The sequence below is a fragment of the Hyperolius riggenbachi genome, chromosome 5, assembly GCF_040937935.1.
Source record: "Hyperolius riggenbachi isolate aHypRig1 chromosome 5, aHypRig1.pri, whole genome shotgun sequence".
Taxonomy (NCBI): domain Eukaryota; kingdom Metazoa; phylum Chordata; class Amphibia; order Anura; family Hyperoliidae; genus Hyperolius; species Hyperolius riggenbachi.
The window spans coordinates 87765711-87909889 of record NC_090650.1 but is presented as its reverse complement, the minus strand read 5'-3'; the positions used below and the strand labels follow the sequence as shown (position 1 = coordinate 87909889).

General features: G+C 44.9%; 1 protein-coding gene across 2 annotated transcripts; it reads left to right on the top strand.

The window, feature by feature from the left end:
- Positions 1-44031: 44031 nt before the first annotated feature.
- Positions 44032-119921, top strand: SP4 (Sp4 transcription factor). 2 transcript variants are annotated; one of them, XM_068235971.1, is made up of 6 exons: positions 44032-44186; positions 46137-46222; positions 51005-52553; positions 97469-97694; positions 111103-111302; positions 114974-119921. In XM_068235971.1, the coding sequence occupies exons 2-6, from the start codon at positions 46154-46156 to the stop codon at positions 115219-115221; spliced, it is 2292 nt and encodes a 763-aa protein (XP_068092072.1). In that variant the 5' UTR covers positions 44032-44186; positions 46137-46153; the 3' UTR covers positions 115222-119921. The 2 variants fall into 2 exon arrangements, with proteins under 2 accessions (XP_068092072.1, XP_068092071.1); XM_068235970.1 differs by lacking the exon at positions 44032-44186 and adding an exon at positions 44346-44553.
- The last annotated feature ends 24258 nt before the right edge of the window (positions 119922-144179 follow it).

The following is a 144179-nucleotide window of genomic DNA, read 5'->3' as shown; positions in this document are numbered from 1 at the left end:
AGAGACAGAGCGGCTTCCTGTAGCGGCGCGCCGTTACTATGGGAACCGCTCTCTCTTTCCTGCTTCTTCCCTCTCCATCACAGCAGCCGCGGGGCGCGCTGCTGTGACTCACACTCCGGCGAGAGAGAGAGGGGGAATGTAAAGAGACCGCCGGCAAAGGTAATTGCAGCGGCGGCCGCGGGAGGAGGGGTGTGGGCGGGGGCTACTATACTGGGGTACAATGCTAGCTATATTTGGGCACTATACTGGCTGTACTGGGGCACTATACTGGCTGTACTGGGGCACTATACTAGCTATATTGGGGCACTATACTAGCTATACTGGGGCACTATACTAGCTATACTGGGGCATACTAGCTATACTGGGGCACTATACTAGCTATACTGGGGCACTATACTAGCTATATTGGGGCACTATACTAGCTATATTGGGGCACTATACTAGCTATACTGGGGCACTATACTAGCCATACTGGGCCATACTAGCTATACTGGGGCACTATACTAGCTATACTGGGGCACTATACTAGCTATACTGGGGCACTATACCAGCTATACTGGGGCACTATAATAGCCATACTGGGCACTATACTAGCTATATTGTGGCACTATACTAGCTATATTGGGGCACTATACTAGCTATATTGGGGCACTATACTAGCTATATTGGGGCACTATACTAGCTATATTGGGGCACTATACTAGCTATACTGGGGCACACTAGCTATACTGGGGCACTATACTAGCCATACTGGGGCACTATACTAGCTATACTGGGGCACTATACTAGCCATACTGGGCCATACTAGCTATACTGGGGCACTATACTAGCTATACTGGGGCACACTAGCTATACTGGGGCACTATACTAGCCATACTGGGGCACTATACTAGCTATACTGTGGCACTATACTAGCTATACTGGGGCACTACCTACCTATACTGGGCACTATATTAGCTTTACTGGGCACTATACTAGGTATATTGGGGTAACTGTACTAGCCATACTGGGGCAACTAAACTCCCTATACTGGGGCAACTATGCTAGCTATGCCCCCCCCCCCCCCGGTAACCCAATGCGAACAACATTGTCTCCCCCCAGGCCACCCCCCCCCCCCCCCCCCGGCGGGCCCCGGAGAGAAATTTGGTCAGAAAGTGGTCCCCGGTTGGGGACCCCTGTTATAAATCACAAGAAACTGAAACAGAGATAAAATGCCCTAAATGCTACAGCTCAACCCCAAATTTAAATCATATGTTGTGGCTTTGCGATCCTATTCAGAGATTTTGGAAGGAAGTAGTAAATATGATAAACGATATTGCCAACAGCCAGAGAATAGTGGATCCCTTGTTTTGCTTATTCCACAATATCAAACAAACAGAGGAAAAAGAATTTTCTTCAATCTCTAAGTGGGAACATCTATCCCTGTTAGCGGCTAGTAAAGCAATCATGAAAAAATGGCTGGACCCTGCTCCACCAACATTGACAGAGGTGAAGGCGCTCCTTAACCATCTTCTGCACTTCCATCGCTTATCTTTAGAACGTATGAAGCCAAAAACGATTTAAAAATTCTTTAAGACATGGTAATCCTTTGTCGAAAAGACTTAGGGCCTGTTCAGACTATGTGCGTTCCTAGCCGTTTTTCCAGAACGCGTACAGGCAGACTTTCCGCATAGAAACGGCTACTAATGTTTTCTAATTGCCTCGTTCACATGTATGCGTATGAGACGCATACGTTTCTCATCCGCATTGCTGCACGCAGTTCTGTGCGTCACGCATAGAAACGGACGCAATTAAAGTCTATGGACGCGTATCAAAAACGTGTACTATTGCGTTTTTAGCGTACGTTTCCCTCTGCGGTTCCCATAATTCTTTTTTTTCCTGGGTCACGTGTGTGTGCAAAACGCAATAGAAAACGCATTCGAACGGAAGAAAAACGTATGTGTTTTTCAGCTTGCGTTTCTTTGAATTTATACGCGTCCTACAAACGCTGACAGTCTGAACAGGCCCTTATAGTAGATCCCAAATAATACAATTAATGAGATTCTTTGAAGACACTGAGTGGTACCTAAAAGGCAAGATAGAGGGTTATCTGGGCCTACTGGAAATCTGAAACTTAACCATATATAGAATCTATTTGGGGGAATCATAAATGAGGGGAGATGGGAGAGGGGAAAAGAGGAGATATATATCTGGTAATAGTTATAAGTGATTAAAATAATGTATAGTTATAATGCATTAGTTAGCACTGAGTTGAGAAGAAAAAGATATTCTTGGTATAGGTATATAAAAATACAAATTTCAAAATGCTGAGATTTATTTATCTTATTAATGTCTTTAGGACTTGCTTATACCACCTTGATGATGTTATTTACTGTAATCCTCAAACGGTGTAAAAACATAGTTGTTTAATGTTTAATGTTAATGACAATGAGAAGAGTATGGATGCATAATGATGTAAAAACTAAAAAGATTGACTGTATATTTCTGGTCTGTGCATCATGCTTTTCAATAAAAATATTTGAAAATAAATAAATAAATAAGTGGTTGCACTATTTGAATATTCTGTTTCCAAGCTTCATACATGTGTATAAAATTAGCATAAACTTTTGCATTTGCTTGAGATTATTTGCCTCTCATTGTCCATCCCTGGATCTGTTACGACTTTGGGAATTTTTCCTGATGATTTTTGTGCTGTTTTGGAGCATTAATGGTTACATACGATCAGTTGCTGACACTTGGGGCCTGGGGGGCAGCGCAAACACAATTGGGGGGAGCGGACACAAGCAAGGAAGGGAGGGGACCTGATAAAAAGCGGTGAGGGGAGATGAATGGGGCAGCGCAGACCACACGGGGAGCCAGGGAGTCATTCGGGCAGCAACACTATATATATATATATATATATATATATATATATATATATATATATATATATACATACATGCACCGCTACACTAATTACACGGGGAAGGGGAGGGGACCACGCACGGAGCTGAGGACACATAGGGACCACACTGGGTATTCCTAAAAGCTCATGGGGGCACCTGAGGGCTTATGGGGGGCACTCGGACCATACTGAGGACACCTAAGGGTGCATGGGGGACACTGAGGACATATGGGGCCACACTGGGAACACCTAAGGACACATGGGGACACCTGAGGACCACACTGAGGACACCTAAGGGCATATGGGGGACACCTGAGGACACCTAAGGGCTCATGGGGGACACTGAGGGCTCATGGGGACACCTAAGGGCACATGGGGGACACTGGGGGCTCATGGGGACACCTGAGGACAATTGGGGACCACATTGGGGACACCTGAGGACATTATGCACTTGAAACAAAAAGAAAAACCGAGAGCCCAATATAGTGCAGTAAGTCTAACAATTGTTGGCGAAATAATTAACAGATGTGGATATACTCACAAACACGGGTTACCACATAGGCAACCACTTGAAATGCAGGTGGGGAGTATTAGAACCTGACCCCACTCAGGTTTAAGAAGTCGCTCTCTGTAGATAGAAAGAAGGGGACAGTCCCCTCCACCCAAGGTGGACTATATACTGTGCAAATTCGGACAGAGGCGCCAGGCAGGTTAAAATGATCTAAAAACAACTAAAAAGGAGAAGTACAGGTGGACTTACCTCCTGAAATGATGGACAATCGAGATTGTTCAAATCGCAAATAACAATTTATTTTGGCCAAATTATTTTGTGCCAAAATAAATTGTTATTTGCGATTTGAACAATCTCGATTGTCCATCATTTCAGGAGGTAAGTCCACCTGTACTCCTCCTTTTTAGTTGTTTTTAGATGATTTTAACCTGCCTGGCGCCTCTGTCCAAATTTGCACCTGAGGACATTAGTTGGGGTGGAATAACTACAAGACGATCCTGAATATAGACGCACCAGGTTTAGTATATATAATTTTTTTCCCTGGCTTTTGCCCTCAAAACCTGGCTGCGTCTTATTTTCCGGAGCTTCTTATACGGCGAAAAATACGGTATATGCACACACAAGGGGGTACATTTATACACTAGGGGGACTGCGGCGAGTCAGCAGACGGGGCCGATTCCCGAGAGACTTCAAGCTGATATCGATCAGGAATCGACGTGCAGTGTATGGGCAGTCGACAGATCTCTCTTTAATCAGATAGAGATCTTTCTCCTGGTCGAATCTGCCCATCATCACTAGATTTTCGGGGGGTAATTTTGAAAAAAAAATGTATTTTATTTTATGTTTCAAGCTTTTATTACACTTAAAAAGTGTACTAGACCCTTACTAGGGTTATGAAAATTAATTGAACCACTTTTTGCACAGAAATCCTGGGAAAATTGAACGGCAGGGAGGTTAACAACTAACAAGTAGCAATGTCTAAAAAGTTATCAGGATGGGACTACAAAAAGAGAGCCAAGGGAAGGGAAAAACAGGCGGCCCAGTCGTCTTTATTGATGTCATCATGGCTAAGCACACAATTACCCAGTGTAGGTAAGCTATTTTAATTATCATACGATTATTTTTACTGTATAGTTCACGAGTGTTTGTACACTCACTGGCAAAATTATGAAGGTATTTAATTACATATCGTGTACTGGTAAGGTTATGTTATTGTTAGTGTAGAATGTACTCTAGCTTATGTTAACTTATTTCTATGTTAATGACCAGACACTTGAGGTCGTTTCAAAGGGGTTAAATAAAAGGGGTTTATTTACAAATATACATATGTACAAGTTAGATCATACAAAGTACGGTATGTGTCTCACATAATGGCTCTATATACCCTATGCACAGTCACACACTTTCATTAGCTGAGCCCCTATTCTGTTCTACAGTCCATGGCAGCAGCATTCCAAGAGAGAGAGAGCTTCCCAAGCATTGTCTTATATCTGGATACCACAGGTATAGAGACCCCTCCTCTGTGTTATACATCATCAATAGTTCCAGCCCTTAGCAGCTGGGGGGAAGGAACTTGTTGTAGCTAGTTCCATGGACCATTGTTGACCAAACCAGACAAAACCGGCTTCTGTAAGCTAGGAGTCCTCTGCTGATTCCTCCATTTCCGCTTGTCGGGGGCTGGGCATTGACTTCATTCCTATACAGCTATTGTGTGGCTGTAAACAGTCATTTACAGTATGAAATCCAGGCCTTTGTTTACCGCTCAAGACTCATCAAAAGATTCCCTGTGTATAGCATATGAAGTTCAATCCATGTAGGCACATCTGAAATAACTTTCAACTCCAACAGTTAGGTTAGGACTTGTGGCCTGTGGGTCGTGTTTCATACTTCTAGCTGCGTGTCAGATAGAGATTCTATTCTCTCCTCAGCAATGCCAGCGTAGCACAGTTCGTTCTTTTGATTTTTTGACAGTTAAAAAAAATTGTATTAAATAGTTTTAGTGAATAAACACGAAACAGGTGCCTATAATGTTTATACGTCACGTTTTAGGCTCTGAATTGGAACTTACCAGCAATTTAGAACCAGGTCAAGAATACCTAAAAACCTCCACTAAAATAGAATCACAGCAAAATGAACCCGCTCAAGATCAACAAACTTCAATGAACATGGATTTTGAAGAACAATGGAATGAAGATAAAGACATGCCAAATTCAAATAAGTGTGAAGTAACAGTTGATGCACATTCTTCACTATCACATGGTTCAGAATTTACTATCAATGATCCTGGGACTTGGCCAGAAAAGCTTTCTGACACACAAAAGAGCTACATTGTCAAAATGAAAGCAGACAATCCAGTTTCCGAGTATGACTTGGCCAAAAGTATCAGAGATGGCAGGGAAGGATCAAGACCAAGTTGCGCCTGGGGCAAGGTCAGGTTTCGGCGCCTAAACTGCCATTCATTTTGCCGCCTTTTTAAGAATTCAACAAACTGCGCCTGGGGCAAGATACCTGCTTGCCCCCCCCTATATCCGTCCCTGAGAGATGGTCGTCTTTTGAAAAAGGACTGGTTTTACAAAAAACTTCCAAGTGGGAAGAAAGTCAAAAGGTCATGGTTATTGTACAGCGAAAGCAAAACAGCTTTATTTTGCTTACCTTGTAAACTGTTTTCAAAAAAAATCATCTGACAAAAATGTGTCTTCCCTGGCTAAAACAAATGGCTTTAGTAAATGAAAAAAGCTTAGTGATAGAATTCCTGAACATGAAAACTATTTGCCCCATAAAAAGTGCTTTTGCACTTGGAAAACGCTTGAATGTTCTGTAACTAGGAGAAGTGGCATTGACAAAGAGTTAAAAAACCAAATACTGGAAGAAGAAAATCATTGGAAGTCTGTGTTACGTGTGATAATATAAGTTGATGTTATAATGCACCTGGCAAAGCAAGGTAGTCCTCTTAGAGGATCTCAAGAAAATCTTGAGTTATCTGATCCAAGATGTGGTAAGTTTTTGAATATTATAGAACTTATCTCACACTACCATCCAGTACTACAAGAGCACATAAATAGATATAAAAAAAAACAGGTTACCTATTTTTCACACAGCATTCAAAATTAGTTTCTGGAGATAATTGCAGGCAAGGTGAAAGCAAATTCTCAATGAAATCAAAGAGGCAAAATATTTTTCCATGATGTTTGATTGTACCCCAGACGTCAGCCATCTAGAGCAAATGTCCCAAGTTATTAGGTACGTCAAAATGGGAGACAATAAAGACTTTGAAATAGTTGAGAGTTTCATTGGATTTCTTTCTGTGGATCAAAAGAGAGGAGAAGCCCTAACAGAAAGCATACTTCAGAAAATAAAAGAGGATAGGTTGGATATAGTCAACTGCAGGGGCCAGTCGTATAACAACGGCTTGAATATGGCCGGAAAGCACAAAGGTGTCCAAAACCGGGTTTTGCAAGAGAACAATTTGGCGTTATTTGTACCATGCTCAGCACACTCTTTAAACCTTGTAGGAAATAAGGCCGCCAACATTTCAACGGATGCAGAGGTTTACTTTGGAAAAGTCAACTCTCTATACAAATATTTTTCTGCCAGCACATCAAGACGGAAAGTTTTACAAAAACACGTTCCACTCTCGTTGAAACTACAGAGTGAAACTAGGTGGTCGTCCAAAAGGCAAGCAATATTAGTTATTTACAAACACCTTAAGCAAATCACTGAAGCACTTGAAGAATTACGTCAGTGTCCTTCAGCAACAGATGTTACCAAGACTGACGCAGATTCTCATCTTAAGAACATAAAAACAGTCGACTTCATTGCCATGACATATTTCTGGTTCAGAGTATTAACAAAGATTGACATTGTCAACAAAATATTCCAGGAAAAGGACTCGACAATTGATGAGTCTGTAAAACAAATAAATGGACTGATCAAACATTTGTACACACAAAGGTCAACCATATCTAATGAATCTGTTTCCAAAGCAAAAGAAAGTGCTAGAAAACTTGGCATTGATTTTGAACCAACGTTCACAGACTCAAGAGCTAGGAAGAAGAAAACGTTTTTCGATGAATTATGCGAGGATGAGGGTGCAACTATATCGGCAGAAAGAAAGTTCAAGGTGCTAACCCTCGAGGTGATTGATCGGATCTTGGCTGAGCTGAGGAGTCGTTTTCAGGCAAACAAACGATTGAATGGCATGTTCTCTTTCATAAATGGACACTCATTTGAAACTGAGTCCATCAATTCGATCCGATCAAAAGCCTCCAACTTAGCTGAATTGTACACAAATGACGTTGACAAGACTGAACTTCTTCTCAAAATAGAAGCCCCACGCTTTTCGAAGGGCTCTTTGGAGGACCCTATGGAAATAGCCTATGTTTCTAAGCCTGTCATACATTTCTTCAGTCTCTTTCTGAAAACTCAAATCTGTGGAACAATTGTGACAAAGGCAAAAAAATTGTCTGTAAGGTACCCCCTAATCAGCGAGGGGGGGTGGTGGCTGGAAGCATGAAGCAGGCTATTGCCTGCCGTAGGCTTATGGTAGGTTAAGCTCACTAAAACATGTTCTTTTGTATCAAGCTGCAAGTCAAGAAACGTCAGTGATCTGGGACTGAACATACAGATGAGTTTTATATTCTTCTTGTTCTTAATAAGTCTTGCCATTAAAGACACCAATTCGGTCTTAGTGCCAGTCCAGACCAGGAGCATGTCATCTTGAATATTAAAAAAAAAGCTCCACTGCATCATAAATGAACTGATAGACCTCCATGTCCTCTTGGCAGTGGGCTTCCAGAAAGAAGTGAACTGCCCTGAGCCCCTCCTCATGCGGGATCGACATGTACAATAATTCCACGTCAGTCCCCACAAGGAGGGACCCCAGAGGAAAAGTGAAGTCAGCAAGAATGCTGAGCACATGTTTTGTGACCAATACGAAGGAGGGAAGTTCACTGACCAAGGGTTTGAGTCTTTCATCTACATATTTGCCTATTCTTTCAGTGGGCCCCTAATTCCCCGAGGGTGCTGTATGTGATGCAGGCTTACCACCGGCTGGCATCCCAGCTCAGCATCTTGATGGGCTCTTGTGCATCAGTGTTCCACAGCACACAGTGCATAGTGGATCCATGTGGATGGCATACCTTGGCTGGCCAGCCGTGTCAAAGCTCCACCCGCCCCCTGGGTGTTTACATACAAGGTACTGTATATTAAAGAGAACCCGAGGCAGGTTTTTTAAATCTTAAGAGGACACAGAGGCATGTTCTTTGCACAATCACATGCCTCCGTGTCTATCTCTAATGCCGCCGCTAGTCCCCCTCGGGGTCTGCTGTGCCCCACTGAAAATATCGCCAGGCTAGGGACAATCTGCTTGTCGCTAGTAGAGATGACCCGAACGGTTCGCCGGCGAACGGGAACCGGCGAACTTCCATGATTCGCGATTGCAGAGAACCGGGAACTTTTTCAGAAGTTCGATCCGCCACTATACTACATCATTAGGGTCAACTTTGACCCTCTACATTACAGTCAGCAGGCACAGGGTAGCCAATAAGGCTACACTCCCTCTTGGAGCCCCCCCCCCCCACCCTTATAAAAGGCAGGCAGCGCCGGCCATTGCAGTCACTCGTGTGCCTGCAGTAATTAGAGAAGGGAGAAAAGCTTGCTGCTGACACAGGGAAAGCTTAGTTAGGCTCTTGTGTTAGGCTTGTTAGGTTGCTCCTTCTTGCTGATCTTATTGCTAAAGCACTCCTCATCATTCCTCAACAGCTCTTTTGAGAGCTAATGTTGTTCTTGTGATCTTTTTTTTTTGTGTGTGTGTGTGTCCTACAGCCTTGGTAATTCCTACTGTGCCACTGCCAAGCCCAGCACATTCAGTGACTACCTGTGTGTGTCACAGCTGCAGTGCACAGTTGTAATCCTAATCACTGCATACCCACCTGTTGTGTTCATTGCACCTACCTACCTACCTACATAAGTGCACGCATTGTTAATACCACCAGTCACTGCACCTGTTCACGGTACGTGTGTGTGTGTGTGTGCGTGTGTGCGTGTGTGTGTGTGTGTGTGTGAGACAGCTGCACATTTGTAATATCAATCACTGCATATACCCACCTGTTCAGTGCACCTACCTACCTACGTGAGCGCACGCAGTGTTATATACCACCAGTCACTGCACCTGTTTGCGGTACCTGTGTGTGTGTGTGTGTGTGAGACAGCTGCACATTTGTAATACCAGTCACTGCATACCTGTTCACTGCACCTGTGTGACCGCACGCTGTTTTATATACCAGTCCGTGCATACCTGTTAACTGCACCTGTGTAACCGCACATTGTTGTACCAGCAGTCACTGCAACCTGTTCACTGCACCTGTGTAACCGTACATTGTATTAGTCAAGTCAGTGCATACATTTCACTTCATCCTCCCCAATATGGACAAAACAAGAGGCAAAGCCAGAGGCAGGCCACCTGGCAGGTCTCTTCGAGGTCGCACTGTCATGATTTCATGCGGCCCTCGACCAAAGTAGTGTTCAGAAAAAGGCACTTGCCATCAACCCCCAATATTGTCAGGACGTAGTTGACTATTTAACATAGAATACCTCATCTTCCTCAGCTTCCACACGGAAGCGTGACATATCTTTATCCTCCTGCTCTGATTCTTACACCCCACTTAACACTCCGTCAGCAGCCATCGCCAAAGTGCCATCCTCCCAGGGCTCAGCGGTGTGGACATTTTTTTGTGTGTCTGCCTCAGATGAGAGCAATGACATCTGTACTCTCTGCCACCGAAAATTGAGCCGTGGAAAGACCAAGACTCGTGTAGGGACAACTACCTTACGAAGGCACGTGATTACAAAGCACAAACTGCAATGGGATGACCACCTGAGGAAAAGCAGCACAAAAAAACAAAGCCACACACCGCAATGTAAGATACCATCACGCAATTATTTCTCAAAAAAGGCAATACCCAAACTGTACCATGATGTTGAAAGGCAAGTGGTGTCATCTCTGGCACACAGCGTTGGGTCAAGGGTCCATCTGACCACGGATGCCTGGTCTGCAAAGCACGGTCAGGCCTACCCGAAGACTTAGTCAGTCCCCACATAGCATCTCTGCCTGCATGCCGTGTGACTGCCTGCCCCAAGACTAAGCGGTCCCCACATAGCATCTCTGCCCGCAGGCCGATTGACTGCCTTCTCCGCCATCATCAACAGGATCCAGGACTCCAGGCGGATTCCTGAATTTTTAAGGCCGCTGCTAGCAGCGGCCGCTCTTTTAATTTTTCTAGTGCGTGTACATGCCTGCCTAATTTTTCTGGCTGCACTGCAGCTGCAACAACAAAACAAAAGGCATATACATGTGTCAATTCCCCTTCGTGGTCATTATCTTGCCACGGTGAAGGGGCTTGCGTATCACAATGAAGCAATGACTGCCGGCTATATGAATGTCTCGGGGGGGGGGGGGGGCTGTCATCAGACAGCAACAGTGACTCCATCACCACAGTGATGTCCGGGTTTGGTGTCCCATCGACCTTTCTCAGGTTCCGCCACCGCCCCCATGTTTCCCTATTACTGGGGAGCCTGGCCTGAAGAAAGAGTACAAGTGCAACCCCCTGGCGTACCTACAGCTTTTCTTCTCAGAGGCGGTTATTGAGAAGAGACTAATCGTTATGCCACTCAACAATTGGCTGATCCATAAGGACACTTTTCCAGGAGCAGGACCTTGGAGCCGGTCACAACAGCGGATATGTGCAATGTGAACGAGGCCTGATACCTATGACACCGTTAGGGCTAACAGGAGGGAGATGCCATCGGCCTTTGTCAAGCAGAAACTGAAGACTGGGGACATAGCTGCTTGGCAGAAGGGAAAGATGTTAGCGCTCCAGTGGCGGGACAAAAAAGACGTCTGTCTCCTCTCTACAGTTCACGACACCTCCACTGTCCCCTCCAGAACGAGAGGAGGAAAAGACATTGCAAAACCGCAGGTCATGGTGGACTATAACCACACCATGGGTGGTGTGAACAGAGCTGACCAGGCTGTGACCTTTTATCCTGCTGTAAGGAAACAGCAGAAAAAATACTATAAGAAGATTTTCCGACACCTCCTGGAACAAAGCATCTGGAACGCCTACATTCTCCAAGCAGTGAAGTGACAGGCCAGTGACGCACTCTGACTTCATCTGGAAACTGTGCAAATGCATCTGTCTAAAGTACCAGACTGCAGCAGATGCCAGAGTTGGGCGCCATGCCTCTTATGTGGTAAACCCGGAGCGCCTCACTGGCCATCATTTTATGGAATACATTCCACCAACTCCCCCAAAAAAATGCCCCAACTAGGACATGTGCTGTATGCTGCAGCAAAAGCGACGAGAAGGGGGGAAAAACAAATCAGGAAAGAATCACGATTCTACTGGCCCGATTGTGATGTCACCCTGTGTGCAATTCCCTGCTTTAAAATATATCACACATGGGAGGTGTATTAGGAGTATACAGTATATGTACATACTGCATAATCTGCTGCCTTATTTCTACAGTTTTGCTATTCTTTCAGATTATTGATAAATTTAATTACTTCCACAATTTTGTGTTCCAGTCTTTTATTTATATGCAGAATGTCTACCAGGCCTTATTCTGATTTATTTTGGTGAGTTAAGACTTAAGAATTGGAGGCCTAAAATTCATGAAAAAAAATGTACAGCTTTTAACTCCTAGGCAGACATGCACCGCCAGGGAGGTTAAAGTCAATGGGCCATATGCAATTCACTTTTCCACTTGAGTTTTCACCAAGGTGATATTTTTACAACTTAAAATAAAATGACTTTTAAGCCCCCAGCAAGCTAACTAACACTCAAAATAATTTTTATAGTAATTTTTGACCTGCTTTTTGGTACTTTTTCTAATGCAAAGTGCTAAAAAGTTATATTAAATTGAAGATGAAAAATTATCACCTAGGAGAAAACTCAAGTGAAAAAGTGAATTGCATGTGGGCCAATGAATCTTGCCAGAGTCAGTACCAGAGACAATAGGACTGTATTGGAAGGGGTCAAAACTTTTGTGCACTTTGGATAACCCATAGATCACCAGGATCTGTGGGCGCTTAGAGTATGAATTTTCACCAAGTGCCTCATTAATCCATCATTTACTGTTTCCCAGTTCAATGAGGTCTTTAACTATTTCTGCCGCTTGGACGTGAAGCTCACGTCCGGGCGGCTGCTCTGCTGCGGTGCCGCGCTTTGGCGCTCCCACACGCAATCGCAGGAGCGCCCCCTGGTAGCCCTGGGATCAGTGAACGATCCGTGTCCCCCGCAGAAAAAACGAAGTGCTCTTACAAGAGGCTTCAGTCTTTCTGCCCGGAAAAATTTCCGCATCCCCCTTGTGCTTCCGCTTAGCGAGAAGCACAAGGAGGGAAAAAAAAATTAAAGGTGGCCATCTTGTGGCCAAATAGTAAAATTACATCTACATATTTTTTACATGACAATTTACACATATAATAACATTAAAAATTAACTGTTTATTTCCCACACCATACGTTGTGATAGGGACAAAATTTAAATGGTGTCATAACCGAGACAAACGGGCAAATAAAATACATAGGTTTTAATTATGGTAGCGTGGATTATTTTAAAGCTATAATGGCCGAAAACTGAGAAATCATGAATTTTTTTCAATTGTTTTCTTATTAATCCTGTTAAAATGCATTTATAAAAAAATAATTATTAGCAAAATGTACCACCCAAAGAAAGCCTAATTAGTGGTGGAAAAAACAAGATATAGATCAATAAATTGTGATAAGTAGTGATAAAGTTATTAGCGAAAGAATGGGAGGTGAAAATTGCTCTGATGCATAAGGAGAAAAATCCCCGCAGGCTGAAATGGTTAATGTTGGTTTTGATCATTGGAGTGGGATGTCTGCTTACACTCACATAACTGTTAATATCCCCCCACAATGTTAACATGCCTGCTCTATAGTTCTCATGGTCCAGAATTACTGTTGATTCCCCCTTATCCGCTGGCTTTACTATAAAGCTATTGTCCTTTGCCAGTGTTTTAAGTGCCTTTTGCTCATCTTTTTTGAGGTTATAATATCTGTTTGTTCCGCTGTTCTACCTCGTTAGGGCTGGTTCAGACGGACGTTTTTGCGGCGTTAAACGCGGGCTTTCAAACGTGACTTTTTTTGGATCTACCACCGTCTCATTCAAGTGAATGGGAGCGTTTATGGCTGGCTTTTGCAAGCTTTCATAAACGCCTGGCGGTTGATCCCGGCGTCGCGTCTAGTCCTGAAAGCAACATGCAGCTTCTGGAAGGCGGTTGCGTCTGGCCGCGTAGCGTTCGAACGTGCTCGAACGCCAGTGAAAGCTAGTGAAAGTCTGCAAAGGCGTCTGGAGGAGGGGACAGAACAGGAAGGAGAACCATAATTCCATGCGAAAGGAAGTGGTGATGTGAAAGGAAGTGATGAGACAGGCTAGAGCGATGGCGACAGCAGCAGAGCGCAATGTGGAGCTGGGAGAGCTGGTTGAGCAGGTTCATGGCCGCCCTGCCATTTGGGACAGTAGCTGCAGGGAATACAGCAACAATGTACGGAAGGCACGCGCTTGGGAGGAAGTTTGCAAACATTTTTTCGAGCTGTATCTGGAGTATAGTGCATCTACTAGAGACAACATTTGTAAGTACATGATGCGGCTCACTGTATGATCTTATAATACATTGTACCTCCCACTGAATGCATTGTACCTCCCCACGGGCCCACCGAATGCATTGTACCTCCCCACGGGCCCACTGAATGCATTGTACCTCCCCACGGGCCCACCCAATGCATTTTACCTCCCCACCTTACAATCAGGATAAGTAATTGAAAGCATATTGATTTTTTGTACGGAACCGATGTGAAAGTTACACATATTTGATCAAGTTTCTCTGCCTTTGTTTTCCAGTAAAAATGCTTAAAAAAAAAATGGAAGTCCATAAGGGACCGCTACGGGAAAGACCTCCGCCACAGCAGGGAAAGCAGTGGGCAAGCTCCTAGTCTATACCGCTACCACCCACTTTTCGATCAGCTAGGTTTTCTCCGCAACACACAGGAGAGGAGAAGGTAATAAAATAACCATTCTTGTTTGGAAAACTATACTATCCAAAGTTAGTAGTTTTCTGCTTTTTCAGCTAATACTGCAAAATAATATATATATTTTTTGTATATCTTTTCTTATAATTCCAGAACAACGACAAATGCAGCTAGAAGTGAGGCACAGGAGGAACCTGAGGAGGAAGATGACGGCAGTATTGCATCTCTCAGTCAATCCTTGAGGTCATCATCTGAGAACAGAGAGACAGAGGAGGAGGACGACAATGCAAATGTGAGCACACAGTCAACATCCACACCGACTAGTGCGCAACGACCCACATCACCTGTGGTAACTGTCTCTAGACGGAATAGGCCCAGAACCGTCCCGGAAGCTGCTAATGCGGATGTTGTTTCTTTAATTAAAGATGTGGAGAAGAATGTTGCCAAAATAATGGAGCCACAGGATAGTTTGGGGACATTTTTTAGGGCTCTGGAAAAGGAGGCACGGGAGGTTCCAAAAAGCAAATGGGACGACATGAAACAGAAACTGTTTACTATGGTTATGCAAATGAAAACCACTAGTGCACCCACCTCAACTCAAACAACGCAACCTTGGCAAACTCAAGCAACACAAGAAGCAGGACCACCTTACTATGGCCCACCCCCCGGCACTTACACACATATTTTGCACCCTTACCAAGCAAGCTGGTATCCGTATAGTCAACAGCCAAGCACTTACGACCAAGGACAGTCCAATCTTCCAGCGCGTGCACCAACATCAACTGTTACCAGTTTAGAAAGCACTGCAGAGGCTGTATCTGCCGCTCTACGGATGCAGTCCAGGAGTGATTCACCAATAATAGACGACATATAATTACACTGCTTTGCTAAGTTGTTTGTTACTATGTGTACGTGCCTTGTGTGGTTGAGGGGGAGATGGTCCATCTCCTCATGGTAGGACCATCTGTCTGTGGCTTTGGTAGGCTGCTTAGCTTCCCCCCAGGCCACAGGCAGAGGGTCCCCCATGAGGTGATGGACTGTCTCTTCCTCAGCCACTGACCTCCTTCTTGTGAGGCTATCCCCTGGTGCCTAGTAAGGTGTGTGCTATTTTTGTTTACAGCATATGTGGTTGATGAGGAGATGGTCCATCCCCTCATGGTAGGACCATCTGTCTGTGGCTTTGGTAGGCTGCTTAGCTTCCCCCCAGGCCACAGGCAGAGGGTCCCCCATGAGGTGATGGACTTTCTCTCCATCAGCCACTGACCTCCTTCTTGTGAGGCTATCCCCTGGTACCTAGTAAGGTGTGTGCTATTTTTGTTTACAGCATATGTGGTTGAGGGGGAGATGGTCCATCCCCTCATGGTAGGACCATCTGTCTGTGGCTTTGGTAGGCTGCTTAGCTTCCCCCCAGGCCACAGGCAGAGGGTCCCCCATGAGGTGATGGACTTTCTCTCCATCAGCCACAAACCTTGGCCCTCTCAGGCTCTCCTCCTGTGCCTCCTACTGTGTGAGCTACTGTTGTAGCACAGCATACACATTTATGTGCTCCCACTGTAAACACCATGTGTGGTTGAGGGGGAGATGGTCCATCCCCTCATGGTAGGACCATCTGTCTGTGGCTTTGGTAGGCTGCTTAGCTTCCCCCCAGGCCACAGGCAGAGGGTCCCCCATGAGGTGATGGACTTTCTCTCCATCAGCCACTGACCTCCTTCTTGTGAGGCTATCCCCTGGTGCCTAGTAAGGTGTGTGCTATTTTTGTTTACAGCATATGTGGTTGAGGGGGAGATGGTCCATCCCCTCATGGTAGGACCATCTGTCTGTGGCTTTGGTAGACTGCTTAGCTTCCCCCCAGGCCACAGGCAGAGGGTCCCCCATGAGGTGATGGACTTTCTCTCCATCAGCCACAAACCTTGGCCCTCTCAGGCTCTCCTCCTGTGCCTCCTACTGTGTGAGCTACTGTTGTAGCACAGCATACACATTTATGTGCTCCCTCTGTAAACACCATGTGTGGTTGAGGGGGAGATGGTCCATCTCCTCATGGTAGGACCATCTGTCTGTGGCTTTGGTAAGCTGCTTAGCTTCCCCCAGGCCACAGGCAGAGGGTCCCCCATGAGGTGATGGACTTTCTCTCCATCAGCCACAAACCTTGGCCCTCTCAGGCTCTCCTCCTGTGCCTGTTGTTAGCACATCAAGGCTTTGTAAATATTTTTTGTACATACAGTTACATATAGTTCATATATGAATAATATTGAAACGGAGAATGTTTTCTGTAAAATTTTTTTAATTAAAAAGAAATAATTCAGAAAAACAATGTCAGTTTTTACTTTATTCAATGTGTATTATTCCCCCAGGATTTTTCCGGGAAGTGGCAAGTGGCTATTGCTTCCCAATGCTACCCGCCCCACCACCCTTTACAAAGCGAGTAAGTAAGCATCACAATATGGACCAGCATGCCATATTTTGCTGCTTCCCCAAGGCCCACTATAACCGCATGCTTGTTCCCAAGGATTTTTCCGGGAAGTGGCAAGTGGCTATTGCTTCCCAATGCTACCCGCCCCACCACCCTTTACAAAGCGAGTAAGTAAGCATCACAATATGGACCAGCATGCCATATTTTGCTGCTTCCCCAAGGCCCACTATAACCGCATGCTTGTTCCCAAGGATTTTTCCGGGAAGTGGCAAGTGGCTATTGCTTCCCAATGCTACCCGCCCCACCACCCTTTACAAAGCGAGTAAGTAAGCATCACAATATGGACCAGCATGCCATATTTTGCTGCTTCCCCAAGGGTCACTATAACCGCATGCTTCTTCCTAAGGATTTTTCCGGGAAGTGGCAAGTGGCTATTGCTTCCCAATGCTACCCGCCCCACCACCCTTTACAAAGCGAGTAAGTAAGCATCACAATATGGACCAGCATGTCATATTTTGCTGCTTCCCCAAGGCCCACTATAACCGCATGCTTGTTCCCAAGGATTTTTCCGGGAAGTGGCAAGTGGCTATTGCTTCCCAATGCTACCCGCCCCACCACCCTTTACAAAGCGAGTAAGTAAGCATCACAATATGGACCAGCATGCCATATTTTGCTGCTTCCCCAAGGGTCACTATAACCGCATGCTTGTTCCCAAGGATTTTTCCGGGAAGTGGCAAGTGGCTATTGCTTCCCAATGCTACCCGCCCCACCACCCTTTACAAAGCGAGTAAGTAAGCATCACAATATGGACCAGCATGTCATATTTTGCTGCTTCCCCAAGGCCCACTATAACCGCATGCTTGTTCCCAAGGATTTTTCTGGGAAGTGGCAAGTGGCTATTGCTTCCCAATGCTACCCGCCCCACCACCCTTTACAAAGCGAGTAAGTAAGCATCACAATATGGACCAGCATGCCATATTTTGCTGCTTCCCCAAGGGTCACTATAACCGCATGCTTGTTCCCAAGGATTTTTCCGGGAAGTGGCAAGTGGCTATTGCTTCCCAATGCTACCCGCCCCACCACCCTTTACAAAGCGAGTAAGTAAGCATCACAATATAGACCAGCATGCCATATTTTGCTGCTTCCCCAAGGGTCACTATAACCGCATGCTTGTTCCCAAGGATTTTTCCGGGAAGTGGCAAGTGGCTATTGCTTCCCAATGCTACCCGCCCCACCACCCTTTACAAAGCGAGTAAGTAAGCATCACAATATGGACCAGCATGCCATATTTTGCTGCTTCCCCAAGGCCCACTATAACCGCATGCTTGTTCCCAAGGATTTTTCCAGGAACTGGCATGCGGTTATTACAGGCAACATGCAGTAAGAAAACATACAACCATACAATTCACAGGGGGAAAAAAAAAAATTTTTTTTAAATTAAATCTGGCTATATTGAAAGGGGTCTTCTCCCACAGAAGATACAAAATAGTTTGCAAATTTGTCACGGACAGTTCCAGCTGCTGAGGTGTGACGTACGAAGCTGCCAGTGTGATCTGTGAAGGCCGCATCCACAATTTCATCGTAATTCACACCTTCCTTTTCACGCACAAAGTTGTGCAGTACACATGCTGCTTTTACAACATTGTCTACATGGTCAGGGGTCATCACCAGAGTGCTGTGGAAAACCCGCCATTTGTTAGACAACACTCCAAACACACACTCCACAAAACGGCGGGCTTTGGTGAGACGGTAATTAAACACCTTCTTCTTTGTGTCCAGATCTCTCTTTGGGTATGGCTTCATCAAATTGACATGAAGTGCAAAGGCTTCATCTCCGACCATCACATGTGGCATTGGTTCCCCATGTTCCTGGATTGGTTTAGGCCCCGGAAGGTTCAAAGTACCATTGTACAACCGGCTGCCAATGAGAGACGATCGGAAGATGTTGGAATCTGCAGTACTGCCATAGGATCCTACATCAATCGTCAGAAACTTATAGTTGGCATCGACAACTGCCATGAGCACCACTGAAAAGTACTTCTTATAGTTGTAGTACCGTGATCCAGAACCACTTGGAAGTTGTATCCGAATATGTTTTCCATCCACGGCACCAACACAATTTGGAAACTTGGCCTTTTTAAGGAAGGAGTCTGCAGCATCCTTCCACAACTGCTCAGTCGGTGAAGGCATGAAGATTGGCTGCAAGACTTCCCATATCTTCTGGCACGTGTCGTGAACAATCCCTTGCACAGTTGATCTACCCAAACAAAACTGGTAGTGTAAAGAGGCAAAAGTCTCACCCGTAGCAAGGAATCTAGAAAAATGGGAAAAAAAATTAGCCTTCACAAACACAAAAAAACACTTGTAACACACAGCGAATAAACTACATACATTAGGTGTACTCACCGCAGTGTCACCAGGAGAAGCTCAGCAGGACTCACTGGTGAACGCATGTTGGTATGCTGCCTCTGAAGGGAAGGAGATAGCAGGACCAACAGCTCGTCAAAGGAATCCACGGTCATCCGCACGTAGCCAAAGAAACGAGCAGGATGTCTTCTGAGATCGTGGTAAAGGGACATAAATGCACCTCTACTGGATCTCTCTGCAACAATAGGATGAACCCACAGCCTCCCAGCACTCACCCTGTGACCCGTCGGAGGCCTCGACAGAAGCGCCCTGAGAGTCACAAGCTTCAGCTGAACAAGGCAAGCTTGAATCTCATCCATATCTCCAGCAAGAAAAACGCAATTCACAATACAAACCAGAGCTCTGGGCAAAGTATGTCACCAGCACTCGGAGTACAGGAAGTACAAAGGTATTTCCGCTTCCTGCAGACACATAACCAAGCCCTTTCCCTTTAAAAACGCCCACTTCCTGTAAAAGCCAGCAAAAGCCAAGAAAACGCAACGCTAGCAAACGCTACTACATGAAAGCTAATAAAAGCCTTTAAACGCTTAGCAGTTAAACGCTAGCGTTCTTGAAAAAAAAACGCGGGCGTTTGAACGCGGCGTTTAAAAACACTCCGTAGACGTCCATCTGAACCAGCCCTTATAAACCTCATACTAAACACTTTAATGTAAAATATGTTAAAGTACAAGTTTGTAGGATGTGTTGCACATAGGAAAGGAGGACAATCTGCACATGGAAGAGGAAGACATGCTGCACATGGAAGAGGAGGACAGGTGATAATGGATGCTACTTGATCCGGCCACCCCTCCAACCAGTATCAGGTAGTAAGCTTTTTAAAATAAGTTTTTTGACCGCCTCGGGTTCTCTTTAAGTGTTCCAACTGTTAATTTCACTGTTCTAATTTGAAAAGTACTTTATCCGGTTTCTATAATCAACAAGAACATTCTGCCATTAGAACATGTTTCATACAGGCTGAATTGTGTAGCTTTATGAGGGATGATCATGGTGACATATTAATGCGTCAATTGTACCTGGCAGGACAGCTGACTTTAAAGGAGAACTGTAGAGAGAGGTGTATGGAGACTGCCATATTTATTTCCATTTAAGCAATACCAGTTGCCTGGCTAACCTGCTGATCCCCTGCATCTAATACTTTCAGCCATAGACCCTGAACAAGCATGCAGCAGATCAGTTTTTTCTGACAATTTTGACAAATATGACAAGATTAGCTGCATGCTTGTTTCTGGTGTGATTCAGCCAAATAGATCAGCAGGGCTGCCAGGCAACTGGTATTGCTTAAAAGGAAATAAGTATGGCAGCCTCCATATACCGCTTACTACAGTTCTCCTTTAAGCTGTCATTTCTGCTACAACTCTGTCTAGACCAGTTGTTTAGTTGATTTATCTGACTCCTAACTTATTACGACTTCTGGCATGGTCTCCGGATTACAGATTACGATGTTTTGATTCCATATGCCCATTCCACTGAGATTTAAACACCATGCTTTTAAGCTGCTTGGAATGTTTGAACTCCCCACTGCTGGGCACCATGCTTGCCTGAGACCATCGGCGAGTTGCCTTTGTGAGATGCTAAAGAATTGTAACACCTTAATAAAAGACCTCTGGCATGGGGTGTGTGTACACTCCCCCCCCCCCCCCCCCCCCCAAAAAAAAGCATCTTTGATTTTTTTTTGTGTGTGTAAATTTGTTTTTATTAAAGTTTTCATAAAAACAGAAAATGCATTTCAAATGTGTAGAATGCAGAAAATTATCTTGAGCTGTAGAAAAAGCACTGCCGTTCTATTAACTAATTAACTCTGCTACAAAACCATCAAGAAGGAGTTTGCATGCGTATGAACAGAGAGAGGGAAGGATATATACAGTAAGATCCAAATAATATTGTCTATATCTTCATCCTACTGGTTGGAGAACACTGCGGCAAACATCAATTCTGTTACCTTTAAAACAGCTAAGCCTAAGGTTGGTTTCACACTAGAAACCAGCCTTATAGGTGGGGTGCGATCGGATGATTGCATCCCAGCGTATTGTTAAAAACAGCCTTTGGAGATTACCGCGGCAATGCGTGATAATCTCTGGCTGCAAGCCAATCTGTGAGGCTCTCTAGCGCTCACTTCCTGTGGTAGAAATACAAAATGCACGGAAGTGTGACAAAATACGCTTCCGCTGATGTGTGACGGGAACACCAAACAGTTTAAAATATCTGCAGCGCCATAAACATACATGACCTCCGGTCATCACACATCGCCGTGGGTGGTCACCGATAATACGCTGTTGTAGTTGTGTGAAATCCGATACTTCCAGCACATCGCACCGTATTAGGTATGAAATGCCCCCTAGGTTTTCAACGCTTTAGCGTTACCCTGCGGTAATAAAGGGTAACGCAACATAATGAAAATGCCCCAGTGTGAAAGGGGCCTCACACAAAGACTCAGAGCAATTTTAACACCTATAACTCATTTAACTGGTGTGCAACTGTAGAGATCCCAGTTCTCAACATTTATAACTGGGACATGCAGTAAATATGGGTTGGTCATCTCAGAGGGATAGGAAAGGGGGGGGGGGGGAGATCGGAGGTGTGGGAAAAGGGGGGGGGGGGTTGTAGAGTTGGAGAGTCAATCTTCCCAATATTTACATTTTGTCATAATAGTTTAGCTCATCATTTGGGCCCAGTCAAAAGACCACTTCTCCCACCGTAAGTATTGCCCTTTCCTAGCTTTAGTTAGATATTCCATTTTTAGGTTGGAGTCTACCAATTGAAGTGCGTCTGATATGGAGGGTAGCTGGCGCTGGTTCCAATATGTTAATACTTAGCCCAACATAAGATGTGTGTGATCACCAACCATAACTCTGCAGGAAATTGGTCCATCCCCACTATAAAGAACGCCATTTGGGGGGATATGACATTTACAACCTACAATTTTAGAGATTAGTGAATTAGTTCTCACCAGAAGGAGGAGACTTTGGGACATTCCAATATAATGTATATTAAGGTGCCTATCTGGCAGCGGTTTTTCCAGCACTCAGGGGAATGAACATCTACAGTGGCATAGCGAAGGAGCTATGGGCCCTAGTGTGAGAGTTTTATATGTGCCCCCCCCCAGCACTCTATACATAACAATTGATACAGCGCACCAAAACCTGCCAAGGACAACACAGTGTCAGAGATGCAAGAAAGGGAAGCTTGCACATGATTACTACCATTCAAAGCATTTATAGAAGTGATCATTAGAAGCACAAGACCAATAGTGAGTTAATACGGCAGTCGAGGGAGGGCCCTACAGGGCCCCTCTGACCCAAGGGCTCCAGTGCAGTCGAGACCTCTGCAACCCCTATTGATACACCACTGAACATCTATGATTTTACCACAGTAATGTTGCATTCTATGAAAGATGCTGCTGACCTGCAGACTGATGATACTGTGTCCCTGGCTGTGAGGGATAGGTTGGATGCACCTTCTGCTGTTAAAACACAGCCCAACATGATCATATACTGTGAGAAAGTTTTACTCCTACACAAATACCGCAGACACAGGGAAATACCTTTGTTGTATTATTAACAACTGCACTGAAGTGAACAGGCACACTTATATATTTTGAATGGTCCTGGAACTATGAACAGGTTATTAAATATATCACTGTCCTGCTTCCTTCTCTCATACAATATAATTTGTTAATGTGGAGCCATGTTTCAGTTCAGAAAATGATTCTGAGGCCCCTTGCACACTGGACACGGTGTGTTGCACTCTCCCCCGCCGCAGCTCATTGCAAGGGACATACAAGTCTATGGAGGCATGGATGGTGGACGTGATGCAACAAGGGGCAACGGAAGTATCCAAATAGATTCAAGGCCGTCACAAAGTCCGCATGTAATGCAAGTGACTAGGTGACGCAGTACGCATGAACAACCGGAGCCGGATGTGGCGCACATCTGCGGATTGACGGTAATCCCAGCAGGGAGTACATCACTGAGCAGCGGGTGGGCATAGGCATATGACACTGTTGCCACACTGTGGCACAGGGTCATATGAAGCCGTTTTATGCGGTGTGGCAATGTGGCAGCAGGTTCCCCTGCTGCACGATCACCACGCCTTTTGTATGGTGTGCAACTGGCCTTTAAGTTCCTAGCTGATAATAATATAGACCTCTGGTCTTCCTAAGCCTACCCAGCATCAAAAAAAATGTCCAGTCTTATGAACTATACAGTCACTGGAATTCTCCACATCACCATACTCCCAATAATAATAGTATCCCCTTATCGAGAAGTGTAGTTGCTGCAGTCTACACAAATCCTATCCTTCCTAATTCCATGACTCACACAACTACTCTTCTGAGCTTATGACTCCTCTTCAACTAATCAATGCTTCCAAGATACCAAAACTAGCAGCCCCTGCCCCGCCACTGTAAGAGAACCAGCAGCATCAACCCATTTATCAAACCTGTGGACTTCAAAGGTGATGCTTCCACTACTATGTTTTCCATGGCACAAAATGCACTGAGAAAGCCTGAACTAAATCTGCGAATTCCAGCTTCTCTAAAACTCAATACCAATAAGAACTCACTCTGCTCTAAGATACCCAGCCTAGCTGCTAACCTGACCACAACAGGCTGCCCATCCTTCTACTGCACAAACATATCATGCTCTCTGGCAAATGCTGTGCAGCAATACAGCGAGTACACTGGGTAACGTGTCTTATTCCCTCACTGATGTGCTTTGCATCTCTCTTCCACGCTACCAGCAAGCTCCCAGAAGTGGAAACGGTACTCATCCTTTTCAGTGCATCCACCTGAAATGGTGCCCTTTACTAGCTGAAGTCTTACCAATGTCCACAGCTGTGTTGGATGCTCATACTTCACCCTTCCTTCACCTCTCCAGCATTTCAGCAGGCTGATACCCAACCAGTAGCCTCTGCCATGTGGCCTCCATGAGTGAGTCTTCCATCCCTCCAGCCTGCCTATTCCCACCACAACCATAACAAAGAATAAGAAGGTTCCTCCTATAAATAACTTAGATATACTCCCATCTACAGCGAGTTACAAATAGACTAGTGTCAACAAAGCCTATCCCCCCCGTAATCCAGCTAGCAAGTATACCGGCAGATAGATGGTTCTCAGGCAGAAAACATCAGTTCTGAACTAACACGTGAATTTGTAAGCTCATCCCTACCTATCTAATGGGGAAGTAAAAATTTGTGAAGGCATCCCCATTTTCAGGAGCCTACGGGCACATAAGCTCTGGCGCCCTAAACTCCACCCCTTAACATAGACTACGCCCCTCCAATGACACCCCCATTTGTTATAAATAAAACCACAAAGGATAATGTAGATATTACCCCCCCCCCCCCCCCCCCAAAAAAAAAAGAAAGTAGAAAATACGAACAATGTGCAGATATCACCAACCGCATGTAGAATTTAACAAATAAAGGTTGATATTACAAACAACAAGCTGAAATACAAATTATTATTATTTTTTGTATTTATAAAGCGCCAACATATTACGCAGCGCTGGACATTAATTTAGGTTACAGACAATATTTAGGGGTGACAAACAGCAATATGACAATACAGGAATACAAGTAAACCAGATCACACAGCACAGTAGGAGTACAAGGTAATGCTTAGTCAGTCACTGGAGGGGAGCATGGAGATTAGGCAAGTTAGGTTCACTCAAATGCATAGCATGGGTGCACAGTAATGGAGGTGCATGATCAAGTAGGACACAAAAGGAGGAGGACCCTGCCCAAAGGCTTACAATCTAGAGGGAGAGGTAGGGACATGAGAGGTAGGGGACCAGAGTTCAGCTGTGGGTTTACAGCAATTGTGAGGAGTGGTAGGCCAGAGTGAAAAGGTGAGTTTTGAGGGCCTTCTTGAAGGTGTTGAAGGAGGAGGCTGCCCTAATGGGTGGAGGTAGGGAGTTCCACAGTGTTGGAGCGGCTCTTGAGAAGTCTTGGAGGCGTGCATGGGACTGGGTGATGCGGGGGACGGTCAGGCGAAGTTCATTGAAGGAGCGGAGTGAGCAGCTTGGTGTGTATCTCTGAGTAAGATCAGAAATGTAGGTTGGACAGGTTTTGTGGACGGATTTTTAGGTGAGACACAATATCTGATTCTGGACTGAATAGGAAGCCAGTGGAGGGATTCACGGAGGGGAGCCGCCCTGGTGGAGCGATGGAAGGAGTGGATAATTCTGGCTGCCGCATTCATGATGGACTGCAGTGGGGCTATTCAGGTCATAGGGAGACCAGACAGAAGGGCATTGCCGTAGTCGAGGCTGGAAATTATGAGGGCATGGATGAGGAGTTTGGTGGTGGCAGGGGTTAGGAAAGGGCGTATCTTACAGATGTTACGAAGGTGGAAGTTGCAGGACTTTGTGAGGTTTTGGATGTGGGGTGTGAAGGAGAGTACGGAGTCCAGGGTGACACCCAGACAGCGGGTTTGAGAGGTAGGGCGAATGGTAGTGTGGTTAACAGTGACCTGCACATCTGGGAGGTCCAGGGATGACCGGGGTGGGAAGATCATAAATTCCGTTTTGTCTAGATTTAGTTTCAGGAACCTAGCGGATATCCAGGAGGAGATGGCAGATAGGCAGGAGGAGACCTTGTCCATGGTAGTGGTGGATATGTCAGGGGTGTGGAGGTAGATTTGGGTGTCATCTGCATACAGATGATAGTTAAAACCCATGGAGGAGATAACCTTGCCAATGGAGGATGTGTATAGGGAGAACAGTAGAGGGCCAAGGACCGAGCCTTGGGGGACTCCCACTGAGAGGTGGTTGGATGTGGACGAGGACTCATAGAAGAAGGTCGTGAAGGAGCGGTTGGAGAGGTAGGATGAAAGCCAGGTCAGGGCGAGATTGTGAATGCCCATGGATTGGAGGGACTGGAGGAGTAGGGGATGATCTACTGTATCAAAAGTTGCTGAAAGGTCAAGGAGGAGGAGAATGGAGTATTTACCTTCAGCTTTAGCTAAGGCAAGGTCATTGACCACTTTGGTGAGAGCCGTTGAGGTTGAGTGGGCAGGCCGAAATCCAGATTGCAGTGGGTCTAGTAGTGAGTTGGCAGTGAGGTACTGGGTCAGGTGTTTGTGAACCAGACGCTCAAGGAGTTTTGAGGCGAAGGGGAGGAGGGAGATCGGGCGGTAGTTGGAGGGTAGTGAGGGGTCGAGGGAGGGTTTCATGAGCAGGGGCAGTACTGTGGCCTGCTTGAAGTCTGAGGGGAAGGTGCCTGTGGATAGATAGAGGTTAAACAGGGTAGTGAGGACTGGGGCCAGATCCGTGAAGTGAGGCTGAAGTAGATCAGAAGGGATAGGGTCAAGGGGGGAGGTAGTGGTATGGGAAGTCTGCAGTAGGTGGTTGACTTCCTCAGTGGTAGTAGGAGTGAAGGAGGTGAGGGTAGGATAGGGTGGAGGAGTTGGTTGTGAGCGGGTGGGAGGTGAAGATTGAATATTTCCTGACGGATGGAGACTATTTTATTGGTGAAGTGGGTGGCTAAATCTGTGGCAGAGAGGGAGGAAACAGAAGGACGGGGGGGGGGGGGTTTAAGCAGGGAGTTGAAGGTGCCAAAAAGACGCCGGGGATTGGAAGCTTGTGCTCCGATGAGCTTGGTAAAGTATTCCTGCTTCGCATGAGCAAGGGCAGTGTGGAACTGCAGCAGGTTAGTCGTCTACTGTAAGAAATCCTGGTTTAGTCGAGTTTTCCTCCATTTTCGTTCAGTGGCACGTGTTTCCCTCTGGAGGTTGTGAGTATGGGTAGTGCGCCAGGGCTGGGGGTTAGGGGGTCGGTTGCGGCGAAATATTGGTGGAGCAGCTTTCTCTAGGGCTGATGAGAGAGTTTGGTGATACTGAGCTGCAGCAAGATTAGGACAGGTTAGGGTGGGGAGAGTGGAGGAGAGGCCATGGAGGGAGTCAGCAAGGACGCCAGGGTTGAGCTTGCGTAGGTCTCGCTGCCATCGACCAGGTGAGTGAGCGGGTAGTTTGGAGGTGCCTTCCATGAAGAGGTTGAAGGTGAGAAGGTAATGGTCTGAGGGTGGAAATGGTGCGATGTCAAGGTCTGCAATGGTGGTGGATTTAGTGAATATAAGGTCGAGAGTGTGATGTGCAGTGTGAGTGGGGGCGTTGGTGTGTTGTACTAGGCCATGTGAGTTGGCTATGGTGAGTAGCCGGGACACAACAGAAATCCCCAAGGATGATGGTGGGGAGGTCAGAGGAGAGGATGTGTGGGAGCCAGGAGGCAAGGTTGTCGAGAAATTGTCGTGTGGAGCCCGGAGGGTAATGGCCAGCAGGTAGTGATAGGCAGATTGTAGTAGCCAACAGATCGTGAAAGGTAGATTGTAGTGGCCAACAAGGTTGTGATAGGCAGACTGTAGTGGCCAACAGGTCGTGATAGGCAGACTGTAGTAGCCAGCAGGTAGCGACGGGTATATTGTAGCAGCCGTCAGGTAGGGACAGGTAGACTGTAGTGACCAGTAGGCAGTTATAGGCAAACTGTAGTGGCCAGCAGGTAGTAATAGGCAGCAGGTAGTGATAGGCAGATTGTAATGGCCTACAGATTGTAAAAGGCAGATTGAAGTGGCCAACAGGTTGTGATTGTAGTGGGCAACATATAGAGCTTGATTCCCTAAGACAAATAGCATGCCTTATCAGAGTTAACATACATTATCAAAGTTAACATGCCTTATGAGAGTTAACGCGCCATATCAGAGTAGCATAGCGAGTGCTACTAACTTATGCCTGCTAATTGGCAATGACGAGAGTTTCACTCGTCCTGCCCTGAGCCCCTGCAGGTCCAATCACTTTAACTATTTTAGCCGAATGGACGTGACTGTCACGTCCATTCGGCTGCTGCATGCTCCCATCTAAGTCCCCGGTAGAAAAACCAACGGCTTCTTATCAGAAGCTGCAGTCTTTCTGAGAAAAAAAATAGTTTCCAGTCCTCCCTATACTTCCTGGAAGCGAGAGTGCTCACTTCCAGGACTAAAAAAAAAATGTTGTGGCCAAATAGTAAAACTACATCCACATACATTTTTTTTAATTACATAAACACATATTATTGCATTTAAAATTAACTGATTACCTCTCACACCAAAAATTACCCAAATAACATTTTTAATGGAAAAAAAATTACAATAAAAAAAAAACCACATAAATAGTTACCTAAGGGTCTGAACTTTTTTCATTTGCGTGTGAAGAGGGTGTATTACTAATAATTTTTAAATTATAAGCTTGCAAATAGTGATACACGCAAAACTGAAAAAAATGCACCTTTATTTCCAAATAAAATATTGGTGCAATACATGGACATAATGCAGGGATATACATGGTGCAATGCAGGGACATAATTTAAATTGTGTGATAACCGGGGCAAATAAAATACATAGGTTTTAATTATGGTAGCATGTATTATTTTAAAGCTATAATGGCCGAAAACTGAGAAATAGTAAAAAAATTTTCTTAATATTCCTGTTAAAATGCAATTAGAAAAAATTATTCTTAGCAAAATGTACCCCCAAAGAAAGCCTAATTAGTGGCGGAAAAAAGAAAGGGTGGCAAGCAGCAAAAACTGGGGGAAAAAGACGTTGAGCAGTGACAACATCAGGAAGGGGCGGAGTGTCAAGCTGCAACATCAGCGGGAAGGGCAGTGAGCAGGAACCACAACAGGAGGGAGCAGTAAGGACAGCTGGAAGGGGCAGAGAGAGATGTGATAAGCAGCAAAGACAGCAGGAAGGAAATGAGGAGGAATGAAAACAGCAGGGTTACATATCTTACTTTAATAATAATCTTCAGAACTTCCTGGTAGTCAGTAGGAAGATTCCATAGAGGGGAGTGGGATGGAGGATCCTTTCCTCTTCACTCCAACTCGCGCTACTCTCCTTTTGCATGGATGTGTAGTGAACTGGGCCTTTGAGGGCAGCAATTCAGCATTCCGCTCTCCTACACATGCAGGGGGCGTGTCCAATCATGCGGCAGGAGGTGACTTGCCTGGATGCAGACATGACATCCTTGACCTGCTGCCAGTGAATATTCCTCTCTAGCACTGCACTCTGTACCCTGCTTCCTGCGGGTTACTCTTGTATTCCCTCCAGAACCCAACTGTAAAGTGGCCGCCGGGGACACTGGCTTTGTGGCTACCTGAATGCAGGGGAGACTCCATCCTGGTTAGAGCGGGCTGCGTGTGTTAGGATAAGGAATAAACATGTTGGATCAATGTTCAATAAATAAAACAACTGAACTTAAGTTGACGTCCTTATTTTTAACATATTTTCCATACATGTAATGTTAAAGCCGGCTTCACACTGCATATTGGCGGTGTGGTGCGACAGCCTCAACGCACCACCAGAAAAAGGCCTTCAGGTGTGTGACATCCGGCCAAGCAGGAAGTGAAGTTCACTTCCTGCCGGCCAAGTTTTCACATGCGCGTAAGTGGATTGCAAAAAAATACGCTTCCGCCCATGCGCGATGCGTAAAACCTGCAGTGGGTGTTTACAATTTCATGCGTCGCCAAAGGCTTACATGACTTCCGGTCCAATGCAGAGTGACGCAAGTACGCACGGTAACGTAGTTTTGGAAGATTGAGGATTTCCCCCTAAGATTGAGGATTTCCCCTATAGGTTTTCATTGGAGTGCGTTAGCAGTGCCTCAGTTTGACGCACCGCTCCAGTGTGAAAAGGCCCTCCAGCTACGTACACATTATGCAATTTCATGTCAAATAGACAGATTGAACTGATAATGTCTGAAATATTCGATCTGCTTCTGTTCGATAACAGAATCGATTTTCTCATCACAACTGCACAAAATCAATGCAGTTATCGATCAGGAGCAGATTAGACGTCGAATATTATTGATTTGATCTGACGGTAAATGATGATAGGTACTATCATTTTATCAAATCAAATCTTAAAAAAAAAAGTCCAAAGATGTATGTCTGCCATAATAAATTCTTGGAGTTTAATTACATAATTAACTTGTGAATAGAGTTTTGTAAAAAGGCAATATACTGTGGAGGCTCAGCAAATCCCAGACATAATGCTGGATCCACACCATACAATTTTTTGGCAGATTTACCTGCCAGATCAATTATTTCCAGCATGTCCGATCTAAGGATCAAACTTTTTTGAGCAATTTTCTGAGTGATTTCCGTTCACTTCAAGGGAAAACGATCAGAAAATTGCTCAAAAAACCGATCGATCATCAGATCGGACATGCTGGAAATAATCGATCTGGCAGGTAAATCTACAAAAAATTGTATGGTGTGGATCCAGGATAACCTTTAGCTGAGCTTCGTTAATATGGTGCAATGGCAGTTTTAACTACAGACTAGGGATGATCAGTGAGATGCAAATACTTCCAAAATTATGCAAATGTTTTATGCAAATATTGTATATGCAGCTTGAAAAAGGACCAATCAATTTAAACCAATTTGGATTGTAAGCCTTTGGTAGAGTCCTTCCTTCCCTACATGATCGTGTGCTCCTTTCCTGTGACAGCCTGTACTTGTATTACTGGGCCTACCTAACCATCCCATAATCACGTATCTTGTACCGTTTGCCTTGTATAACTTTGTTCTATGTTGCATAACCTTGTTACATCTTTCATTCTTGTATCATTGTATATATTTATTGTGCAGCGTAATATGTTGGCGCTTTATAAATACAATAAATAATAATAATAAATTGATTGGTCCATTTTCAAACTGCATACATTTACATAAAAATTTACATAAATTTGCATCTCTTTGATCATCTTTACTACAGACATTTTGTATTTAGATTTTTTTTTTTTAATTCCAATCTCAAATAAACTCTACTAACAATATGTAAGTCCTGCTATGGTTAAGGGCGGTTTACACTGACACTTTCTGGTAAACGGATCCGTGAAATCAGATCCGATTTCTGTTCCAACGGATCCATTTCCGTTGGCATCCGATTTACAACAAAAGGTGCTAAATAGCTGCTGGGGAAAATGCCAGTTCTATATAAACTGTATGTGTGTCAAGTAGTACAGCTGAGTACATGGAATGATGTTGAGAAACACATTACTATAGCTAGTATTTAAACAGTATAGCGCTGACATTGTCTGCAGCGCTGTACAGACTATATAGTCATGTCAGAAGTAATTTATCTGTACAGATCGTTGACTGCTGCATTCAAGCCCCTCCCTCCCCACACACACACACCATCACCAAAGTAGATTTTTGTTGGCCAGAGAGGTCTGTTTTGTAGTCACTGTGTTGTAAAGATCCGTTTCTCATTTCCTCCCCACAGTGCTTCAGCCTCCGTTTCTGTTCCGCTGTCCGGAAAAATCACTTTAGCACCAAACTTGCGGTACGTTTAGCAGAGCGTTTGGAGCAAATCCATTCAAACAGACCAATTGTAACGATCGGTGTCAGCAACCAGAGAGAGAATCTGATCCTTGGCGATCCGCAGTATCCCCAAGAATACAGATATACCCGATTATTGAGGATCTGCGGAATCGTCAACAATCAGATATGTCTAACCTCTAGACACCAGGGAGAGTGTAAGTGTTTGGTGCAACAGTAACAACTCTGAGTAAAGACCACCAGCGGAGCTGGCGGCCTATACTCCCGAGGAATTCACCCCTGAGCGGTGGGTGATATTCCTGTAGCCTGTGGACCCCTGAGCGAGGGACCAAGGCTGGGACGCAGGAAGCCCTGCTGCTAATATGTAAGGCTTTGTCCTGAACTGGGCTAACGTAACACAGTAATACACAACCTAGTCTGGGTGTGAGGTCCGTATTCACAACACCCCGGAACTAGTCTGGAGCACAACATAAATGGTAATACAGTTCCCTAGTCTTGGGTGTGAGGTCCGCATTCACAACACCCTGGAACCAGTCTGGAGCACAACATAAATGGTAATACAGTTCCCTAGTCTTGGGTGTGAGGTCCGCATTCACAACACCCTGGAACCAGACTGGAGCATAACATAAATGGTAATACAGTTCCCTAGTCTTGGGTGTGAGGTCCGTATTCACAACACCCTGGAACTAGTCTGGAGCATAACATAAATGGTAATACAGTTCCCTAGTCTTGGGTGTGAGGTCCGTATTCACAACACCCTGGAATTAGTCTGGAGCACAACATAAATGGTAATACAGTTCCCTAGTCTTGGGTGTGAGGTCCGTATTCACAACACCCTGGAACTAGTCTGGAGCATAACATAAATGGTAATACAGTTCCCTAGTCTTGGGTGTGAGGTCCGTATTCACAACACCCTGGAACCGGTCTGGAGCATAACATAAATGGTAATACAGTTCCCTAGTCTTGGGTGTGAGGTCCGTATTCACAACACCCTGGAACTGGTCTAGAGAATACACAGAAGATACACAGTATTCCTAGTCTGGGGTGTGAGGGCCTTGATCTCAGCACCCTGGAACTGGTCTAGCAAATAATACCATACAATTAGTACATAAAGCTATCAAGAATCTGACTCAGTGTGGATTCCCAGCTCCAGCCGGTTCTGGCACACTGTCGGGTCTAGCTAAGGTCTGAGTGCCTTCACGCAAGTGTTAGCAATGGCAGACAACCAGCAACTGACAAGCAGCAGAATATATAGTTGCTGGACTCTGCTGCCCCGCCCGAACCATTCAGCCAATCATGAGTCCTACAGGAGTCAGCTGACCTTCCTGATCAGCTGACACTTCCCCTGCTGGTATAAAGGTCCTGCATTCGACTTCCGGTTCCGGCGCCTGTATGAGCGGACGGAGTTAGTGGAGCTCCGTGCACGCTCGCCCCAAAAAAGCTACCGCAGCCCGCAACAAGAGCGCACAGACCACGGGAGGAAGCCCCCACGAATAGCGACTCAGTCCGCACGCAATACCCGCGGATGGAGAAGTACCTTACCCGCTCGCAACACAAAAGCCGTCCCCAACGCCCGGAGGAGCAGCCAGCAAAGATGGCGCAGAAGCGAACACAGCGTGGCGGGAGCCCAGCAAGAAGCACACAATCAGGTGACTGGGACAATGAAAGCGGGGAGGAAGAGGGAGTCGGACCTAAACGAGACGCCAGAGAAATAGCAGCAGAGGTGGCAAAACTAATCAGCCCAGATCTCCAACACATTGTGGAAGGAGCGGTGAAGAAGTCACTAGGCCCCATAAACAAGCAGTTGAGAGAGCACGCGGGGCGTCTGGGGGAGGCGGAAAAACGTATTGCACAGCTCGAGTTAGACCTTGAGGATACCAGCAGAAAACTAGATTCCTCCAAGAAACAACAACGAGTCTTCCATGAGAGGCTGGAGGATCTAGAAAATCGCTCAAGGAGAAACAACATCAGGGTAGTGGGCCTATCTGAGAAACATACCCAAGGTGACATAGATGACTTTTGCGAAAAAACTCTGCCAGAACTCTTAGGCTTGCAAAGCCCATATAAAGCAGAAAGGGCACACCGGGTAGGCCCAGCCCGCACCAGCGAGTCTAGCAGACCCCCACGTGTAGTGATGGTGCGCTACCTAGATTTCAAAGACAAACAACGCCTACTGACAGCATTCAAAGCACGCAAAGCAGATGTCATGTATGACAATCGGCGCATCCTCATTTTTAATGATTACTCTTTGGAGGTCTCGAAACGCAGGCAGGAATTTAACACAGTCTGCTCAGAGCTAGTGAAAAGAGGAATACGTTTTGCATTACAGTATCCCGCTACCCTACGCGTCACGGGGACAGACGAGGAAACATACATCTTCAAAGACCCGGGAGATGCGGAAAAGTTCCTGACACAACCGGCTGCCAAAAGGTCTACTCCTAGAACCTCTCCCTCGAGGCAGAACGACCAGGAGGGGGAAACCTAAGATGAAAAATCAAAGACGGGCATGAGAAACCGTAAGATTGTTTGACACAGTTAATATTTCTAATTTAATAAAGGGCTGTGGATCCTCTAAAGCTTACAAGAAGGTACGTTTGACAATATGGGGCGAATGCAGGGGAGCAGTCGAGGAGATCCTGCTGAATGCATAAGGCCATACAGGGAAGAAGTGAAGGCCGAAAGGGTGTGAAGAAACGGTTTCTGGGAACTTTTGTGCTCATACTTCTGGGAGTCTATTCCCCGGAATTTATTCCAAACAAGATCAGAAGGTCCCCAGGAACTTTAAGGGGGGGTACAAAGGGGAGGGTTAGGGTGGGTCTGATTTCACTCTCTCTTAAGAGACAACAAGCTTATTTCTCTTGTATACATGGAAAATATGATTTAGGTACTGGGACTTTACCGAGGTTTATGATGTGTCAGCTGCCTAGAGCTATCTGCCTGAAGTGTATCATTCTCTTATATCCCTCTCAAGTTATATCTCATGGTCATTAATATCATAACATGGAATGTGAAGGGTCTTAGATCCCCAATCAAAAGAGGGCAAGTACTGCGTCATTTAAAAAAATTAAAAGCAGACGTAGCCCTGCTACAAGAAACGCACCTGGGGACGAATGAAATAAAATATATGGAGAAAAATTGGGTGGCGGACTGCTATGGGGCACCTGCCTCGAGCAAGAAAGCAGGAGTTATAACTTTAATAAGTAAATCCCTGAAAGCTAAATCGGAGCTTATTCACAGTGATACCGAGGGCAGATGGCTAGGGGTAAAGCTCTATTTGCCAGGCGAGACAGTGGAGATATATAATGTATATGGGCCAAATACCAAACAAAGTGATTTCTTGCAAGACTTACAATGGATGCTAGCCGGGCAGCCGGATGCAAAAAGGGTGATTGGTGGGGACTGGAACGAGGTCATGAATGAATATGAGGACAGATCAGGGAAGAAAACACAGCAGCCACATACAAAGCAAGGGGGGAACACTGACCTTTCACGATTCGGGGAGAGCCTTCGACTGGTAGATGCATGGAGATTTCTCCACCCATATGACAGAGAATTTTCATTTCACTCCAGAGTACATAATACCCTATCGCGTATTGACTACATTTTTGTGAGCGAATTTTTGGCTAATAGGCTGCAGAAAGCAGAAATCCTAGACATGGTCATTTCTGACCATTGCCCAGTTGGGATAGAACTATGTGAGCAAATTCAAAGGGGTACGGATGTGATATGGCGCTTTCCAGAGCATCTTTACCAGGACGAGGGCTTTCACCTTCTATTGAAAAATTGGTGGTTGGAATACAAAATTGATAATAGGGAACATGGGGGAGACCCCCATCTCTTTTGGGACGCGGCCAAGGCAGTGCTGCGAGGTAGAATCATGGCCTACACAGCAACAAAGAAAAAACAAACAGCCAAATTATATGAAGAGGCAGTGCAACGGGTAAGAGACGCGTACAAGAAATATAGAATAAATCCAAATCCCCAGAATAGAAGAGAATGGTTGCAGGCTAAGACTAATGCAGATCAATGGTTTAGGGAAAGAGAATTACTCCAAAAATCATTCCGAGATCTGAATTACTACAAATTTGGGAGCAAAGCGGGCCGTCTTCTTGCCCTTATGGCAAGGGGTCGCTTCTCTCCCCTGATCGTCACTGCCCTAAAAAACCAAACAGGAAAGATAGTACACCACCCACAGGAGGTGAATGAAGTCTTTACCCAATTCTACCAGACGCTATATAAACAACAGAAGGCGGATGACGATCAGGGAATGGAAGATATTTTGAAAGGCATAAGACTCCCTAAACTTTCCCAGGAGGACTTAGAATCACTGAACGCAGATATCTCTGAAGGAGAAATAAAAGAAACAATAAAAAACCTCTCCAATCACAAGGCCCCTGGCCCCGATGGGCTGCCAGGGGAATTTTATAAAATCCTAAAGGATGACATAACACCAGTATTACGTCAGATATACAATTCCACCCTCAAGGGGGAAAAAATGTTAGAGTCAGGACGAGTAGCATACATTAAACTACTCCTGAAGCCGGGAAAGGACCCCCAAAGTCCAGGCTCATATCGTCCAGTGTCCTTAATTAATCAGGACTCCAAACTCCTCACTAAAATTATGGCGGATAGGTTGGCCCTCCTGCTCCCCAGGCTGATTCATGAGGAGCAGGTGGGATTTGTCAAAGGCAGGGCGGCCGTCTCTAATATTAGAAAGGTGATGTCAGTACTTGAACAAGTGCGAGCATATCCCAAGACATACAAAAAGAGTGCGATAGTCACATTTGATGCTGAAAAGGCTTTTGACGCTGTGAATTGGGCGTGGACGGAAAAGGTACTTATCAAAATGGGCTTTGGGGGTTCTTTCCTTAACATGATCCGTCTTTTGTATAGATCCCCAAGGGCCAGAGTGAGCACCCCAGGATTCCTGTCACAACCATTTAGACTCTATAGGGGAACGAGACAGGGATGCCCACTATCCCCACTCTTGTTCAATATAGCCCTGGAACCGCTAGCAAGAAGATTACATTCAGAACTCGAAGGGATCCAGATGGGGGGACTAAAAGTGGTCCAGACACTATTTGCGGACGACTTGATGCTCTTCTTATCTGACCCTCAGACCCAACTACCAAAAGCTCTGCGAATTATTAAAGAAATAGGCTCCCACTCAGGATTCACAATTAATATGGATAAAAGTGAACTCCTCCTACTCTCTAAGTTGGTAAATCCACAGGAATTTAGAAATTTGGGGGTTAAAATAGTCCATGACAAAATCAGATACCTGGGGATAGACATTGGAAGGGACCCCACCTCCATTTATAGGCTTAATTATCCACCTCTCTTCAGGTCAATTATTTCACAGCTACAAGGCTGGCAAAATATTCCATTGGGACTGATAGGCCGGATAGCCCTAGTAAAAATGATCACATTTGGGCGCCTCTTATACCCATTACAAGTACTGCCTCTTTTAATAAAGCATAAAGACGTAACTGAACTAAATAGAGCCATAGTGAAGTTCATTTGGAAAGGTAAAAGAGCTCGCATAAAATTGGTACGCCTGCAACTCCCAAAGGAGATGGGGGGCCTAAACTTCCCAGATATTAGAAGATATAATCTTTCTTGCCTTTTTAGACATGTGAGAGACTGGATAGTGGGAACATCAGGCTTTTCAAATACTCTCCTGGAGCGCCGTATAGCTGAGCCTTGGGACCTGCTGGGCCTCTTACATACTAGTTGGCAAAATATACCAGCCCGCCTGAAAAACAATATTGTATATAGGGACACAATGATCACCTGGAGAGAAGTGAGAAAAATATTTAAATTGCCTTGGAAAATTTCAAAATACCTCCCTCTAGTGGGGAATCCAAGTTTCGCCCCGGGCAACATGCATAGTAGCTATAGCAGGTGGGTGGACCTGGGAATTACTAAATTGGGGAATCTGATGGATTTGCGGGGGAGGAAGTGGCTCCCTCTCAGAGACTTACAGCGGCAATATGGGGTTCCAGGACGAGACTTCCTAACTCTGGCACAGATTCAATCATATGCCCGAGCCCAGATACGCGATATAGCCTCTATCGCCTACATTACACCTTTTGATACCTTTTTAAAACCGACAGGAGGCATGTTATCACTATCTGCTATCCAAATGGGCTTAAAAAATGTAAATATCCAAGATAAAGTGAGATGTAATATGTCTAGCTGGAATAAACACTTTGCAATACCCAATATAGAGATAAAGATTGTAGAGGGGAATAACCAAGTCAGGAGAGTTATGACAAATGAAAGGTGGAGGGAGTCACATCTTTTAATGATATACCAGGCAAAATACGCCTATAATATAGTATACCGTGAACCGCGCCCGGGGTACGTGGACCATTGCCCCAAATGTCTATTGCAGAAAGCCAATATGATACATTGTATCTGGTTCTGCCCACATGTTCAAAGATATTGGGACAAAGTCCTCAGTTTTATTAACAAATTGGGCAAATGTACGCTGATCAAGGACCCGATGATGCTTTTATTCCATCATTTAGACCCAACTAGCTCCCTAAAGTACATCCCAGACTTGATACATATTTGTTTACTAGCAGCCCGAAAAACAATCTACAACAGATGGATTTACCCCACAATGCCTACTATTTGGGACTTAAAAGAAGAACTAAAACATATTATGCTATTGGAGAAATTGGAGGCACATACCCACAAGGAAAAGTCAACAAAGAAGTTTTTCAAAAGATGGAAACCATACTTATTACAGACTATGTCTAACAGTGATCTACAAAGGCTGGTGAGCCCATTTAAATATACTTCCTGGTATGCAACAGAGCAACTTAAAGGCACCCTAGGCCGTTTAGAAGTGGCTACGAGACATTCAGATCAAGTCCCTGACATACAATAGCCTTCTGAAATACTGGCTATGGAACCTAGAGAGACTGACTTCCTCAGAATTTCAAGTACGGTAGAGAACTTAGCTGAAGTAACGGCTCATGTAAACATAAAGAAAAAAAGAGAGAGTGAAAAGGGGTGGAGGGTTACTAAGAGGGGGGGGGGGAAGAGATAGGGGGTAGGTATATAGAGGGGTAGTACTCTTTGTTAACATTATTCCGTACAATAATGAAACTGTTCATATGTTTATCTGAAAATTTTCAAATAAAACACTTTTTGAAAAAAAAAAGGTCCTGCATTCAGGCTCGCGCGTGCATAGCTCTCCATCTGTCTAGGTGCACTAACAGACCCAGCCACACCAAGCACATGCTGCTGCATGCAAACAGCCGCTTTGCTGTCAGGACATGCGGCGGCTTTTCCGTGTTCCACCACACCGCCAGACGCGTGCAAACCGCTGCGTAGGACGCGGAGTCAGCCGCCTAGCTCTCGGCACACGCGGCGGCTTTTCCGTGTTTCCTCACACCAATGTGAACAGATCCAAAGGTTAACATTGGATCTGATTGCATCCGCTCTGTTACGATCTTCTAACGGACTGTTCTTTAGTGCCAGTGTGAACAAGGCCTTACAGATGTGCCATGCCTGTCTTACCCACTAATACAGTCCTTTTCCATAACGTAGTGAAGTGGTGCCTGCTCCCCTCTGTGGCATATGGCATTATGCCACAAGCTTGATGCACATCATTGCTGGGTAAACACAGATGCATCCTAGGTCTCACAGAGCAAATTAGCTAAAAAGGGCGTAGGAGCCATTATTTAAAAAATACCACCGCCATAGGCACCTATTATAAAAGCTGCAATTAGCATCAAACAATGGAATTTTGGGCACATGTCGGTGGCTGATTTCGGGCAGAGTGCACGCTATGCAATGCCGCAATTTACATTTCCGCAAACTCCCCGCGTCTGTGATTCTATTATGCACCTCCAGAGGAAAGTTACCCTGCTTGCTGATAATCAGACGCCCAAACTTAACTTCTTTGCCGCATATTGTGGCTTTGTGGTGGGGGGAGTTAAGGTTCTAGGGGGTGTCTTAGGTACCATCGGGGGGGGGGGGGGGTTTAGGATTAGGCATCATCGGGGGGGGGGGGGGTTAGGATTAGGCACCACCAGGGGTGGTCTTAGGGCTGGGGGGGGGGGGGGGTCTTAGGGTTAAAGAGGAGCTGTTAGGTATAAGGTCTCAGAGAAAATAAACACATATATCAGTAGCTAAAGATTGGCTGTACTTACATTACATATGCATTTCACTGTCCACGTTTGTACTTCACATAATTTTTATATAGTATTTGCAGAGAATGATGCTCCTGACAGCTCATGGCAAGTTCCATGTTTGTCTGTCTCCTATGAAGCCAAATGTGTCGTCATGTGCTGCCTGCTTCCTGATGATTCCACTCTCACAAACGCTGGTAATGAATAACACTACTGTGCAGTGAATATTAATTAGCCACGTGGCTAGGAACAATAGCGGACTCCTGCAGTGTACTCTGCCCGAGATTGATTAGTGCTGTGAGCTAGACTGTTACATGCTGTTGAACTTGAGCCTCACTAGCAGCCAGGGGAGGGCCCCAGAATGCTTTGCAGTATCTGTTATTCGGCTTGCGTCCTCCTTAGGAGCCTGGGAATACGGAGCCTTGCTGTCAGCAAACATCTAAAGTAAGAGAGATTTTTAACTGCAGTATTGCCTTTTTGGCTTCCTTCTAAACTGTTTAACACAGGAGAATAGAGGTTTAAATTAGCTTTTGCAGCCTGACAGTTACTCTTTAAGCATTGGTAGAGGGAAGGTTCTGTGTGAGAGTAGGGTTAGGTTTCGCCATAGTAAAATATCTGTAAATTACCGATATTTTTCTATCGGGATCCAGCAGTAGAGCATTTTGAATCTTAGCAATATTCTGCTAGCGTCATACCCGAGCCCTTCTTTACAGGCATCTTTATTTCATGTATGCCCACAGTTAGGCAAAAATGTGGCGTCATACAGCAGTGAGAGCGGTAAGTATAAAGCGAAATAGGCAAAAATGTGGCGTCATAAAGCAGTGAGAGCGGTAAGTATAAAGCTATCAGCGGTTGCTCAGCCGAGTTGATCCACCTGGCGGATCACTGGTTGGGCAGTAGTCAGGGGCTGCTGTACCAAACAGATTATCGGCAGAGGTGGCTGCCCTTAACCTAGCATGTGTACAGGCCTAAACAGAAAAACTAAAACCCAAAGCACTTGTGTGAATGAGCCCAAAATCTAGGTTTTATTGACAAAATGCTAGAGACTGTAGAAAACTCAAAACTAATTATTTTCTATTTGCTACAGATCCCATTTATTTTTTTCAAGCGCCCTCGTTACAGTAGCATCATCTTTTTACAATACACTCAATAGAAAGAGAGGGTGGGGGAAGGAAATTAGGAACGTCATTTAGAGTAAAGTAAAAAGTGGGGCTATTTTATTTTATTGGCTGCCCATAAACTTTGCAATTCGCTGGCAGCCACGATACCGACACTGTCTAAAACTGCAATGAGAAGATTCGGCTCGTTTTCCACATCTGTCTGCCCCACAGACTGCTGCAAGAACGATGATGATGAACACACTAAGATGGAATAAGCTCTATGCCATCCATGATGCCCCATCACTGCCCTCAGCGCCGCATCAGCCCATGTCAGCGCATACAGGGGCCTCCCCGCCAGCCTGACACTCGCATGTTTACCACTGTCCGAGGTTACACGAGGAAAGGGAGGACATAGATAAGAACAACTCCCTCTTCCACCACCCCCTGGAGCAGCCCTACTCCCACTGCTGACAGCGGACCCGCCCCGGCCATCCCTCCCCGAGAGGACAATCCACACCTCAATCCCTCCTGCCAAACCCTCACGCCCATCATGGAGGACAGGAGGAGCAGACCTGCGTCACCCTACCCAACTACAACTCCCGGCATGCTGCGCGACGTCCTTTGCGCAGCCAATCCTCCCGAAGCGGCGTGATGTCGCCATCCCTGAGAAGGATTCCTATTCGTGCGCTGATGTCTGAAAGTAAAGTAGGCGGGAGGGCTCTGTGCAGTCCAGTGTGCAGATGCTATGCTAGAGAAGATTCTGCATGTTCATTTTTCCATACACATCTTATAGTCACTAAGTATAAAGTAAAGCCAGCAAAGCGTGTGCTGGCAGCGTGAATATCTGCTGATTGGATTTTTTTATATATAAAGTTTGCAGCTGAATTGAAGAGAGAGGACCTATATAAGAATTGTGTGGCTCTCTGTGACATGGGTTACAATAACAAGTGCTCCAGTAACAGTTGTCATTAGGACAGGAAATCTACAGAGTGGAAATGTTGTTAAAGTAAACCTGAACTATGTACATTTCTTTAATAAACACATTATGTACCTGCAAATTAATATTGCATGATTACCTCGCTATCAGTTCTCAGAATCTCACCATTTTCTTCTAACAATTATTCTTTCCAGTTCTGACAAGATTTTGTCAGAACTGAAATATATCAGTTGCTGTTAGTTATAACTGAAAGGACAACTGATGTGCAAGGTAATATCTATGTTTCCAATGGCTCAAGTGGGCAATATTACAGTTTAACAGTGTGTTGACCCAGAAGCTGTTACGGGGCCATTGCCATTTTTAAAATAGAGAACTGAGAATTCCATTGATCACAGTGGACAAACAAGAGGAGAAAGAGATTGAGGAGTAGACTACATGGGAGGTAAGTATGACCTGTGTATGGGTATTTTGACTTTTAATTTAGAGTTCAAGTTTGCTTTTAAAGGGACCCCGAACACAAAAAAATAAACGGAATCTGGACTTACCTGGGGCTTCCCTCCAGCACCCCGTATTCCGCAATGTCCTTTGGTGTCCTCTGGTCCCCCTCTTGGTCCCACTGGCGGCCCTGTTAACCAGGCGACTTCGGCTGGAGGCGTGCATGCATCCGGAAAGTCATCACGCTGGTTGCCATAAGCATGCTGCGCTGTTCTTGAAAGACTGAACCACACAGGACGCTTATGGCGACAGGCGTGTGATCGCCCCAGGCGCATGTGCGACTTTAGCCGAAGTTGCCGGGTTAACAGGGCTGCCAGTGGGAACACGTAGGGACCGCAGAGGATGCCTAGGGACCTAGCTGGCTACGGGGGCTGGAGGAAGCCCCGGGGAAGTCCAGATTCCGTTTATTGTTTGTATCCAGGGTCCCTTTACGAGCCAGTTCACACAGCCATGCATTGATGGATCTTTAGTAGATCTGACAAGTAATCAGTATTTTGCAATCAAAAATAATCATTGATCCACTGACCATTGACATTATCTTCTAGCTTTGTACTGTGTCGTATGGTAGTCGTATGGTAGTCAGTCTCCTGCTGCTGACCCATATGGCCCCATCTTCACTCTATTGAGAAAAGATCAGCCTTTCCTAATCAACCTTTTATGAGCTTTTAGGTCATAACTGACCAGGAAAAGCCAGTTAACAGTTTTTTTTCCCAAGTCAGGATAGGTTCACAGTGGTCAGTTGCGTAATGCATGCGATGCCATAGACTTTAATAGAAAGCCTGCATGCAGCGAGTTAGAATAACGTGATCACTTACAACACAACACTGTGAACAGCCCCATAGTATTGTATGAGCAGTGAGCAGACAAGTGAGCAGACATTCAGAATTATTCTGCAATGCAACTGGGAACTGTGAACAGGGCTTAAATGTTTTTACTTTATAACTGTCTGATCTATTAAACACTGCCTATAGGAGGCCACTAAGGCCCTGTTCACAATGGTCAGTTGCGTTGCAGAAAAATTCAGTATGTCAACTCACTGCCCATACAATTCTGTGGGCCCGTTCACAGTAACAGATCGTGTTATTCTAACTCGCTGCATGCAGGCTTTGTGTTGAAGTCAATGTCAGTCTCCATTGCAGTTCACACTCATTATAAAATAGCGTGAGTGACCTGTGAACCTTGGATCACAGTAACATTTTTAGCGAACAATCATTTGAGCGATCAGGTAAATGCGATCCGAAATAAATTGCCATAGTATATTGTTTCACCATCAACTAACCAATCCGTACTTCCTACCCATCACAACCGATTATAAAAAAACAAAAACATTTTTCCCATTGACAAAATTGCCAAAAATGATTGCTTTTAAAATCGTTCGTAGTCGATTGAGAACATCAGTGTTCTCGATTGAGAACACAAGTAAAAACAGAGTTTATTTTCTGTCAATCTGATCACAATTATCTGATCGCTTAAACGATTCTTCATTATAAATAGTACCATTAGTGAAGCTAAATGTATAAAATAACTTGTAAATCAGTGAATCTCATAACTCAGAGGATGGCAGGAGAGTCAGCACAACTGCTGGGCAGATAGTGGCAGGTGTCACTGATGGAGAGAAGGCTCTGTGCAATGTGTCACCTATAGCAGAGCAGCAGCCGGCAGGGCAGGGGTTAAGCCGCGGTGGCCCCTCCCCTCCATGGCCCGGCCGGCAGTGGGGAGAGGGGGAGGGCTCCGCCCCGCTCTGTGTGTCCGGGGGAGGAGGAGGTGGAGAAGGGGAGGAGATTGCTACTTGCAGCTGGGGGGGGAAATAATAATAAAATAAAATATCATCGCTGCAGAGGCGGCAGGAATAATCCCCATCCCCCTGCTGTAGTGGCCGGCAGAGAGGCCGCGGCGCCCCGGAGCAGCGACAAGCGGGTAAGCAATGGCGAGGAGGGGCAGAGGAGGGTCTCGGGGAGGAGGCCTCAGCACCAGGGCTGGATGGAGCCGATGGATCCCGTAGCGGGATAGAAGGGGGAGGTGGGAGAGAGGGGTGTCCGGGCCGCCCCTCTCCGGGGCTGTCAATCAGGGCGGGGGGATCAGGGGCCCCGGCTGCGGGGAGAGACGGAGCTACTACGCCACAACCCCCTTCTCTAGCCAGCTGCTGCCGCCGCCATGAGAGAGAGCCAGGCCCCCCATCCCTCCTCCTCCAGCATCCAGCCTCCCTGAGCCACAGCGACCGGCCTTCCTATCCACCCCCATCCCGTCCCATCCCATCCAGCAGCCTGTTCCCTCCTGATGAGCGGTACGTAACACCCCCCGGCCAGCCCTGATCATCATCACCCCTCTGCCAGCATGTCTACCTCCTCCCTGTTATCACAGGATGATCCCCAGCGCGGTGACAGCCTCCTCCTGTGGGAGTGACACTGGCCATGGGGTCGGGTCTACAGGAGGTCTATTTATAAAAAGAATGGAGAATGTTGGGGTTTCCCCAAATTATCCCAATTTTACAAAACCCTAAAGGTAGACATACATCTAGCAATTTTTGATTAAGTCGACTAAGCGATTGTCTATATTGAGCGATCAAGTTCAGTGTGGTTGAATCAAAGTCGATGGACTAGTGGCCAACATATTACAAGCAATATCCATTGCGATTAACCTGCACTTAGTGATCTGACCAATGTTGTACCTCCATGCTCTAAATGCAAAAATCGTTTCAGAGATGATCAAATCACATATGAACGGTAGCCGATCGACTGATATCTTCTATCTTGCTAGATCGACTAAGGGCTCTTTCATATCAGACAACGCGTACAGGAGCTGTTCTCCTGCGTGTGTTGAATAGCCTGCAGGCGGGTCGCTCAGGATGTTGCGGTGCGACGCAATAAGCAGCGGTAGATATTAATTCACCTGACGGGAAAACCGATAAAAAGCTTCCAGGTGCGTCGAACTGCAACGTGCCGAAACGCAGCGTCACATGTGAAAGGTAAAATGAAGTCTGTGGACTTTCATTTTACCTTGGTTAATGCAAAGTTTCGACTTTTCGTCAAAATGCAGGAAACGGGCTCTAGTGTGAAAGAGCCCGAAGTTAGCTGATTCTTCATCATATGCTGCTTTTCATCGATCAGGCATATTGTAACACACCCCATTCTCTCTTCAATAAAATAATTGGATCGAATGGTCGATCCTATAGCCAAATTGCTAGATGTATGGACACTTTTTTTATGCTTTTTTCATGTATAAGTCATCCTGGTGAAATAATTAATTTTCTTTCCTTATGATGATTGCTGGTTTTATGCATTCACTCAATTTATAAAGTGGTGAATGTGCATTTGTGAAATACTCACAGGAACATTTTCTAAAAACTCTCTTTGCAAATCTTGCGCGTTCCAGTGATTTTGCGTAGAGGCTTGCTTAGGTCTTTATCCTTGCTGTATATTCACATTTAGTCACCAGCATTCCACCTGCGTTCGCCAGAATATTCCATAAATCGCAGTTAGTATTGCTGTTGCGCTCAGAAATGCGCTCAGATTCACCCAAGTTTTCAGGTATAGGCCACTTGTATGTGGGATGTGCAGGTGTTATACAAGCAATATTTGTGGGTCTTATTTCTGAATCATTCATGTCATGTACTACTGATCACCATGACTCCTTTTGACTTAAACTTGTCTAATCTACGGACATCTATTCTATAGGAGCTAGGACATGTATAATAGAGGTTTTGAGGAACATTAACATTTTCCTATTAACCTAAATTTAGTGCATCCAGACAGACAATGGAAATGAGTTAGGGTTTGTTACTGTATTTTCATCTGGGTGCACACTATGGTTTACTGAGATGCAGAGCTTATTAAAGTATGTGACTTGTCATTCTGGTTGTCTTTACAGATCAGGCAGAGGAAGAGATGGCCAGCGAAGGAGGAAAAGGTGGTGAACCTGAAACTAAAAAAAAGGGCAAGGGATCAGGTTCACAGGTAAATAAAATTCTGCTTATAATGTAAATTGGTACTAGTCGCGTCTAGGGGAGCCAGCAGAATACCCCATAAGGGACAGTTCTCCAATCACAGCACCCTCTTGGCATTGGGCGAATGGTCTTGTTAGCAGAATTTCCCTATGGGTCTCCTGCTGGGTTTGCTAAACTAGTACCTAATAATCCTTAAGCCATTTTTAGCCTGACCTGTCCAGCCTTACTGAAAAGCAGTTCATTCCCTTGTTTTATTTTCTTCAGATCTGTTTTAACCATTATTTCCTAAAATTCTGAAGTGATGTATTTTAGACTAGAGGCACCACCTGATGCTGTCATTGGAATCTTCATGAGTACATGTTGAGAACCCTGCATTTCTAGATGATTGATAGGAGTGGAGTATTATATTTTTCGTAATATAAGATGCTCCGGCATATAAGACACACTTATGTTTAGAGGGCAAAAATCAGAAAAAAAATATTGATAAACCTAGGTGCATCTATAGTGCAGGGTCGTCTCATGAACCTTTTATTTCCCACCCCCCCCCCCCCCCCCCCCCTCTATCTATCTACACTGCACTATTCCCTGTAGCTCCTACCAGTTACACCAGTTACACTACACTTATCCCTTCTGCTCCTACCAGTTGCACTACACTGCACTATACCCTGCTGCTCCTACCAGTTACTGTACACTACACCAATCCCTGTTGCCCACCAAGTAAGCTACACAGCACTACACTTCACTGCACTACACTGATTTGAAAAATGATTTTAAGTGTATGTGGCTTTATAGTGATTATGTCTAATGAAACTTTGATAATGAATTTATTACCCTTTGTAAGCTCAGGCTCCCTTTGATATACTTTTAATACTACACCTGCTCCTGCTGGTGCAATCCTCTCTGGTGCCAGATCCTGGAACCTTGCAGCTCTCCAGGGACACTGGCCGCCTGCCGCTATACAGCACTGCCGTGTCCTCCGTCCTGCAAGCCGCATACACGTTGTGTTTATAATACACTAGCGGTGCGCCGGGGTTCACGCATGGCGTCATGCCTGACCCCTGGCGCACGTGTATGAGGCTTGCAAGAAGGAGGACCCGGCAGTGCTGTATAGCGGCAGGTGGCCGGGGTCCCTGGAGAGCTGCAAGACAAGTAGAGGAACGCGCTGCCAGGACCTGGAGCCAGAGGAAGAGGATCGCGCCAGCAGGAGCAGGTAATATTGATTCCCTGTGCACTCTGCATAATGTTTTTTTCCATACTTTTTCAATAAGGATGCACCCACTTTCCTCCCTAAGGTTTGGGGGAGTAAAAGTGCATCTTATAAATACGGTAATTGATAGGAGTGAAGTAAACTTGAAGGCCCCTTTTACACTTAACACGTCACTTCCCAGGAACCTTCACCTGCCGCAGCTGGTTGCAGTGGTCATTAAAGTCTATGAGACATGCCACACTGTGGTGCGATGTGACGGAAGTGCTCTGAGCACCTCAGAAGTAATGCATCGGCTTCAGTGCATTGCCCTGGGACTCCCAGAAAAGCACTGGCAAGTATTGTTAATTTTCCTCAGTCACACTGCAGCTATAACACACAGTCCTACTTTTCAGTTGCGGTGCAATTATTCCAAATCGCACCACTACCACAGCACATTGGTGTAAAAGGACCCTCAAGGCAACCTATAGTGATAGGAATAATGGAGGCTGCCATCGGGTTCTTTTTTTCAAAAATTGAATTTGCCTGGCTGCTGGGATCTCTTGGATTCCATGGTTTCAGTCACTCATTGTGCCCCCATCTGAGTCAACACCCTATAAGTGTTGAAGCTGGATTAGCACAACTAGGCAGGTAGAGATGAGAAAATGGTTTGACTTTCCAATGGATTTTTGATCTACTAGGATTACAGGTCAGAACTGGATCTTTGCACAGAGTTTTAGAAGCAAATGATTAAAAAAAACTAATAATATTGTGTTGTTTTTTTTTTTTGTTTACACTATTCATTCATGAATTTAGTCAGTGTTCACCCGTTGTAAAATCTCTCCTTTCACTGATTTACTGGTTTACAGGCAACATCTTTAGTCCTGTCAGGTGATCTCTGTGGAATGTGTGTGTATACTGAATATTCCAAAGCCAGTACAAAATATACATGGTTTCCCAGAATGCTCTCTGAGGAGAATTCTGCATAGCTAAACATCTCTGGAAAGGTGGGGGCTACATACCAATATACAGCATTATATAGCTATAGGAAATATGTCTGCTAAAACCAGGAACATAACAGTAAAAGTGGGTATCCTGAATAGTTTACTACATTCTACTATACTGTGTGTCATCATGGTTCCTCTTTTAAATAACCTTTAGCTTTCTGAATCTGATTAAATGTTATGATGATTAATGTTAAGCCCCCCAAAAAACAAACAAAAAAAACAAAACCGATAATCACCTATGGAGAGGGAAGGCTCTGGGTCCTATAGAGCCTTCCCATTCCTCTCACGGTCCCTGCATTCCAGCAATGTCACCCCAGTTTGAATCCCCCATCGCAGGAGGCTTTGGGAGCCCAAGTGCTCCCGAAGACGAGCCGCTCTGAACTGCGCATGCGTAGTACGGAGCCACCCTTCTTTAGGATTACTCGGACTCCTGAAGCCTCTTGAGGAGCAGTATTCGATCGGTCGGATACTACTTACTAGGTGAAATCGCGGGGACCAGGAGAGAAGCGGGAAGGCTCTATAGGACCCAGAGCCTACCCTCTCCATAGGTGAGTATCTTTTTTTTTTTTTTTTATCTGGCTTAAAGAACAGGTGACACCCTTGCTAACCTAGGGAAAAAAACATAAGTAGATAAATACTAGTTCTAATTATATAACAGATCTATTGCACTGTCCATGTTGTGATTCCTGTGAATTTTATAAAGGAAAAGCAGAGAATCCTATTGTAGACAGTTTCCATCTTCGTTACCTTTGATTGAAGCTAACACTGACATAATTTCCTCCCTCACACTTTTTTTTTTCTCCTCTTGCTAATTGTGTATTTGTTACCTGCCCTCCTCTGAGTCTTCAGACACTCCCACTGAGGTCTGTACAGTGCACTATCTTGTCATTAGAAGCAGGGCTGTGGAGTCGGAGCAATTTTGGGTACCCGGTATCAGTCGGTGATTTCACAAACTGGGGAGTCGGATAATTTTGTACAAAATCCACAGCCTTGGTAAGTATTAGACTAAGGAGTCGGAGTCGAGGAGTCGGAGCCATTTTGGGTACCCGGAGTCGGAGTTGGAGTCGGAAGATTAGAAGGAAGGGGAAATAAAGGGCCGATGGCAATGGCAATTAAAGAGAATCTGTACTCTAATATTCTTACAATAAAAAGCATACCATTCTATTCCTTATGTTCTCCTGGGCCCCTCTGTGCTGTTTCTGCCACTCCCTGCTGCAATCCTGGTTTGTAATTAACAGTTTTAGGCAGTGTTTACAAACAAAAGACTGGCTTCTAACCAGAGTATCATAGGCTCAGAACTAGCTTACTGTGTGACTCCTGCAGAGCTTGGAGGGGGTGTGTAAAGCTTCTGCCAATGACAAGCAGTGCTGCACATTCCACACATTCCAGCCTCAGCCCGACAGACATAACAGAGGAAAGGAGATAAGATTTATTACAGAGACAGTGCAAGTAGGAAAGGCTGCAGTAAGACAGAGCACATTAGAACAGGTATAGGAACTTATAGGATAGAAAAAATAAGGCTCAAAATTTTGTTAGTCTCTTTAAAGGGCCAGTGCTCCTTAAGTATGTGATCACTCCAAACCATAACAGCAGAAAAAGTTTTGAATGCAGGATTAGCATCTTTTTTTCACTTAATACACTCATACCAGTTGCTGTTGAGTGTTGTTTTTTTTTTTTTTTTTTTTTTTTTTTTTAATATGATGACGATCCCGCTTTAAAGAGAACCCGAGGTGGGTTTGAAGAATATTATCTGCATACAGAGGCTGGATCTGCCTATACAGCCCAGCCTCTGTTGCTATCCCAAACCCCCCTAAGCTCCCCCTGCACTCTGCAATCCCTCCATAAATCACAACCACGCTGCTGACAAACAGCTTGTCAGAGCTGGCTGTGTTTATCTCTATAGTGTCAGTCTGCTGCTCTCCCCGCCTCCTGCAGAACTCCAGTCCCCGCCTGCATCCCTTCCCTCCCTGCTGATTGGAGGGAAGGGACGGGGGCAGGGACTGGAGCTATGCAGGAGGCGGGGGAGCAGCTGAGACTGACACTACAGATGTAAACACAGCCTCACAGCACGGCTGTGATTTATGAGGGATTGCAGAGTACAGGGGGACCTTAGTGGGGTTTGGGATAGCAACAGAGGCTGGGCTGTATAGGCAGATCTAGCCTCTGTATGCAGATAACATTCTTTAAACACACCTCGGGTTCTCTTTAACATTTACTTTAAATCCTTGCAATGATCTGACTCAACCTCTGCTAATTCTAGTAACTGTAGATAGTTGAAAAAAAACAACCTTGAGATAATGAATTCTCATCTCATGTAAAGGCAAGTAGCACATTTTAAAGAGGAAGTCTGCAGCGGCAGCCTCAATATTGCTTGCACATTGTGTTACCTAAAACCAAGGTTAGTTTCTTTTTGATCTGCTAAATGCAGTAGTGACATTGAATGTCATCTGCTTCCTGCAGCTTGCACACTGAAAGTCGCAGATACAGTTAGAGATGCAGCACATTTTTTTAGTATGTGACCACTTCCTGTTGAAGCTAGTGTTAGAGCTGTCAGATGGGAACATGCTCATTTTCTAATTCCTCCCACTTTCTCTTTGATTAGGACTCTCAGCCTTCTCCTCTGGCTTTACTAGCTGCCACCTGCAGTAAAATAGGAACGACTGGGGAAAACCAAGCGGCTGGACAACAGCAGATAATCATAGACCCCAGCCAAGGATTGGTTCAGCTTCAGAACCAACCACAACAGTTGGAACTGGTTACCACTCAGCTGGCAGGTAGTGCCTGGCAGATTGTCGCTGCGGCACCTCCTGTCTCTAAAGAGAACAGTATAACTCAGCAAGGCATTTCAATAGCTACTAGTACAGCAGCTTCATCCACTAGCAACAACGAGAATTCCTCACCCACCAAAACAAAAGCTAGCACCTCTACTTTGGCACCCGGACAGTTCCAGGTGATCCAAGTTCAGACTCCTGGAGGAAATGTACAATATCAAGTTATTCCTCAGATACAGACTTTGGAAGGTCAGCACATTCAGATCAGCCCTGGCAATGCCACCACACTGCAAGACTTGCAAGGTCAAATCCAGTTTATTCCTGCCGGTAACAATCAAGCCATTATCACTGCTGGCAATAGAACGACATCTGGAAACATTATTGCACAGAACTTGGCAAATCAGACTGTTCCAGTGCAGATCCGGCCTGGAGTTTCTATACCGTTGCAGCTGCAGACCATTCCTGGTACTCCTCAAGTAGTGACCACCTTGCCTATCAATATTGGGGGAGTGACTCTAGCTCTGCCTGTGATCAACAGTATGTCCACTGGGGGCAGTTCAGCACAGATCGTTCAGTCCACAGATGGTGGAGTTACCAATGGAAATCAGCTGGTGTCCACACCCATCACAACTTCTGTCAGCACCATGCCTGACTCTCCCTCCTCCTCCACCTCCTCAACCTGTACAACCACTGTGTCAACCACTCTGACTAGCAGCGATACACTCGTCAGCACAGCTGAAACTGGCCAATTTACAAGCACACCAGCAAGTACAGAACGTACAGCAGAAGAATCGCCATCCTCTGTTACCGAGTCTGAAACCCAAAGCGGTAGCCAGCTCCAGGCAAATGGACTGCAGAGTGTGTCCGATCAGTCGAGTTCCCTCCAGCAGGTGCAGATTGTAGGTCAGCCAGTCTTGCAGCAGATCCAGATTCAGCAGCCACAGCAACAGATCATACAAGCCATACCACAGCAGTCTTTTCAGCTTCAGTCTGGGCAGACCATACAGACTCTCCAGCAGCAACAGCTGCAAAACGTTCAGCTCCAAGCATTAAGTCCGACACAGGTTCTCATAAGGGCCCCCACGTTAACCCCTTCCGGTCAGATCAGCTGGCAGACTGTGCAGGTTCAGAATATTCAAAACCTTCAGAACTTACAATTTCAAAATGCCGGCATGCCACAGCAGCTGACTTTAACCCCAGTGTCTTCCAGTGGTGGGACGACAATTGCTCAGATTACACCAGTTACAGTTTCCGGCACTCCAATCACTCTCAATGCCGCCCACTTTACATCTGTGCCTAATCTACAGACAGTCAGTGTTGCAAACCTCGGAGCTGGAGTCCAGGTTCAGGGAGTTCCTGTAACCATTACAAATGTTGGAGGTATGTGTGATTTTTGTTTTGTTTTCTGTTCATTAAAATTTATATTATTTCATGTTGTATTCTATGGATTTTATCATCACGTAAACACCTGCTGTGTGTTAACACTCAATGCTAGTTGTATTTTATTAAAGCGCATCATTAGATTGAAATTACAACCAGGCTTATATAAAATATTTGTTGATGAAATGTACTGATATATTTTATGGGCTCCTCAACTGGATTTACCCGAGTTTTTGTTTTTATTATGTCCTGGACTGCTAATGATACGGCATGAGTTTTTTTGGCAATGTCGGCGTACTCACCTGAGGTGGTTTTTGCAAGTTTAACCCAGTGTGCATATAGCTTAAGGGCTCGTTTCCACTATTGCGGTGCAGAATCGCCTGGATTCCACCGCTGATGAAATCGCATGCGGATGCGATTCCGCATGCGTTTTTTTTGCCGCGAATTCGCATGCGAATTCGCATAGGTGAGGGTATATGCGATTTTAACCATGTCACTGCCTGTGTGAATTATACATTGGTACCTATGCGAATTCGCGGCAAAAAACGCATGGGGAAAACGCATGCGATTTCCCTATTAAATACATTATGTGCGATTCGCCTGCATTCCACATGCAGGCGAATTCTGCAGGGTGTTCCATGCAGATTTTCTCTGCACAATAAAACGCTCCCGCAGACGCATAAGTGGAAACAGGAACATTCACTTATATTGTCTATGCGAATCCGCATACGCAAGACTCATGCGGATTCGCGATAGTGGAAACGGGGCCTAATTCTTCATTATGATCATGCAAATTTTGAATGCAAATGTATGCAGTTTGAAAATGGACCAATCGAATCCCACCGCACCTGATGAATATTGTGGCATGAAACACGTTGTGTGATATGCTCCATAACACATTGCTTTAACGATTTCAGCCACCCAGACGTGATCCTTGCTGCAGTGGCGTGCGTGGGATCGAGTCCCCGTGCTGTCCCCCGGGAGCCCTGGGATCAGTGAACGGAAACATGGTTCCCGTTCACCGATCTGTTGCCAGCAGAAAAACCGATTGTTTCTAATCCGAGACTGCAGTTTAAAATAAATAAATGCCCCAGTCCTTGTGCTTCCGGTAAGCGAGAATTAACTGTTTATTTCCCAACACCAAAAAATTACCCAAATAAAATTTTTAATGAAGGAAAAAAAATTAGAATAAAGAAAAACAACAAATAGTTAAGGGTCTGAACTTTTTAAATATGCATGTGAAGGGGGTATACATGAACTTTTTTTTTTTTTTTAAATTATAAGCCTGTAAATAGTGATGGAAGCAAAACTGAAAAAATGCACCTATATTTCCAAATAAAATATTGGCGCCATACATTGATAGGGACAAAATTTAAATGGTGTCATAACCGAGACAAACGGGCAAATAAAACACATAGGTTTTAATTATGGTAGCATGTATTATTTTAAAGCTATAATGGCTGAAAACTAAATGATGATTTTTTTTTTTTTTCCCATTTTTTTTTTTGTCTTCTTAATATTCCTGTTTTAAAATGCAGTTATAAAAAATAATTCTTAGCAAAATGTACCACCCAAAGAGAGCCTAATTAGTGGCGGAAAAAACAAGATATAGATCAATAAATTGTGATAAAGTTTTTAGCGAATGAATGGGAGGTTAAAATTGCTCTGATGCATAAGGTGAAAAATCCCCGCGGGCTGAAATGGTTAAAGAGACTCTGAAGTTTTTTAAAAAAAACCACGTTTTTACTCAAGTAACTTCATTAGCACTAATGCCCTACCTGAAACGCCGCATCCCCACAGCTGGAATCGCTATTAAATACCCCCCTCTCCCGAAATTCCTGGGGGAGATTTGGGCAGCGCTTCCTAGTAAAACACAGAGCTTTGGGCAGTAGCTCTTCCTCTACTCCCGTCGATTGCCGTTTTCTCCCCGCCCCTCTGTCTTTTCACTGAGAGGGGCTAGGGAGAGGCGGCGATTAGCGCTGATTGACGAGAATGGAGACAGAGATGCAGCCCAAAGCTCTGCCTCCCCAGCAGCAAAATCCATGACCAAGAAAGTCTTGGATTTTTGCCCTTGGATTTGGGGGGTTTAATAGCGATTTCAGCCGCTGGGATGGAGTGTTTTAGGTAGGGCATTAGTGCTAATGAAGTTACTTAAAGTGAACCTAAAATGAACCAAAAAAAATGAGATTAACTCACCTGGGGCTTTCCTCAGCCCCCTGCAGACGATCGGTGCCCTCGCAGCCCCGCTCAGATGCTTGTGCACCCGCCGGCGACGACTTCCGGTTTCGCCGTCACCGGCCGACAGGCATGGGAACGCGAGTGATTGTTCGCGTTCCCAGCCTGTATATTGCCCCCTATGCTGCTATTGCGACCTCCTGGCCACAATAGCAGCATAGGGGGCGATATACAGGCTGGGAACGCGAAGAATCACTCGCGTTCCCATGCCTGTCGGCCGGTGACGGCCAAACCGGAAGTCGTTGCCGGCGGGTGCAGAAGCATCTGAGCGGGGCTGTGAGGGCACCGATCGTCTGTAGGGGGCTGAGGGAAGCCCCAGGTGAGTTAATCTCATTTTTTTTGGTTCACTTTAGGTTCACTTTAAGTAAAAACAGGGTTTTTTCGAGACTTCAGAGTCTCTTTAAGCATTGCCTAAGAAGTGCCGCCTACATTTAAGGTGGATTAACGTTCAACCTACATATATTTACATACAAAACTGTTCCTGCATCAACTTGAAATTGTTTGCATTTCATTAACCATACCTACCTGATACAGATTTCTAGAACCCCTCCTCCCCCAGACTACATACCATCCACATACCTACAAAATGCCTTTTCCATGATCCAAATGAAAACTTTAAACTAGATTATGGTCTTCTGAGTCTCCTGCTGCTGGTTGTCCTTGGGCTATCTCCTGGTCCCCAGGGCTGTGGAGTCGGTACAAAAATCATCCAACTCCTCAGTTTATGAAACCACTGATTCTGACTCCAGGTACCCAAATTTGCTCCGACTCCTCCACTCCGACTCCTTAGTCTAATTCTTACTAAGGCTATGGATTTGGTACAAAAACTCATCCGACTCCTCAGTTTATTGAAACCACCGACTCCAGGTACCCAAAATTGCTCTGACTCCACAGCCTTGCTGGTCCCCATGCTCAGTCCTCTAAATTTTTGATTGGATCTCTCTGAGCAGCGCCAAGCGATTCTGAACTGTTCTGGCGTGAGTTTCTGATGCACATGGACAGCATCCACAAGCATTTCTTTCACTATACATGTGCAGTTCGAAACTCGCACATGCCCAGTACAGAATTGCTTGACGCTGCTTAGAGGAACCTCCATGAGGCTGGGGAGAAGAGGACTGGGGAATGAGAGGGACCCGAGGACAATGAGCAGCATCTGAACGCTTAATAGGGGGTCAGCTAGCGCCTAGCCCACCATGGGCTTCAGTCAGTACTTCACTCACCCCCTGATTTAAAGAGACACTGAAGCCAGTTTAAAAACTGCTTTTTACCTTTTATTTGTGAGGCAAGTTTGCCCCTGTTAAAATGCCGCTATCCCGTGGCAGAACGAGGGGTCTCTTCCCCCCCCCCCCCCCCCCCATCCCCTGGGTCACACTGCAGGGAGTGCTTCCGTGAGAGGCAGAGCTTTTGGCTGTAGCTCTGCCTCTACTCACGTCCATCAGTGCTGATCGCCACCTCTCCCCGCCCTTCACTTAGAGGGGAGGGGGAGAGGCGGAGATTCGCCGGCTGATAGACGCGCATGGAGGCAGAGCTGCAGCCGAAAGCTCTGCCTCCATGAGCAGCAAAATCTATGACCAAGAAAGTCGTGGATTTTGCATAGGGGATTTGGGGGGTAAAGACCCCTTGTTCTGACGTGGGATATCGTCGTTTTAACAGGGGCAAACATGCCTCACGTAAATAAAAGGTAAAAAGCTGTTTTTAAACTGGCTTCAGTGTTTATTTAAAGGAGTTATCAGGCAAAAGAAAAAGTTTCACTTACCTGGGGCTTCTACCAGCCCCATGCAGCCATCCTGTGCCCTCATAGTCACTCACTGCTGCTCTGGTCCCCCTCCATCAGCTCGTTTAGTTTTTGCGGACCTCGGGGTCGGCAGGCCGCATTGCGTAAATTTTTATGCATTCCCGCTGCTGCAGGAACATGAACACATACATTTTTACGCGTTAGTGGTTTAACGTGTAAAATTTTACGCGTTAAACCACTAACGCGTAAAAATGTATATTCATGTTCCTGCACCAGCTGGAATGCGTAAAAATGTACGCAATGCAGGCCGACCCCAAGGTTGGCAAAAACGAAATGAGCTGACTGAGGGGGACCAGAGCAGCAGTTAGTGACTACGAGGGCACAGTATGGCTGCATAGGGCTGGTAGAAGCCCCAGGTAAGTAAACCCTTTTTTTTTTTTTTTTTTTTTTTTTTTTTTGGCCTGATAACTCCTTTAACCATTTCGGTACCAGCAGCCTCTGCCCCCTTAAGGACCGGAGGCTGCTGGTATGCTAAACGGCTGCATCCCGACCAATCGCCGCAATAATCCGTCATTCACGCCGCTCTGTCCCCGCCGCAGGCTGCTCTTTCTGCTGTCTCTGACGGCAGAGCGCTGTGTGCCGGTCAGGAGCCGCTTTCATTGGCTCCTGACCTTGTCACTCAATGTAAGCCAATGGGATTGGCTTACAGGAATGACAGGGCCAGGAGCCAATGAAAACGTCTCCTGCCCGGCTTACATTGCTCTGCAGTCATTGAGACTGCAGGGCTGCTAATTGCAGCGGGTGGAGAGCGGCGGTGTCGGGTTTACGTCCGGTCAGAACCGCAGCGCGCCCGCCCCCCCCCCCCCGTAGATTTATACTGCGGCGGTCCGCAACAAGTTAAGGAACACTTTGAGGCCGGTTTTACACCTGGCTGTTGTGTTGCGGTGTGATGCTCCGCCTCCATTGCAAGTCAGAAAACGTCGGTCAGATGACCCTGTGGCAGAGTGTGCCAACAGGGTCATAAGCATAGCGGCGCCCCTTGCCCAATGACCTACTCCCTGCTGCACAGGAAGTAAATCACTAAATCATGTTTCGCGCATTTGTGCCGCATCACTGCTGCCAATATATTTACATTTTCTGCCTCGCCTGTTGACCTTTATTACACGGAAGTCCGCCTGTAACACGCTGTTGACTTTGCGGTGGCTCGGCAGCATATTGCAAACTTGCGATGCAATAGGTGTGCAAAGCTCCATTGCCTTGCGACAACACAGACTCGCAAGGCAAGTGTAAAAGTGGCTGGATGGTGTAATGGTTAAGGGCTCTGCCTCTGTCTCAGGAGACCTGGGTTTGAATCTCGGCTCTGCCTGTTCAGTAAGCCAGCACCTATTCAGTAGGAGACCTTTGGCAAGTCTCCCTAACACTGCTACTGCCTGTAGAGTGCGCCCTTGTGGCTGCTGCTCTGGCGCTTTGAGTCCGCCAGGAGAAAAGCGCAATATAAATATTATTTGTCTTGTAAATGGGGCCTCAAGAAAATCTGTAAAGAAAAAATGGACAGTCTTTTAGGACTGCAAGGCTCTTTCTCCTTAGGACCAAAGCCCAGGGCTGTCATATGACAGCGAGTATGCAGCCGCACAGAGCAGCGCACAGCTCGGGACTGCGGCAAGCCCAAGGCATAGAATTTACATCACATCAGAACAAAAGAGCTACAGATGCGGTGTAGATCCTTACTACTGCAGTCACTAACCGCTAATGTTTGAAATGAGGTTTCTGCAAGAGTCATATTTCAGACTCTGTGGGTGTGTCTGTTTCAGGTATCCCGATTGCATCATCTTCACTGTTCAAGCTGAGAGCTGGCACAGTCTCTCTTTTTTAAGATTGCACCCTACAGCACAGACAGTCTACTGTATGTCTGACAAATAACAACAAGCTCTGCAGCTGAGAACATTTGCGCATGGAATGGAGATTGAATTTATTTATTTGAAGAGGAGCTGTCAGCCATACTATCTCAGAAACACACACACACACCACAACACACAACACACACACCACACACACACACACACACACACGTTTGCAAAAGTATTCGTCCCTCTTGAAGTTTTCCACATTTTGTCATATTACTGCCACAAACATGAATCAATTTTATTGGAATTCCATGTGAAAGACCAATACAAAGTGGTGTACACGTGAGAAGTGGAACGAAAATCATACAGGAGTTCAAACATATTTTTTAAAATAACTGCAAAGTGGGGTGTGCATAATTATTCAGCCCCCTTTGGTCTGAGTGCAGTCAGTTGCCCATAGACATTGCCTGATGAGTGCTAATGACTAAATAGAGTGCACCTGTGTGTAATCTAATGTCAGTACAAATACAGCTGTGCTCTGTGACGGCCTCAGAGGTTGTCTAAGAGAATCTTGGGAGCAACAACACCATGAAGTCCAAAGAACACACCAGACAGGTTGGGGATAAAGTTATTGAGAAATTTAAAGCAGGCTTAGGCTACAAAAAGATTTTCCAAAGCCTTGAACATCCCACGGAGTATTGTTCAAGCGATCATTCAGAAATGAAAGGAGTATGGCACAACTGTAACCCAACCAATACAAGGCCGTCCACCTAAACTCACAGGCCGAACAAGGAGAGCGCTGATCAGAAATGCAGTCAAGAGGCCAATGGTGACTCTGGACGAGCTGCAGAGATCTACAGCTCAGGTGGGGGAATCTGTTTATAGGACAACTATTAGTCGTGCACTGCACAAAGTTGGCCTTTATGGAAGAGTGGCAAGAAGAAAGCCATTAACCTCTTGCCGACCGCGTCACGCCAGTAGGCGTGGCCGCGGCGGCAGCCCCAGGACCGCCTAACGCCAATTGGCGTAAAGTCCTGGGGCTCTGTTTTGCAGGAGATCGCGCGCAGGCTGCGCGCGCATCTCCTGCTTGGGGGGCGGAGCTCCGCCCCGCCTTCAGTCTCCGAGCGGCTATTGCCGCTCGGGAGACTGTTAGACGGCGTGATCGCCGTCTATTTACTCTGTGCAGCGCTGCGATCAGCAGCAGCGCTGCACTGGGGACAGCCGTGTGACACGGCTGTCCCCATGGGGGACAAGAGAGCGATCGGCTCTCATAGGCAGAAGCCTATGACAGCCGATCGCCGTAATTGGCCGGCTGTGGGGAGGGAGGGAGCGAGGGAGGGAAGGGACTTAAAGGAAGAGGGTTTTTTTAAAAAAAAATACGGCAACACAAATATTTATTAAACAAAAAATAAACATGGGGGGAGCGATCAGACCCCACCAACAGAGAGCTCTGTTGGTGGGGAGAAAAGGGGGGGGGAATCACTCGTGTGCTATGTTGTGCGGCCCTGCAGCTTGGCCTTAAAGCTGCAGTGGCCTTTTAAACTAAAAATTGCCTGGTCACTAGGGGGGTTTAGCCCTGCAGTCCTCAAGAGGTTAATAACATAAAAGCATAAGAAGTCCCGTTTGCAGTTTGCCACGAGCCATGTGGGGGACACAGCAAACATGTGGAAGAAGGTGCTCTAGTCAGATGAGACCAAAATGGAACTTTTTGGCTAAAGTGCAAAACACCATGTGTGGCGGAAAACTAACACTGCACATCATTCTGAACACACCATCCCCACTGTCAAATATAGTGGTGGCAGCATCATGCTCTGGGGGTGCTTCTCTTCAGCAGGGACAGGGAAGCTGGTCAGAGTTGATGGGAAGACGGATGGAGCCAAATACAGGGCAAACTTGGAAGAAAACCTCTTGGAGTCTGCAAAAGACTTGAGACTGGGGCGGAGATTCGCCTTCCAGCAGGACAACGACCCTAAACATAAAGCCAGGGCAACAATGGAATGGTTTAAAAAAAAACACATCTATGTGTTAGAATGGCCCAGATCTAAATCCAATCAAGAATCTGTGGCAAAATCTGAAACCGGCTGATCACAAACGCTGTCCATCTAATCTGACTGAGCTGGAGCTGTTTTGCAAAGAAGAATGGGCAAGAATTTCAGTCTCTAGATGTGCAAAGCTGGTAGTGACGTACCCTAAAAGACTGGCAGCTGTAATTGCAGCAAAAGGTGGTTCTACAAAGTATTGACTCAGGGGGCTGAATAATTACGCACACCCCACTTTGCAGTTATTGTTAAATGTTTGGAATCATGTATGATTTTCGTTCCACTTCTCATGTGTACACCACTTTGCATTGGTCTTTCACGTGGAATTCCAATAAAATTGATTCATGTTTGTGGCAGTAATATGACAAAATGTGGAAAACTTCAAGGGGGCCGAATACTTTTGCAAACCACTGTATAAGCAGATAAATGCTTGCTCTACTTACATAACATATATTTTGCACTGTCCACATTTTGACTTTTGTGATTCTTCTACAGTAAAAGAGAGAACCCTTCTTAGCATTTTCCATTTTAAGTGTGGCTATTTTGAAGCTAATCCTGATGTCATTTCCTCCCTTACTCTCCTCTGCCTGATTTGCCCACCCTTCACTATAGAAGTGCATTGACTTAGCATGAGAAATATTGGCCAATCAGAGAGGAACAGAGGTGTGGGAGGGAAAGAGGCTTCAGCCAGTCAGGCTGCATTAGTTAAAATGGACCCAAATTAAAAATACAAGATTTCAGAAATAAAATCTATTTTCTAAATTATAATAAATAGCAGCCTTTTTTTTAGCTGCAAGATGACAAATATAAAATATTTTACATTTATTGGAAGAACCCCTCCCTTCCTTTCAAATTGCCGGAATTTTTCCGGCAAACTGGTGGAGTAGATGGTGTCTGGCAATGGAGGAATTGCTAATGGCTGCCCCCAGTATAATCCTAGCTACGAAAAGAGAAGGGTGAAAAGCATGCACTGAAATGATCATAGGTTTGAAGGAGTGTTTATCTTTGTATGTGTCAGAGTGGTGCAACTAAATATTTTTAATTAAAAAAAATGTTTGGTTTGGGTCCGCTTTAAGTCTAAGGGGAAGTGGATAAGCAAAAAAGGACAACCCAGCATGCCCTGCAACTTCCTTTTTTGTGTACCAAATAAGAGGTAAACTGGGGAATGATCATTTATCAACAAGAAAAGGTAATAGTGATTTCCCAGGCCTAAGTGAATTTTCAATTACAGTACCAAAGAAGCTCCATATTAGTTGTGGAAGGTCCAATTTTAGTTGGCTAGTCAGGGCGCCCCCATCCCCTCTGTAGAGAGTGCACTGTAAAGCTGTATACAACTCCCCTTTCCATGATCTGGCAGGCACATGTGACCTGTCTTCCATCGCCTCCTCCTAGGCACACTGTCTCTGGGCAGAGTGCCATCCAGCCACAGAGATGGAGCTCCTTAGTGGAGATGATGAAGACTGCTGCTTGTGACCAGATCCTGTGAAGGTGAGTTTTTTTATACGGCTCTTCTGTACACTCTACATAGGCCCCAACAGGCAGTTTCGAGTGAGGCTCCGGGTTACCGCTTTAGGAGCAGAAAATCAAGCCCGAGCCACATTTGGGAATATAGGGAGGGGGAGGAATGAACTTTTTATATGGTTGGTGTGTACAACAATAGTTTTTTTAAAATGGATATATTTGTTACTACCAGTAGTATTCAGTGTCAATCAAAATGCTTGGTAACTATAGATGGATGATCAATTTAAATGTCCGTTCCTAATCTGCTAATTAATGCAAATTCTGGTTGAACATGATTTATCTTTCAGCACTAGTATTTAGAGCTTTTTGTCCAGGCTGTTTGAATTAAAGGAATGCAATCCTTTGAATATCCGTATGGCTGGGCCAGAAAATGCTGTCCAGTAGTTTTATATTGCCTTGAATCCAGGGTTGTGGAGTCCGTACAAAAATCATCCAACTCTGACTCCTCAGTTTATGAAATCCTCTGACTTCGACTCTACGTCCCTGCTTGAATCCCTACTGTCTTTGTATAGTATTTTAATAATTACTACTTTCATTCCTTTTATTTTCATTTCATGATGCTTGGAAAATGCAGCCGTAGTCACATTTTATTCAGGCACCATTTTCTGAAGTGGAGTGTTATGAGCTGTTTATGTAGCCCAGGAGAGAGCAAACTCCGCTTCCGGGCCACAATGGGTTCTTTAAGGACACCCAAGGTGAAAATAAACTATTGAAATAAACCATTGTATCTATCTTCCTTCTCCTAAAAATGATTACGTTTTATTTTATATTTAAATCTATGTTTTTAGTTTTTACTGTTTTATTGTTTTTGCTCAATGACACATTCATTTAAGTATGCCAGAGCTAAAATCTGAGCTATTGACCCTTTACCTCTTTACTAGCAAAAAAGGGGTTTTGAGAGCAGGAAAATGTTTTATAGTTGTAATTTCTTATCAGTGAGGGTCACACTGTAGTCTGACCCAGTCCTGACTTATCATGTCACATGTCACCTCAAGTATCCTTTAAATTTGACAGGGGCCAAACCAAGCCAGGCCAAACGCTCAAGTTTACTATGGGGCTCAAAACTCAAATAAGAAACGTGGAGTGGAGTAATAAGTCTCACCTCAACAAAGGTTAATATGCCATACACTGGGAAATCACATGCATTGCAGTAAAAATGCCAGGGCTGTGGAGTCGGGCAATTTTGGGTGCCTGGAGTCGGAGTCGGGAAAAAATGCACCGACTCTGACTCCTAATGAATTTGTAACTGTAATTAAAATAGAAAATATGATAAAATGTTCTATTTTTCAGATAATAGTCATTAAAAATAATGTATATATACAGTAATAGCTGTGCTTAGTCCACAAAAATGAAATAAACCAATCAAAATTAGTTACTTGTGCTGCTTCAATAAAGCAGTCCCCGTATTTTTAAAGTCAGATATACATATGATTGTGACTGTATATATGATGTGTACACAGGAATCTCTTATATATACTAAATAACATCTATGCTGTAAGAATAAAGCCTGATGTGTAGCTGTGTCACTAATAGAGATGGTCAATGAGATGGAAATAATTCTGCATTGATGCTGATTTATGCAAATGTATGCACTCCCTTTGCTGATAAAATCAAATAATTTGATATGTTGTTAAAATTTGGTTTGGTGACTGCAAATGAAAGGGTACCTGAGACGGATGAAAAGTAAAGTTTTATACATACCTGGGGCTTCCTCCAGCCCCCTTCAGGCTAATCAGTCCCTCGCTGTCCTCCACCACCCGGATCTTCTGCTATGAGTTCTGGTAATTCAGCCAGTCAGCGCTGTCCGGCCGCATGCCGCTCCCACAGCCAGGAACATTCTGCACCTGCGCAATAGTGCTGCACAGGTGTAGTATGCTCCTGGCGGCGGAGTGTGTGCATGCGCACTACGCCCGACTGGCTCAAGTACCTGGACTCATAGCAGAAGATCCAGGTGGTGGAGGAGGACAACGAGGGACTGATTATCCTGAAGGCGGCTGGAGGAAGCCCAGGTATGTATAAAACTTTAATTTCATCTGTCTCAGGTTTACTTTGTTACACAGTAGTACTATACTCTACATCAGCGTTTTTCAACCAGTGTTCCGCGGCACACTAGTGTGCCGCGGAACGTTGCCTGGTGTGCCGTGCTCTTATCCCCCCTCCCGCACGACCCCGCGGCCGCCGCTGCTATTACCTTAGCAGCGGCCGCTCTCCCCTCTCCAGCGCATGTATTTATTCTAGCAGCGTATCTCCGGCTGCTCTGTGTGATGCGCAGGAGGCAGGGCTCGGTTTCCATAGTAACGGCGATACATATCGCCGTTACAGGAAGCCGCTGCCCTGCCTCCTTCCGCATCACACAGAGCAGCCGGAGATACGCTGCTTGAAATATACACGCGCCGGAGAGGGGAGGGGCGGCAGCTAAGGTAATAACAGCGGCGGGGACGGGCGGGTGGAACTATCCTGGGGCACTATACTGGCTATACTGGGGCACTATACTGGCTATACTGGGGCACTATTCTGGCTATACTGGGGCACTATACTAGCTATACTGGGGCACTATACTGGGGCACTATTCTGGCTATACTGGGGCACTATACTAGCTATACTGGGGGGCTATACTGGGGCACTATACTGGGGTACTATTCTGGCTATACTGGGGCACTATACTAGCTATACTGGGGCACTATACTGGCTATACTGACTATACTGGGGCACTATACTGACTATCCTGGGGCACTATACTGGCTATACTGGGGCACTATACTGGGGCATTATACTGACTATCCTGGGGCACTATACTGGCTATACTGGGGCACTATTCTGGGGCACTATACTGGCTATACTGGGGCACTATACTGGCTATACTGGGGCACTATACTGACTATCCTGGGGCACTATACTGGCTATACTGGGGCACTATACTGGAGCACTATTCTGGCTATACTGGGGCACTATACTAGCTATACTGGGGGGCTATACTGGGGCACTATACTGGGGCACTATACTAGTTATACTGGGGCACTATTCTGGCTATACTGGGGCACTATTCTGGCTATACTGGGGCACTATACTGGCTATACTGGGGCACTATTCTGGGGCACTATACTAGCTATACTGGGGCACTATACTGGGGCACTATTCTGGCTATACTGGGGCACTATACTGGGGCACTATACTAGCTATACTGGGGGGCTATACTGGAGCACTATACTGGCTATACTGGGGCACTATACTAGCTATACTGGGGCACTATACTAGCTACACTGAGGCAACTAAACTCCCTACACTGGAGCAACCATGCTAGCTATGCAGCCGCACCCCAGCCCCCCCCCCCCCCCATAGCCTGCTGCGCACGGCACTGTCCACTAGGTCGCGCAAACAACCGGGGGCCGCAATCCCGCCCCCCCCCCCCCCCCCCCCCCCCCCCCCTTCACGCCGTTCCCCGGAGAAAATTTGGTCAGACAGTGTTCCCTGGGCCGGAAAAGGTTGGGAACCACTGCTCTACATATGCACTCCCCACAGAGCTGCAGGGAATCCACTTAGAATGCTGTGCACATTGAACACAGAGGTGTTGTCTGTTTACAATCTCCTCATTCCCCTGCAGAGTACCTGCACATCATTCTTACATGTACCCACACTTACATTGCCTAGGGCCTGATAGATGTTCTTTGTTCCGGTTTGTACCTTTTTAGAAGTACTCTTACCAAGGACTAGTTTTAGTCTAAAGGGAATAAATATAGTAGTCTACATATCCTTCTCACTTCAGTTGTCTTGTAAAATTCCTAAGCGTTGGCAGTTAAGAGACGAATTTCATGTTACATACTTTTAAACAACAAAATTGTAATATGCAAATTAGAGGAGTCGGAGTTGAGGAGTCAGTCGGTGGAATCCTAAACTGAGGAGTCCGAGTCGGTGGATTTTTGGACCGACTCCACAGCCCTGAAAAATGCAAAACTAAGTCAACCCTGAATGCCCAAATCTAGATGCCTAAATCATTTCAGTAGCAACATCAGACACTTGCATTTGTGTCTGTTGCCACCCAAGATGCTCAGTCTCCCTGCTGCAGGCTACAGTATTCACAGTGACACAGCTGAGTTGCCGACATCCTTCCACAGGAAGAAGTCCAGCATATGCTCCCTCCTCACAGTGCACTGGTTGTGGTAATGAGCGTGTGGAGCAAGATATAGAGGATTGGGAGCCCAGCCACACTGTGAGGAGGAAGTATGTGTCGGATATCATCTTCCAGAAGGACGTATGCACCTCAATACCAGAGCTTCTCTTGTAAAAAGTGATTAACTTTTTACTGAAGGTATGTGTACAATTGCAACTGTACATCTGCTAATTTACTGTCTTTACACCAATCCCCACAATTTTCTGATATGTTCCAGGTTATGTCAACCACTTAATGCAAGCAGGATGTAAATCTACATCCAGTGTAGTTGTGGACAGTACACCACCAGTTTGTTACTAAATGAGGCACATGTGATATCATTTTATCCATGATGAGTAGAATACATTTTGGTGTGTTTTAAAGCTTGGACTCACATCACATAAAAAATAGGTAGGGACAAACTCATTCCAACATAAACAGTCAGTTTATTGAGTTTACCTGCACAATCTGCTCATAGTATTCAAAATCTGTTGATCCTCATACTACATGGAGGTGGTATAATTGATCACTCAAAATTGAAGTTGTGTACAAGGATATACCGTATTTTCCGCCATATAAGACGCACTTTTTCTCCCCCAAAAATAGGGAGAAAAAGTCCCTGCGTCTTATACGGCAAAGGCAGGGAATCCCCAACTTGCGAACGCCCGCCGATATGACCCGCCGCCATTGGGGGTTCCCTGCCTGTGTGTGCGCTCGCTGTGGCTGGCTCCCCTGCGTGCTTAAGGTGTCCTGATCTAATTTCCTCCTGCCCCCTCCATGTGTGCATCTCCCCGGTCCCCCCCCCCGCGCGCGTGTCTCCGCTATCCTCCGATGTAAAGCCTTCCTCCCTCCGGGTCTGCAGCGGCTTGCCTCATACATGCCGCCGCGATGACTGCAGACACCCGGCTACTCCATGTGTTCCCTCTACTGCGCGGCTTGTACTGATGACGCAATCAGCTGCAGACCCGGAGGGAGGAAGGCTTTACATCGGAGGATAGCGGAGACACGCGCGCGGGGGGGGGACCGGGGAGATGCACACATGGAGGGGGCAGGAGGAAATTAGAGGTGGACACCTTAAGCACGCAGGGGAGCCAGCCACATGCTACATGGGGGAAACAGGACTGATGGGGAGAGGGACACAGGAGGACACATGGGGAGAGGACACAGACTGACACAGGAGGACACATGGGGAGACTGACACAGGAGGACACATGGGGAGAAGGGGCAGTCAGGACACATGTGGGAGACAGGTAGACAAGGTGCACATGGGGAGAAGGGACACACAGGACACATATGGGAGACAGGACACAGGAGGACATATGGGGAGAAGGGGCAGTCAGGACACATGGGGGAAACAGGACACAGAGGGAGACAGGCAGACAGGGTACACATGGGGGAGACAGGCAGACAGGTACTCATGGGGAGAAGAGGCACACTGGACACATAGAAAAACACATGGGGCATACAGCAGGACAGATAGGGCACACAGGAAGAGACATGAGGTACACATGAGCACACAACATGTACAAGACGCTGCTGGAACATGGACGCACCAGGTTTAGTATTTTTTTCCTGGTTTTTGCCCTCTAAATTTGGGTGCGTCTTATATTCCGGAGCGTCTTATACGGCGCGAAATACGGTAAGTGATATAATTGGCAAATCAAAATTGAATGTGTGTTTTCATCTAAAAGCCTGGTACACACATTCAATTTTTATTTGCAAATGTTAGCACTCCCATGGAATTTGAGAGCTTACCTACACAATTTGTTCATAATATTCAAAATCTGTTGACCCCCAAACTACTTGGAGGTGGTTAAATTGGACAGTCAAAATTGGATGCGTGCATCACCGTAAAGGTGCTCAGTAAAGATCCAGTTTCCCTAATGATCGATCATCCAATTGTTGTGATTGAAGGGAAACTGATTTTTCGGACCCACCAACAGAGGGGAAACCGATAAGCGATCTGTTCCGACTAAAAGCGTTCTGAAGTTCGAATTGATAGTCTGATTGTTTGTTGTCAATTGGCCACATTAACAGTATCCAATCGATCATATGGGAAATTGTACCGTTAATGGGCACCTTTTGTGCACACAGATGGTAAGAAATATCTGAGGATCTCCAACGCACCTTAATCTGACCTAAATGAATTTGACAGATTGAGAAAGGAACATCTTTTTTCATTCACTTCTGAGGTCAATGGGCAACATTTTCTTAAGGATTATGTGCCCATCTGTCATTGATCTTTCATTTTTAAAGGACACCGAAGGCGAAAATAAACTAATGAAATAAACAATTGCATCTATTTTCCTTCTCCTAAAAATGACTGTTTTTTATCAGTTTTATTGATTTTACTCAGTGACACATTCATTTAAGTATGCCAGAGCTAAAATGTGTAAGCTATTTACCCGTTTTATCTTTTTCCTGCTCTCAGAAGCCATTTTCTGCTAGGAAAGTGTTTTATAGTTGGAATTTCTTATCAGTGAGGGTCACACTGTAGTCACTTCCTCTCTTAGTCAGGACTGAGTCAGCCACTTACATACCTGATGTTTAACACTTTCAGGTAGAAAAAGATAAAAAGGAACATAGCATAGTTATTTGTGTGCTAGGCACATACATACATACATACATACATACATACATACATGTCTATCTCATCATGTCACGTTACCTCGGGTATCCTTTAAATATTTTTATCTCACGTGTGTATACAACTTAAGTTGTACCTGAGATCTCGTGGTAAAAAGCTTTATACTCACCAGGGGCTTCCTCCAGCCCCATGAGCAGGGCTGTGGAGTCGGTACAAAAATCTTCCGACTCCTCAGTTTCTGAAACCCCGACTCCGGGTACCTAAAATGGCTCAGATTCCGACTCCTTAGTCTAATACTTAACAGGGCTGTGAATTTTGTACAACAATCATCCGACTCCTCAGTTTCTGAAACTCTGACTCCGGGTGCCCAAAATTGCCCTGACTCTGACTCCACAGCCCTGCCCATGAGCACGGATGCGTCACTCACTCTCCTCCTTTTGGATGTCTCCGTTCAGCCGCAATTAGTCCCGGTAATCCTGCTCAATCGCACCAGTCCGCTCTGCTCCGCATGCACGGAGGGGCTGCTCATGCAGAGAGTAGGATTACCGGGACTAATTGCGGCTGAACGGAGGCACTCAGGAGGATAGCGAAGGATGCATCCATGCTTCTTGGGGCTGGAGGAAGCCCTGAGTGAGTATAAAAAATTTTTATCACGAGATCTCAGGTTTCCTACAGGTCATAAATGTACAAATCTGAGGGAAAGACAGTGTTGTGGGGAGAAGTGTGCATTGTAAGAGACTAGTAAAAATAAACTCTTAGTGGGTAGAACTAGTACTGTCAGGACTGCAGTATACCAGGCACCTACAAGCTTTTGAGGTAGGCCACTAGTCCTGATCCTCAGTGAACAAAGGCAACTTTAAAGAGAACCCGAGGTGGGGATCGTACAAAGAAATCTATACACAGAGGCTGGGTCTGGCTATAGTGCCCAGCCTCTGTTGCTAGGTGAATCCCCGCTAAGCCCCCCCTGCGCTCCGCTCTCCCCCATAAATTACAGCCGCGCTGGCGACACGCAGCGTGTCGCAGCGGGCTGTATTTACCTCACTAGTGTCACTCACGGCCCTCCCACGCCTCCTGCAGAGCGCCGGTCCCCGCCCACGTCCCTTCCCTCGCCGCTGATTGGAATGAAGGGACGCAGGCGGGGACCGGCGCTCTGCAGGAGGCGGGGGGAGCGGCGTGAGAGACATTAGTAAGGTAAACAGCGTGGCCGTAATTTATGGGGGAGAGCGGAGCGCAGGGGCACTTCAGGGGGATTCAACTAGCAACAGAGGCTGGGCACTATAGCCAGACCCAGCCTCTTTCTTTGTACGATCCCCACCTCGGGTTCTCTTTAAAGACAAGAATTTTACTGTGCTAAAAGCCAAAAAACCTGCATGTGATTTGTTACATAATACGCTCACCAGCAATATGAATTTAGGAATTGTCGATCGTCTTTCATTAACTAGCAATGCACAATTTTTTGTGCAATTATACATACTTATATATTTCTTCTGGAGCCCGAGGGGAAGTTTGTTCTGCGCCTGCGCAGGTACGTGGATTGGTAAATATTTCTGCATGCTGTTTGGGAGTTGCCATCGCTGGATACTCAAGGCTGAAAAGGATGGTGAAAGCCTCATTAGGATCCAGAGGCTGCCCTTAGGGTCGGTCCACACTAGACCCGGTTGCAGAATGCAATCCGTGGTCTAGGCTCCCGTTTTCAGAAACTGGAACGTATGTTTTTTTGTTATTTTTAAACCCCCAAAAAAGCAGGGCTGTGGAGTCTGAGTCGGGGCAAGTTTGGGCACCCGGAGTTGGAGTCAGTGTTTTGCCCATTGTAAAATCTTTCCTCTCCCTTAAATTCTGACATTTATCACATGGCAACATTTTTACTGCTGGAAGGTGATGTCAGTGGAAGTAGCTGTTGCTCGCTTTTTTGGCAGTTGGAAACAGCTGTTATTTCCCACAATGCAACAAGGCTCCCACAGTGTGATGTTAGCACCATGGTCCTGACATCACAATGTGGGAGGGGTTTCAACACTATCAGGCATACAGAGCCACCTGATCTGTTTGAGAAAAGGAAAAGATTTTTCGTGGGAAAGGAGGTATCAGCTACTGATTGGGATGAAGTTCAATCCTTGGTCACGGTTTCTCTTTAAATCTCTTTTTGTCACCTAATGTACATATGTAAAGCTCTTACACACATGACCGTTCATAAAAATTGCTACTGCTCATGCTCAGAATGCTGGCTACGGGAGCAGGATCGAGAAGGTGCACAGGAGGGTTCACGAGTGCGCAGTAGCTTGCAGCTGGCCCAGTCATCCAGCTTTCCATGCATGGGCAGTAGCCCACAGCTGACCCAGTCAGCCAGCTTTTGAAGGGGCACAACAGCTGAATAGAACAGAGCGAATCGACAGCGAGGGACCAGGACAACTACAGTACAGAGGGCTGGGAGAAGCTCCAGGTAAGTTAAACTGGCCACTTGTATTTCCCTTTAGGTTCCTTTTACATTTCCAAGTTCAGAATAGTGGCATGCAGTTTGGAACTGCGCAATACCAAGGCAGCTGCTGCTGATAACCACAGGATTAGTTCCAAGCTGCATGCTATTCGCAGAAAATTTGAAAAGTTAGCATCTTGTTGATCATCTCTACAATTTTGCAAATCTATCCAGGTTATTATTTATTTACATAGCACCAACATCTTCCATAGTGGTATACATAGTATAAAACCAATATTGGGGAACATAGATACATGAGAAGTTCAAAACTCTGTACAATCAGGACATCCAGCAATACAAATATACATACAAAGTTGATATGTGGTTTGAGACATCACCAACGTATATGGTCATGTGATAAATGACAGCAGAATAAGAAACACAAGGAGAAGATCAGTGCTCTTGAGAGTGTAAGAGCAATATAGTGTAGCACAGAGGATGGGTTGCAGGTGCTTTCTGCAACAAGCACAGTGCAAGCAAATTTAGAGACTTTGGTTCACCAGCAGCAAGAGTTATTATGTATTGTACAAGCTGTTCAGAAACTTTATAATGTAACCGAAAACACTGAATGTCCAGAAGGACTGAGCCCTATAGGTACTGTAGAAAACTTATAATTTTCAAGTTTAATAGAGGGATTTATAACACCCGGGGTATTGTAAATTGAATACCTTACTGTGTGGGGTACAGATGTAAATGTCTGTTTTCTAAGTGTGGGGGTCTTTGCTTATCCCCCTTACACCCAAGCATGTATTGCCAGGGCAAGGTGTAGCTATCCCACACAACTGAAATTATTGCACACACAGTAGTTCAGTGATATTAGAGGGACTGTGGATAGAAATGACCGAAAGGATTTGAAACAGTCTATTTCAACCACCAATTGTGTAATCCCCCCAAGACACTGACAAGATGACAGGTGGGTAAAAGAGTGCTAAGTGCTGTACAAAAGCTTTAACATGTGCATGTTTCACCAAAAGGCTTCATCAGAAAGAGTGCTGTACATATTTACATAGCCTACACCATTATATACATATATTACAAAATACCCCCCATCATCACACAAGCCCCAGTCAGAGCTGAATTGCCCCGTTAGGCAAAGCCATATATATAGAGGTATAGAAGAGAGGGGGAGGCGATAGAGTGGGTGTGACCACAATGAGTCACATGTTGCCCCTGCATAGAGGCATCCAGATTGCAGGGTAGATAGCATTTGTCATACCTTAACCTCAGCAGCCCTGCGGGGCCATATCTCCAGCATATGCATGTCGCCATGTTGCCATCCCATAATTCGTGGGTTGGGCTAAGGTCAGACTCCACAATGGGGAGGGATCCATCCTCGGCTGGTGATGCCGATTGGTCCTTTCCCCTGCCACAAGGTTCGGCTGGATGCGTGAAGTGGGCGGAAGTCCCGACGTCAACTCAGCGGTGACCTCACTTCCGCCAGTACGCTCATCCACTTCCTATAGAGCGAGAGGCTGGAACGCAGCTGCGCTCCAGACCTCCCTCTATGCGACTGAGTCCCTCCTCTATAGGGCATGCGTAACTGAAGGGGGTGCGTCGCATGCTAAATGGGAGGAGATGCGCAACGCCCATTGTGTACGGTTGCATAGCAACCAATTACGTGCAGGCAACAGTGTCAATGTAATAGGCGCATTCAAGCATTACTAGCCCATATACACATCCCAATCATAAAAGGATTACATGTTTCATGGCAGATATAAAGATGGAGATCGAAAAGGTAGAGATAGAGTTATCAAATGGACAATGTATATCAGGGGGGCAGAACAGTTATAGAGGTCTACTATGTTACGCTGTAGACATGAATTTCAAGGATTGGTCACTAATATGAAAATAAATAGAAATAGAAATAGAACGAGATATGCAGCCAGATGTAGGTTGGGTCATATTCGGATCCTGAGAGGGTGGCCACATCAGTGCAGATCATATTATATGCCATTAGGGTTCAGTGTGCACCGAAATCATTGGCTACCCATAAACAGTACTCCCCCTTACCCACTGTTGCATGTTTCTGGTGTAATACATAATATCAAGCTGGGGTGCAAATCGCTAGTAGAGTAAACAAACGTCTGCCCCCAGCAGTGGGTCTCATTTATAAGAAACAAGCCAGATTAAAATCCTCATTGAGGCCTCCAGGAGCTATCGTGTCCAATCTATAGATCCACTGCGACTCTATCTGTGTGAGTTTGCGATCAAAGTCACCTCCTCTAGGATTCTTTTTCCAACATTGGATGCCCCAGAAAGAAATGTTAAATCTATCCGATCCATGCACCTCATTCATATGTTTTGCTACAGATGTTTCTCGCCTATGTTTTATATCACCCACATGTTCGAGGATGCGATCCTTGAGCTGTCTAGTAGTTTTGCCCACATACCAAAGGTTGCAGGCACAGCGGGCCCCATATACTACACCTCTGGTGTCACAATTGATAAATGATCTGATCTCATAGACTCTTCCATTTCTATAGGATGTAAAGTGTTTGGTTGTAGGCATGTAATTGCATGCCTTACATTTACCACATCTGTAGAACCCATTTGGTCTCTGTGGCAGCCAGGTCTGTGGGATCGTTCTGTTCCTTGTGAAGGTACTGTGTACAAGCAGATCTCTGAGATTTGAGGATCTCCTGTATGTAATCGCTGGATTGCCAGGTAGCACCCGTGCCAAATCCTTGTCCTTTTGTAAGATTGGCCAATAATGACGCACTATCTCGAAGATTGTATGTGACTGATCTGTGTATGTACCTATCAGTCTCGGTATGGGTCTTTTGCTACTCTGGGTGGGCGTTTTGTCTTTTAATGTCTCGATTCTTGGTGTATTGATGGCTCTCTCATGAGCCGATTTAATTACTTGCTCGGGGAAGCCTCTTTTTCTAAACCGATTGGTGAGTAGTTGACATTCATTTTTGAATGCACTTTCAGTGGAACAGTTACGCCTGGCCCTCAAAAACTGTCCCACCGGAATGCTTTTCCTCAAAGCCTTGGGATGTGAACTTTCCCATCTTAACAAAGCGTTGGTGGATGTCGGTTTACGATAAATTTCTGTGTTCAACTTACCACCTTCACCGATGGAAATGGTGAGGTCAAGAAAATTGATCGATGTGGGATGAATTTCATGGGTGAACTTCATGCCAATCGTATTGTTATTCAAGACAGACACGAAATCATCAAACAGTTTAGCAGGGCCATCCCATAGTATCACCACATCGTCAATAAATCGTCCCCAATACAGTATGTGTGACGTAAAAAACAACAAGTCATCGGAGAACACAAGTGTATCTTCCCACCAGCCCAGGAACAGATTTGCGTAGGATGGCGCACATGCCGTTCCCATAGCACTGCCCCTGAGCTGATGGTATATGCGCCCCCCGAAAAGGAAGATATTATGTGTAAGAACAAACTCCAGCAATTGTATCAGGAATCTATTGTGTTCCTCCAGATGTTTCCCTCTTGTCTTGAGGAAATAACTGACCGCATTAGTCCCCAAGTCATGCCGGATATTACTATAAAGGGACTCAACGTCTAAACTTGCTAACTGGGTAGAGGGAGACACTTCAAGATCTTGTAAACGTTTTAGGACATCCTTAGTGTCTTTTAAATAGGATGGCAGGGTCTCCACAAATGGACGTAGAAATGTGTCAATGTATTGACTAACCTCATCGGTCAGATTATCCCTTCCCGAAACGATGGGTCTACCTGGGGGGGGGACTTTGCCTTTATGTATTTTAGGCAACGCGTAGAATACAGAAGTGGTGGGATGTTCTGTGGATCTTTTTAGACGTGTGTAGTCCTCTTGGTCTAGGCAACCTCTATCCAGACCCTCTTTCAAGAGGTTCTGTAGTAGTGTACAGTGCTGTTTAATAGGGTTGGATTTGATAATTGCATATTGATCTTCATTATTCAAAATTGTCAAGCACATGTTCTCATATTTGTCCACATCCATCACCACCACATTGCCCCCCTTATCCGCGGGTTTGATAATGATGTTTCTATTCCGTTTGAGTGCGTCTAGGGCCATTCTCTCCTCCCTCTTAAGGTTGTCATGTGCAGAGACTCCTGCCACATCACTCTCTAAAGTCCTGAGGGCCCTTGTGACCATATCCACAAAAGTATGTATCTGTGGATATTGTGAAATGGATGGGCAAAAGGTACTTTTGGACTTAGTACCACTGTGTGGTGCCAGGGTGGGTGTGCCCGCTACATTTTCATTTAGTAGTTCTTGGAGGGCAGACAAGGCTTCACGCTCATTTTTTAGTGTTTTTTTATCTTTAGCTTCTTTACTCTCGAACATTTTTATCAATGCCAGTTTCCTTGCAAATAAATTTATGTCCTTCACCCATTCGAACGCGTTATATCTCTCAGTGGGCACAAATGAAAGACCCTTCGTAAGCAACTCAATCTGTACTCCTGTCAGTTCGTAAGATGACAGATTCACTACTCTGAGCTGATCCTGTGTAGTCTGCTCTTCTCCACATATTCCTACCACTGGTGTGCACGGGGTCTCCCCCGTCGTTGTCCTGTGTACCCCCAATCTTTTCGGTCCCTCAAGACGTGTTGTGCTGTCTTGGTCTGTATGTCCTGTCCCTCTACACATTCTGATGTTGGTGTCCCCAACGGTTGGTCTAAAAAACCACTCTGTCTTTTCTGATTCTTAGTTAAGTGAGGTTTTTTGGGTCTTCTTGGGATCTGTCTCCTTTTGTTTTTCGATCTAGGTGAGGGATGTCTACTAGACGTGTTCGATTCACTACCTGACTGAGTGTCAACTTCTGATGTGGTTTGGCCCTGTGATACCCCCTCTGCAGGTTGTGGTGTTTTCTCAGCCCAGTTGTATACTTTATTGTTTTTAAAGTCCTGGCTGTCTCTCACAAACTTCCTATGCTTCCTCTGCTTAATTTCCTCTGTGTAAGCGTCTACTTTGCGTTGTAGCTTAGCTTCAAACTTTTCAAAGTCTGGATGTCCGGAAAGTTCTAATAGTATTTTCTGCTCACTGAGTAGTTTAGTACGCACTCTCTCCAGATATCTGAGTTCATAATCATAGAGGAACTGCATTTGCTCTAGAGTCTGTCTGGTTTTCAGCTCATCCCACCCCTGCATAAATGTGGTATCATCTGTGTGGGAATGTAATTTCGTCAGGTTGCGTAATCCTCTCACTGTGATTTTTTCTTTTAAGTATACATTAAAAGATGCTACTTCCCAAGATGACCTGGTAAAATCCTTGTACGTTTTAAAGATATCAACAAATACTGGTTCTACATCTGTACCATAAGTGAGCTCCTCCCCTTCGGCTCTATCACCATCTATATTGGCTTGAAAAGTCTGTCTCGCTTCGTTTGTAAAGGTTTCAATGGAGGGTAGGTCAAGAGATAAATAGGCCATACCCTCTCACATATAACGGTGTTCGGTGCACCAAGGAGAAAACGTTAAACATACACTACCGAATGAAAAAGGTACCAGGGAAAAATAGCAAACACTGAATGTCCAGAAGGACTGAGCCCTATAGGTACTGTAGAAAACTTATAATTTTCAAGTTTAATAGAGGGATTTATAACACCCGGGGTATTGTAAATTGAATACCTTACTGTGTGGGGTACAGATGTAAATGTCTGTTTTCTAAGTGTGGGGGTCTTTGCTTATCCCCCTTACACCCAAGCATGTATTGCCAGGGCAAGGTGTAGCTATCCCACACAACTGAAATTATTGCACACACAGTAGTTCAGTGATATTAGAGGGACTGTGGATAGAAATGACCGAAAGGATTTGAAACAGTCTATTTCAACCACCAATTGTGTAATCCCCCCAAGACACTGACAAGATGACAGGTGGGTAAAAGAGTGCTAAGTGCTGTACAAAAGCTTTAACATGTGCATGTTTCACCAAAAGGCTTCATCAGAAAGAGTGCTGTACATATTTACATAGCCTACACCATTATATACATATATTACAAAATACCCCCCATCATCACACAAGCCCCAGTCAGAGCTGAATTGCCCCGTTAGGCAAAGCCATATATATAGAGGTATAGAAGAGAGGGGGAGGCGATAGAGTGGGTGTGACCACAATGAGTCACATGTTGCCCCTGCATAGAGGCATCCAGATTGCAGGGTAGATAGCATTTGTCATACCTTAACCTCAGCAGCCCTGCGGGGCCATATCTCCAGCATATGCATGTCGCCATGTTGCCATCCCATAATTCGTGGGTTGGGCTAAGGTCAGACTCCACAATGGGGAGGGATCCATCCTCGGCTGGTGATGCCGATTGGTCCTTTCCCCTGCCACAAGGTTCGGCTGGATGCGTGAAGTGGGCGGAAGTCCCGACGTCAACTCAGCGGTGACCTCACTTCCGCCAGTACGCTCATCCACTTCCTATAGAGCGAGAGGCTGGAACGCAGCTGCGCTCCAGACCTCCCTCTATGCGACTGAGTCCCTCCTCTATAGGGCATGCGTAACTGAAGGGGGTGCGTCGCATGCTAAATGGGAGGAGATGCGCAACGCCCATTGTGTACGGTTGCATAGCAACCAATTACGTGCAGGCAACAGTGTCAATGTAATAGGCGCATTCAAGCATTACTAGCCCATATACACATCCCAATCATAAAAGGATTACATGTTTCATGGCAGATATAAAGATGGAGATCGAAAAGGTAGAGATAGAGTTATCAAATGGACAATGTATATCAGGGGGGCAGAACAGTTATAGAGGTCTACTATGTTACGCTGTAGACATGAATTTCAAGGATTGGTCACTAATATGAAAATAAATAGAAATAGAAATAGAACGAGATATGCAGCCAGATGTAGGTTGGGTCATATTCGGATCCTGAGAGGGTGGCCACATCAGTGCAGATCATATTATATGCCATTAGGGTTCAGTGTGCACCGAAATCATTGGCTACCCATAAACAGTACTCCCCCTTACCCACTGTTGCATGTTTCTGGTGTAATACATAATATCAAGCTGGGGTGCAAATCGCTAGTAGAGTAAACAAACGTCTGCCCCCAGCAGTGGGTCTCATTTATAAGAAACAAGCCAGATTAAAATCCTCATTGAGGCCTCCAGGAGCTATCGTGTCCAATCTATAGATCCACTGCGACTCTATCTGTGTGAGTTTGCGATCAAAGTCACCTCCTCTAGGATTCTTTTTCCAACATTGGATGCCCCAGAAAGAAATGTTAAATCTATCCGATCCATGCACCTCATTCATATGTTTTGCTACAGATGTTTCTCGCCTATGTTTTATATCACCCACATGTTCGAGGATGCGATCCTTGAGCTGTCTAGTAGTTTTGCCCACATACCAAAGGTTGCAGGCACAGCGGGCCCCATATACTACACCTCTGGTGTCACAATTGATAAATGATCTGATCTCATAGACTCTTCCATTTCTATAGGATGTAAAGTGTTTGGTTGTAGGCATGTAATTGCATGCCTTACATTTACCACATCTGTAGAACCCATTTGGTCTCTGTGGCAGCCAGGTCTGTGGGATCGTTCTGTTCCTTGTGAAGGTACTGTGTACAAGCAGATCTCTGAGATTTGAGGATCTCCTGTATGTAATCGCTGGATTGCCAGGTAGCACCCGTGCCAAATCCTTGTCCTTTTGTAAGATTGGCCAATAATGACGCACTATCTCGAAGATTGTATGTGACTGATCTGTGTATGTACCTATCAGTCTCGGTATGGGTCTTTTGCTACTCTGGGTGGGCGTTTTGTCTTTTAATGTCTCGATTCTTGGTGTATTGATGGCTCTCTCATGAGCCGATTTAATTACTTGCTCGGGGAAGCCTCTTTTTCTAAACCGATTGGTGAGTAGTTGACATTCATTTTTGAATGCACTTTCAGTGGAACAGTTACGCCTGGCCCTCAAAAACTGTCCCACCGGAATGCTTTTCCTCAAAGCCTTGGGATGTGAACTTTCCCATCTTAACAAAGCGTTGGTGGATGTCGGTTTACGATAAATTTCTGTGTTCAACTTACCACCTTCACCGATGGAAATGGTGAGGTCAAGAAAATTGATCGATGTGGGATGAATTTCATGGGTGAACTTCATGCCAATCGTATTGTTATTCAAGACAGACACGAAATCATCAAACAGTTTAGCAGTTTATCCAATGTTGGAAAAAGAATCCTAGAGGAGGTGACTTTGATCGCAAACTCACACAGATAGAGTCGCAGTGGATCTATAGATTGGACACGATAGCTCCTGGAGGCCTCAATGAGGATTTTAATCTGGCTTGTTTCTTATAAATGAGACCCACTGCTGGGGGCAGACGTTTGTTTACTCTACTAGCGATTTGCACCCCAGCTTGATATTATGTATTACACCAGAAACATGCAACAGTGGGTAAGGGGGAGTACTGTTTATGGGTAGCCAATGATTTCGGTGCACACTGAACCCTAATGGCATATAATATGATCTGCACTGATGTGGCCACCCTCTCAGGATCCGAATATGACCCAACCTACATCTGGCTGCATATCTCGTTCTATTTCTATTTCTATTTATTTTCATATTAGTGACCAATCCTTGAAATTCATGTCTACAGCGTAACATAGTAGACCTCTATAACTGTTCTGCCCCCCTGATATACATTGTCCATTTGATAACTCTATCTCTACCTTTTCGATCTCCATCTTTATATCTGCCATGAAACATGTAATCCTTTTATGATTGGGATGTGTATATGGGCTAGTAATGCTTGAATGCGCCTATTACATTGACACTGTTGCCTGCACGTAATTGGTTGCTATGCAACCGTACACAATGGGCGTTGCGCATCTCCTCCCATTTAGCATGCGACGCACCCCCTTCAGTTACGCATGCCCTATAGAGGAGGGACTCAGTCGCATAGAGGGAGGTCTGGAGCGCAGCTGCGTTCCAGCCTCTCGCTCTATAGGAAGTGGATGAGCGTACTGGCGGAAGTGAGGTCACCGCTGAGTTGACGTCGGGACTTCCGCCCACTTCACGCATCCAGCCGAACCTTGTGGCAGGGGAAAGGACCAATCGGCATCACCAGCCGAGGATGGATCCCTCCCCATTGTGGAGTCTGACCTTAGCCCAACCCACGAATTATGGGATGGCAACATGGCGACATGCATATGCTGGAGATATGGCCCCGCAGGGCTGCTGAGGTTAAGGTATGACAAATGCTATCTACCCTGCAATCTGGATGCCTCTATGCAGGGGCAACATGTGACTCATTGTGGTCACACCCACTCTATCGCCTCCCCCTCTCTTCTATACCTCTATATATATGGCTTTGCCTAACGGGGCAATTCAGCTCTGACTGGGGCTTGTGTGATGATGGGGGGTATTTTGTAATATATGTATATAATGGTGTAGGCTATGTAAATATGTACAGCACTCTTTCTGATGAAGCCTTTTGGTGAAACATGCACATGTTAAAGCTTTTGTACAGCACTTAGCACTCTTTTACCCACCTGTCATCTTGTCAGTGTCTTGGGGGGATTACACAATTGGTGGTTGAAATAGACTGTTTCAAATCCTTTCGGTCATTTCTATCCACAGTCCCTCTAATATCACTGAACTACTGTGTGTGCAATAATTTCAGTTGTGTGGGATAGCTACACCTTGCCCTGGCAATACATGCTTGGGTGTAAGGGGGATAAGCAAAGACCCCCACACTTAGAAAACAGACATTTACATCTGTACCCCACACAGTAAGGTATTCAATTTACAATACCCCGGGTGTTATAAATCCCTCTATTAAACTTGAAAATTATAAGTTTTCTACAGTACCTATAGGGCTCAGTCCTTCTGGACATTCAGTGTTTGCTATTTTTCCCTGGTACCTTTTTCATTCGGTAGTGTATGTTTAATGTAACCGAAACCATGAAAAAAAGTAAATATGTGCCACTGAATAGACTACTAATTAAACTTGAAGAGAATCTGTACTCTAAAATTCTTACAATAAAAAACATACCATTCTATTCATTATGTTCTCCTGGGCACCTCTGTGCTGTTTCTGCCACTCCCTGCTGCGATCCTGGCTTGTAATTGCCAGTTTTAGGCAGTGTTTACAAACAAAAGACATGGCTGCTAACCAGCTTGTGATAGGCTAAGAGGAGCTCAGTCTGTCACACAGAGCCTGCAGGGGGCGCGGAGAGAGTGTGTATAGCTTCTATCCTATCACAAGCAGAGCAGCACATTCCTGCCTGAGCCCGACAAAGCTGTCAGAGGAAAGAAGATTAGATTATATAACAGAGATAATACAGCCACCATGCAACTAGGAAAGGCTGGAGTAAGACAGACCACATAAGAACAGGTATAGGAACTTATTGGATAGAAGAAATAAGGATGAAAATGTTGTTACAGAGTCTCTTTAAAGGAGAACTGTAGTGAGAGGGATATGGAGGCTGCCATATTGGTTTCCTTTTAAGCAATACCAGTTGCCTGGCAGCCCTGATGGTCTATTTGCCTAAAGAAGTGTCTGAATCACACCAGAAACCAGCATGCAGCTAATCTTGTCATATCTGTCTAAATTTGTCAGAAACACCTGATCTGCTGCATGCTTGTTCAGGGCCTATGGCTGAAAGTATTAGAGGCAGAGGATTAGCTGAATAGCCAGGCAACTGGTATTGCTTAAAAGGAAATAAATATGGCAGCCTCCATATACCTCTCACTACAGTTCTCCTTTAAACTCTGAGAAGTCCTCTCTACAAAGACAAACCCTTACCCACAAAACTCTTATTCTGAAAAAAAAAAAGAAGGACCAAGGTTGTAATATGGAAAACATTTAGGGCTCATTCACACTAAGGGTGTTTTTACCCTTTTTTCAAGCGCAGGCGATTTTCAAAATCGCCCTAAAAAGCTTGTGCAATGATTTCCTATGAGAGAGTTCACAGCTGAGCGGTTAATTTGCGACCTGCTCAGCAAAGCGCTGCCTGTACCATTTTTGAGGCGCTTTTGCCTCAATGGAAGGTATAAGAAAAATGCTCACAAAATTGCTTTGTGCAGCGATTGCGTGAGTGTTTTTAAGAATAAATACATTGTATTTATTATTTTCCGGGTCAAAGAGTTCACTTCCTGACTTGCGTCAGGGAGTGAATTATAAAACCGCTCTGGAAAAGTGGTTAGAAAAGCGCTTTTAGCAGAAACGCAGCGCGCAGTGGAGCTCCGGGAGGGGGGGAAAAAGCACACAAAAGCAAAACGTTTGCGTTTTTGATTTTAGGTGTGAATGAGGCCTAAAAGTGTACCTGTACCATTTTATGTGGCCCCCAAGAGTTTGACGGGACCCTGAGCAGAGCTTAAAACGAAAATCGGCACTTACCTGGGGCTTCCTCCAACTCCCCATAGCCGTGAGGTCCCTTTACGTCCTCTGGGTCCACTCCGCGGCTGTTAGTGTGGCGACTTAGGCCACATTGCTCGATCAGCAACTGCACATGCTCAATCACGTGTACACCACCATAAGCCTCCTGCACATGCACGGTTCTCCAAAGACTGGACTGCGCATGCACAGGAGGCTTACGGCGACGGGAAGCTGAAGGAAGCCCCAGGTAAGTGCCGATTTTCATTTTAAAGCTTTGCTCAGGGTCCCTTTAAAGGTAACCTGAAGTGAGAGGGATAGGGATGCGGCATATTTATAACCTATTAAACAATACCAGTTGTCTGGCATCCTGACGATCCTACTGGCTTCAGTAGGGTCTATGACTATAAGTATAAAGGTGTTGGGGAGGTGTTGGGGATCGGGGACCAATTTTCAATGGGCAATATCGCTGGGCTGACCAGTACTGACACGGAGTCAGCTATATAGGTGCTAATGCCTTCTGTTGCTATGCAGGGGACAGAGGGAAGATGGAGCAGTGCGTTTGTGATGTCACGCAGCAGGTAGAGGAGCGGTGTGCATAAAGGAGTTGGCCGTCACTCACCCAAGTTGATTCGTTACGCGGATTGATTGTGTAGTAACAGTCGGGGGCTACTGTACACAAACCTATCGGCTGAGACTTGTTATCGGCTGCCTCAGCTTACTTTAGTCATACATGTGTGAGGCTTTAGAGGCAGAGGATCCTCAGGATTTCCAGGCAAGGGGTATGGTTTTAAATTAAATATGTGGCCCGTAACTAAGACCGTGTTTTAGATTTTGGCCGCTTATCATTGAGTTCGACATCCCTGCTGTAGGGGAGAAAAGTGCCCCGACGGGGATTCTCCCCTCGGAAGGGGAAAGGCTCTGGCATCCTGACGATCCTACTGGCTTTAGTAGGGTCTATGACTATAAGTATATAAGTGTCCAGGATCGGGTGCGTTTGTGATGTCACGCAGCAGGTAGAGGAGCGGTGTGCATAAAGGGGTTGGCCGTCACTCACCCAAGTTGATTCGTTACGCGGATTGATTGTGTAGTAACAGTCGGGGGCTACTGTACCGTGTTTTAGATTTTGGCCGCTTATCATTAAGTTCGACACCCCTGCTGTAGGGGAGAAAAGTGCCCCGGCGAGGATTCTCCCCTCGGAAGGGGAAAGACTTAGACTCTAGAGAGGCTTCCTCCTCCTGCTGCAGCTGAAAGTCGCTCTTGGCCTGCAGCTGGGAGGCTGAACTGCCCGACAAGTACACAGTTCCACCTCCGGTGTGAAAGAGGCCTGGAATTGCTGTGTTGGCACTTTGCGATAAATAAATGTGTTTTGGGTTGCAGTTTGGGCACTCAGTGTCTAAAAAAATTGCCATCACTGCTCTATAGGATCCAGAGGCTTCCGTCTTCTTAGGTAAGTATTTTTCCGACTCAAACTTCGGCTCAGGTTCACTTTGAAACCCCTCTAAAGCGTAAAGCATGGCTTTGAGCATTCCTTATCAATTTTTCTGCCCAAGAACGATGGTTCAGGAGATGTCTGATCAATCCACAGTAAAAAATGTGTGCTCTCGAACACCTATGGATGATTTGCTAAGCACTGTCAAAAGTGCCTGTGTCTGCCAGCTGTCGGACATTTAAATCCCAACTAGGCTCTAAACAGCAAGGTGCATACACAACTTTGATGGATGTCACCCGTCGGAGAGTCCGTTGTGTAGCTGATTACGCGCTGTGTTGCTATGCAGGGGGTGGAGATGTGTGATGTCACACAGTGGGCGTGGAAGCGGCGTGCACAATGAAGTAGGTTGTCGCTGGAAGTGAGTTGATCAGCCAGGTGGATCGCTTGCAGGTCGGGGATTGGGCACCTCTGTACACGTGCCTGATTATCAGCTGAGGCGGTTGTTATCGTCCATCTCAGCCGACTTCACTCAGTGGATAATAGCAATGCAGTGCAATGTGCGGAGAATGTGTTTTTCAGTAGTTTGCATGCGAAGTGTGAACCCTGCCTCATGGCTGCATTAGATCATTCTTCTATGTGCTGTATGCTTCACTATATGTGTCTCATTGTGCATTACACATTCCTTTTCATTCTGTAGCTTCTGGACACAGCTGGTAGGCAAGTCATTCAGGTGTGACCATGTGACACACAAAGTAGGAAGAACAATGAATGAATGTGAGACTATATCCAAACTTCTCTGAATTACAGCAGAAACCATCACGCAAAGATTTAGAGAAAGGACAGCTATAATAAGGCAGTGATCATGGAGATGGTCCTGTCCTGTGTTCCCAGCCTGACTTTTCTTGCTGGGCATTGTGGGAGAGGTGAGCAGATATTGCCGGTACTAATTCCAGTGATTTTGCTTTCCCAGTCTAGGGAGAGATGAGGTAGATGGATGAATATGATGTAGCAGCACATCAAAGCTGGGAAAACAGGTGATCTGTGTGGAGTAGCACAGTTTGCATTCTGGACATGTAGTTTATGCTGCACATGAGTGAGGGTCCTTCCTTAGGGCCCTTTTCCACTGAGTAGCGTGATTGCGTTTCTATTTCCACTGCAGTCATTTTGCCGCATGTGTGACATCACATGGGGAGCGGCACGAACAATGAGATCGGCATCGCTGGGGTTGAGTAGATCGCTCACAGGTTGGGCATTGGGGGTCTTCGGGTGTCGTACACACACCTGATTGTCAGCTAAGTTGGTCATTATCCTCCACCTTAGCCTACTTAAAGTGAACCCGAGGTAAGCGTGATATGGAGGTTGCCATATTTATTTACTTTTAAACAATACTGGTTGCCTGGCAGTTCTGCTGATTTATTTGGCTGAAGTAGTGAACTGAATTACACCAGAAACAAGCATGCAGCTAATCTTGTCAGTTCTGACAATATTGTCAGAAACCCCCGACCTGCTACATGCTTTTTCAGGGTCTGTGGTTGAACGTATTAGAAGCAGAGGACCAGCAGGGCTGCCAGGCAACTGGTATTGCTTAAAAGGAAATAAATATGGCAGCCTCCATATTATACTCACCTCTGGATCCCTTTAACCACTTGAGGACCACAGGCTTACATCCCCTAGTGACCAGCCTATTTTTTACAATGAGCCTCTGCAGCTTTAACAGTTTATTACTTGGCCATACAACTTAGCAGCCAAATGAATCTTGCCTCCGTTTCTGCCCACCAACAGAGCTTTCTGTTGGTGGAATCTGATTGCTGCTGTTGTGTTTTTGTTTTTTTTAATCAATTTTAAAAGTTTTTTTTTTTTTTTTTTTTATTAAAACAAATAAAATAAAAGCTATTTTCACCTTCCCTCCCTCCCCCCGAGATCCCACTACTTCAACCACCTCTCATAGGCCTCAGCCTATGAGAGGGATCCGATTGTGAGCCACTCTAGGGGGACAGCCAAGTGATAGGGCTGTCCCCAGTATAGCGATGTGCTAGATTGCAGCGCTGTACAGAAGCAAATAACAGGGTTTTTTTCCCCTAACAGCCTGCCAGTTTCGATCGTGGCTGGCAGGCTGTTTAAGGAGCGGAGCTCCGTAACTCAACGGGCATGCGCCTGCATTCCTGGCTAATCTCCTGTCGCTGCCACCCTCCCATCGCCAATTGGCATTAGGGGGTCGGGAGGGGGTTAAGTCAGGATTGTGTACGAGGCTATAGTGTTAACATCCTATGTTTACAAATTAGCTGCACTGCTGAGGCTGACAGCTGAGAGATCAACGTAGAGCTTATGATTAGTCACAGATGACAGGAATTAGACAGGCTAAACTCTAAATAAATACTGGGTCCAATTCTCTGTTTTCCTTCTGTCCTGTGCAAGAGTTCAGGTCCACTTTATACAGAGGCAGAGGATCAGCAGGACAGCTAGGCAATTTGCATTGTTTAAAAGAAAATAAATGTCAACCTTTTATATCCCTTTCAGTTCAAGCTTTAACAGCTTCAGTTTCAGCTTTAAAGAGTAACTGTTAGGCAGTAAATACAAAATTAATTTTCTAGTGCAGCCGTGGCAAACCCAGGATTTTCAAGAGGGGTGTTCCTAAAAGGTCTCCTTCATCCACACACAACACAGTATAATAATATGGTAGGACATCATGCTGGGTACACATAATGCAATTTCCCGTCCAACTGGCAGGATCTGACAATTATATCTGACATGTCCGAACTGCTCCCGATCGACAAGATCGATCAGGAGTAGTTTAGATACAGATAATAATGAGGACAGCCAACATTGCTATTGAAGTGGAAAGTAGAAAGTGAAATCCGCACGATGTCGGTAGAATCAGTATAGCTTTATTTGATCAATACACACAACAGGCTAAAATCCAGCACCACATGCTGACATGTTTCGGGCGTTACACGCCCTTAATCATAGCATAGGCGCAAGTGAGAAAGGGTGACTCATATATAGAGTAGGGTTACACCTGATATCACATGCTCAAATGACCCCACCCACAAATAAAAGTGCATATATAAAACAAAAGGACAAAAGTCCCCCAATTAGTGTAATCTAGTATATAAAAACATGATACAAAGGTAAAAATGTAAATGCATACGATTAAACTCAATATAGCAATACACAGCAATGAATATGATCGTCTTCATGAAATTCAAGAGTTTAAAATTAAAGCATATAACTACATGAAGACAAAAGGCAGAAATAAACATCCCAGCCACTTCAAGTGACTGTATTGAGGTCCCATTTCGCATTAAGCCCTCCCGGCGAGCGTGTCTCTAACTGGAAAATCCAATATGCCTCCCGGGTAAGGAGGCGTTTATAAACGTCTCCCCCTCTCGTAGGCCTCAGGACACGCTTGATACCCTGGAATGAAAAAGAGGACATGTCACCTGAGTGGACCGATCTAAAATGCTTCGCTACATTGGACACCTCCAAAGTTAGCCAGCCAGCTCCCCTATAGTGTTCTGCTATTCGTTGTCTGAGGTGCCTGGTAGTACACCCCACATACTGAATATGGCATAGAGAACATGAAATGAGATAAATCGTGTACTTCGTGTCACAATTTATATATTGTTATATGGGAAAAACTTTACCATTGAAAAAGGAAATGACAGAACGAGTGGATTTATGTACAGCACAATAATGGCAGGTTGAAAAATTGCACCTATAGGAACCAAGGGTGGTCAGCCAGTGTGTGCTGGGGGGGAGGAGACTGGGTGACAGGATGCTGCCAAGTGTGGGGGCCCTCCTGCTCGCAAATCGAACTCCCTGTTTGACTATCTGGTTAAGGGTTTCGTCCGCCTGTAGCACAGGTAAAGACTTCCTCACAATTTGCGTGATTTGTTTAAATTCTTGACTATAAGTAGTCACGAAGATCGTATCATTATTAGGTTATGGCAGCGTCTGACGGGAGCCAGAGGTTAATAGTTCCTCCCTGGTTTTCATCAGGGCCCGCCTCTTGCCCCTCCCTATCATCCATCTAGGATAACCACACTCCGCAAGACGAGAACCCACAGCATCCAACTCCAATCTGAGGGCCGAGCCGTCAGAGCAGTTGCGTTGTACCCGAATCGATTCACCCACGGGAACCGCACGGATGGTATGTGACGGGTGGCAACTGTTGGCCCTCAGAGTGAAGTTGCCACTGCAGGGCTTGCGGTACGTGCCAGAAACCACAGAGGCAGAAGAGGGGTCACCCCTCAATGTGAGGTCAAGGTAATTGACCTCCGAGGGGGTCCACTGGGAGGTAAACACCAAGTTCAGAGAATTCGCATTGAGAAACTCCACAAATTGCAGAGCCTCGTCGTGCGTGCCGTTCCAGATGACCAACAGGTCATCTATATACCTGCCATACCACACAATATGACCCGAATAAATATTTGAGTCACTGAACATGTGGAGCTCCTCCCACCAGCCCATATATAAATTGGCCAGTGGGGGAGAAAATTTTTCTCCCATTGAAGCTCCACAGCGTTGTAAATAAAAATCGGATTCAAAAAGAAAGTAATTGTGGGTAAGCAGATATTGGACGGCACGCCCGACGAAGAACTGAAGGTCCAGGGAGAAAGCAGAGTATCTCGTCATATGGTAATCGAGAGCATCCAAAGCGAGAGCATGAGGGATGCAGGAGTATAGTGATTTAACATCAATGGCAATCCAACTGTAGTTGTCATGCCATTGAAAGTGTTGTAAACTGCTAAGCACATGCTTGATGTCTCGTATATAATCGGGAAGGCGTCGCACTAATGGCTGTAGGTGTTCATCTACCCAATTTCCCAGGCGTTCCCCCAGAGAGCCGATCCCGGCCACAATTGGCCTGCCCTCTGGGGGAAAACCCTGTTTGTGGATCTTGGGCAAATGATGGAACACCGGGACGACAGGCGAGGAAACGGCGAGATACTCTGCTAATCGCTTGGAGATTACCCCCAAGCTTTCACCCAGAGACAAGAGTGCAAGAAGCTGTCTGCTATACTCCGCAGTAGGGTCACATCTCAGTGGAGAATAAGTGGCTGCATCCTGGAGTTGCCTCAGTGCCTCTATACGATAAACCTCAGTGTCCAGCACGACCACTGCTCCCCCCTTATCCGCATTTCTAATGATGATGCGTGCATTTGTTTTAAGGGAGAAGAGGGTCTGCTTTTCAACAGGAGAGAGGTTACTACGGAGGCTCGAGGTCTTAGCAGAGGCTAGTTCAAGTAGCTCTCTCTCAATTACCTCCTGGAAAGCATCGACAGGGGGACTGCGGGCAGTCGTCGGATAAAAGGCTGGATTGCGGATAGAAATAGGCCTTACATCGTCTTCAGAGATCAAGGGGACCGTCTCTGAGAGCAATTGCTCTAACGACAAGAGAGACTTAGTGTCCCCAAAGTTTCTTATATCAGACAAGACCATACCTCCACCAACCGAAATATCATCCTCCACCGTGTCCGCAGTCCGCCCATCAATAAAATGCTTTCTCAGGAGGAGAGACCTGACAAATTTATTGACATCCAAAAGTGTGGAGAACACATCAAAGTGTGATGTGGGGGCAAAGGAAAGCCCCTATGAGAGTAATGCAATCTCTGAAGAAGACAAAATGGTGGCTGAAAGATTGACAACAGTGTGGTTAGTATAGTGAGAAACCGAAGTCCCTAGTCTCTCCTCGTATGCCTTGGCTTTTTTTCTTTTTGTATTTGTTGTGTCTCTTGTGATGGACAGGTAGAGAAAGAATGGGCTGCTGGTTTTTTGATGGCTGGTTATTGGAAGATATAACAGACTCTGTGCCCCCAGTTGCCCCATATACCTGCATTCCAGAGGCATCCAATATCTCTGACTGAGAGTCAGACGTTTCGGGTGAACTAAAAGTAACTTTTTTAGAGGGTTTAATTCTAGGTCGACGGGCGGTAGGTCTTGGTGACCGGAAAATGGCCTCCCAACGACCCCACTCGTAGACAACACCCTTTTTATAATCGTTTACATCCCGAAGATACTTGACTCGTTTGGTATCAGTGATCAAAGACTCTAGCCTCGACACGTTGTCCAAAAGTTTTTTATTCAAATCATCGTATTGCTGCAACGTGTCGAGCTTAGAGAGAGTCCTTTTGACCTCTGAAACCTGCAGTCGTAGGTCAACCAATCGTTGTTCTTCATACACAATGATCAATTTCATCAGTTTGATTGAGCAATCACTCAAAATTGCATTCCACTCTATAACAAAATTGTCTGAGTAAATAGTAGTGGGAACCTTCCTAATTCTCAAGCCACGCGGAATGATATTATCCGCCACGTATTGCTTGAGACTGGTAAGGTCCCACCAGACCTTGGTCTCTTTCAGCATAAGGTCCTCAAGTTGTATGAAAGCAGATTTGAGTGTAGCCTCTGAGTTGGAATTAAGAGAGGCCCCCAAATGTCTCGAAAACACTGCTGCAAATTTGGAGGATCGTTCAGGATCATAGTCCAGGTCGCCGAGTGTGATTAAATGATCATCAGAGGGACCAGAGTTCAACAAGGGGATGGGACCCTGTGTGAGCATGCTTGACCCAGTCGCACACACTGTTGGACCATCAGTCTCATACCATCCGTGCACTTCCTGTGGGTGAATCGATTCGGGTACGACGCAACTGCTCTGACGGCTCGGCCCTCAGATTGAAGTTGGATGCTGTGGGTTCTCGTCTTGCGGAGTGTGGTTATCCTAGATGGATGATAGGGAGGGGCAAGAGGCGGGCCCTGATGAAAACCAGGGAGGAACTATTAACCTCTGGCTCCCGTCAGACGCTGCCATAACCTAATAATGATACGATCTTCGTGACTACTTATAGTCAAGAATTTAAACAAATCACGCAAATTGTGAGGAAGTCTTTACCTGTGCTACAGGCGGACGAAACCCTTAACCAGATAGTCAAACAGGGAGTTCGATTTGCGAGCAGGAGGGCCCCCACACTTGGCAGCATCCTGTCACCCAGTCTCCTCCCCCCCCAGCACACAACGGCCGTGCTGGCTGACCACCCTTGGTTCCTATAGGTGCAATTTTTCAACCTGCCATTATTGTGCTGTACATAAATCCACTCGTTCTGTCATTTCCTTTTTCAATGGTAAAGTTTTTCCCATATAACAATATATAAATTGTGACACGAAGTACACGATTTATCTCATTTCATGTTCTCTATGCCATATTCAATATGTGGGGTGTACTACCAGGCACCTCAGACAACGAATAGCAGAACACTATAGGGGAGCTGGCTGGCTAACTTTGGAGGTGTCCAATGTAGCGAAGTATTTTAGATCGGTCCACTCAGGTGACATGTCCTCTTTTTCATTCCAGGGTATTGAGCGTGTCTTGAGGCCTACGAGAGGGGGAGACGTTTATAAACGTCTCCTTACCCGGGAGGCATATTGGATTTTCCAGTTCAAGTGAACTCTTGAATTTCATGAAGACGATCATATTCATTGCTGTGTATTGCCATATTGAGTTTAATCGTATGCATTTACATTTTTACCTTTGTATCATGTTTTTATATACTAGATTACACTAATTGGGGGACTTTTGTCCTTTTGTTTTATATATGCATTTTTCTTTGTGGGTGGGGTCATTTGAGCATGTGATATCAGGTGTAACCCTACTCTATATATGAGTCACCCTTTCTCACTTGCGCCTATGCTATGATTAAGGGCGTGTAACGCCCGAAACATGTCAGCATGTGGTGCTGGATTTTAGCCTGTTGTGTGTATTGATCAAATAAAGCTATACTGATTCTACCGACATCGTGCGGATTTCACTTTCTACAGTCTTGGATCCGAGGTTTCGGCAGCCCGCTTTCCTGCACTGTTGGTGGATGGAGGTTGTGAGCGGAGCTCCATGTCTATTGTATTGAAGTGGAAAGTGAAGCATTCACATAGCAGGGGAACAGGGCTGTGCTCATATCTAGATCTGTGCTCTGTTGAGTTCCCCAGAGCTGCTCCATGCTATGTACACATGCTGCTGCTACTTACAAAGTCAACTGTAGCAGGGAAAGAAAGGGGGTAGTGCTGTGAGCTGCAGGATACCTGCAAATATTCTGGTGTCTCGACTTGTGCTTGTCCCCAGACACTGCACCAGCCCTGGCCTGAGGGGGGGATTCTGGGCAGCTGTAATCCCCCCCCCCCCCCCCCCTGCGTTTGCCTATGTGCAGGCTGTTAAAATAGTCAAGAAGATGCTAACCAGGCAAATCCAAACTTTAACCACTTCACAGCTCCAGTACAGTATATCTACTCCCCTGCAGACTTCATCTAACCGCCCAGGGGAGTAAATATATGTACTCACGCTGCTACCACTGCTGAAAGCGCTCCCGCTTATTTGTGCGCTCGTTCATGTTGCCATCTGCCCACCAGGAGATCAATGAATGGGAAAGCAATTCCTAATCATTGATCTAAGTCCCCGTAGCAATTATCGGCGCCTTTTATGAGAAGCTGCACGATCATTCTAATAAATAAAAGTTTCCCATCTTCAGTACACTTCCTGTAAGCATACATATTTTGCTTACAGGACGTATATAAAAAAAAAAAACTGAGGCCATCTTGTGGCCAAATAGTAAAATTACATCTAAAAGTATTTTTTTTAAATGCAAAGACCTGTTTTTACATTTTAAATTAACCCCTTACCTCCCACACTCCCCAATAGTTACCAACATTTATTTTTTTTGTAAAAAAAATACAATGAAATAAATTTACAATTATAAAAAATGCATAAATAGTTTTCTTAGGGACTGAACTTTTTTAATTTGTATGTCAAGACGGTATAATACTGTTACTTTATAAATTATGGGCTTTTTATTAATGATGGATGCAAAACTGAAAAAAAATGCATCTTTATTTCCTAATAAAATATTGGTGCCAGACATTGTGATAGGGACATCATTTAAATGGTGTAATAACCAGTACAAATGGGCACATAAATTACGTGGATTTTAATTATGGTAGCATGCATTATTTAAAAATGATAATGGCCGAAAACTGAAAAATAAGGATTTTTTTCCAATTTTTTTCTTATTTTTCCATTAAAAAACATTTAGAATAAAATAATTCTTGGCATAATTTACCACCCAAAGTAAGCCTAATTAGTGATAAAAAAAACACATTTAACACATTTCATTCTGATAAGTAGAGATAAAGTTATTGGCAAATGAATGGAAGGAGCTGAAAGGTGAAAATTGCTTGGATGCTGAAGGGGTAAAACCCCTCAGTTGTGAAGTGGTTAAAATCAATCTTATTGTGCTCTTTCTCTCCCCATGCCCCCAGGCTCTAAGATGGTACGCAGACGCAAAAGAGAAGTGACATGGTATGCTGTATCAGCCTGATTGGCTAAAGCCTCTGTCACTCACCTCTCTGCACTGCGATTGGCCGCCTGGTCTTCCCCTGGTCTCTTGATCTTGCAGCCGCATTAGTGCGCAGGGAGGGGGCCAGAGGCTGTCTCCTGCCACTGTCCTCTGCCCCCCTCCTCCAGAGGCATTTCCGCTCCCCCCTTCTGCCGCAAGCCGCATTCTCCCTCTTCTTCATGCTGAATTTCACGGGAAGGATAAAGGCGGTGCACACAGACTCCTGGAATAATGGTTCCAGGCGCTGCAGTTCCCTTCTATACTCTCTGCACTGCCGCCGGCGGTAGTGCAAAGAATAGATGGGAACGGCAGCGCTTGGATCCATTGTTAGGTGAGTCCATGCCTGCTACCTTTATCCTCCCCGCTGTGCTCACAATCAGTGCAGGGGGATGCGAGGGGATTCTTTAACCTGGAGGGCACAAGATGGCCCCGCCAAGATACTAATAAAAATTGAAAATAAAGAGAAAAACAAAACGTGGACAGTGCAATACGTATAATATGTAAGCATTTATCTACTTAAATATGTATTTTTTGTGGGGGGGCATACGATGGCTATAGTTCCTCTTTCACAGTAGGACGTTGCGGTTTGATCCGACGTTAGTCGCAACGCTAATTACAAAGCAATGCCCCCAAAAAGTCGCAACACAACTTAATGCCACATTATTGTTGCATACAGTAGAGCATATAGGCAATGAAAAGTATGTTTCCAAGTCATTACTGAGCATGTGTAAACAGTCCAACACACCTAATAACGTGTATAACGCACTGCATGCAGCACTTTTACTTAACATGCATCATTAGTCACCAACGCAACGTGTGCACTGTGAACAGGGCATTGATTTTTCATTGCAGTGAGTTATTCTGCGTTAAATGTTGTTTTAATGTGCAACTTTAACGACGCACTGTGAAAGAGGCCTAAAACTTGCTACAGCTAATTCATTGTAAACCAGCTCTCAAGGTGTGTAGATGCACACAACTGTTGTAGCCTGTGGGGATTGGGAGAAAATCCTTTGGGCAACAGCTCATGGGCCAAGCGCTGTACAGACACTTGTTCTGCTATAACAGAGTGGCATTGTTGCTATGGAGGGAGGAGGAGAGACGACAGAGAGGAAAGGGTAAGGAGAACAATGTGTAGGTAAAGTCCGCACTCATCCACAAAGCAAATCATTTCTTTATTGAAGGCAATTTAAATCACAGGCAATATGGACGCCCCAAAGGGGGGAGAACATTGTGCGGTGCAGTGGCTGTTACAGCTCACCTCTCCCGGGGTCTAGATGCCCACAGACCTTCTTCTTCTTGTCCTTGGAGGTTGTTGATCTCTTGGGTTAGATTGCTTTTTCTTGCATGATGATCGCTATCTCACCATAGGGGTGGAGCGCCACCCGGAGGACAGGAGGAGGAATTGCTGCAGTGGATCCCAGGGAGGTGAATCTGTGCAGGGGCTGCTGCAGATCTCTCTGGGGTATGGAAAAATTGTACCACTTTTATGCTGGGAATACAACATGAGTTTTTTGGGCAGATAGATGGCTCGATAGAGAATTTCCCACAGGTCCGATCTGATTTTGGTTGTTTTTCTGATCGATTTTCTCATGAAAGTGAATCCAAATTGGAAAATCGATCGGAAAGTAAATCTGCCGGAAAAACTTATAGTGTATTCCCAGCATTAGACTGTAAAAGCAGGAGTTAATCGGACCGCCAGGGAGGTTGAGCATCCTTGTGGGACACCTGTACACACACTAGATTCTCAGCTGCGATGAACCCAAATGGCTGCCTTAGCTGAGAACAATCTAGCGTGTGCACAGCACATTATCTTCTGCTATCTCTAAAGATGTGTGTGCATAATAGGGCTGAACGATCTATCATTTCTAGACCATAATTGCGATTTATGACAAGATAATAACGTGAACATCAAAGCTGAGGTCCTGGGCCATATGCCATCGTAGCCACAGTACAGTTGCCTCACCCCCTCGCCCCTCTCCCTCCCTCCGAAGCGATAGTGTGCTGCCATGCTGTTACTCATCGTGCCTCTGGCCCTGCCGATCGTACCACCAGCTCCAGTCTTCTCTGTCCATGGTACCTGTGGCACCTATACTAGCTAATCTGTACTGTGGCATCTTTACTGACTAACCTGTACTGTGGCATCTATACTGGCTAACCTGTACTGTGGCACCTATAGTTGGCTAACCTGTTCTGTGGCACCTATGCTGGCTAACCTGTACTGTGGCACCTATACCTGGCTAACCTGTACTGTGGCCCCTATACTAGCTAAACTGTACTGTGGCATCTATACTGGCTAACCTATACTGTGGCCCCTATACTGGCTAAACTGTACTGTGGCATCTATACTGGCTAACCTGTACTGTGGCATCTATACTGGCTAACCTATACTGTGGCCCCTATACTGGCTAAACTGTACTGTGGCATCTATACTGGCTAACCTGTACTGTGGCCCCTATACTGGCTAAACTGTACTGTGGCATCTATACTGGCTAACCTGTACTGTGGCCCCTATACTGGCTAAACTGTACTGTGGCATCTATACTGGCTAACCTGTACTGTGGCCCCTATACTGGCTAAACTGTACTGTGGCATCTATACTGGTTAACCTGTACTGTTGCACCTATACTGCCTAACCTATACTGGCTAACCTGCACTGTAACACCGCCACCTATGTCATTTTCTGTCAATGCATGTTTGTAAATGTTACTGTAAATTGTGAATTTAGTGCTAAAGCTTGATTTGAAGAAAATTGTGAGTCGAAATGAAATTGCAATTTCTGATAAAAAAAATGGCAATTCAGTCTTTTCCTAAAATCGTTCAGCCCTAGAGCATTATACAAAACCGCCATCAGGACTGACATATGTTTATTTTTGTTCTTGTCCCGGCATGTAAGTGATCCTTTCTGTATTAATAAATAGCGCATATTCCTGTACTTTACTTCCTGATGCCTACCTTTTTGCTTTTATACTACAGTGACTTTTCTTTATGCTGGGTGTTCTCTTTAATCTACGTTTTCATTAAAATATTTAGCCACTCATAATCTTCAAAACTTCCAGATGCAGAAGGATAAACACATTTAAGTTTTAATAATCCAATGTTACAATTCCCATCTGCTGGTGACATCCCTGTGAATATGTTGCATGAACTTCCTCTCTTCACCAGCAGATGTCCTCATGAATACTGCCTAAGATCATGTTGTTTCTCTGCCCCCCAGCAGAGGGCACACTCCTCCTGAGCTTGCATTCCTCTACAGACTGTTGGGAGGAGAGCTGAATTGTCACCTGATTTACCAGCATAGGATATAAAGCAGTGATGACTAACCTTGGCACTCCAGCTGTGGTGGAACTACAAGTCCCATGAGGCATTGCAAGACATCTCTAAGCATAACTCGGGGAGGCAGAGGCATGATGGGATTTGTAGTTTTGTCACAGCTGGAGTTCCAAGGTTAGCCATCACTGATATAAACCAAGCCTGATCACTAATCTAGTGCTAGTTCATTGTTGCTGCTTAGCCTGTGTGCCAGCCTGTCCTGGTTTCCCGTGAATCTTGTATATTGCCTTTCCGTGTTTTGACCTGTGCTTCCCATTTGACGATTCTTTGCCTAAGCGACTTCATTGTATGATCTGTTCTCCTGGTTTATGTCTTGCCTGTATGACTACCCGTTTGCCTGTCTCCTGTGTACTGCGAATTGTACACATTTGTATATACACTTGGTTGCTCTGCATGGATACACTATGCAGGATAGTCTAATTGTATATACCTCATATTGCATGTGTATGTCTGTTGAATACACCTTCCTAAGGAAAATTATCTCGTGTTGTTTTTTGGATATAATTGCATTTATTTCGGTTGCCGTACATGAAGTGAATGTATGCTGCTGATTATGCTATTATTTACATTCCTTGCATTGTTAATAAACTGCCTTTATTCATTTATTCCTGGCCTTGTTATTTCCAAAACGGTGACTTTTCCATTCGGTTGCAGGTCTCGTGCTTTGCTCATGAAGTGCTTGTGAAGTGCAATGCATGATTCCAGTATACTTATAGCATCCGAAGACAGTCGGCAATAATACCTACTTTGTTTCAGGGAGCAGTTTGGGCAGCAAGGAAATAGAGATCTCACTGAGATTATTTTATTTAGCTATTTCTTATCATTGTAGTTTAATTTTGTACTATTATGCGTGGCATATTTATCTTGCTGGACCTTTTCTTAACCATTTGCTCATGCCGTTTTGTTACTACTTAATAGGTCAGCATCAAGGAGGGGATGTGAAAGTACAGCAAGCCACTTTAGCTCCTGTTACTGTTGCAGTTGGTGGGCTTGCCAATGCAACCATCGGTGCTGTCAGTCCTGATCAGATAACACAAGTGCAGATTCAGCAGTCCCAGCCATCATCGGACCAGGAGGTGCAGACTGGCAAGAGACTCCGAAGAGTTGCATGTTCTTGTCCCAACTGTAGGGAAGGAGAAGGAAGGTCAGTCTTACTGAAACTCTAGGTGATATGTTATTTTTATTTCTGCAGTGGAAATATGCATGCAAAAAAGCAACTGCAAGCTACAAAGTAGATCTCGCCATACACTAAACAATTTGGTTATACAATCTTCCGATACATACAGTATCTATATTTATTCCCCCTCCCCCAACCCTTTAGCAGCCAAATAAAGTAAAACTTTATTTGGCTGCAGGGCCAAATTTTTCCTGCCGCTGCATACCCATCCTGGCTGGGTATGCAGAGTGGGCGGCAGGAAGCTTTTATAGTTACCTGTCTGGACAGCTGGATCAGCTTTTTCTTTCCTCCACCGTGGTGGCGAAGCAACCCCGACATTTCTTCTGGGTCACTATCGCATCATGTGACGTAATCAGGATCCAGGAGGCCGGGTCTACGTCACAGTCCCACCTAGTGGTGGAAGAGGGGTGATGCAAGAGTCTCTCTTTCATCACCCTCTTCCACCACTGGGTGGCACTGTAATGCAGACACAGTCTCCTGGATCCTATCGTGATCGGAACTGAGAAGACATGTTGGGGTTACATGGGCGAAAAGGGATAATTTGCATATTCAGTAGTCGTGCATTGTGGGTAACACACAATTTGAATATAAGGACAAATTATTTGCAATTACATTGATCATCCCTAAAAATCCATTGATCATCCCCCAAATCCAAATCCCACTGAACAAATCAAACAGCTGAAAAGGTGCTCCAGGGAGGCAGAAAGGTGCTGGAGAAAAAGCACTGCTGTAGAGGACTTCAATCACTATAAACAAACTATGCAGGAGCTCAGGGATGCCCTCACCTCTGCTAAGCAGTCTTATTTCTCCTCACTCATTTCCTCACAGTCCCACAACCCAAAACAATTGTTCAACACCTTTAACTCCCTACTTCTTCCCCCACCTCCTCCCCCTACCACATGTCTGTCAGCCGACGACTTTGCATCATACTTTACAAGCAAGATTGATGCAATACGTAATGGCTTCAACACACAACCATTTTTACCAGCTCAACCGTCACCTATAAATTCCTTCTGTCCGCCTGCACCCTCGCCCACCACTAACTGCCTTCCCCCCGCTCCACACGACCACTCTAACATCTTTCACCACACTAACTGAACAGTGTCTTTCCTCACTAATCTCCAAAGCACATCTCACTACCTGTGCCCTGGACCCCATTCCCTCTCATCTAATCCCCCAGCTTTTCTCCTCCTTTAATCCCGCTCTAACAACTCTATTCAACCTGTCTATCTCCACTGCCACTTTTCCTTCCTTATTCAAACAAGCTATCATCACACCACTTATCAAAAAACCCTCTCTTGATCCAACTTCTCTATCCAACTACCGTCCTGTCTCTCTCCTCCCCTTTGCTTCTAAACTGCTGGAACGTCACATCCACTCTCTGCCTTTCTCTCTACCAACTCCTTACTTGACCCCTTTCAATCTGGATTCCGCACACACCATTCCACTGAAACTGTCCTCACGAAAGTTTCTAATGACCTACTGGTAGCTAAATCCAAAGGCCAGTTCTCTATTCTAATACTCCTTGACCTTTCCTCTGCCTTTGACACGGTTGATCATGCTCTGCTTCTGAAGACACTGTCATCTTTAGGAATCAAGGGACAAGCACATTCCTGGATCTCTACTTATCTCTCTGGACGCTCTTACACTGTCTCCTTCTCTAACACCAATTCCTCTCCACACCCACTGTCTGTTGGTGTTCCTCAAGGCTCTGTTCTTGGGCCACTTCTTTTCTCAATCTACACCCGTGGCCTGGGACAACTAATTAACTCTTTTGGCTTCCAGTATCACCTCTATGCGGATGACACCCAAATCTATCTCTCAGCTCCTGATCTGTCATCACTACTATCCCCGACTGTCTCTGTGCCGTTTCTGCATTTATGTCCTCCCGCTTCCTCAAACTCAACATGACTAAAACGGAAATTGTGATTTTTCCACCATCGCTATCTACACCCCCACCAATTGCAACCATAACGGTAGACAACACCCCAATAACCTCAAACACTAAGGCCCGCTGCTTGGGGGTTATACTTGACTCAGAGCTCTCCTTTAAACCTCACATTGCCTCATTAACCACCACCTGCTACTTCCAGCTCAAAAATATATTCCATATCCGTCCCTTCCTCACACAAGAAGCCACCAAAATGCTTGTTCATGCCTTAATCGTCTCCCGCCTAGACTACTGCAACACCCTGCTCTGTGGCCTACCAAAAAACAGGCTAGCACCTCTCCAATCCCTTCTAAATTCAGCGGCCCGCCTCATTCACCTTTCCACACGCTCTTCCGATGCAGCCCCACTGTGCCGTTCTCTCCACTGGTTACCTATTACCCAGAGGATCCAGTTCAAACTCCTGACTCTAACATACAAAGCCCTCCACGAGTTGTCTCCTCCATACATCTCCTCACTAATCTCAAGATATTGTCCCTCCCGCAAACTCCGCTCCTCCCAAGAAATTCTCCTGGCCTCTAAGCTGATCACCTCCTCTCATGCTCGCATCCAGGACTTTACACGCGCATCATCCCTTATCTGGGACACTCTTCCACAGCCTGTACGTCATGCTCCAAACCTGGACATCTTAAAACACACCTTTTCAGACAAGCTTATAACATTCTATAGCCCTTATTTACTTCTCTGTCACAATGTAATCAGAGGCAAAGAATCACTGCCTCATCCATCCTCCACTCCCTTACCTAGTGTGTCCCCCACAACCCATTAGATTGTAAGCCCGCAAGGGCAGGGTCATCCTCCTAATGTTTACTGTTCTTGTAACAATATTTGTGCTGCTTGGAACTCTGCTGTACATTTGTTAGTTGTATCTATGTTCCCCTTGTCGTCTTATTGTGCTTTGTAAAGCGCTGCGGAATATGTTGGCGCTATATACATAAAAAATAATAATAATCCCTATAAATCACCAAACACAATTAGGCATAACCCCCGAGAACATTACCAAATATAATATAATTGGGAATTCAAACTCCCCTTCCCCAGTAACAAAATAATTAGGCAAAGCGGAGTCCCCCTCCCCCCCACACAAAAGCAGAGTTATTTGCCCCCCTCCCCCAAATCATCAACTATAATTGGGCAGTGCCTCCTCAAATAACTAAGTAATTAGGTAAAGCAGAGTTCCCCATTCCTAAAAATAATTAGGCAGAGTCTGCCATAGTCGGGCAGTGCAGCCCCAAATCCAGAAGCGCCTCTTCTTGGCCCACAACGTGGGCCCTGTACCACCTGAGTGGCATGCAGGGGTAATTCAGGGTTATGGCAATTGCCAGACTCAGAATCACTTCTCCCTCTGAGTTACTATGACTCCTGAGGGGGAATAGTATGAAACAGAATTTCAGCGGCAGCAGGGTGAGCCTTTATTCCACTCATCCTGCGCCAAGCCTAAATCCCTGATGTCAGTGGTGGGCACCTGCAAAAGAAGTAGGGATACTCACTGGCACCGTGCCTCCTCATCACAGTCTTCAGTGCATCTACCAAATACCACATGCCAGCTGTTGGCCCGTACTGTAATGAAGTCCCGGGTGATGTGGTTGAAGAACATATTCTTCAGCATCACCTGAGACTGTCATTGACAGCTGCTGCATACAGTGATCACTGGACTACACTGCCGCTCTGCATTAGAAATACCAAACCGGGACTATAAATTCCTGCAGAAGGATCAGGACCGCTGATGGGGAGGGCAGGCATGGCACCCCTTGAAAGTGTTTGCAGCACCCAGCTTGAGAACCTTTGGCATAGAGCTTGTATGATCTTCCTGTGTTTGCATGGGTTTCTTCTAGGCACTCTGGTTTCTACTAACATCGCAGAAACATACAGGAAGTTAATTGGTTCCCCTCAAAATTGGCCTTTCGACTATGGCATAGATGACATTTTGTTTAATATACAGGATCTTCTCAAAAAATTTGCATATTGTGATAGAGTTAATTATTTTCTGTAATGGACTGATAAACATTAGACTTTCATATATTTTAGATTCATTACACACAACTGAAGTAGTTCAAGCCTTTTATTGTTTTAATATTGATGATTTTGGCATACAGCTCATGAAAACCCAAAATTTTGATCTAAAAAAAATTAGCATATTTCATCCGACCAATAAAAGAAAAGTGTTTTTAAAACAGAAAAAAAGTAAACCTTCAAATAATTATGTTCAGTTATGCACTCAATACTTGATCGGGAATCCTTTTGCAGAAATGACTGCTTCAATGCGGCGTGGCATGGAGGCAATCAGCCTGTGGCACTGCTGAGGTGTTATGAAGGCCCAGGATGCTTCGATATCAGCCTTAAGCTCATCCAGAGTGTTGGGTCTTGCGTCTCTCAACTTTCTCTTCACAATATCCCACAGATTCTCTATGGGGTTCAGGTCAGGAGATTTGGCAGGCCAATTTAGCACAGTAATACCATGGACAGTAAACCATTTACCAGTGGTTTTGGCACTGTGAGCAGGTGCCAGCTCATGCTGAAGAAGCATGAACCCACTTTTGAACCAGAAACAGCGGCAGAGGCGCCTGACCTGAGCTACAGAGAAGCAGCACTGGACTGTTGCTCAGTGGTCCGAAGTACTTTTTTCGTATGAAAGCAACTTTTACATGTCATTCAGAAATCAAGGTGCCAGAGTCTGGAGGAAGACGGGGCAGAGGGAAAGGCCAAAATGCCTGAAGTCCAGTGTCAAGTACCCACAGTCAGTGATGGTCTGGGATGCCATGCCAGCTGCTGGTGTTGGTCCACTGTGTTTTATCAAGGGCAGGGTCAATGCAGCTAGCTATCATGAGATTTTGGAGCACTTCGTGCTGCCATCTGCTGAAAAGCTTTATGGATATGAAGATTTCATTTTTCAGCACGACCTGGCACCTGCCTACAGTGCCAAAACCACTGGTAAATGCTTTACTGACCATGGTATTACTGTGCTAAATTGGCCTGCCAAATCTCCTGACCTGAACCCCATAGAGAATCTGTGGGATATTGTGAAGAGAAAGTTGAGAGACGCAAGACCCAACACTCTGGATGAGCTTAAGGCCGCTATTGAAGCATCCTGGGCCTCCATAACACCTGAGCAGTGCCACAGGCTGATTGCCTCCATGCCACGCCGCATTGAAGCAGTCATTTCTGCAAAAGGATTCCCTACCAAGTATTGAGTGCATAACTGAACATAATTATTTGAAGGTTGACCTTTTTTTTGTTTTAAAAACACTTTTCTTTTATTGGTCGGATGAAATATGCTAATTTTTTGAGATAGGAATTTTGGGTTTTCATGAGCTGTATGCCAAAAATCATCAATATTAAAACAATAAAAGGCTTGAACTACTTCAGTTGTGTGTAATGAATCTAAAATATATGAAACTCTAATGTTTATCAGTACATTACAGAAAATAATGAACTTCATCACAATGTGCTAATTTTTTGAGAAGATCCTGTATATTATTTTTATTAAAGTTATTCATAATGATTAGCAACAGAAGCAGATTACAAAAAAACATAAAAAGGAAAGCCTGTACAAAATGAGAGTCAGTAAAGCACAGTATACTGGTGCATGAGATTCGATATACAGCATCAGATAATGGTCAAAGAACAAAAGCAAGAAGAAAAATAAAGTATATCTGGGTAAACATGAGAGAACCCATCAGGAGAGAGTCCAAGTAACCAGGGCTGTGGAGTCAGTACAAAAATCATCCGACTCCTCAGTTTATGAACCCTCCGACTCCAGCTACCCAAGATGACTCGGACTCCTTGACTCCAACTCCTTAGTCTAATACTTACCAGGGCTGTGGATTTGGTACAAAGATCATCTGACTCTGACTCCTCAGTTTATAAAACTTCCGACTCCAGGTACCCCAAATTACTCCAACTCCTTGACTCCAACTCTGACTCCACATCCCTGCAAGTAACATCATAAGACTACAACCAAATCTTCAAAAAACAAGTAATGTGAGAAGGTCTGAATATCCACATAATTCACACAAGTTAGTCCTGTTTAATCTTCCATGTGTCCCAAGGCCGCCAAATATCCATCTACCTTATTATTCACTCTGGCCATCATCTCCTCTAGTCATTTATGGATTACATTTTTAACTTTTCTGAGAGGCCTTTACTAAAACAGTGGACTCAATAAAGAGCTGTGGAAGATGTCAGCGCTACATAAATTCATATGAATACATTCATGTTTGCAAAGAATTAACAATTGCCAGCTCTGGGGATTGCTGTAATTGAGTTGGGCCCATTGTGTTCTTTTAAGATACCACTATGTTGCTTGAAGCTGCAATACAGATAATCTAGTTTTCTGCTTAATTTCTAATCTCCAGTTGACTAGAGACCGTGTTCGGAATTTGTGTAGCTGTTTTGAAAGCCAGACATTTTTGAAAAGGGTGTAAATTACAAAAGCTACAGCATTCCTATTCATTGCCGAATCCACTGTCGCATCATGGCGTTCTTTACTTCTTTAATGTGATGGGAGGCTACATTGGCCAATTGAGAAGCCGATGAGTTCAGCTCTCTTTATTTTCACTTTAACTTTGCCTAATGCATCCATAGAAGTAGTGAACATTTAAACCTCTTTTCCACGGACGAATGAACTTTTCATTTGTTGAGCAGTTCAACCGCCCGGCTGCCGGCCACAAGCGCCATTCAGCTGCAATTACATGCATTCAAATGGCAGCGGTCATTAACATCACGCATGTCACATTTTACACATGGTGGCATTACCAGACAGCAAAAAAATGTCTCATATTGCGTCTGAGCGTGCCAACCACCAAGCTCAGATGTAACTGCATGGGTGGAGGGCACCTGTCCAGTGCCCATGCCGAGTGCCAGCAAGCACCCAACCTGTGGATGGTAGTAGCTAAAAGGTGTTGACTTCACCACCTTCTGCTGCTCGTGGAAGAGAGGCATTAGGCATGCGGTTTTCATTTTACACGACTTCTGATATGTACTTTTTACTTTTGAGTTCTGTTGGTTCTCAGCTGGACATACTGTACACTCTGCCTTACTAGATCTCCCACAGAGCAGCCTTTTCCCAATCAATAGTTAATTGACATTAAATTCAATGCTTTTTTTTATTATTAAATCTAATATCTAAACTATTAAATTGTAATATGTTTGGCCAGCATTACATGGCTTTAGGAAGTATGTTAGCAGGTGTAGTAGGAACAGATATACTGCTAGAATCATTGGTCCTAAAAACTGTGACCATGGCAACCATCCAGTAGTTTTGTGCTCTGGATGAAAAGGGGTTATGAAAAGTGACATAATGTATTTTGTACAGGGAAGATGTATCCGAGTTTACGCTGCCTGTTTTGTGTGATATGACTTGTAGCGGCTCACCCCTAAGCTTTTTCTGCCTTAGAGATTCTGAAGTATGTGTAGTTTGATTGGGTGGTGATAAATAATGCCAGGAATAAACGAGTGCCTATCATAAGAGGACATGTAGTTGTGCTCACGCCAACAGCACAACATTTTAACGTCACTAGTATCTGAATCTCATGACAGTCGTATTCCCTGTAGGCAAATTGTGCTCCAGGCCACAAGGCTAGGAAAGCCTGGGAAAGGTTCCAAGAACATGACAGTGCATTTAACTTAACGGAGTATAATTTAAACTCGAGATCTCTATCCAGTCAAGCTATGTGATTTGTGTTAGAATAAGCCCTTCAGAGCAAAGCTCATTTGCAGCAGAGGAGCAACCATTTGCAGTTGAAATGCACCCACTGATCTGTGCATGACTGGCTAACTGGCTACATGCAGTAAGATTTTCATCAGTCAGTTATGCATACTTCATCAGAAAGTGAGGAACAGGTGAGGCAATCCTGAGCAACCAGTCATTCTCTCCTCCTTCTGTTCAAAGTGATGTTGACTATCATCATCATTATGTCATGCAGGGGTGGGGTGGGGGTACTCTGCCTAATTATGCGTTTTAAGCTGTACACTTTGTTTAATTATGTTGTTTAGTGGCATACTTTGCCTGATTATGTTATTGGGGGAGGGAGGAATGAGACACTGCCTAATTATATTGTTTGGGGGAGGACACTTTGCCTAATTGTCGGCATAGTAGTAGCAGTGGAGTATTGTACCGTGTTAGCCATCAATAAAAGCAAGAAGTATTGAACCAGGATCAGTGTTCTCCCCAGGTGCTCTACCTGCTTAGTTTTGCTGAGCACCCAGCTAGTTTTGCTGAGCACCCGGCTGTCATCGACTCACCTCCTTCTCCACTATAAGCAGACTTGTGCAGAGACACGCCAGCCCTTCATTCTGTCATCTCGACCCACCCGGCTACTTTTTTATGCCACCCGGCTGGAAAAAAATTCTGGGGAGAACACGGAGGATGATACCATGTATTGGCTAACTTAAATGCATAAGAGTAAGTAATATTTCGGCTAGTTATCAAAATGCACGAACCAAGTCTGAAGAAGGCTTAAAGGGAACCAGAGACCCCAGCAAAAAGAAGTTATACATACCTGGGGCTTCCTCCAGCCCCATACGCACGAATCGCTCCCACGCCGCCGTCCTCCGCTTCCTGTATCAGCCAGTTCCGGGTCCCGTAGTTTCGGCCAGTCGGCGGCAGCACGCGGCCAATTGTCCGCATCACAGAGGCTCCCGACATACCCTTATGCGTGCGGCTGCATACTGCGCAGCCGCACGCGTAAGGATATGGAGGGAGCCCCTGATCATGCGGACAATTGGCCGCGTCCGCCGGAAGTGACGGGACCCCTTTACCGCCCGATCCAGGAAGCGGAGGATGGCGGCGTGGGAGTGATCCAGGCTTATGGGGCTGGAAGAAGCCCCAGGTATGTATGAAATCTTTTTTATTTTTCTATGGCCGGCGTCTCTGGTTCCCTTTAACAAGCGTAAGCTTGCTTACTTTTACGCTTTTAAGTTAGCCAATAAATGGTATCATCCTGATTCAAAACTTATTGCTGCCTAATTAAGTTATTGGGCAGGGAAATTGCTTGATAATCAAATATAGGCAAATAAGCCTACATATTTTGAGAAGCTGCATTTGACTTTTCTGTGAGCATATGTTGGCTCCTATGATCGGTACATTTTTTCATGCATTCTTTCATATGTTGCTTGACATGTGGTGTTATGTAATGTTTAATATGCTGTTATCAGTACAGGTTCTCTTGAGTTGATTTATTGTAGTTGTGTTTCTTTTTAACCACTTACCGACCGCCCACTGCACAGGGGCGGCCGGAAAGCAGATCCCGTAAGGACCGCCACATGCACAGAGGCGGCGGCCCTTGTAGGGGCATGGGCGGCGTGATCGCATCATTCGTGACGTGATCGGCCGTCGGTGACTGGCTCCGCCCCCCTCGCGCTGCAACCCGCCGGCCGTTCTGAAGCGCCGGGGGGTTACTAGCACCCGGATCGCCGCATACAAAGTGTATAATACACTTTGTAAGGTATACAAAGTGTATTCTACAGGCTGCCTCCTGCCCTGGTGGTCCCAGTGTCCGAGGGACCACCAGGGCAGGCTGCAGCCACCCTAGTCTGCACCCAAGCACACTGATTTCCCCCCCCTGCCCCCTGATCACCCACAGCACCCCTCAGACCCCCCCACCTGCCCACCCCCCAGACCACTGTTTGCACCCAATCACCCCCCCTAATCACCCATCAATCACTCCCTGTCACTATCTGTCAACGCTATTTTTTTTAAGCCCTAAACTGCCCCCTGCTCCCTCTTGATCAACCCCCCACCCCTCAGATTCTCTTCAGACCCCCCCCCCCCCCCCCCCCTGTGTACTGTATGCCTCTATACCCCTGATCACCTGTCAATCACCCATCAATCACCCCCTGTCACTGCCACCCATCAATCAGCCCCTAACCTGCCCCTTGCGGGCAATTTGATCACCCACCCACACCAATAGATCGCCCGCAGATCCGACGTCCGATCACCTCCCAAGTGCAGTGTTTACATCTGTTCTCTACTCTAAACACCCACTAATTACCCATCAATCACCCACTATCACCACCTGTCACTGTTACCCATCAGATCAGACCCTAATCTGCCCCTTGCGGGCACCCAATCACCCGCCTACACGCTCAGATTGCCCTCAGACCCCCCCTTATCAATTCGCCAGTGCAATATTTACATCTGTTCTTTCCTGTAATAACCCACTGATCACCTGTCAATCACCTGTCAATCACCCATCAATCACCCCCTGTCACTGCCACCCATCAATCACCCCCTGTCACTGCCACCCATCAATCAGCCCCTAACATGCCCCTTGCGGGCAATTTGATCACCCACCCACACCAACAGATCGCCCGCAGATCCGACGTCCGATCACCTCCCAAGTGCAGTGTTTACATCTGTTCTCTACCCTGAACACCCACTAATTACCCATCAATCACCCCCTGTCACTGCTACCTATCAGATTAGACCCCTATCTGCCCCTAGGGCACTCAATCACCCGCCCACACCCTCAGAACGCCCTCAGACCTCAGCCCTGATCATCTCGCCAGTGCATTGCTTGCATCTATTCCCCCCTCTAATCACACCTTGAGACACCCATCAATCACCTCCTGTCACCCCCTAGCACACCTACCCATCAGATCAGGCCCTAATTTGCCCCGTGTGGGCTCCTGATCACTCGGCCAAACCCTCAGATCCCCCTCAGACCCCCTTCCGATCACCTCCCCAGTGCATTGATTGCATCTATTTTCCAATTTAACCACCCCCTGAGACACCCATCAATCACCTCCTGTCACCCCCCTAGCACTCCTATCCATCGGATCAGGCCCAATACAACCTGTCATCTAAAAGGCCATCCTGCTTATGACCGGTTCCACAAAATTCGCCCCCTCATAGACCACCTGTCATCAAAATTTGCAGATGCTTATACCCCTGAACAGTCATTTTGAGACATTTGGTGTCCAGACTACTCACGGTTTTGGGCCCGTAAAATGCCAGGGCGGTATTGGAACCCCACAAGTGACCCCATTTTAGAAAAAAAAGACACCCCAAGGTATTCTGTTAGGTGTATGACAAGTTCATAGAAGATTTTATTTTTTGTCAAAAGTTAGCGGAAATTGATTTTTATTGTTTTTTTTTTCACAAAGTGTCATTTTTCACCTTGTGACAAAAAATAAAATCTTTTATGAACTCGCCATACACCTAACGGAATACCTTGGGGTGTCTTCTTTCTAAAATGGGGTCACTTGTGGGGTTCCTATACTGCCCTGGCATTTTAGGGGCCCTAAACCGTGAGGAGTAGTCTAGAAAACAAATGCCTCAAAATGACCTGTGAATAGGACGTTGGGCCCCTTAGCGCACCTAGGCTGCAAAAAAGTGTCACACATGTGGTACCGCCGTACTCAGGAGAAGTAGTACAATGTATTTTGGGGTGTATTTTTACACATACCCATGGTGGGTGGGAGAAATCTCTCTGTAAATGGACAATTGTGTGTAAAAAAAATCAAACAATTGTCATTTACAGAGATATTTCTCCCACCTAGCATGGGTATGTGTAAAAATACACCTCAAAACACATTATACTACTTCTCCTGAGTACGTCGGTACCACATGTGTGGCACTTTTTTACACCCTAAGTACGCTAAGGGGCCCAAAGTCCAATGAGTACCTTTAGGATTTCAAAGGTCATTTTGCGACATTTGGTTTCAAGACTACTCCTCACAGTTTAGGGCCCCTAAAATTCCAGGGCAGTATAGGAACCCCACAAATGACCCCATTCTAGAAAGAAGACACCCAAAGGTATTCCGTTAGGAGTATGGTGAGTTCATAGAAGATTTTATTTTTTGTCACAAGTTAGCGGAAAATGACACTTTGTGAAAAAAAACAATTAAAATCAATTTCCGCTAACTTGTGACAAAAAAATAAAATCTTCTATGAACTCACCATACATACCATACTGGGGTGTCTTCTTTCTAAAATGGGGTCATTAGTGGGGTTCCTATACTGCCCTGGCATTTTAGGGGCCCTAAACCGTGAGGAGTAGTCTTGAAACAAAAATGACCTGTGAAAGGTACTCATTGGACTTTGGGCCCCTTAGCGCAGTTAGGGTGCAAAAAAGTGCCACACATGTGGTATCGCTGTACTCAGGAGTATAATGTGTTTTGGGGTGTATTTTTACACATACCCATGCTGAGTGGGAGAAATCTCTCTGTAAATGGACAATTGTGTGTAAAAAAAAAAATCAAACAATTGTCATTTATAGAGATATTTCTCCCACCCAGCATGCGTATGTGTAAAAATACACCCCAAAACACATTATACTACTTCTCCTGAGTACGGCAATACCACATGTGTGGCACTTTTTTGCAGCCTAACTGCGCTAAGGGGCCCAAAGTCCAATGAGCACCTTTAGGCTTTACAGGGGTGCTTACAATTTAGCACCCCCCAAAATGTCAGGACAGTAAACACCCCACAAATGACCCCATTTTGGAAAGTAGACACTTCAAGGTATTCAGAGAGGAGCATAGTGAGTCCGTGGCAGATTTCATTTTTTTTTTTGTCGCAAGTTAGAAGAAATGGAAACTTTTTTTTTTTTGTCACAAAGTTTCATTTTCCGCTTACTTGTGACAAAAAATAATATCTTCTATGAACTCACTATGCCTCTCAGTGAATACTTTGGGATGTCTTCTTTCCAAAATGGGGTCATTTGGGGGGTATTTATACTATCCTGGAATTCTAGCCCCTCATGAAACATGTCAGGTGGTCAGAAAAGTCAGAGATGCTGGAAAATGGGAAAATTCACTTTTTGCACCATAGTTTGTAAACGCTATAACTTTTACCCAAACCAATAAATATAGGCTGAATGGTTTTTTTTTTAATCAAAAACATGTTTGTCCACAGTTTTCGCGCTGCATGTTTACAGAAATTTTACTTTATTTGAAAAATGTCAGCACAGAAAATAAAAAAAATCATTTTTTTGACAAAATTCATGTCTTTTTTGATGAATATTATAAAAAGTAAAAATCGCAGCAGCAATCAAATAGCACCAAAAGAAAGCTTTATTAGTGACAAGAAAAGGAGCCAAAATTCATTTAGGTGGTAGGTTGTATGAATGAGCAATAAACCGTGAAATCTGCAGTGGTCTGAATGGAAAAAAAGTGCCTGGTCCTTAAGGGGGGTAAAGCCCACGGTCCTCAAGTGGTTAAAGAAAATCCCTTTCGCCTCGTCTTCTGGTTGTTACATATGTCTTGGCTTTTAATTTAAAGAGGTGTTGGTAAGCTTACCCAGGGGGCACGCTATTTTTTCGATACGTCATCTACCTTTGAAGCTTAGGACAGGAACGTGCATGCAGCTCAAGCTTGCCTGTGTTTTGATGGTAGTTGTTTGGTCGCATGTTATGTTTCAAGAGGTTCTCCTTGGACATATAGAAGAGGACCACTAATTTGCTTATCTTCTTTTTTTTTTATCAGAGGAAGTAGTGAACCAGGGAAGAAAAAACAGCACATATGTCATATTGAAGGATGTGGAAAAGTCTATGGGAAAACGTCACATCTCCGAGCACATCTTCGTTGGCATACTGGAGAAAGACCTTTTGTATGTAACTGGATCTTCTGCGGCAAAAGATTTACCAGGAGTGATGAGTTGCAGAGACATAGGAGAACCCACACAGGTAAGCTGCGTTCCTGTTTCATCCAGAAGGGTTTTGGAACATTAGTAAGTATTTTAAAAGTATTGTCATCCATGAAATTGTATTTAAAGTACAAGCGACACCCATGCTAACCTAGAAATAAAAAACACATATATAAGTAGATAAATGCTACTTCTACTTACATAACAGATGTAGGGCTTGATTCACAAAGCGGTGCTAACTGTTAGCATGCCTCTGAAAACCCCCTTAGCACGTCTAAACAAGCTTTTCGTGCATAAAACTTTATGCGAGTAAAACTTTACGCGCGTACTGCACAGAGCGCAGGGCGCTCCGTGCGAAGTGCCCATTAAAGCCTATGGGACTTAGCGCGCGTAAAACTTTGCGCGCGCAAAGTTAGCGCGCGATCTGATTGAGAAATCCGGTGCTAACCTACTTAGCACCCTGGTTAGCGCGTCTAAATACTTTAGACGTGCTAAGTAGGTTAGCGCCGCTTTGTGAATCAAGCCCGTATTGTGCTATCCACGTAATGATTCCTGTGAATTTTACAAAGGAAAAACAGAAAATCCTATTCTAGGCAGTGGCCATGTTGCCAAGCTAATGCTGACATCATATCCTCCCTGACTCTTGTTTTCCTCCCTCCTTTCTCTTGCTCATTGTGTATTCATTAGCTGCCCTCCTCCCAGAGTCTTTTTTTTTATTTACACATCCAATCACTGAGTCACCTCAGCCTTGCTTGTAAACAGTGATCAGCTAGGCAGGGAAATAAATGAAAGAGGAGGAATATATTATAGATAAAAAGAACTCCCAGCATTCAAAATAACTCCCAGCATTCAACTTTTTGGCACTAGGGCCAGTGCTCCTAAAGTATGTGATAACTCCAAACCATAACAGCAGAAAAAGTTTTGATTGCAGGATTAGCATCTTTATCACTTAAAGGGACTCCGAACAGTGCAGAAACTATGGGAAGATGCATATCATTTTAAAGCTCTCTTTCTCCTCTTTCCAATGATATATAAACTGCCTCCCTAACTAGGGTTAGGAGCCACCAGGGGAGTGGTTAGTTTTAGGCACCACCAGGGGAGGGTTCTGTGTGAGAGTAGGGTTGGGTTAAGCTGTATTGTTGAATTACGTAACGATTTTTAACGTTAATATCTTTTCATTATTATTTCCCGTCTGTAATTACAATGGTATTTATCGTTAACCAAGTTTGATAACAACGATGTTTATCATTATCAGATTTCGTTATCCACCTGCGCCATTTCGTTTTCAAGCCAAGCCCTTTTTTCACTGTGCCCTTTTTTCATGCACGCCACATGATGTGCATAACCTATTATAACAAAACATAACAAGTTATTTGTATGTAGACAAACGTATACCTTGCCATGTCCAAACCCCTGAAATTAATTGTAGGGTAGAGTTGATTCTTATGAAACTTTATGTATCCAATAAACTCCACTGTTTGCAAGAAGCCTCGTGTGTACCCTCAATTTTTTTTACTGACACGCGTAAAAATGTATCATTCTTGATGAATAAGCCAGCATGCAAATCATTAATATTGCTTTCTAGATCTATAAATACAATACACACACCTGATTAGATAAATTCACATAAATAACCTTGTCTGGAGGAGACTAAAATCTAAAACAACTTTTAAAAGATAAAAACAACAACAATAAAAGATAAAACCATTTGTGGTGCTGATACTCTTAATTGTGAAGTGAATATACACACCCACAGCTCACGCTGCCCTGTAAAGGAAGTTCACCCCCTACATCAAACAACCCTACATGTTTCATCCCCTCAAAGGTGGGCTTCATCAGGGGAATTGAAAGTGCTACGTATTAGAGTGCCTAGTGCTAAGGTGCATAAAATCTACATAACAGTAAATATTCACATTATATCAAAACAGTTGTGACAGATTTTGTTTCTGTCTATTTCCTACCTCTTTAATCACAATTGTAATCTGCATGTGTTCTGAGAGTTAATTCTCTTCTTACAAAGTAAGAAGACTTTTGCACTAGATTTATATGAAGTGTCATACTGTTAGAACAGTGCAAAACCAATGCTAATCTGCTGTAGAAATTAAAACCAGTGATAATCTGCTGTAGAAATAAGAAGTGGTTTATACCACTTCTAAAACTCATGCAGAGCTGCCACACTGGGATAGTGAAATGTCAACTTGTGCTGCATGTGTTGTTTTATCCCCCATATAAAAAGTTGTCTTTCACAGCTGCCAGTCAGTCACGTCTTCCTTTTAACCACTTGATGACCCAGCCTTTACCCCCCCCCCCCCCCCTTAAGGACCAGCGCTATTTTTTGTGATCTGTGCTGGGTGGGCTCTGCAGCCCCCAGCACAGATCAGCTGGCACGCAGAGCGATCAGATCGCCCCCCTTTTTTCCCCCCTATTGGGATGATGTGCAGGGGGGGTCTGATCGCTCCTCCTGGCTGGCATGTTGCGGGGGGGCACCTCAAAGCCCCCCTCCGCGGCGAAATTCCCCCCCTCCCTCTCCTCCCTCTCACCCCTGGTGATCCGGGCTGCACAGGACGCTATCCGTCCTGTGCAGCCAGTGACAGGCTGTCCCCTGTCACATGGCAGCGATCCCCGGCCGGTGATTGGCCGGGGATCGCCGATCTGCCTTAATGTAAACAAAGGAGACAAATGTCTCCTACGTTTACATTTAGTCTGCGAGCCGCAATCAGCGGCTCGCAGGCTATTCACGGAGACCCGCTCCGTGATCTAGCAGGAAACGGCCGCTCGCGCGAGCTGCCTTTCCTGATTAATTAGGGAGGCACCTGGCGACGCAGATCTGCGTCGCTGGTCCTCCAGCTACCACTTTGCCGCCGCACGGTATGAGTGTGCGGTCGGCAAGTGGTTAAAGCCCAGACAGCAACTATACTAAGAGATGGGAGAGCCACATGTTTTTTATGAAGCAGTAGTATCCAGACTGGTTGACATCATTCAGTCCATCCTACCCTAAGAAGTGCTCTTCTGCTATTTTACCATGAAAATAGTGTTGTCTGCTTTCACAGCACATGTTACCTCACTCAGAGGATTATCGCACAAACTGCATCAATTCTGAGAAACCTACCTATCTCCTTCTGTTAGAGCGGTTTTACGATGATATTTCACCTTCTTAACCTCCTTGTCGGTATGATTCTTTTAGATTTTAGGGTCTAAATTTGGTACAGTTTTTTTCATGTGCTTTTAGACCATAAAAAAGCAGGAAAATAAATCATGCAGTAGAGAGATCTGCAGCAGCCCCTGCAGTGCTGCAATTCTTCCTCCTGTCCTCCTGGTGACGCTCTACCCCTATGTTGAGATTGCCATCTGTCGTCCTGTTGATCTCACCCAAGGGATCGAAAGCCTCTGAGGACTGGAAGAAGTCTGGTTGCTAGTGTATTCATCCCGGTAAAGGTGGGTTAAAACAGCCGCCACACTGCTTGCATATACCTTCAGGCGGCTACCCCACGTCAGGCTCGGGATTACCGCTCCTAGCATCTTTTTTCACCTGAGCCTGGGTCGGGATTACTGTCAAAGTTAAAATGTCTGAGACAGGTCTGCATGATTTATAGAAACCTCCTAAGATTTTTCTCTCAGACACTATTGATAAATCTGTATATTTTTAAGTTACTGTAGGTTTCTATTATTGCTTTATAGTTCAAAAGTGTTATTGTTTTTTTTTGTTTTTAGGTGAAAAGAGGTTTGAGTGCCCAGAATGCTCTAAGCGGTTCATGAGGAGCGATCACCTCTCTAAACACGTCAAAACCCACCAGAATAAAAAGGGAGGCGGGACAGCCCTGGCGATTGTGACGTCGGGAGACCTGGAGGCCTCAGTCACCGGAGTCCTGGGCTCCTCCAGGATCGTCACGGTGGCCGCCATTTCCCAGGATTCAAACCCAGCCACCCCAACCGTCGCCACAAACATTGATGAGTTCTAGAAGGTGACATGACAAGGACACGTATCGCTGCCCTTTTGTCATTAATAGTGATATGATGAGCTGTACATTTTTCTTTTCTTCAAAGAAATGTTTTTGTTTTTAAAGCGACAGGATGAAGCTGAGAAATGCGAAACTGTGAATAATAATCCATTTTTTCTAATATTAGGCAATAGAAATTTAAAATGGAGATATTTTACTTGTGTCTCATAATCCTGCATTTTTTTAAAAGCATTGAAATTTTAAGGCTTTCTCATTCCTATTAGTCCTTACAAGAGCAACCACTGATGGCAAATGGTAGCGATAGACTCAGGGCCACCAATCTTACAAACACAGTTTGTAAAAAGGCCATACCATCACTTCATATTTATGATAGCAAAAAAAAAAAAAAAAAGATTCTGCAGTTAACTTTACAAAGATGCAATTTTTTGTATGGAGACCTGCTATTTAAGTGTAAAGTTTGGAAAAAAAAATGTTATTTATATAGATTTAATGTTATCCTTCTACGAGCTGCATAGAGTTTCATATTGCCCAAGACTGATTCTGCTATTGCCTTTTCTTCATAGCATTTTGTAAATAAGCATCATAAGGAACCAACTTGTACAAACCTCAGCAGTCAAACCTTTCCACATTCCATGCTGTATATGTTTGTTGCATTTTTTTAATGTATTTTCTGTTGTTTTGGATGATCCTTATAAGAAATATTTTAGCCTTTTAATGTTCTTTTGTTTATGTAGGTCTCGCATTTAAACAGAAGAATGCACAAACTGTATTTCATGAAGTAAATCTGAATGTGACCTAACGATAACAAATGAGCTAGCATTAAGGGCGCTTTTCCACTAGCTGCAATCTCCAAAAATGATATTGCTAGCATTCTGTGTATCACATTTTGTGTATCACAACAGCACTGCAATTGCAGTGCTGGTTTTTCACTAGTATAATTTTTTTCCCCCGCAAATCCCAATTGCTGACTTGCTGTGCTTTAGCTGCACTTGCCCTCCTATACAAAGTATCGCAGCACATGAAAATCGCATAGCAACCGTGCCACTGTGCAATTCTCCTCACAATTTGGCAATTTAAACTTGAGGGTTTTTTCTCCTGTCGAAATACGCAGATCCACTGCAAATCACGCCGTACTCCCGAGTGATTGCGGCGATATTGCAGTAGTGGAAAAGGAGCCTAAGCCTGTGCTGCTCGCAGCCGTACTTGCCTCTCTCTAAAGTCATTCCACAATTTGCACCTAAGCCCCTGTTATTGTGCGCCACTGCTGAGCGTTGCTGGTGGCACTCCTCCTGTGATGTCATATTCTGGTTTCTGCACCAGTGCACAGGCTGGAGTCAGGTCATGCGGGGGAGGGGGCAGCCTATAATCTTAAAACCCCCTCCATCCAAGTGACTTGAAGGAGAGTTAAATAGGGATTTTTACTGTCAGGTCCAGTTAGTGTTAAAGTGAAACCCACGTCAATGGAGAAAGATGAAGTCCTTTCTTGGATTTTCATTGCTATCTCTACCTCGATGGGGGACATTGCCACAGACTTCCCCAGTTACAGTTATCCTGGCCTCCACTTTTGAGTACATTCTGGATTGTTGTGGAAGGTAGCTTATGGAACCAGGAGCACTAACCAGTCTCAGGTGGATTCCTGATTTATATACAGGGCCCAATTTACTATTGGCATCTCTAGACAACATAAGCGATGCTGCAGTCCAGTGTGTATTAAAATCATCATACATTAAAGGGAATTGTTCTTCATGACCCAGGGGGAAGTTACGTGTGTATGTACATGCCGCCAGGTCACGGAGAACAGCCACCCGTGTGTATGGAGGCTGCCTCGGGGGATCTTCCACAGACTATTAATAGATGTCGGCATGAAAACTATAAAAAATCTATTTGCAGAGTGTGGCAATAATAATTCCCTCTCTGATCAGATTCGGACTTAGGGGCCAACCACCTGCCCTGGGCCATCGATCTACCGCCCCGCCCCCTTTTGAGCAAGATCTTCCATCAGGTACTATCGAAATTACGATTGGATGGCTGTGTTAGGGAATCAGTCTGTCTCTGATCGAATCTGCTGTATCTGGCCTTAGAAACAGTTCAGCTTACATCAATAGCCTAGATGCCACTGGGAAAGCAAGTAAAAAAAAAATACCCAGTTATTTTTCAAGGAAATCCAAGGAAAATCTTGGCCTTCCCTATTCACAAACTATAAAAAAAAAGTTTGGGCTGAGGTCGCACTTTAACTGAATGGCTCTATAATCAATAATGGTAATGCATTTCAAGAAGCACAACAGATCTATGTAAACATGACTTTTCTCCTAATGCAGCTACATTTTGTATGTGCATTTCCTTTTCAGTTATTTAATTAAAAATCCATTAAAGGGTAAATCCATTCAAAATGGATATTCCAGTATAGGATAGATTCTAGTGGGTGTAATTATGATATATTATTCTTGTATAATAATAGATATAATTATATCTTGACTTGTGACATCAAAAACTCTGCTCTTCCTTTCCAGCTCCACCTACCTGCTTAGGTGATACGCTTGGGGAACCAATCTCGGTCCAGCTTTTTCCTATATTGTAGAGACTGCCAGAGAGTGTGTCCCCAGAGATGTATGATCCTATGGGTGGTGAAGCCCACTCTCTGTAAATGGCTGAAATATCACAGAACCAGTCACAAATAGGCATTTCTAGTAATCTGAAATGAAAGTTTATCAACCAAAACTGCTCTTTGTCCTGTTATTTAAATGCATTGCTTTGAAACGTTGAACTTCTGTCAGGGTAGAAGGACCCCACTAAGGGCTTGAGTCATTAACCGGCGCTAAGTGTTAGCGCCGGTGTGAAAAGCCATTTTTTGCCCCTAGTGCGCGCAAAGCTACTTTGCATGCAGTCCCGCTCACTGCACGCGCAGCACAGGTGCGCCTATATTAGTGCGCGGTGCGACGATAACGTTGCACCCGCTGCCCCTTATAATGGCGCATCGGTTGCCCCTGAATGCGCCGCTTCGGGGGCACCCGATGCGCCGTTATCGTCGCACCAAGTGTAAAGTTTAAGGGGCAGCGGTTGCGACGTTGTCGTCGCACTGTGCACTAATATAGGTGCACCCGCGCTGCACGCGCAGTGAGTTGGACTGAGATTGATTTGTGGGCGCAAACTACTTAGTGCCGTAGTTTGCGCCCACTAAGTAATAGGGCACACTAACCAGCTTAGCGCCGGTTAGTGAATCAAGCCCTAAGGCTATTAGTTGTACTGCCTGAGCTCAGTGCTTCTGCCTGAATCCTGCCACACTCAGTTAGCTATCATTAACCTCCGTGGTGTTCAGTTTCTGCTGGGTTTCTGTGCAGAAAGTGGATTTAATTAACTTTTATGAAATGTTTTACTGTAATTTGCTAAAATGTGTCAAGCGTACTTTTTTTTTTTTTTGCAATAAAATTTGAGTACTTGTGTGAGTTTTCACATGCAGGTTTCCATAGCATGTGAAAATACACAACAAACGCAAATTGTAATGCAGAAAATGGAATCCAGCCTTAGAATTGCTGGACGAGCTTGACTTGCCCATACCGTTTTCAGCTATTTTTCCCTGAACAAGTCAGGCTCATCCATACCACCAGGGAGGTTAACGCAAAGCCTTCAGCTCACTTCTCATGTACATCTGAAAGTTATCATTGAGGGAAGGGGCACACTTGAGCCCACGGTAAAAAACTGCAGCTTTTTTTCCACAGCGAATCTGCATTCTTGGCCGGCAGCCAGCTGAGAGCAGCCGACTATCGCCCATAGGGAATCACAGGCAATGTGTAAGGAAAAAGAAAAAAGCAGCAGTGCCGGATCTTTTTTTGAGACTGTGGAAAACTGCACATTGCTCCCACTGCACAGCAATTTTGCATTGGGAAGCCTTATGTGCGGTTTCTGCAATTTTTGTTACCAGAAACTAGAGCTGTGTACACACACTAGATGAAACGTGGCCGATGACGACACCCTTTGCCGAGAATCCAGCCCTTGACCCCACCCCCCTCAGTCAGCTATCAGCCTTGCGCATCTCTTCTACCGAGCGCCGACTGAGAGGATTGTTCTCCCTGCTCACCCAGCTCCCACGTGACATCACACCCACGCCGCTTTGGAGGCCCTCCACCCCCTTACATAGCAACAGAACACGCCACTAGCCTATAGGCTAGCAACACATCTGTACAGCCTCGGCCCTGCAATGTCTGTCACCCGAGGGATCAGATCCCAAACCCTAACAGGCAATATGCCTCCTACGTGTGTACGAGACTTTACACTGGCAGTTGATAAGACAGCTATCAATGAGACATTCAGTGTAGAATTCTATAACTTGACAGGAAGCAAAAAAATGTAAATAATCAGGACAAACCGCATTGCACCATGGCTGCATAATGCTACACCGTGGTGCAAAAGTCATATCCACGGGTGTGTCTATTGGTCGACTGAAATTCAGATAAATGCCTATTTACAACAGGGTAAACTTTATGGTGGATTAACCTTTTAAGTGCTTTTGGTTTTTACATGAAGGCGCAAAGTGCTGATAAGAGGGAGATCTGCATTATAAAGTAAAAAATGTTTTTTTTCAACCCCCTTCCCTTTATAACTTTATATATACAGTATATATATGTTATGTGTCATTTTTTAGGACAAGAAATGATGCCATTTCTGTTTGTGATTCCCAGTGTGTATGTACGGTGTATGTGTGTGTGTGTATATATATATATATATATATATATATATATATATATATATATATATATATATATATATATGCACATTGTTATTTTAATAATTGCAATGTAAGTACAGGTTATCATGAAAGGAACAGACAATGCTATTGGTCACAGCTACTCCAAAACTCAGTATTTATTTTACTTTAGTTAAAATCAAACCCTTTGTGTTAGTGCAAAAATAAAACAAATCCCATATTGTATATAGTAAAGGGCATTGTATTATCAAATTATTATTATTATTTTAAGTTTATATTAGCCGGAGGTGTATATGTGTATAAAACATATATATGTATATACATACATGTACTCCAAAGTCTATGATGTGTAGTTTGATAACTTTTTCTTTTTTCCTTTTTTTTATTATCAGTTTTGAGCACTTACTGTAACTTGTGTGTTAATTTGACATTAGCTGATGTGTGATATTAGGTTAGGTAAATGTTGGTATTCATGCACAGTGGCTCCTTATACTCCTTGCTACACCTTATTCAGGCTATTCTTATTTGTGTTTTGCTTTATTTGTCATGTACAAACGAACCTCTGTTGTAGTCCCTAAATATTGTATTTATAGCTAAAAGACGCATCAATATTGCACATTTTACTTTAAACTGCCTCTGGAACAGCACTTATTAACAATATTAACCAGATGCAGGTCACTTTTTAAAAGGATACCTGAGCCAAAGCTATGGGTATAAAAGCAAATGCTTAACTTATAAGAGAAAAGTGTCTGGATCCTGTAGAGCAGGGGTAGGGAGCCAGATGTGGCTCTTTTGATGGCTACATCTGGCTCACAGACAAATCATTAGGGGTTGATTCACTAAGCTGCACTGCTCAAGCAGCACAGCTTAGTGTGGCAGCGCAAGTAAAATTGTCAAAGTAGGGACAATACTGCTATGTTACTCACACTCCCCCCAAAAGGAACAGCTGCTCCAATTGTCCCACTCTGGACCCTGTCAGGTCTAGTGACTTTGTAGGGCGAGATCCTCGCACTTTGATTGGCCCAATAGGCTGCCTGTCACTTGATCTCTGATCTCATCCTATAAATAGAATCGACTCCCAAGTCAGCTAGCTAATATTACAAGCTGTTAGTCGGTATTTCTCCTGTATGGCTCTTTGGAAAATTGCTGATGTTGCTGAAACCCAAGAGAAGCTGAAGCTGTGTCTGACACTTCCTCTGCCCGGTAGAGTATACACATCACCATGGTAACAGGGACGTGAGCCCTCTGCTGTGCATGCGCACTGTCCCAGTTTGAAACATATTGTATGACTCTCACGGAAATACATTTTAAAATGTGTGGCATTTAAAAATGTGAGGTTCCTGACCCCTGCTGTAGAGGCTTCCCATGGTGTCCTCTGATCCCCCATCACTGAAACTCCAAAGATTACTGGCAAGGGCTTGTTGGTAGTCTGGGGCCACGCCCCTCTTCAAGCAGGGGCGGGCTGTACTGTGCCTCCGCGACTTCGGCGATTTCTGTGCACACTGCTGCGCTAGTGCATCTGTGCCAGCATAGGAGCGCGGCCCAGATCAGTCCTGGAAAGCAGCGGAGGACACAGAGGGAAGCTTCATTTGGATTCACATGCTTCCCTCTCCTTAGGTAAGTAATTGTTTCTGAACCCGAGCTTCGGCTTGGGTTCTCTTTAAGTGGGTCGGAAATGGGGTACATGGAGTACAAAATACCTTCCCCTTTATATTTATTTGCACTATTGTTAAAGCAGAACTCCATGTAAAACCAATAATTGAACTATTGAATCTATGTATCACATGCCCTCTGTTTGGTCTGTTTTCCATCAGAGGCTAAAGGCTGCTCCCGTGCATCGGCCAGGCGCTTGCTAGTGCTTGGCACTGGCCTTGGAAAGGCCACCTCCCACAGAGTTCAATCCCAGCATGGCCAAGGCTGTGCTCAGGCATGACAATTTACATCTTTTTGCTGCCGTGTAATACCAGACTGTGTCAAATGACACGCATGGTATTACCAAACATTACAGCAGCAGAAAGGTGCTCTTGGCAGGCAGGCGGAGGCTGAACTACTTGACAAGCATATAGTTCAGTCGTCCGTGGAAAAGGGGCTTTATTCTGTTCATAACCTCAGCCAGGCTTTTCTTGGTTACTAGAGCATCTTCATTTTCCCCTACCTGCATTTAGCTGGTGATTGTAAACCAATGAAAGGCAACCTCCAACACTTTACTACCTAGTCATCTTTTCCTTATAGCTGGGCTGCACAGATTAATATTGCCTCTTTTTAGTAGCTGAGTCACGAGTACCGTAGTAACTGCCAAGCCACCACTTTACCCTGCTTGTCACTGAAGACTGTGATGTATACAGCTTACCAGCCAAGCACTAGCAAGTGAATGGGAGCATCTGACAGCTGGTAAATTTGCCACCTTCAGCCTCCCATGTGAGAGGCGTAACTGCAGTCTTTGGCAGTTTCACAAACGTTAAAGGGGCACTATGGCGAAAAATTGTGAAATGTAAAATGTGTAAACATAGACAAATAGGAAAGTGCATTTCTTCCAGAGTAAAATGAGCATTAAATTACTTTTCTCCTATGTTGCTGTCACTTATAGTAGGTAGTAGAAATCTGACAGAAGCGACAGGTTTTGGACTAGTCCATCTCTTCATAGGGGATTCTCAGTAAGGCTTTTATTCTTTATAAAGATATCCCTAAAAAGGATTTAAATAATGATGTTGGCCAGCTTCCCTGCTTGCTACACAGTTTATTGGCAGTTGAACAGAGCAACTGCCATTCACTAAGTGCTTTTGAAAATAAATAAATCCCTGAGAATCCCCCATGAAGAGATGGACTAGTCCAAAACCTGTTGCTTCTGTCAGATTTCTACTACCTACTGTAAGTGACAGCAACATAGGAAAAAGGTAATTTATGGCTCATTTTACTCTGGAAAAAATGTACTTCTCATTTGTCTATGTTTGCACATATTTTACATTTTACAATTTTTCGCCATAGTGCCCCTTTAAGGTAGACAGATATTATTATGCTTTGTGGTCCACATTTTCCCACATTTCATTGCTGTCTGCTCATTGCAGACATCCAAACTACCTGGAAAACTTGACAATTCCATGATTGGCTTGTGGCAATCAAAGCATTGCATGCGTTCATCTTGCAATGTTTTTTTTAATCTTCCCTGACTTCCTTATTCCCCTTGAACAAGTAGTATTCAAGTTTAAATATCCCCCCCACCCCTTCCTCCCCACCCTCCCCCGCAAAACTTATCTCCTAAATGACTGCGTCTTAAAGGGATGCTGTAGGGGGGTCGGGGAAAAATGAGTTGAAGTTACCCGGGGATTCTAATGGTCCCCCGCAGACATCCTGTGCCCGCGCAGCCACTTATCGATGCTCCACCCAGCCTCCGGTTCACTTCTGGAATTTCAGACTTTAAAGTCTGAAAACCACTGCGCTTGCGTTGCCGTGTCCTCGCTCCCGCTGATGTCACCAGGAGTGTACTGCGCTTGCGTTGCCGTGTCCTCGCTCCCCCTAATGTCACCAGGAACGTACGGTGCAGGCACAGACCATACTGGGCCTGCGCAGTGCGCTCCTGGTGACATGAGCGGGAGCAAGGACACGGCAACGCAGGGGCAGTGGTTTTCAGACTTTAAAGTCTGAAATTCCAGAAGTGAACCAGAGGCGGGGCCAGAGCATTGGGGAATGGCTGCGTGGGCACAGGATGTCTGTGGGGGACCATTAGAAGCCCCGGGTAATTTCAACTCATTTTTCCCCGACCCCCCTACAGTATCCCTTTAAGCTCTGTACACACGCTTGACCACCGTCCCTTGAAAAGAATGACAAATGATGAGTTTGCAGAGCATCGCTCAAATGATGGTAAATGACAGCGATTATCGTCCATGTACATAGATCTGTTCTGGCGGATTGGTTTGGAAGATAAACTATCATAGTTACTTGAGTTAACAAAATAAGTAATACGTCCATCAAGTTTAACCAGAAAATAAGGTACAATTACAAACATGGTACAAATGCGATTCATGCAATATGCTGTTGCCCTTTCTAAACCGTTACTAAGCATTTAGTACACCAGACCAGCTGATGGGAGGAATTCACCACCTTCAGCCTCCCATGGAAAAGAGGCCTCCGGCTAACAGGCACTTTCCTCAAATACCAATCACTTAAAGCGGATCTGAACTCAGAACTTCCTCTCTGCTCTAAAATATACGCAACTGCATAATATCCTTTAAAGTGAAATATTTCTTACAGCTGATACAAATCCTGCAATAAATCTGCAATATGTCTTCTATTGCTTTCATGGAAGCAGACATAGGGTTAACATCCTTTGTTTACCAATTAGCTCTTTGCAATTGCAGGAGCTGGCACAGCTGAGAGATCAAAATCCACCTGTGATTAGTGACAGATGAGAGGGAATTAGACAGGCTAAACTCTCTAAATACATACAGGGTGCATTTCTCTGTTTTCTTTCTGTCCTGTGCAAGAGTTCAGACCTACTTTAATTTCCTCTGATAAGAGGCATTCTACTGAATACCTGTATTTCTGAATCACTTTTCCTTTTGTAGCACTTGCTCCACATGTACACATTATCCATAATGCTTGACGCTGGTTAATTAAAAAAAAATACTACAGCCAACAATATGCTGCATCATTTATTGTGGGGTGAGGGGAAAGAAAACCTTATTTTATCAGACGTATAAGCCTATAAAAAGAAAAAAAAATACTCCAAATTCTTGTATCTCCACTGTAGAAAAGAATATTTACATTTTAACAAAAACCTTAATATGTCGCCTCTTGTTTAGGCAGGCAAATAGTTTTAGTAGCTGTAACAAGAAGACGCTCGTTGCACTGTTTTGTTTTTTGTGTAAAACCATTTTCTCTCTCCCCCTTTCATTGCCACTGTTTTATTAAAGTTTTGTGTACTTGTTTCTGTATATTTATCATGTTTAGATTTTCAGTATTAGATTGTTTGTTTTTTCTTCATTGCGTATTTGCGTAGTAGACACGTAGACGTGTTGCAGATTGCTTTAGAAGTTTAAATTATTTATCTTTTTTTTTAATGTAGGATGAAGGTTTCATTTGTCAGACATGAGAATGCATGCTAGGTCCAGCTTTTTCAATTTTAGGGCACTTTTATTTTAATATTTCTACATTGTTTTGATGCTTTTTGCATGTCAAAGGGTGAGCACTTACTATTGACAGCCTCCTATATATATGTTAATAGATTGATATGCTCCAGATGTTCAATTGGATACCGTTTTGGAAACTTAAAATCAACATTTTTGCAATTTTTTTTAATCTACGGTAACATTTTTGAGGTAAAATTTAACAAGGATGGGATACCCAAGATTATTTCCCTATAAATTTTGCCAGCATAGCCTCTCTTAACTCGTCATTTTTACAGTGCTGATTTGTATAAACTTTTGTTCCTTATCGTGGATTTGGAAATAAAATGTGGAATTTGTTGTTCAATTTGTCTTCTGTGTGAATGTTGACTTTTTTTCCTCTGCCTTTTAATGATCAAGTTTTTTCATAGTTTGGTTAAAAACAAACAAACAAAAAAAAACTTCTATCAAGATCAGACTGTTTAAAGTGTTTTATGGATTAATTTTCTATGGCTTGAGCTGGTCAACTGATCATAACAGTCCAAGGACCTGTGTACGTGGGGGTTGAGTCATTAACCTCCAGCCGACCGATCCACGGCAATTGGCGTGAACGCGGAGGAGTGCCAATTGGTGTGAAGTCCTGGGGCGGAGATTGCAGGGGATCACACGCGCCAAAGCGTGCATCACAGCTTGAATGACGGAGTCTCCCAGCAGCAATCACCGCTATTTACATTGTACAGCCCCTCGATCTTGGGAATAGCTGTGTCACTCGGCTGTCCCCTCTGGAGGCACAAGAGCGATCGGCTGTCATAGGCTGATGTCTATGAGAGCTGATTGCAGGGATTGGCTGCTGGGGGGAGGGGGGGTCTATAATTTAAAAAAAATCCCAGCAGGGATCAGAGCAGGGGGGGGGGGGGTGAAGCCTGTGGTCCTAAAGGGGTTAAAGAGACACTGAAGCGAAAAAAATATATGATATAATGAATTGGTTGTGTACTATGAACAATTATTAGAAGATTAGCAGCAAAGAAAATATTCTCATATTTTTATTTTCAGGTATATAGTGTTTTTTCTAACATTGCATCATTCTCTAATATGTGCAGATTACACAACACTCAGCATTCAAAATTATTCGTTCAGAGCAGTCTGTGAACTAATGACCTCTCCTCTGCCAGAGGAAAAGTAAATAGTTAACTAACAGTTGAGATAATAAAAGTCAGAAAACAGCCCTCGACTTTGAAAGTCGTAGAGATAATGGCTTTTTTGTATAGAGATAACAACTGGAGTTTCTTAACTCTTCCTGTACTGGAAACAATTAGACTGATGTATCTGATCTTAATGTTTTATTTCTTAGCTGTACTACACATACAAATCATAATATCATAGTTTATTTTTCGCTTCAGTGTCTCTTTAAGCTGTGCTGCTAAAGCAGCGCGTGCTTAATGACATCAATGAGAGGTAAATACAGGGCGGTAATGCTGCATAGCGTTCTCCTAAATTATGCGTGCTACTTTTAATGTACCTGCTGCTCCTAGTGTGAGATCTGAGGATGCTTTAACACACCTTGATTGGACCAAACTGCTGCCTGTCACGTAGCACATACAATGTGGGGGCTTTCAGTAAGCCCGCCTGAACCACCTTCGGTGCTGCACTAGCATACTGGCTGTTCTGGATTGGGCAACGCGGCCATCGCTGGTACATTAAAGGGGGCACATGTAATTTAGGAGTGCAAGCTACGCAGCACTACCGCACGGCCCTGTATATGTACCTTGCGTTGGTGTCATTAAGCTATTCAACCCCTTGGTCTTTTGGTTCAGGATGTTTTGTGAATTCAATGTGACTTCAAACTAAAGTTAGCCAGCATTAAAACTAATATTAAAATGACAGGCTAAGGTTCATGTACACTAGCACTTATGGTAGCCATACAGTCAATTAGTGATAGAGCAGATAAAAGATCAATACAATAATTCTTGTTGCACCATTTTTCACTATAAGATATTAGTCAAGATTTCAGCAGTGATCTTTAAAAATTCAGATCAACTGAATAAATTGGCGATTTGCACCATTACCGGCACCAGATGCAATTGAACAGATGGTCGATCGTTCAGCTGATTGTACCATTAATGGGCACCTTTTGGGGACCGCCTATATTAGATCCTACGCCGCACTTGTGGCTGTTCTATCCTGATGCAGCTTAGGATCTACACTGCAATTGTGTGCACCCGAGAGGGGAGATTAATCTATCATATGACAGCTGACATCTCCCCTCAGTGATCAGAAACCATTGCATATCATGATCATAGTGATCACTGTGACAGCTGCGGTAGTAGGGGGGGAAGAAGAGTATCCACTCACCTCCCTGACGTTCTCCCGGCGATCGGCTCTCCCCACCACTCTGACGTCAGTGCCGGGTCCCGGCTTGATGACGTCATCAAGCCGCGACCCAGAACTGAGAGTCAGTACGAGCAGGGATGCCGGCTGGAGCAGAAGGGTCCACTGCGGCTCATCGCTGGAGCCTGGAAGGTGAGTAAAGGCTGCTGGCTACAGGGGGGTCATCTGGATCACACAGGAACACCATGCCCAACTAGCACCAGCAGGGATCCAGCTGCCTGTGCTCCCCCCCCCCCCCCTGCATGCAAATTCGCCTGGTCTTTAAGGTGGGTTAGGCAGACGGTCCCCAAAGGGTTAAATGACAACTGAAGGGAGAGGACTATGGAGGCTGCCATATTTATTTCCTTTTAAACAATACTAATTGCCTGGCAGTCCTGCTAATCCTCTGCCTCTAATACTTTAAGCCATAGACCCTGAACAAGCATACAGCAGATCAGGTGTTTCTGACAATATTGTCAGATCTGACAAGATTAGCTGCATGCGTGTTTCCGGTGTTATTCAGACACAACTGCAGTCAAATAGACCAGCAAGGCTACCAGGCAACTGGTATTGTTGAAATAAAAGGAAATAAATATGGTGGCCTCCATATCCCTCTCATTACAGTTGTCCTTTCAGAACATGCAGTACCAATCAGTGTTCAGTGAAAATAGCTACAATCAATTTGCATTTCCCTATTTACTAATCAATTTTTATCAATTCAAACATCTAATCTATTAGATACAATTGAAGAGAGCATGGCAAGGTAGGCTTTTTATAACTTTCTCTAGCAGTTGAAAGAGGCAACAGACAACAAATAAGTCACGCTGGCTGATTTAGGAAATAAGCACATATGCATACTAACAGCATTTCAAGCTTTAAAAGTGGAGCCAAAGTTGACGTCTTTGGAGTCTAAATAGTCATTATAGTAAAGGCCTCACCCAGGCCGGCCTGTAGCCTCTCAGTTGCTCACACGCTGTAATTATGGTCTGTCTTTTGTTTGCAGTCAAATTCTTTTTCTGCTACTGCTATCCTAAAGGTAGCCATACATCAGGTGACTTGGCGGCCGATCGACCATCTGATTCTATTATTATCAAAAATCGGGGCCACCAAGTGCATGCCCAACCGACGATGCAACCAATTTCAGCAAGATGTTGGGACAATACCAGTCCCCAATGGCTGCGCTCCACAATCTCCCAAAGTTAAAGTTATACCTGGTAGTTCCAGTGTCCACAGTAGGCGGTGGCAGGGGCGTAACAATAGACCCTGCAAGGGATGCATTCGCAGGGGGGCCCAGAAGCCACAGGGGGCCCTGCCCTCAGAGACTGACAACTAAGGGCAAGGAGAGAAAAATCTTCTATTCTCTGCACAATTGTTCTAATGACTGCATCTGCTCGGTCACCGATAACGAATCAGTCAGTCCTATTCAGTGTGCAGCAGGCTCTTCTGTACAGTTTTCAGCCCCCAATCTCTTTACCCCTCCCCACGTGCTCTGTACTGTAGTGATGCTGGAGAAGTCTTCAGAGCCAGTTCTGCTCCATTAGAGATGGACAGAATGAGTGTAATAAGCTGAGGCTGGGAGCACACGCCTCTGTCGGATTTCTGTGTTTTCTGCACAACATGTGAGCCAAGGGGGCCCCATCAAAAGTTTTGCAGGGGGACCCAGTGATTTCTAGTTACGCCACAGGGCGGTGCACTCTATTTTAGACAACCACGTCCATTAAATCCACCTCCTCATATAGTAGCGCTCAATCCTTAGACCCTCACAAAAGAATCCATAGACCATATAACAATGCACCTTAGAAAACAAAAAAAAAACATAGTGTAGTCTGATTTTACAGCAATAGGAGATTAGCACCCTCTGGATTGATCACATTCATCTCTAGAAGCAGTGTACATATAAAGGGATGAGGCCATCACCACCTAAATCAGGCACTCCCCCAAATCGTCCCTGCTCACCAGCAGCAAATGGTAGTGCAGCTTCTCATAGGTCCACCTCACTTCTATATGCGTCACACAGTGTACTCAAGGGTTAAAAGCTTTGGGCATGATGTAGGGAACTCAGAACAAGGATGGACATGTGTAAAACCGTAATTTAAGATAAAACATTAAAAGCAGTAGTACCCAACCGTACATGAAAAAACATTAAAACAGCGTATATTTATCTCTGGGTCGGGTGGATTGAAGCGTCCCGCATCACCTTTCCTCGTGTTGTAGCTTGGCATGTTGACGCTGGCTCCGCCCATCCTCCCTAATGTTATTTGTCCCACCCCCGGTGCAAGTTATACATTACCTGTCCACAGCCTCCGCTTGTCCTCCGCTGGCTCCGGGCGCACTCCGTTCTACACGCGCGCCCCACATGGTTGCCTAGTAAGGGCGTGCGTATGACCCCAGACGTCACACACGCAGCCAAGTTACTAGGCAACCACATGGCAAGCATGTATGAAGAACAGAGTGCGCCCGAAGCCGGCGGATGAGGACAAGCGGAGGCCTCAGATAGGTAATGTATTACTTGCACCAGGGAGACATTTAACATTAGGAAGAAAGCGGCAAGGTGGTCGGATGCGGCATCACAACGCCGATTCTGGATCGATCTCAGCATTAAATTGATCGGGAATCAGCCTGCGGTGGATGGGCAGCCAACAGATCTCTCTAATCAGATTCGATTAGAGAGAGATTTGTCTCTTGGTCAAATCTGCCCATCATCAATAGATGTATGGCTACCTTTCAACTGCCTGCAAACGCACAATTTAAACTCAGTCCTGGGAATAACACTATGTGGGCCTCAATGCTGTACAATTTGCAAGGCAATGGCCAAGTGACTCATTCTCTCTCTGGAGGGGGAGAGGTATAATGGCACCAGGTACGACAGAGCAGCTTCTGCTGGTGGGGGTAAAAAAGTGAATAGTGGACCAAACCGCCGCTGTTGCTTAAATATTTGGGAGCAGATTCTCTGCCAAAACAGTTTCGGGTTTGTACCGGCCTGAGCACACCATGTGCTTTTTTGTCTGCTTCTCAGCAACACATCAGTGTTACACATGCTGAAAAGCAGACACAAGCGTGTTCTCAGGCCTATAGGGCTGATTCACGCTGAATAAGTTGCTGTCTGCTAAAACATAACTAACAAACTGATGTGCAGCCCAGGTGAAATATCCATGTTTCCCTATCGTGTCGGTTTACATCTACGCATTTTAAATTAAATATTTTTCATAGTGCGCTGCTACAGAACAACTGATCAGTTAAAACGCATACGTTTTTAAGGCTGCTTTCACAGTGGGACGTTAAAGTCCCACGTTAGAGGAGCCTGTAATGCAGCCCAACTCACAGCAATTCAAAAATCAATGGGCTGTTCACAGTGCCCAAGTTGCGTTGGAGTATAACGCAGCACGGTAAATGAAAGTGCAGCATGCTGTGCGTTATACTCCTATGTGGCTGCGTTAGACTGCTTGCACATGCTCAGTAATGTATGTCAGGAGAGGAGGAGGGGAGAGTCTGCTATTGTTCCTAGCCACATGGCTAATTAATATTCACTGCACTGTAGTGTTGTCCAGATCATGAACATTGGGATCTTTGATCTAGATCTTTTTTGTGAGTCGAATCATCCGGATCATCACAATGAACGATTCGGTTCACAGTGGATGTCTGGAAGAAACAGGAACTGCAGCTTCTGTGCACAAGCACAATCTTCCTGCTGCATCTCTCCTTTCCCCATGAGCACCCTCAATGTGCCCTCATTCTCCTGCACCTCTCACTCTGCTGCACCCCTGCTTCCTGCTTCCCTAGTAAAATGATTCAAAGATTTGGTTCAAAGATCCAGATCTTTTCAATGATCCGATTTGAATCATCCGAATCATTGAAAAGATCCGGACTTTCCAGGATAGCACCAAGAGCCTCATAACGCAGCTCAATCTGACGTCCAACTTCAACACCACCATGCGTTGCGTTAGGGGCACGTTATGCGACTTTAACGTACCCTAAAACGCAACGTCTTGGTGTGAAAGAGGCCTAAAGGAATATTATAGTGGAAAAAAAACGGAAAAAATGCAATATTGAACTTACCTGGGGCTTTCTCTAGCCCTTCTTAGGCCATAAGGTCTCTCAGCATCCTCAGGGATCCCTCTGTTCTCCTGCTGGTGGCTCTGTCAGCTGCGTGACCCGGCTGGAAATTGTAACTGTGCATGCGCAACCCGTCCGCGTGCCCATCTCGCTTGCGGGCCCATCACCGGTAGCGTTGTGCGCATGCACAATATTTTAAAGAATGGACCGTGCATGCACAGAACGCTAACGATGATGGGCGTGTGAGCAAATTGGGCACACGGATGTACCTTGGGCTAGACTCCCTTAGGCCTGGAAGGAGCACTTTTCTGAGCCCTTTGGGATTTGAAAAGCTCTTGCTAATGTAATGCTGTGGGTGTGATCCCACTTGAGCGATGTGATTTTATAAAAATCCCCCATAGCATTGCATTAGCAAGAGATTTTTCAAATCACTAGCGCTTAGAAAAGGCTGCGAGTGGGTTTGAGCCCTAACACCGCTACTGCCTACTGAGCGCACCCTAGTGGCTGCAGCTCAAGCCCTTTGAGTCCATCAGGAGAAATGTGCAATATAAAGTTATTTGTCTTGTCATATATCAGCAGCAGCGTTTATAACTGATACCTGGTACCAAAACCATCAAGTACTGATACATGGACATCATACAAACAGTACAGCTTCAGGAGCCTCTCACAACAAGGGTTGCCATAAAGACCAAGTAATACACACATTCCATGACTTGGAAATTAATCTTTAACAAGGTCCACACCTCTTCACACAAGTACGCACCAGCCAGGAAAACAGTTGTTTAGTGGTTCTATTGTAAACATTCTACCTCCATCTCTCCTCTGTGACCAGTTCTACTAATGATATGAAGGTTGTTCCATGTTCTGGAAAAGGAATTGCAGATACCAAGCACAGGAACTTGTCTTGACACAAAGTAGTGTCTGTAGGCTAGCTAGGTCACATAATTCATGACACTTCACTTTCGCTGTACATTCTCTCTAGCCTGAGGCACAGATGCCGCTGTCCTCTCACTTCCTCCTATCTCTGCAAGCTGCGTTCCAAGGATCATTCTCTGGACCGTTTTACTAGTTCATAAATAAAACATACCACTATTTCTGGTTTAAATGAAGTCATTTGTGTCTCAGTATGTAGCTCTCTAGCTCAGGGATCAAAACTCATTAGCTGCATGACTAACTGCCATTGTTGCTCTGCTGAAGATTAAACAAGACTTGATACATTGGATGAGGAGGGGAGAAAGGACAAACTGAAGCCAACAAATTTTTTTTTGCGCCTATATTTGAAACAGTGGCACAAAAATCAAATTTACAGTGGGATCAACATTCCTAATTTATAAACTCCACCAGTTTTCTTTAAGGGCCATTTCGCACTTGTTGTTGCAACGGACAATAAAATCACAATGCGATGCAAAGATATTCATATGGGGCTTTCATATCTAGTGCAATGCGGTGTATTGGTTTCTGATGCAGTAACAGGGCAATATGTTTGTTACAGTAGGAGTGAGGCATACTTTTATTGCACTGCATACCTCACTGTTTGATCCTATTGCAGTGCTACTTACCTGTGCGACTTTTTGCCTGTGTTGTGGTTTGATGGCAACGCAACCTGCACAGTGTAAAAGGGCCCGTAACTGGTTCCAGAACTTGCTAATAGTGGCTGGATAGTGTACTGATTAATGGCACTGCCTTTGACATTTGAGACCAGGGTTTGAATCCTGGCTAGGGTCAGTACCTATTCAGTAAGGAGTTCAAGGCAAGACTCCCTAACACTGCAGGATGGCCCTTTGAGCACATCCCAGTGGCTGCAGCTCTTGAGTGCTTTGAGTCTGTCAGGAGAAAGGCGCTATGCAAATGTTCAAATTATTAATTGAAATCTACGCCCTGTTTTGGTGCTGTTATCCCTGCCTGGGCGTAGATTTCAATCAGCCACACCGCCCAGTCTTGTGGCTCCCACTCAGAGTATACGTGATGTCACACACGCCAATGTTACTCCAGCAACCACATGGGGCACGTGTATGCGGATTGCGAACGGTGCCCAGAGCAAGCAGTGGGCACGTAAAATATTCTGCACTGGGCACCCAGGGGGAGGGGGCACTTTAAAAATTAAGGAAAAGAGCTTGCTAGCCTGGCAGCCATTACCGCCAGGCACCCGATCAACCACGATGGCCCGACAACTTGCAGCAGGGCCGAGGCAAAGGAGAGAGAGGCTCCAGCCTCAGGGCGCAGTGTAGATGGGGGCGCACAAATCACTCAGCTATCATTCCCCTGTTGTGTTTGAAGCAGAGAGAAACATGTAAAGGGGATACATGGCAGTGACTGCAAGCCAGATAACTAGAGATTAAGGTGTAGAGGGCCCTGGGGCACCTGTTGGTCTAATAGCAATCAGTGTGTGAAGGCTGGGGTGGGAGGGATGGAGGGGCGCACTTTGAGGTCTCAGCCTTGCGTGCTGGGGGACCTTGTCCTGGCTCTGTGTTGCAGCATGTCTGATCGAAGCATGCAACCAATTTAGGCCCGAAATTGGTTGCATCATTGATCGTGCATGCTCTTGGCGGCATCGATTTTAATCTGATGGACGATCGGCCACCAAGGCGATAGATGTATGGTCACCTTTATCTGCTGCACAGGAGTGCTACAAAGTCATTGTTTCACACATTTTATCCACAGCGCAGCCCTTTCCTGTCCAGTGTTAGGGCTGGTTTAGACAGGCGTTATTGTGGCGTTTAACGCAGCGTTTCAGACGCAGCGTTTTTTGGGATCTACTGCCATCCCATGCAAGTGAATGGGAGCGTTTAGAGCTGGCTTTTGCAGGCTTTCATGAAAGCCTGGCAGTAGATCCCAGCGTTGCGTCTAGTCTCAAAAGCAACATGCTGCTTTCAGAGGCAGTAAACGCGAGGAAACAATAGCAGAGACCAGAACTGCTAGCCTTGAATGCTTTTCAAAAGCTAGCTTTTAAACGCTGGCGTTTGAACGCAATGCCAAGCAAAATCTCAGCAGACGCCCGTGTGAACCAGCCCTTACTGAATAGGGTCAATCCAGGTTCAGTGTGTTTTTGTAAAATGCATGGCCACCTCTGCAGCAGCAATTTCCCAATCACTAGCATTTTGAAAGGCGCTTGGTTAGCGTAATTAAATGGCTTATTTCACACTGTAGTAATTTAAAAAATAAAATCACAAAAGCACTGCATATAGCATTTTTGCATCAATATCAATTCTGTGGAAAGTGGGGGCGTAACTATTACTCATGCAGCCCTCCAGCAAAATTTTAATGGGGCCCCTCAATTTTTACACCCTTTCCCTTGCCTACCGCTGGTGACCCTCACAGCCTGGAGGTTCATCTTGCAGGGGTTATAAAACAAGTGAAACCACACCCATAACAAGTGAATCTACAAAAACACCTGATCTGAAGAAAGGATTTCTTTATCAGAGGGAGTGAAGTAGCTCTGGGCCTCTCTACAGTTGCAGGGGCTGATCACCTGTAGTTATGCCTCTGGTAGAAAGTATAGGGGAAGCAAAAGCACTCAGATGACCGCTTCAAAATCACTTGCCAAAAATTACTCTGAAATCGCGATTTTTTGTTGTTGTGGAAAAGCCTGTAATTCAAGCCCACCGTCTCTCTGGTAAGGATGGTCAATGAGACGCAATTACGGACGGTTCTCTACTTACAAAGGACTAGAGTTACCATTTTTTCATACATACAAACAAAGTTATCTTTCTGTACAAAATATACAATACTGTTTTTATTATTACCAGTACTTGTTTTTGTTGTTATATGTTACAGTATTGTATACATTGTTGTAAGAAGTTAAAACAAATTAAAAGTACATTGAAAACAACCAAAAACATTGCTTATGCTATATATCCAAATCCAGAGTTGTCCCGAAAGTAAATCATTTATCTACGTTTCACTATGTATAACACGGGACTCAACTTACAGCATATTCAACTTACAATCTCCCGGAACATAACCTGTTTCTAATGCTACATACACATTTGAGATAAAAGTCTTTGGAAAATGAAAGATCACAGACCAATCTTACCACCCTTTATGTAGTAGGAGAGCCATACCTACACAGTCTTTTCTATTGAGCTGAACTCCCCATTAGATAGAAATCTTTGCAAGATGCTGCACACAAAGATGCTGTACACATTCAAAAGATCAGTATCTGCAAAAGACCTGTTCCTGCAAACAGGCCCGGATTTACATCACTGGCACCTATAGGCACAGATGTCCTGGCACCCTAGACTTCACCCTCCATGAACCTACAAACCCCCACCAAACTGCCCCACAAGTGTGCTGGCTGACCCAGTTGTCACTTTTTCCTTACTTCCCTTGCTCATCATAGGTAGCTACAGATGCTCCTTAGCATTAGGTAGCCAGAGGTATCTTCAGTATTAAGTAGCTAGAGGTTTCCCCGCCTGAAGGGGGATCTGGTCAGTGGAATGCCGAGAACAGGGTGAGTAACCACTCTTTTACACTCACATCAGGACTCTGCATAGGTAAGGCAGGAGGTAGATGCTAGAGGAGGGGAATGAGCCACCTTTCCATCATCAGGCGCCTGTAGGCACGTGCCTACAGTGCCTTATGGTAAATCCGGCCCTGCCTGCAAAAGATCCGATCTGATCTGCAGATGAATGTCTGTTAAACAAGGTGTGTATGAGGATCTGCAGATATCATAGACCAGGGGTCTGCAACCTTTAAGACATCAAGAGCCACTTGGACCCGTTTCCGAAAAGAAAAAAAAAACTGGGAGCCGCAAAACCATTATAAAACAAATCTAACACTGCATATATTGTTTCTTACCTCAATGCTATATACAGGATCAGATATGACCCCAATATGCACAAATCGTTAGCAGGTTTGACCCCAATATGCACAAATCGTTAGCAGATTTGACCCCAATATGCACAAATCGTTAGCAGATATGACCCCAATATGCACAAATTGTTAGCAGATATGACCCCAATATGCACAAATCGTTAGCAGATTTGACCCCAATATGCACAAATCGTTAGCAGATATGACTCCAATATACACAAATTGTTAGCAGATATGACCCCAATATGCACAAATCGTTAGCAGATATGACCCCAATATGCACAAATTGTTAACAGATATGACCCCAATATGCACAAATCGTTAGCAGATATGACCCCAATATGCACAAATCGTTAGCAGATATGACCCCAATGTGCACAAATCGTTAGCAGATATGACCCCAATATGCACAAATCGTTAGCAGATATGACTCCAATATACACAAATTGTTAGCAGATATGACCCCAATATGCACAAATCGTTAGCAGATATGACCCCAATATGCACAAATTGTTAACAGATATGACCCCAATATGCACAAATCGTTAGCAGATATGACCCCAATATGCACAAATCGTTAGCAGATATGACCCCAATATGCACAAATCGTTAGCAGATATGACCCCAATATGCACAAATCGTTAGCAGATATGACCCCCATATGCACAAATCTTTAGCAGATATGACCCCAATATGCACAAATTGTTAGCAGATATGACCCCAATATGCACAAATTGTTAGCAGATTTTACCCCAATATGCACAAATTGTTAGCAGATATGACCCCAATATGCACAAATTGTTAGCAGATATGACCCAATATGCACAATCCTTCAGCAGATCTGACCCCAATATGCACAATCCTTCAGCAGATCTGACCCCAATATGCACAATCCTTCAGCAGATCTGACCCCAATATGCACAATCCTTCAGCAGATATGAAAAGAAAAACCCATTTACTCATCTAGTCAGAAGACCTCCTGTCACGATCTCCTCCTGTCCCGACCTCCTTGTGGCGCGCAACTCCCACGATCCTCTTCCTTCCCGACGTCACGTCCTGCCTGCATTACACTGCAGGGCTACAGAAAAATGACAGCCCGAAGCCCTGCACTGCACCGGTCCGGCGTCCTCTCTGATAGGCTGCCGGCCAGCGGCAGCACACGACACACTCGCGCCGCAGCCACTGACACACACTACCGGAGCCTCGTCCTAGGAGCCGCGGCAAAGGTGAAAAAGAGCCGCATGTGGCTCTGGAGCCGCGGGTTACCTACCCCTGTCATAGACTATGAATGCATTTTGCAGGAACAGATCTTTTGCAGATACTGATCTTTTGAATGTGTACAGCATCTTTGTGTGCAGCATCTTGCAAAGATTTTTATCTGATGGCAAGTTCAGCTCAATAGAATAGGCTGTGTAGAGTATGGTTCTCATACTACACGGAAGGGGGTAAAATTGGTCTGTGATCTTGCCTTTTCCAAAGACTTTTATCTCAAGTGTATGCAACAAAACCAGCGCTTTTAAAAACGCACACTGCAGAACACAAGTATATGCATTTTTACATGTGGCCCATTGACTTGCATTTTGTGCGTTTTCCGCAACGCTGGCGTTTCTGCTTAGTGTGGTCCCTACCTGAGGCCCCGTTCACAGTGGAGCGCTGCAATGTGGCATTATAGACGCTCTGTAACATGGCTCGCCGCACGACAATGCCCCACCTATAGCAACGTTCATAGTGTGGCGGGGGCATTGCAGGATAACCATGGGTGCAGTGCCCATGCCAGAGGGGAACTTTCCAGGGATCTAGCACCCCATAATCTTCATTAGCACCCTAATGGCACCGGCACCCCCACCCGCAGCAGGTGCTATTGGTGCTAATGTAAGGATGGGTGAGAGAGGTGGGTGCACGCAGAGTGGGAGCTTGTTATGATACTTACGTTGCCGGGATCCATGCGCCGCACGTACTTACTTCCTGGTCTTTTGCATTCCATCTCACATTGCTCTGTTAGTACAGATCCGTTTGGGCCGTTCCGCCGAACAGACCGCAAGTTTGGGGAGGCAGCGATAATACTGGAGCGACTGACGTGTCGCGCTGACCGCATGCTACCGGAATGGATCAAAAATGGATGCCAAATAGAAACTGATCTATTTCATGGATCAGTTTTTCATCCATCCAGTGTAAACCGGGCCTCAGGGCCTGATTTACTATAAAACACTGTAGGCATGTGCCTATAGGCGCCTGATGATGGAAAGGCGGCACACTTCCCACCCCTAGTGCCGCCCTCCCTCCTACCCTATACACAGTCCAGATGAGTGTAAATGATTACTCGCTGGTTACTCACCCTGCTCCCGGCATTCCACTGATGAGAGCTCTCTCAGTTAGGGGCCCCGCCTCTGGTTTCTTAATACTGAGGTTCCTCTAGCTACTTGGGAGCACCTCTAGCTACTTAATATCGAGGGTACTTCTGGCAACCTAATACTAAGGGGCACCTGTAGGTACCTAGGCACAGGATGACTCCAGGGGGCTGCAAGAAGCCCCAGGTAAGTTGAGAGGAACTCCAGTAAAAATAATGTAATTAAAAAAGTGCTTAATTCTTACAATAATTATGTATAAAGTAGTCTACCTAAGCCCATTTAAAAACTGGCTCTAGGTAGTGGAATGACCACCACCACTTAGTGCGCGTGCCCGCCTCCCGCGTGCAGCCGGCCCGCCGCACGCGCGCAGCCGGCCGCCCTGCTCCCTGTCCCTGCCTCCTGTCCCAACGGTTGTCTGTACTGCGTACATGTGCACTACAAAAAAGCCACGGACGGACAGACAGGGAAAGATGATGACGCAGGGACAGTTAGATTTTACTATAGAGGATGATTTAGTCAGTGTTTGCCCATTGTAAAATCTTTCCTCTCCCTGATTTAAATTCTGACATTTATCACGTGGGTACATTTTTACTGCTGGCAGGTGATGTTACTGGAAGGAGATGCTGCTTGCTTTTTTGGCAGTTATTTCCCACAATGCAACAAGTCTCCCACAGTGTGATGTCAGGACCTCAGTGCTGTGAGGTGCTGACCTCACACTGTGGGAGGGGTCTCACCACAATGGGCTTTGTTCACAATAACATGCGGTAACTTTTTTTGGTCGCAAAATTACCTCCAGTGATAATTGCCGACTTTTTTGAGTATTCACAAAAAATTTTCAGAGTGTGATAAATGTTCGATAAAAGTGCGGTAAAACGGTCGGTAATGTTGCAGTAAATGTGTTAAGTGTTCGGTAATTGGTCGGTAACATGTGCGAAAATAAAGCTTTTTTGACCACTGTAGGGCAGGCCATATGCTTGCCACCCATTACACAGAAATGACCCAGGATAGCCTGTCATATTTAAAGTGGACCTGAACTCTTGCACAAGACAGAGGGAAAACTTATAGAAATGCACCCTGTGTGTATTTAGAGAGTTTAGCCTGTCTAATTCCCTCTCATCTGTGACTAATCACAACTGTAATTTGAGCTCTCAGCTGTGCCATCTTGGTGCCTCAGCAGAGCAGCTAATTTGTAAACACAGGATGTTAACAATATGTCTGTTTCCATAAAAGCAGGAAGTAGGCACACTGGAGATTTATTGCAGAAATTTGTATCAGCTGTAACAAAGAAATGTTTTTCTTTAAGGGTTATTATGCTGTTACTTATCTTTTACAGCAGAGAGGAATTTCCTCCTCGGCATCTAGAAAATCATCTAAAAGACTGTACAAGGTCTGAAAGTGCGCCTTGAGATTAGACACACTCGTCTTTTCTGCCTTCTATGTAATATTGACATAAACTCAAGCAAACAAAGCTCAAAAGGCTCCATCCTAAAGTCCAACAGCAGAGAAGTGAAAATTATCACCTGCCTTCTATAGGTGATAAAAAATCCTCATTTATCACCAATTATCCGCACATTTATTTAATTAAGAATTTCAAAGTGGAGGAAATTTATGCTACGTACACACTTGCGATAACTATCGTTCGCTAGGAACGATAATTGAAAGACGAACGATACGGCAACGATAGGAATGCAACGATGGGATGCAGCGATCATCATACACATTTTAACGATCGTTCTCGCAGAAAAGAACGATCAGAAGGAAATGTTGCGTACATACTTATATAAAATAAAATAAAAAACCACTGACATGGAGTTACAATAGATACAAATATATGATTGTTAACTTGAAAACAAAGTTTAATTGAAATGAGCAATGTAACAATCTTTACGGCCGCGCTACAAAGGAAATACTGAAGCTGGGCAGAATTCAACGCAGGCGCATTGGCCCTTGTAACGATCGTTCTCGGCCGATGTCTGTACACACTATAGTTTTGTAACGATTGTCCGTAGATACGATCCGTCAGGTTGGATATTTCCATCTTCCCGATGTCGTTCTTTTGTCCGTGTTAATGATCGTTGGGTAAAGTTTTTTTCCCCGATTGTCGGCGGAACGATCGTTAATTAGCTGTTTCAAACGACCATAGTCGCCAGTGTGTACGCAGTATTAGTCACATTTTACCGAACTTATACTGCATGCGGAAAATTAAGGAGATAAATCTTTGGGAATTACACAATGGTGATATTTTGCACATACTATTTTACCGCATGCGGTAAGGCATTGTGAATAGAGCCCAAGATCAGCCATACAGAGCCCCCTGATGATCTATTTGTGAAAAGGAATAGATTTCTCATGGAAAAGGTGGTGTCAGCTACTGATTGGGATGAAGTTCAATTATTGGTTAAGGTTTCTCTTTAAAGTGTTTCTTTTTTCTCTCTTTAGATATCCTTTAAAAGGAAATACATATGGTAGCCTCGATTTAGGTTCCCTTTAACAAGTAAACTATCCAGCCAGGCAGCGACTACCTAACTGTTGTTATGAGTAACCTTATTGTTAAGGCTCTTTTCACACCTGCGTTTTCAAACGCCGGCGTTTTGCAGGAGTGATTTTTCCGCGATTTCATGCGGAAAAATCACTGAACAGTGTGGCGATTTTGTCGTGATCACGTTTTGCACTGCTATAGCACTGAAACGCGATCGCCTGGAAATCGCTTGAAAATGGTGCGCGCTACGCGTTTGCGTTTCGTGGTTTTGCACGATTTGCGGCGATTACCGCAAATCGCCCAAGTAAGAACGGGCCCATAGGGTTTCATTACGCTAGCGCTTTTAAAAAGCGCTAGGGTTTGAGCGTTTTGCCGAAATTGCGGCAAAACGCTCTAGTGTGAATGGGGCCTAAAGGTTTTAAGTTATTTTTTCTTCCTGTTAACAATAGAATACTATTTTTTTATTGTTTTATATTTTATATAAAATGTATTTTTAATGATAAAAATGTTATTTATCTGTACAACATGAACTGAGCTGCTTGCACTAATGGTGGCCATACATGGTACAATTTTTCATTGTTTTCGATTAGATAATTTAGTTTGATTATTCCGTTAGATCGAATATAAAGTTTTTTCCAGCATGTCCGATCTAATTTTTCTCGAAAAAACGGGATAATCGTTCAAATTTCTTGATCGTAAAAAATATATTTTCAACTTTCATTCGATCATTTAGATCGAATAAACGGGATAATTGAACGTTTTTATTGTACCATGTATGGCCACCATTACTTTGCTCCACATATATGACATACCTCCCAACTTTTTAAGATGAAAAAGAGGGACACTTAGGCCTAGTGCACACCAGAGCGGTTCTGCTGCGGTTTGCGATCCGCTTGCGGGTGCGGATCCGCTAGGGTAATGTATTTCAATGGGCTGGTGCACACCAGAGCGGAAGATGTTTTGCAGAAACGCATACTCCCGGGCTGCTGCAGATTTTGGATTGCGGATGCGTTTCTGCCTCAATGTTAAGTATAGGAAAAACGCAAACCGCTCTGAAAAACGGCGCTTCAGAGCGGTTTGCCAGGCGTTTTTTGTTACAGTAGCTGTTCAGTAACAGCTTTACTGTAACAATACATGAAATCTACTACACCAAAAATGCTTCACAAAACCGCAAAATGCTAGCTGAAACGCTGCAGAAAAAGAAGAAAAAGCGTTTCAAAATCTGCTAGCATTTTGCGGATCTGCTAGCGGTTTTTGGTGTGCACCAGGCCTTAAAGCGACCCAAACCAAACATTTTTTTTTTTTATTTAAAATATTTAGTTGCACCACTCTGACACATAGGGCTGGTGCACACTGAGCGGCTTTATCAGCGTTTCTGCAGCCACTTGCGGCTGCGGATCCGCTTGGTCAATGTATCTCAATGAGGTGGTTCACACCAGAGCGAGAGGCGTTTTGCAGAAACGCATACTCCCGGGGTGAGGCATTTTTGGGATTGTGGATGCATTTTTGCCTCAATGTTAAGTATAGGAAAAACGCAAACCGCTCTGAAAAATGGCAGTTCAGAGCGGTTTTGCCGGCGTTTTTGTTACAGAAGCTGTTCAGTAACAGCTTTACTGTAACAATATCTGAAATCTACTACACCAAAAACTCTTCACAAAACCGCAAAATGCTAGCTGAAACGCTACAGAAAAAGAACAAAAGGCGTTTCAAAATCTGCTAGCATTTTGTGGATCTGCTAGCGGGTTTTGGTGTGCTCCAGGCCTTACAAAGATAAATAAACACTCCTTCAAACCTATGATCATTTCAGTGCATGCTTTTCACCCTCCTCTTTTCATAACTAGGGTTATACTGGGGGCACCCATTAGCAATTCCTCCATTGCTGGACACCATCTACTCCACCAGTTTGCCAGAAAAATCCCGGCAATTTGAAAAGAAGGGAGCGGTTCCTCCAATAAATGTAAAATATTTTATATTTGTCATCATGCAGCTGAAAAAAGGCTGCTATTTATTATTATAATTTAGAAAATAGGTTTTATTTCTGAAATCTTGTATTTTTAATTTGGGTCCACTTTAAGGTGCCTATACATGGTACAATTTTTTATTTTTTTTAAGATTAGATAATTTAGTTTGATTATTCCATTAGATCGAATATAAAGATTTTTCCAGCATGTCTGATCAGATTTTTCTCGAAAAAACGGTATAAACGTTCAAATTTCTTGATCGAAATTTTTTTTTTCAACTTTCATTTGATTCGATCATTTAGATCAAATAAACGGGAAAATCGAACGTTTTTATTGTATTGTGTATGGGCACCATTACATTGAATTATTTAAAATAAACAAATGACGTAGCTGAAAATGAATATTACATACTAACCTCACCATCAGTGAGGCCTGGTGCACACCAAAAACCGCCAGCAGATCCCCAAAATGCTAGCAGATTTTGAAACGCTTTTTCTTATTTTTCTGCAGCGTTTCAGCTAGCGTTTTGCGGTTTTGTGTAGCGGTTTTGGCATAGTAGATTTCATGTATTGTTACAGTAAAGCTGTTACTGAACAGCTACTGTAACAAAAAACACCTGGCAAACCGCTCTGAAGTGCCGTTTTTCAGAGCGGTTTGCGTTTTTCCTATACTTAACATTGAGGCAGAAACGCATCCGCAATCCAAAATCTGCAGCAGCCCGGGAGTATGCGTTTCTGCAAAATGCCTCCCGCTCTGGTGTGCACCAGCCCATTGAAATACATTACCCTAGCGGATCCGCACCCGCAAGAAGATCGCAAACCGCAGCGGAAACGCTCCGGTGTGCACTAGGCCTTACTCTCAGAAGCTCACCATTTTCAATATTTTGTCAGAACTGAAATATACCAGTTGCTGTCAGTTATATATCAGCAGCTGTCAGTTACAACTGAATGTGCAAGGTAATGTCCATGTTTCCCTATGGCGCAAGTGGTTGATATTACAGTTTAACAGTGTGCTGACCAGGAAGCTGTTATGGGGTAATGGCCATTTTTAAAATGGAGAACAGAGAATTCCATTGATCACAGTGGACAAATGGGACGCAGGAGAGGAGAAAGAGATTGAGGAGTAGACTACATG

Coding starts and splice junctions, on each gene's coding strand:
- SP4 (XM_068235970.1), top strand. Junction 46,223..51,004: donor GCAAGGGATCAGGTTCACAG/GTAAATAAAATT, acceptor CTCTTTGATTAG/GACTCTCAGCCTTCTCCTCT. Junction 97,695..111,102: donor TGTAGGGAAGGAGAAGGAAG/GTCAGTCTTACT, acceptor TTTTTTTATCAG/AGGAAGTAGTGAACCAGGGA.